This window comes from Arachis hypogaea, chromosome 2 (genome assembly GCF_003086295.3).
Source record: "Arachis hypogaea cultivar Tifrunner chromosome 2, arahy.Tifrunner.gnm2.J5K5, whole genome shotgun sequence".
NCBI classification, from domain to species: domain Eukaryota; kingdom Viridiplantae; phylum Streptophyta; class Magnoliopsida; order Fabales; family Fabaceae; genus Arachis; species Arachis hypogaea.
The window spans coordinates 64,309,243-64,432,047 of record NC_092037.1 but is presented as its reverse complement, the minus strand read 5'-3'; the positions used below and the strand labels follow the sequence as shown (position 1 = coordinate 64,432,047).

Sequence of the window (122,805 nt, the reverse complement as noted above, 5' to 3'; positions counted from 1 at the left end):
GTAGAAGTAATTGAAAAATTACCACCACCTGCTAATGTTAAGGCAATCAGAAGCTTTCTGGGACATGCAGGGTTCTATAGGAGGTTTATAAAGGATTTTTCAAAAATCGCCAAACCTCTGAGCAACCTGCTAGCTGCAGACACGCCATTCATCTTTAATGAAGAGTGTCTGCAGGCATTTGAAACTCTGAAAGCTAAATTGGTTACAGCACCAATCATCTCTGCACCAGACTGGACATTACCATTTGAACTAATGTGTGATGCCAGTGACCATGCCATTGGTGCAGTGTTGGGACAAAGGCATGACAAGCTTCTGCATGTCATTTACTATGCCAGCCGTGTGCTAAATGATGCACAGAAGAATTACACAACCACAGAAAAAGAGCTACTTGCAGTGGTTTACGCCATTGACAAATTCAGATCCTACTTAGTAGGATCAAAAGTGATTGTGTACACTGATCATGCTGCTCTTAAATATCTACTCACAAAGCAAGATTCAAAACCCAGACTCATCAGATGGGTGCTGCTTCTGCAAGAGTTTGATATAGAAATAAGAGACAGAAAAGGGACAGAAAATCAAGTAGCAGATCACCTGTCCCGAATAGAACCAGTGGAAGGGGCGTCCCCCCCTCTCACTGAAATTTCTGAAACCTTTCCGGATGAGCAATTACTAGCCGTCCAGGAAGTGCCATGGTTTGCAGACATTGCAAACTACAAAGCAGTAAGATTCATACCCAAAGAGTACAGTAAGATGCAATCAAAGAAATTAATCACAGATGCAAAGTACTATCTTTGGGATGAACCATATCTCTTTAAGAGATGTGCAGACGGAGTAATCCGTAGATGTGTGCCTAAAGAAGAAGCACAGAAGATCCTTTGGCACTGCCATGGATCACAGTATGGAGGACATTTTGGAAGTGAACGAACAGCCACAAGAGTCCTCCAAAGTGGCTTCTACTGGCCTACTCTCTATAAAGATTCCCGAGCATTTGTGCTTAACTGTGATAGTTGCCAAAGATCAGGCAACCTGCCTCACAGTTATGCCATGCCTCAACAAGGAATCTTGGAGATTGAGTTGTTTGATGTATGGGGCATTGACTTCATGGGACCTTTCCCACCATCATACTCAAACACCTATATTCTGGTGGCAGTGGATTATGTATCCAAATGGGTGGAGGCTATTGCAACACCCACTAATGACACTAAAACAGTGTTAAAGTTCCTCCAGAAACATATCTTCAGCAGATTTGGTGTCCCTAGAGTGTTAATCAGTGATGGGGGCACTCATTTCTGTAATAAACAGCTTTATTCTGCTCTGGTACGTTATGGAGTCAACCACAGGGTGGCTACTCCATATCACCCACAAACTAATGGGCAAGCTGAAGTCTCAAATAGAGAACTTAAAAGAATCCTGGAACGGACTGTAATTAACCGTAGAAAGGATTGGGCAAGAAGCTTGGATGATGCTCTGTGGGCATACAAAACAGCATTCAAGACCCCCATAGGGACCTCTCCATACCAGCTTGTGTACGGAAAGGCATGTCACTTGCCAGTGGAACTGGAACACAAGGCCTACTGGGCAACCAGATTCCTAAACCTTGATGCCAAGTTAGCTGGAGAAAAACGATTGCTCCAACTAAATGAGCTAGAGGAATTTAGACTCAATGCTTTCGAGAATGCAAAAATTTACAAAGAGAAAGCGAAAAGATGGCATGATAAGAAATTGTCATCCAGAGTCTTTGAGCCAGGGCAGAAAGTTCTGTTATTCAATTCTAGGCTCAAATTATTCCCTGGGAAATTAAAATCCCGGTGGAGAGGTCCATATGTAATTACAAGTGTATCACCATATGGATACGTAGAGCTTCAGGATAATGAATCTAACAAAAGGTTCATTGTTAATGGACAGAGAGTTAAACATTATCTCGAAGGCAATTTTGAGCAAGAATGCTCAAAACTGAGACTTGATTAAAAGCTCAGTAATAGTCCAGCTAATGACATTAAAGAAGCGCTTGCTGGGAGGCAACCCAGCCAATCACAAAATTTAATTCTATTCGTTTTACAGGTAGATACTACAGTATCTTCAAAAGGTGAAATAGCAATTGGTTGAAGTCACAGAGTTACAGGGAAATTTGGAAGCTCACTGGCGTGAAAAAGCCAGTGAGAAACATTTTGGGCGTTGAACGCCCAAAAGAAGCACCCACTGGGCGTTTAACGCCAGTAAGGGTAGCCTTCTGGGCGTTAAACGCCAGAAAGGAGCATCTTCTGGGCGTTAAACGCCAGAAAGATGCACCTTCTGGGCGTTTAACGCCAATCTGCTAGCATTCTGGGCGTTTAGAAAAACGCCCAGTAAAGAAGGACTTCCTGGCGTTCAACGCCAGAAAGAAGCAGCAGCTGGGCGTTGAACGCCCAGGAGAAGCAGCATTTGGGCGTTAAACGCCCAAAACATGCATCGTTTGGGCGTTTAACGCCAGGATGGTGGGGAGGAGGTAAAATTCGTCTCTCTTTACAAATTTTCTAATTTTTTATGTTTCAATTCATGTTTTCTTGCATAAACATGTTTCAAATTATCATCCCTCAAATCAAATTAGTGTTCTAAAAATCCTAATTTCTAAAATCCCTTTTTCAAAAATTATCACATGTATCTTAATCCATAAAAACAAATTAATTTTCAATCCAATCAAACTCTTTTAAGTTTGTTTTAAAAACTCAATTATCTTTTTAAAATCTTTTTCAAATCTTTTTCAACTCATCTTATCTTTATTTGACAATGCCTTTCCTTCTACTCCTCTCCTTTCCTTTCTTTTGCTTGAGGACAAGCAAACCTCTAAGTTTGGTGTGATTTGCCATGATCACTGAGCTAAAACTCATTAAGACCATGGCACCTAAGAGAACAGGAAGAGCAAGGATGTGAACTTAAGGGAGCTGAAGCGTCAGAAATTAATTCTTGAAGGCACCCCACAGACTAGAGGAACATCCACTTCCCAAAATACAGGTTGTTAAGTTCTAATTCCAGCTTTAACTCTGTGATAGTATTATTTTAGAAATTGACCTTAGAAGATATTTAGTAGTAATTAGGATGTCTATTTTGATTTTATTTCCAATTAAGCTATAATTTATTTTTCTCATCATCATTAGGCATGAATAAAGTAGTAGATTTTCTTTTAGAATAAAGAAGTAATTTATATTTTTCGAGTTCTTAATAATAAAATTTATAATTAATTATATGTGGTGGCAATACTTTTTGTTCTCTGAATGAATGCTTGAACAGTGCATAATATGTACTTTGAATTTGATGAATATTGGCTCCTGAAAGAATGAGGAACACGAAAAATATTGTTGATGATCTGAAAAATCATGAAATTGATTCTTGAAGCAAGAAAAAGCAGTTCAAAAAAAAAAAAATAAAATAAAATAAAATAAAATAAAATAAAATAGAAAGAAAAAGCAAGCAGAAAAAGCCAATAGCCCTTAAAACCAAAAGGCAAGGGTAGCAAGGATCCAAGGCTTTGAGCATCAATGGATAGGAGGGCCCAAGGAAATAAAATCCAGGCCTAAGCGGCTAAATCAAGCTGTCCCTAACCATGTGCTTGTGTCATGAAGGTCCAAGTGAAAAGCTTGAGACTGAGTGGTTAAAGTCGTGATCCAAAGCAAAAGAGTGTGCTTAAGAGCTCTGGACACCACTAACTGGGGACTTTAGCAAAACTGAGTCACAATCTGAAAAGGTTCACCCAGTTATGTGTCTGTGGCATTTATGTATCCGGTGGTAATACTGGAAGACAAAGTGCTTAGGGCCACAGCCAAGACTCATAAAATGACTGTGTTCAAGAATCAACATACTACACTAGGAGAATCAACAATACTATCTGAATTCCGAGTTCCTAAGGATGCCAATCATTCTGAAAATTTAAAGATACAGGGAGATGCCAAAACTGTTCAGAGACAAAAAGCTACAAGCCCCGCTCATCTAATAAGAATCTGAGCCTCATTTAGAACTCGAGAATATTATTATTTCTTTATCTCTATTAGAACCTACTTTATTCATCTAGTTGCTTGAGGACAAGCAACAGTTTAAGTTTGGTGTTGTGATGAGCGGATATTTTGTACGCTTTTTGGGGGTAATTTCATGTAGATTTTAGCATGTTTTAGTTAGTTTTTAGTAGAATAATATTAGTTTTTAGGCAAAAATCATATTTCTGGACTTTACTATGAGTTTGTGTGTTTTTCTGTGATTTCAGGTATTTTCTGACTGAAATTGAGGGAGCTGAGCAAAAATCTGACTTAGGCTGAAAAAGGACTGCTGATGCTGTTGGATCCTGACCTCCCTGAACTCGAAATGGATTTTCTGGAGCTACAGGAGTCCAATTGACGCGCTCTCAACGGCGTTGGAAAGTAGACATCCAGGGCTTTCCAGCAATATATAATAGTCCATACTTTGAGCGAGGATAGACGACGTAACTTGGCGTTAAACGCCAAGTTCATGCTGCTGTCTAGAGTTAAACGCCAGAAAAACGTCATTATCCGGAGTTGAACGCCCAAAACACGTCATAACCTGAAGTTTGACGCCAAGAAAGGCCTTTGCACGTGGAAAGCTTTAATCTCAGCCCCAGCACACACCAAGTGGGCCCCAGAAGTGGATTTCTGCACCAATTATCTTAGTTTATTCATTTTCTGTAACCCTAGGTTATTAGTTTACTATTTAAACAACTTTTACAGACATTTCTTGTACCTCATGACATTTTCAGATCTGAATTACATACTTTGTGACGGCATGAGTCTCTAAACTCCATTGTTGGGGGTGAGGAGCTCTGCAGCGTCTCGATGATTTAATACAATTCCTTTGTTTTCCATTCAAACACGCTTGTTCTTATCTAAGATGTTTATTCGCGCTTAACTGTGGAGAAGGTGATGATCCGTGACACTCATCACCTCCCTCAACCCATGAACGTGTGCCTGACAACCACCTCCGTTCTACATCAGACTGAATGAATATCTCTTAGATTCCCCAACAGAATCTTCGTGGTATAAGCCGGATTGATGGCGGCATTCATGAGAATCCGGAAAGTCTAAACCTTGTCTGTGGTATTCCGAGTAGGATTCCGGGATTGAATGACTGTGACGTGCTTCAAACTTTAACCTGCTGGGCGTTAGTGACAGACACAAAAGAGTGATTCTATTCCAGTAGGAGCGGGAACCAACCGGTGATTAGCCGTACTGTGACAGAGTGCGTGCATAGTTTTCACTGCGAGGATGGGAAGTAGCCATTGACAACGGTGACACCCTACATAGAGCTTGCCATGGAAGGAACCTGCGTGTGAGAAGAGGATCTCAAGGAAGAGTTGAAATCAGAGGACAAAGCATCTCCAAAACTCCAACATATTTCTCAGTGCTGCAAATCAAAGTAACATTGTTCCCTCTTTTATCAATTTCAGTAATTTCACTTTTAATCCAATTAATCCTATTGATATCCTGACTAAGATTAATAAAATAAATATTGATTGCTTCAAACCAATAATCTCTGTGGATTCGACCCTTACTCACGTAAGGTATTACTTGGACGACCCAGTACACTTGCTGGTCAGTTGAACGGATTTGTGAGCTTCTCTAATCAGTTAGTTAAATTAGTTCTCCTTGGCACATGCCAAGGAGCCATTAATTAAAGATCACAATTTCGTCCACCAGCGGGCGCGTAGATGACGCGTACGCGTGATTTGAATATTTGCACGGCGATGCGTGCGCGTACCTGACGCGTTCGCGTGACATGCGAAGAAGACCATCGACACGTACGCGTGACTAACGCGTACGCATGACATGCGCCACGTGCAGAAAATGCAGAAAACGTTGGGGGCAATTTTTGGACTGTTTTCGACCTAGTTTTCGGCCCAGAAAGCACATATCAGAGGCTGCAGAATGGAGGAATCAGGGGAACACTTCTCGTTACTTCCCAAGTTAGACGTGGATCCTACGAAGTCAAGTGGTCCCCATCCATCACTTGAAGACTTGCTGATTGTCATAATTAATTCTGATTTAAATTTAAATATTACAGGAAAAGATATTATTTTTAAAAACTAGATTTTAAATTAATCAGGATTAGATATAAAAGACAATTCCATTCTATACCAATTTACATTCCGTCTTTCACATTTTACTAGAATTATTATTTTTCTTCTCTGAGTCATGAGCAACTAAATCTCCACTGTTAAGGTTAGGAGCTCTGTCTATTGTATGGATTGATACTATTATTTTTCTATTTTAATTCATGTTTAGATTTATATTTCAAGAATTGTTTTCGTTCTTTATTTTATGAATTTGGGTGGAACGGAAGTATGACCCATGTTCTAATTGAGTTCTTGTATAACTTGAAAAAACTCTTTACTTGAACAACAGCTTGAAAACATATTCTACTGAATTTTTAATTGTTTGTATTTAACGGGATACGTGACATATAATCCCCTTATATTTGGATAATTAGGATTTTTGTGGCATATAAACTGGAATTTGATCATCACCCTCTAATTGGAATTAATTGGCCAAAGAATTGGCATTTAATGAAGTTTAGAGGAGACTAGGAAGGTCTAAGAAATTAGGGCATAGTCACATATAGTTTGCCATGAATTAAATCTCACATGATTAAAATAGTTAGTAAGAAAAATCAATCAAGAAAATAGATAACTCTGAAACCTTAATTGTTTTCTCCCATATTTTATTCCCGACTTATTCACCTGCTGTCTTCAAACTCTGAATTTACTATTTAATGCTCTTTGAACACTCAAACACTAATTTTTTGTTTGCCTAACTAAGTAGTTTAACCAACCATTGTTGCTTGATCCATCAAACCTCGTGGGATCGACCCTCACTCACCTGAGGTATTACTTGGTATGACCTGGTGCACTTGCCGATTAGTCTGTGGTTGTAAAAACCATGCACCACAGACACCATGGCAAAGATGGAAGAAATTCAAATGGAAAAAGAAAGAGGAGGAGGAGGAGATGGAAGAAATTCAAATGGAAAAAGAAAGAGGAGGAGGAGGAGATGGAGGTGCGGGCGTGGTGATGGTGACAACGACAATAATGAAAGAGAAAAATGAGGAAAAAGGAGGAGAATGAGAAGAAAAAACAATAGCATCAGGGGTGGAAAGAAGAAGAAGAACACAGATAAATTAAAAAAAAAACGAAATTCGTAGGAAAAGAAACCGTCAAAAAGTAGTTACATATAATGACATATTTAGTGGCACATGAATGTCAATTAGGTTATACCAATTTGGTTGAATAATTAATTTGATTGTAGAGTATTATTCTTATTGTAGATGGTGATTAGTTTTTTTTGTTAATGCAATATTTTTGTTAGTTATATGCTAACTAGGTTTATTTTTTTAATATAGATAATTTTAAAAATTTTAAAATAATTATCTTATCTACTAATATGTCTATGAATTAGTAATTAATAGTAATTATTTTGAATTTAAAGTTTAGAAAAATATTTTTTTTATAAAATTATTAATCTTGTAACAAAAATGAGAAAGAAAAATAGAAAAAATAAATATTGTCATTATTATTTTAATAATATTATTTTTTAATAAAATATACAAAATATATAACACAAAAAATCTATATATGATCATATATGGAAAATTTTAAAATAAGAATATTATTTTTAGAAATTAAATTATAAAAAAAATCTTATTACGCATATATTTTTTATAGTAAATATTATTATTTTCTTAATAATTAATTCTCATTTTCTTATTTTATTAATTAAAATAAATTAAATATATAATTAATTAATAATTTTATGTTTATGGAAGTGTCAAGAGTAAAGTTAAGTCCTACTTGGTTCTTGAGATTGGCGAATTACATTGATTTAGTCTCTGACTTTTTAATTCCTACAATTTGAACTTCCAGATTAAAAAAAAGTGCACCAATATAGTTCTTCCTCAACGCCGTTCGTGAGATAGCTCAAATCTTACCATGTTGGACATTTTAAAACGACGTTGTCCACGTTTTGACGCTAAAAGAGTACTAAATGATGTCATTACAGGGTTTGAATAATATTAAAAGGGAGGGGTATAACGTTTTAGTATTGTTCAAACCCTCAAATGACGTCATTTAGTGTCTTCTTTAGCGCTAAAATGCATACTACTTCGTTTTAATATGTCTAGTATGATAAGGTTTGAGCTATGCCACTAACGGTGTTGAGTTCTGGCGACGGAAGATACATGAGAGACTATATTGGTGCACCCTTTTTAATTTGGAAGACTGTTGTAGAATAAATAAAGACGATATATAAACTAAAGAAGTATAAATAGAAGACTCTAACATTAATATAATTAGCTCAATAAAGATGATTCATATATTTATATGTAGTAACGAAGAGAGAGAGAGAGAGAGAGAGAGAGAGAGAGGGAGAGAGAGAAACTATTAATAGTGTATAAAGAGAGAGAGTGGTGTTTTATTACTTCTGTGTGTGTATCCCCTTTGCCTCAGTACATATATTTATAGGCACACAAGAGGTAACATTTTCAACTCTCATTAAACTTATCTTTCTTGAGAATGTGAGCCGCCCATATTAAATGATGGTCATTCACCTTATTTGATCTTATCACACACTCCCCCTTGGATGACCATTTAGGATTATGCCTCATTAAAACCTTACTAAAGAAAACTCAATGGGAAAAACTTTAGTAAAGAAAAAAAAGTACAATATCCTTTGTGATGGGGACTGCCTCATTAAAAACCTTGTCAAGAAAAACCTAATGGGAAGAAAACCTGACCAAGGAAAAAAGAGTACAGTCTCCTCCTCTTGTTGACATCATTTAATGTCTCGAAATCGGTGCATCCCAATCTGATGTACAAATCTTTCAAAAGAGAATTTTGGGAGTGATTTTGTGAATAAATATGCTAGATTATCACTTAAGCGGATATGCTGGACATCAATTGTCCCTTGATTTTGAAGATCATGAGTGAAGAAGAATTTGGGAGAAATATACTTTGTTCTATCGCCTTTGATATATTCGCCCTTAAGTTGAGCAATGCATGATGTATTATCTTCAAATAGGACAGTTGGAGCTATCTCTTGATCAATCAATCTACATGATGACATAATATATTGGATCAAACTCTTGAGCCAAAAACACTCACGACTAGCTTAATGTATCGCGAGTATTTCAGCATGACTAGAGGAGGTTACTACTATCGTCTATTTTGTGGACCTCCATGATATCGCAGTACCACCATATGTGAATAGGTATCCTGTTTGAGATCTCCCTTTATGTGGATCAGACAAGTATCCAGCATCTACATAGCCAACTAATTGTGACTTGGATCCATAGGGATAAAACAACCCCATATCAACCGTTTCATGAAGATATTGAAAGATTTGTTTGATTCCATTCCAATGTCTTCTGGTTGGAGATGAACTATATCTTGCTAGTAAATTCATAGCAAATGATATATCAGGTCGTATATTATTAGCAAGATACATTAGCGCTCCAATAGCACTAAGATATGGTACTTCAGGATCAAGGATATCTTCATTTTCTTGCTTAGGACGGAATTGATCCTTTTCCACATCCAAAGATCTTACAATCATTGGGGTACTTAATGGATGCGACTTATCCATATAAAATCTTTTCAAGATCTTTTCTGTGTATGTTGTTTGATAAATAAAGATCCCATTTTTCATATGCTCGATCTGCAGGTCGAGACAAAATTTAGTCTTTCCAAGATCTTTCATCTTAAACTCTTCTTTTAGAGTTTTAATAATTGTTGGAATCTCTTCGGGAGTTCCAATGATATTTAAATCATCAACGTATACAGCAATTATAATGAATCCCGATGCGGATTTCTTTATGAAAACAGATGGGCAGATATCATCATTCTTGAATCCGTTTCTGGCCAAATACTCAGTAAGACGATTATACCACATTCGTCCAGATTGCTTCAGACCATATAAAGATCTTTACAATTTGACTGAGTATAATCCCTGCGAATATTCATTGGATGGTTTAGATATCTTCAGTCCGTCAGGGACTTTCATATAGATATCACGATCTAATGAGCCGTATAAGTAAGTTGTTACCACATCCATTAAATGTATATGTAGTTTATGATATGCGGATAAACTAACCAAATAACGCAATGTTATCGCATCCACTACAAGGGAATACGTTTCTTCATAATCTATACTAGGCCTTTGTGAAAAACCTTGTGCCACAAGCCGAGTTTTGTAGCGTACAACTTCATTTTTCTCATTTCGTTTTCTCACAAATACCCATCGGTATCCAATAGGTTTTACATCTTCTGGTGTAAGGACTACAGGTCCAAAGACTTCACATTTTGCAAGTGAGTTTAATTCAGCCTTCATGGCTTCTTCCCACTTTGGCTAATCATTCCTTTGTTGACATTCTTCAACTGATATTGGCTTAAGATCCTTACTTTCATGCATGATATTTAATGCCACATTATATGCAAATATTTCATTGACAATTGTCTTATTTCGGTCCCATTCTCTCATGTAAAGACATAATTTATCGAGATCTCGTCATTTTCACAATTTTCAGGTACCTGGACGTCTTCTGGCGTTAAAACTATATCAAAATTTTGGACAACTGCAGGTGTCTCTACTATGTCTTTTTCAACAGGAATCGTATTTATCTCTTTTCTTTTTCGAGGATTTTTATCTTTGGAACTGATAGGCCTACCACGCTTCTGGCATGAATTGCTTTAGTGGCTACTTGTCCTACTGGGACATCAATTCGAATTGAGGCATTTTTCACTGGTATATAAGATTTGGTTATCCTCTTTTGTATCGAAAAATACATCAGGCAATTCATTTGCTATCCTTTACAAATGTATAATCTTTTGAACTTCTAGTTCACATTGCCCTGATCGAGGATCTAAATGCATCAAAGATGATGCTTTCTAATTAAGTTCCTTTTCAGGAAGTTTATTCTCTCCCCCTAATGTTGAAAATTTTGATTTATCAAAATGAAAATCCACAAACTGGGATTTAAATATATCTCCAGTTTGTATCTCAAGATACCTCACTATAGAGGGAGAATCATATCCAACATATATCCCCAATTTTCTTTGGGGTCCTATTTTGGTGCGATTAGGTGGTGCAATGGGAATATATATCGCACACCCAAATGTTCTTAAATGGAAAACATTTGGCTGCTGGCCAAAAACTAATTGCATAGGAGAGAACTGATGGTAACTCGTTGGCCTCAAACGAATAAGTGTTGCGGCATGTAAAATAGCATGCCCCCAAACTGAGGTTGGGAGATTTGTTCTCATAAGTAAGGGTCTAGCAATTAATTGGAGGCGTTTAACAAGTGATTCTGCTAATCTATTTTGTGTGTGAACATAAGCTACTGGATGTTCAACACTTATTCCATTATCCATACAATAAACATCAAATGCTCGGGAAGTAAATTCACCAACATTATCAAGACAAATTGCTTTGATTGAATTTTCTGGAAACTGTGCTTTTAATCAAATAACTTGAGCCAAAAATCTCGCAAACGCCAGGTTGCGAGAAAACAATAAGCACACATATGACCAATTCGAAGATGCGTCTATTAGGACCATAAAATATCTAAAAGATCCACATGATGGATGAATAGGTTCACATATATCCCCTTGAATCCTTTTTAGGAATTCAGGGGACTCAAATCCAATCTTTACTGGTGATGGCCTTAAAATTAACTTTCCCTGAGAAAATGCAACACAACAAAATTCACTAGATTTAAAAATCTTCTGGTTTTTAGTGAATGTCCATGGGAGTTTTCAATAATTCTCCACATCATAATTGTTCCCGGATGACCCAATCGGTCGTGCCAAGTTATGAATTCATTTCGGCTAGTAAACTTCTGGTTTACAATGGCATGTGATTCAATTGCACTAATTTTGGTATAATATAACCCAGATGAAAGTGAGGATAACTTTTCTAATATAACATTTTTATTTAAATCATGAGTTGTGATACGTAAGTACTCACGATTTCCCTCATTCATTGTTTTAATATAATATCCATTTCGTCGAATATTTTTAAATCTCAACAAGTTTCTTAGAGACTTGGTAGATAATAGTGCATTATTTATTATGAATTTTGTTCCTCCGAGAAACAAAATTATAGCTCTTCCGGAACCTTCAATCACATTGCCTGAGCCAATAATAATATTAACATATTCTTCTTTTGGCACAAGATGGATAAAATATATATCTCTTATGAGAATGGTGTGCAAACTTGCACTATACGCAAGGCATACATCATCATTATATATCCTTGCCATTTTTTTCAAAGACAAATAATAATAATAATAAAATGAGTAAAAGTACATGCACAGTAAAATTATTCACATATATACTTAACAAACACATATATTAAACTATTCCATCATTGATCAAATAGCCAATATTTCTTTTAGGATTCTCAAAAAAATTAGATACATCTTAATGAGTGGTGGAATTTTCAGCATCATTTGAAACAAAATTTGATTATTTTCCCTTGTTATCCTTTTTCAAGGATGCTTGATAAAGATCAACTAGGTGCCTTGGGGTACGACAGGTACGTGATCAATGACCCTTTCCACCACAACGGAAGTATTTATCCTCAATTGATTTACTTTACCCATTGTTTCTTTCTTTATCGCACTTCTGATGAGATCCTTTTATGAACATAATTCATTTTCCTTCCATAATTTTTCTTGTTACTAAAACCTTGCATTTATCTCTTCTGAGATAATGATTTGCCACATTTGCTTCAGGAAATGGGACGGCGCCAGCTGGGCAGACTTCATGATTCCTTAGAAGTAATTCATTATTGCGTTCAGCAACAAGAAGGCAAGAAATCAACTCAGAATATTTTTTAAATCTTTTTTCTCGATACTGCTACTACAGGAGCATATTCGAGGCATGGAAGGTTGAGAAAGTTTTCTCTAACAATATCGGATTTGAGGAAGTATCACCGTCTTTGGATGATTGTACCTTTCTTCAAGGTCTTTTCACAGATCTGCAAGATCTTTTAATGTGTGATATTCATTTTTCAATCATACGTCAAGATGACAACAAAAAAATTATGACTTTGCCTTTTATCCTTCTCGGATGTATTATTTTCAGCTTTAATGGTATCTCCAAGATCCATTGAATCAAGATGGATTTTAGCATCAAGTATCCATAATAAATAATTGTTCCCAGATATATCAAGAGCATTAAATTCAAGATGAGAGAGTTTCGACATAATAAAAATTTATTACCTTGAGTCTTCTTAAAATTTGATTACGTGTTGTAGAATAAATAAAGACGATATATAAACTAAAGAAGTATAAATAGAAGACTCTAGCATTAATATAATTAGCTCAATAAAAATGATTCATATATTTATATGTAGTAACAAAAAGAGAGAAAGAAACTATTAATAATGTATAAAGAGAGAGAATGGTGTTTTATTGTTTTTATGTGTATTCTCTTTACTTCAGCACATGTATTTATAGGTACACAAGAGGTAATATTTTTAACTCTCATTAAACTCATCTCTTAAAAATGTGAGCCGTCCATATTAAATAATGGTCATCTATCTTATTTAATCTTATCACAACAAAGATTAAATTGTGACAATTGAAAGTGTAATTGGCCAATTTCAAAGACCAACATAGGGTTATAAAGTTCACCCGTATTTAATTTAACAACAATGTTACTGTAAAAATTAAAAAACAGAGAAAAAACTGTTAATTTTTTAAGGGAAAAAAAAGTAATTGCAATTTGCAAACACGAGAGAGATTCACTAACTTCATTCTTTTTCGGCCAAAACTATTCTCTCTCTTCAGGTCTCACTATACTCCCTCTCTGGAGAGAGAAAAAGAAGGAAAATAGGCAAAACCACAATGCCAGCTCCAACACCTTTCACGAGCGCATCGGCCATGATCCGCCGCCGCCTCCTTCAATCCACCCGCACGCGCGGAGGTGCATCCTCCGGGCCTAGCCGCTGGACAAGCCCGGGCCATGAGGAAACTCCCAAGGGCCTTCTCTTCAACCGCACCCCTCCTCCCCCGGGTCAGTCCCGCAAGTGGGAGGATTGGGAGCTTCCTTGCTACGTCACCAGCTTCCTCACCATCGTCATCCTCGGCGTCGGGCTCAACGCCAAGCCCGACCTCACCATCGAGACCTGGGCCCACGAGAAGGCCCTCGAGCGCCTCAAGATGGAGAACAGCCTCGCCGCCTCAACCGGAGCAACAACCACCACTACCGACAACAATAACAACAACAGCGATAACGGCGATAACGTTGAAGATGTGCCCCACTCTGAGTCTTGATCCAATTACTGTCGATTCGGATCGGACTTTGATTGGTTTGTTTAGTTTCTTTTTCCTTTCTTTCGTGTTAGGGTTTATAAATGGGATGGGTGCAGTGTAATAATTGGTATAAAATAACTGTGAGGGGAACATGAACTCCTTTGAACTCTAGCTTTGCGGTTACTACTGCATTTGAGGTAGTTTTAATTCACTGTTTTTTAGCTTGTTAAACGTGAGATTGTTGACTCGCTTTTGTTGCTATATTTCTATGAATGTGGATAAAGACATTCCTGAATCTAAAAGTTATGGTACATAATTTTGTTTTTGTTTCCTCATATATAATTCCTCAAATCCGCAAATTTTGTTAGCTATTGGAAGCTCTGATGGGAGGCGAGTTAAAATGAATGATTCTGGACATGGCACCATAACCTCCTCGACCAAGTGGTCGATATATCGATATTCAGTTCCCTCATACTCCTCATTAGACTGTGTGCATGTCGTTACGTTTTGCACCAAGTATGCACTTATCAGTGTCATGGTTTGGTTGGGTGACTGACAAATTGATTATTTCAACAGAAGTGGATTGGACTGTGTTCATTTTGTTGGAGGTACTTCCTAGTTCCTACTTAAATTTCAGACTCCTATCTTTCTTTTCCAGCAGTTCATTTACCGAGGGTTCAATTTTTACATAGGTTATAACTGTCAATTTGTTCCAGTTTCTGTGCTTTCAGTAACTGTGCATGTTCAATGCTCTTCCAAGATACTTTTATGTTGCTTTTTATTGATCGTATTATATATGATATTGGTTCGTGTAGACCGTGAGAAACGAATTGTAAGATAAGGTTTACATCAATTTTGATATTGGATTTGCAAATTGGAATTGATTAGTTAGCTGTGCATATACATGCTTTTAGGTGTAGATTGTTTGGCAGTGAATGTTAATTTACTAATGCTTATTCTGTGATTTCATTATTGAATCTATGTGGGTTTGGTGGCACCAAGTAGTTTGTTATTGGGCAGCAACATATAGTTTCGGTGTGCAAAAATACTATTTGTACACCAAAATCTGTTACTAAAATCAGCCACCAATGTATTTGTGTATAAATACATGTGTGGTTTAATTTATTTTCAATGTGTATTTGTATTCCAACATGTATTTTATATCGGTGGCTAATTTTGGGATACACGTAGTATAACTCTTTTGTGTGGGGATTGTATTGGAACTTAGAATAACCTTCAGATTATTAGTTCTTCGGACGTAAAGGAATATATTTGGAGTGTTGTGTGCTTTACTTCACAGCTGATTATGATGATAACAGTATTCTTTTGATGGGTCGAAATTGTCATCGGAAAAAGCCTATATATGATATATGTATATGGTAATTGAGCATTCCTTTCTAAGTTTTTGAGATTAATTAATGGAGTATCGAGACAGGATTGTGAATACCTTTGAGTAGAGCCAGCTTTTGTTTGAAATCCAAATGTATTACCCCCACCTTGTTACTTGGCTGCTCTAAATGTATTACCTCCACCTTGTTTTACTGAAAGGGAGACTGTCTAGTATGTTCTGAGACTTTGAAAAGAGTGGATACGGGCTGGGTCAAAATTTTTGTCTTGGGTAAAGTATTGTTTTAGACTCTAACAAACAATTGGACTAAGTTTTTATTTTTTCCCTAATTTGAAACGTTATATTTTTATCTCAAACATCTTATTTTAGTTTTTGGTCAAAATCAAAATTTTTCTTTCAAAAATACCCGTTCTTCCATTATGAGTTTTTTTAGGTAGTGGAACAAAAAATCATAACTGTACTCACGGTGGTAGTTATAGTGATTTGAGAGTGAATGTAACAGAATAATAAGAGAAAAAGAAGTTAATAGAGGAAGAAAGAGTATTTTTGAAAAAATAGGACAAAATAAAACAATCTGAATGATAATATGAGGCTTTAAATATTAAGAATGAAATTTGAATTTAGTCTAAACATTAGGGACTAAGAGAGTATTTTTACCCATTTTGTCTTTGATTATCCGAGGTTTGGTATGCATCACGGTTTTTCACATTTGTGTTTTCTGTTACAGCTAAATTGAAGGAATAAATTTCATTGATTAGCTATGCATCATATCTATTCTACAACAGAAGCTAATCCGTGAATGAATTGTTGCCTCTCTATGGGAGAGCTTGTCCATCCCATATATCTGGCCTCCTTTCACAATAAATTTCATTATGTATTGTATTCAATTCTCTTTCTCTGATTACTTGTTTGTGTCATTTTTGGAATCTCGAGAGCAACTTCTCTAACACTCCTGAAGTTCATGTTGTACATTAAAGTTTGCTGAAGGTGCTTGCTTAGTAGAGTTAAGCTGTTAGATTTTTACTGCAAATTTGTGTTTAATATTATAGAAAGCCATGAGATAAGGATATTGAACTCATAGTAACCAACAGTGCCAACTCAGCACTATAGAGGCAATGGTGTGCAGAGCAGCTATCTGCCACCATTGAAGGCCAGTCCATTGTGGTTAGGCATCATGGTGGTTTCGGGTAAGGTTGCAGTTGTAGTGACGAAAATGGAACTACAAAATGCGCCCTCGATATCTCTAAATATCTAATCTTATTGACTGTGATTGATTATTCTTTTTTAATTATTCTTTTTACTTTTGCTTTTGTGACTTCACACGTGAGGTAAGGTTTTAAATTTTAATCCTTTGTCCCTTTTTCTATCTACTAGCAGTAAGCCTGAGATTTGCATTTTTTAGACTCTGTTTGGTGGTGTTATTGGGTGATGTCGATGTCATGGTGTTGGTAGAGGAAGAAATACAATGGATTAGGATTTTAGGGTAAAATTGATATTTCTCAAAATTATTATCAAACAAGTTAAAAAAACTTGTGTATCTTCATGTGGCTAATGAATTTTAAATTGGAAAAAATAGTTGAGTAATCCCTAGAAATTGAGGTTTTTGGTATATTTACAGGTGGGTGGATGTTGCAGAGATGGCAAAACAGCACGCAGGTAACGTGCTAACTAAGCACGCAGCATGCGTGATGAACACGTGGCGGACATCCATGCAACACGCAGCCTGCGTGATACCACGTGGCGCCCATTCATCCGACACGCAGTCTGTGTGATTGCCACGTGTCCTACATCTATGCAACACATGCCCTGCGTGATTTGCACGTGACATTCATTCATGCAACACGCACCATGCGTGATTGACACGTGGCAGACGTTGATTGGATACTTTTGCAGCACGAAACCTGTGAGGTGATCCTCTGTCTATAAAAACCGGAGCTGGTTACCATTTTACTACATTACAAGAGAGGAGATGAGTCCTCTACAAGGTGTTTTTCTCTACTGTGTCATGGAGGGTACTGCAAATATAGTACCTTACCACAACGGTGAGGTTATACGTAATACATATGAGGGCATGAGCTTTGTTTGTGAGAGTATATATTCGTTTGTGGTTCCGTGTACTGTAACGTTTGCGGAACTACAGTACGGGCTCTGTCAGAGTATAGAGAATAATATTTTAAAGAGGGTGAGCAACATTCTACACCGGAGTCCAATTGTGGTATTTGGTGGCCTGGTACAGTTTGATGTTATGCCAATCGTTGACGAAACAAGTATTCAGCGGATGTTTCATATTCACCAGCAAGCTAAGGTGCAACATCCAAGGATTGAGTTGTATGTTGAGTTTGAACATATAACTGCGGATGAAGTCCAAAATGACCCAAACGTGCAAGATGACATAACTGAAGCATACGAAGGTATGAACAATGATAGCGACGAGGAGTTCAAAGCAACTTATGAAGCCGTTGACGAGGACAAGGATGACGATGGGGGAGGTGAGGCAGTCGTGGAAGCCTTAGTGGTTCCACCCGCAGTTAGTCAACCGATGGACGTTACACCTTTTATGCGTAGCTTGAATAATGACGCCTTGCATGCACTAGAGTTTCCAGGATACACGAACATATGTACGTGAGGTTGTGGGTGATATGTTTCCTTAATTTTGTAATGAAGGATCATTGAGCAACAATTTATTATTGTTATAGGTGTTGCTGACCCTGAGGATAGGGAGTTTCGGATCGGAATAAAGTATGGTTCTAGAAAAACAGTCATTGCGGCAATTCGGAGTTACACTATCTCCAGAGGAGTCGATTACGTTGTTCATAAATCCGAGCCACAAACGTTCTATGCAAAATGCAAGACTTATGGACGTGGATTTGATTGGCTTATCCAAGCCAACTTAATACAGAAAAAAGCTTGTTGGGAGATTCGGAGATACAACGGAAGGCACACGTGTTTCATGGGAACGATCTCATAATATCACTCCATGTTGGACTCGGATATGATTGCTGAGGTTATGAAGCTGTTGGTTGAATCTGACCCATCCATAAAGGTGAAATCTATAATTGCAGAAGTCTAGGCAAGATTCAACTACACGATTAGTTACTGAAAGGCTTGGTTGGCAAAGCAGAAGTTGGTAGCGAAAGTCTTCGGTGGATGGGAGGAATCTTACGGAGTTCTGCCATTATGGTTTTCTGTAATGGTTCAAAAGATGCCTGGTTCACAAGTCCAAATAGAAACACGACTCCTGTATAACGGGAGTGAAGAGGTGGCGGGTGTTAGAATACTTTATCGAGTATTTTGGAGTTTCAATCCATACATTAAAGCCTTCAAATATTGCAAGCAGCTGGTTCAAGTTGACGGCACCCACCTATACGGAAAATATAAAGGTTGTCTTTTGGTTGCAGTTGCACAAGACGGGAATCAAAACATCGTGCCGATTGCCTTGCCATCGTAGAGGGTGAAACCGCTTATGTGTGGCACTTTTTTTTAGTAATTTACGAAGGCATGTTGTAAGAAGAGATGGTATGTGTATAATCTCCGATCGTCATGAGTCAATCCGGACAGCAGTAAATCGTAGTGGAGGAGATTGGAAACCTCCGAGAGCATGGTGGATGTTTTGTATTTAGTACCTTGGTAGCAACTTCTTAAGGGAATTCAAGGTCCTGTATTTGCAAAAGCTTGTGGTCAACATTGGGTATTCAAGGACGGTGGAGGAGTACAATGTTAATTACAAGAGGTTGCAAGAACGAGGCGAGGCATATGCCGTTGGTGCAATAACATCGACCTACCTCAGTGGGTGTTGGCATTTGATGAGAGACATCGATGGGGTCACATGACGACAAACTTTCTGGAGTGCATTAATTCAGTGTTGAAGGGTGACCGTAATCTGCATGTCTTGGCGCTCGTTCGAGCAACATATTATCGGTTGAATGAGTTGTTTACGCAGAAAAATTTTGAGGCTTACCAGCGCAAGTGTGCTGGATTTACTTACTATGAGTTTGTCACTCAGCGGATAGAGGCAAATATGCAGCGTGCAGAAAATATAATCGTACACCGGTTTGATCGAAGAAACGAGGTGTTTGAGCTGCTCGAAATGCCAAGTGGACGAGTGTTAGTAGTTGATCTTGCACGACAAAAATGCGACTGTAGGCATTTTCAGGTGGAGCAACTTCCATGTCGCCATGTGATAGTGTGTTGTGCTAACCAGCGACTCGATTGACAGGTGTATGTCGGTGATGTGTACAAGATGTCACAAATTTGCAAGGTCTATAGAATTGAGTTTGTCCCAGTAGGCGACACGGTGACATGGCCTGATTACCAGGGATCGATGATGGTTGCGAATCCTGCCCTGAGACGAATGTCAAAAGGTCGTCCAAAATTAACTCGCTATTTGAATGAAATGGATTCACGAAAAATGTGTGGTCCACGGGTATGCCGTCTTTGCGGGAGGCAGGGTCATAGTCATAGTAGATGTCCTCAATGTGCAGGACCAAGTGGGGTTGGTGGCAGTGGTGGTTCATAGGGTTAATGTATTTTTAAGTTAATGTATTTCTAAGTTAGCGTATTTTTTAGTTAATTTATTTCTAAGTTAAACACTTTTTAAGTTAACATATTTTTAAGTTAATTACAACTAATAGAAATATTAAATATTGCAACTTCAAATGAACTACACATGATTGAAATTAAATACTGAGTTCGACTCAACTAAAGACGCATACAATTAATACAAATATTAAATAGACTAAGTTTGACTAATCAAGTCACGGCTTCTTCTTGAAAAATTCCAGTGTCTTGTTCACAATCTTGTCAACACTTGACAGAGTAAACTTGTTTGGTGGACGGACATCTGTTCGTAGGTTATACTGATGACCAACTCATTGTCCCTCTACTGGACCTGACCCACCTGCAGCTGGCGGAGCTAAAGGACCAGAGATATACTCATCGACAACCTCCTGCGGTATCGGCACATTCAAGTCAAGACCGTTCAAGGGCTGTGGTGGCACATTCATACGACCTAAATCGATCTCAATATGCAGATCAATGCAACCACTCGCTCGACTATCGAGTGTGGGAGTACGATGGCTTCGACGAGAGGATCCGTCCACTGATGCCTGGTGTGGCTGCGGTGGCGCTGTATCGAAGACATCCTCAAGAGGAACAACACCATCAAGAAAACGACGGATGATCGCATCATCCGTATACTGCTCAACCAGTGGTGAAAATGCGGAAAAGTCTGCAAACTCAAATTCCAGATGGACATGCTTGTGCTAAGGCAGTGGTGGCTGTCCTGGCTGTGATGGCTGGGTTGTGGTGGCTGAGGCAGTAGTATGCGATAATAGGAAAATGGCTGAAACACTGCATATGGCTGCTGGGGTTGCCGCCATGGTAGTTGTTGGGGTGGCTGCTGAGGAACGAACTCTGACAACCTTAAGTACATCCCGAATGAATTAATGTACCAACGACTGTAATCGGCAGACGGGCTATAGTCGGCTGTTGATCAAAAATTCTTATCTCGCAATTGACTGTTGCGGCGGTTCCCCCATTGATGAATCCAATCTTCGAGTATCGCGCTTCAATCATGGCATTGTACTTCCCGAAGAGTGTAACAATGCTGGTCAATAGGGATGTCTTGTGCCGGCAGAGGAGAGGACTGTGCATACCCGTACTGGCAGATCACTTGGTCCACAGGATGTCATTCAACACACTCGAACAAAACCAACGGCCCTACCATGTCACACATATCAAGGTGGTGGTGTAACTTGGCCGGGACGATGATGCCGAGATATGGCCGAAACTTAAACTGCCAAATGTTGCATGGGTTAAGTTAGATTATTAATACCATAAATTATTCTTAACAACTTAAGACGGATACTGACTTCTTCCATATAGTCTATGTCGTGCCTAACAGACGTCATTTTCTTCGATGCCCATGCCTTGAATCGTGGATGATGACTCCACTTGCAATACGCAACGTTATCATAGAGTTTAAATTACATCTTATCAGTAAAAACATAAATAAAACACAAGACAAACTCCAATAAAATGAGAGTAAGCTAGGGGAGAGGGTAACTTGTGGATGAAGAAAGGGGATGTCATGATGAGTTATGATAAAAGAGGATGATATGAATTGTTGAAGAGAATGGTGGAGTGTTGTATATGATATGAGCCGAATGACTGAGTGTGATATGAGCCGAATGGCTGTGTGTGATGCTGATTATGGCTGAGTATGAATTATGATTTGTAAGCCGGATGGCTGAGACGAATATAAATGTATGGCTATGATTAAATGTATATATGCTGAATGGTTGATTATTGTGATTGTTTGCACTCCACTTATCTGAGATACGAGTTTTCTTGGGTGAAAGCGGTGGCTAGCCACCAGGACTCCAGGTGGAGACTCGATACTCTGCTGACCCTATGTCGTAAGTGTGGCCGGACACTGTGAAAGTTCTGGATGAGCTCACCCCCGTAAATATACACCAGTGAGAGTGTTGGATATATGTATATGATGTTTATGTTTTGGATAACTCCAGTTGGGGATACACGACAGAGAGACAATCCAATGGTTAGCTACAGGACTTGTCGGGCTGGCTTTATAACTGACAGATGAGACTCATCAGCCACTACGACAGGCATACATCATATGCATTGTATGTGATTTGTCTGGATTGCCTAATTGATTGCATCATTACTTGCTAATTACCTAATTGTCTTATCTGTTTCCTACTTGGACATTTCTTTGTTTGATATACTTGTGTTTGCATCTCAATTACTGTTGGCGGTTTGGAGGTTTGCAGGATTTGGAAAGGGGATGTTTAGTTAGCCTAAAGATCCTTAAGTTAGTCGCCTATTTTCACTTTTCTCATGGTTTAGTTGTATTTATACGGTTTGATTGTAAAATGGAAGTTCTAGGATTGCCTTCGACTTTTTCAGGACATTACATGTTCGATATTTGGGTACTGTTACCATGCTGAGAACCTCCGCTTCTCACCCATGTAGACTTTGTGGTTTTCAGATGCAGGACGTGAGGCTCCTCATTGAGGCTTACTGGAAACTTCCATTTTGGCGGAGATCCTTAGCTCTCGGGATTGTATTTTGGTTTATATACTTGTTTAGATACTTATATTCTCCATTGTGTATATATATATATATATATATATATATATATATATATATATATATATATATATATATATATATATATATATATTCTGTATTGACTCCTCTTAGAGGTCATTTTGAAGAAACAGGTTCGGTATATTGTCTGTTGGGTTGTCTTTTGAGTAGTTTCTTTATATATATGTATGTATACTTTTATGCTCGGACCGGTTATTTTCGCAAACCGAGTTCCGAGTCTTGATATATGTATTTTGGCACTCTTTTGTATATCTTTTCGCGTTAGCTTACTCTTTATATGTTCATTTACGATCGAAGCGTTGCGCTTTACGATTTATCGGTTTTGATTTACCCCCTTTTTCTCCAAAGGCTCCTAGTTATGAACATTTTTCACACTACTATACGTACTAAATTTTGCTTTTAAAGGTCGTAATACCTCGTCACCCTTGTTTTATGACTTAAGCATAAGACTCTGTGTGGTAGGGTGTTACAAAATGTCCGCAAAACAAAAAGTTAGGAATATATTTGTTTTTTATCAAAAAATTTAAAGATATTCGGTTTAGATTGTGCAATTCGATCGAATCAAATCGGATCTAAAAATTATAATGCAGACAATTGAGTTTATTATTATTGCTATAATAAACCAATTTTGTTCTGGTTTATTAAAAATAAATTATTAACCAATTTAATAAAGATGTCTAATAATAACATGATACATGTAAACGTCTTTAGAAAAAAATATATTTTTAGTGTCTTTATTAAAGTAGTCTAAAAAAATATATCAGTCCCCAAGAATTTTAGAATCGGACATTCTAGTCTCCAAGGAAAACTAATACACAGATCAATCCCCAAGATTTTACTCTGGCAGACAAATCAGTCCCGAGTTCATTTTTCGGCAGAGTAATTACCCAGATCAGTCCCCGAAAATTAAAAAATCGGACATTTTAGTCTCCAAGAAAAACTAATGTACAAATCAATCCCCAACGTTTCTCTCTATTAGACATAATAGTCCTCCGACAAAAAATAAAATAAAATAAAATAATTATTATTATTAATTACACAATAATATTGTACTATATTTTTCGGACAAAAATAATGATAAATTTATTCATTAAATATATATATATATATATATATATATATATATATATATATATATATATATATATATAGTCACTCAATAATAATAATAATAATAATCAATAAAATTATTAGATATTATTTTTCAAGAAATTCAAGGTTAAAACCATTTGAGATTAGAAAGGAAAAGGGGGGTGGTGACTGGGTGAAGAGAGTTAGGGTTAGAAAGGTAATTGGGTGAAGGAGGTGGTGTAGTGGTGAAGATAAGGGTAATTTAAGAATTTTAGGTAATTTTTTAGTGTTTGGATAATTTTGTTATGCGAAATCCATATTTCATGAGTACAAATGTAATTTCCTTTTTTTATGAGTAGATATATCAGTATTTTCAATTTTCGTGAGTAAAAATGATAGTTAACTCTATAATTAATAAAAAAACTATTCTCCCGAACACATTAGGTAAGTTTTATTATTAAATGCAAAAATTCGATTTTTATAAAATACAACGATAGATTTCTGCCCTTTCTCTCTCACCTCTCTTCCTCTTGGGCCCCTTTTTCTACTCATCCCATTGCGTCCTCCTCTCTTTCTTCCCTCACACTCCATTCCAAAACCTCCTCAATGGAAGCCTAGCACTGTGACTCTGTGTTTGCCTTTGCTACACTCTATTGTTCTTCGCGTGGGCTTCGGTGTGCCCTCCCTTCACATCGACTCTGCTCCGCTGTCCCTTAGCATCTGCTCAGCTTCGTTGTTCCTTCTTATCCACTCTGGGATCACTGCCTCTTTTATTTGTGAATCTGTGAAGCTACTACTCAAAGACTCTGCTTTGCCATCATCTCCGCTGGGTACTTTATTTTTTCTCTCCTCTCTTTTTTGCTATCCTATTGTTTTTTTGTTTTTTTTTATTGGAATTTCTGCTGGTTTTTTCTAAAAAATTTTCATAAAAAATTATAATTCTCTTGTAGTTATTAAATTAGGCTGCAATTTATAAGGTCGTCTTTAATTAATACATTATTCTCTTGTAGTTATAAAATCTTTCTCTTTTGATATTATTTTCAGTTGCAAGTTGAAACAAAATATTTCCTCGTAAGAATATAAGACCATAATTTCATAGGAGCAGGCTCTACTAGTAATTTTGTATTATTGAATTTTTTTTAATTATAATGGAACATATTACAATTGAAAAATTAAAAAATAACGAATAAAACAACTAAAGTGCACTGTACTTCTTCATGTACTCCCACGGTACTCCCAACTTCTATTTCAAAAACCTATTTTTTTAATCTTAAAAAAAATTATTTGAAAAATAATATTTTCATAAAAATTCACCTAAATAAATTTAAAGTGATATTAAGATAATTAAAGAGTAATTAGTAGCTTTTAATTAGGATAGTTAATAATTTATAAGAGAAGAATATTAGAGCATTATCTGAATTTATTGTTTTTATTGTTTTTAATTATCAATGACTATCAATATTTAAAAATATGTGACAAAATATATTGTTAAATTATTAAACTAAAAAAATTAAACTAAAAAAATTGAGTTGACAGTTAATAGAAATAATATTTTTTTGAAAAATTATAATTTATATTTTTGTTTAAATGATTTTTTCTTAAAAAAAAGATTTTTTATATAATAAACAAATAAAAAATATTTTTATATTATTATATTTAAACATAATTGATAAATAATTTTTTTTATAATATATTAAAACATAAATTTATTTTTATATAATATTTTTTAAACAAAATAATTCAAAAAAGTTGTTTTTTTAAATTCATCAAAAGTTAATTGTTAAAAAATTCCTAGATAAAAAATAAGTAAAAAAATGGGTCGAATTTGTGGATAATCGGTAAATCGCATTAACCCCCGTTGTTTTAGTTGATCCTTCTGCTGAGACACTATTAACCTCGTTTTATGAAGTTAAAAAAAATAATTGAAATCAGTGACCCACCAACATTAAACACAGAAGAGAGAGCGCAGCTACTCACCCCACCTTCTCCATCGTCGGACAGTCGCCGGCGTCATTTACTGTCATCGTCGCCTCACCTCTGCTCACGGTTGCTAGCTTACGTCTCTGTTCCGCACTTGTCTTCTTTGCAGCAAGACTTCTAGGGCTTTCAGTTGCACACTCCTTATCGTTTTTTGGGCTCTTTCCTTCAAATCCACCTTTTTCCCTTTTCTTTCTCAACAAGACTTCATCGATGTAGTATGCAGTGCACAGAGTCACACCACCACTCTCTCTTCTCTTTACTTTCTGGTTTCCTTCCTTACACTTTTTATTCCAAAAACTTGCTTTTTCTCATATACTCTAGTAATTGCAGGTTTTTCGTACTTTGCTGATGGTCATTGGATTTATTCTCTCAAGTGGAGGAGGTAACTTGGGTTTAATTAGCTCTGAATCTTGTTTAAAAAAATCATAATGTAAATTCTAATTAATTAATTTATTTTTATAAACAATATTGTTCTTGCTGTAATTTTGGTGCAATTTTGGTGCACAGATAGTTGCCTGGTTCTATTCCATTGAAAAAATAAGTGAATTTAGCAAGGTGTGGCTTTAGCTTCTAGAATATTTGGAATTCGATTCAATTTAGGGGAAGGATGGGATTGTGGCCAATTTCTATAGTCTTCATTCATGGATGGGTTTGATTTGCACTTTCCTCTTTGGAACAAAGGTACTCATACACCTTCACATGATTGTTGATTTCTCTCTCTATTTCGTTTCGTTTTCATTTTAATTTTGTGTTACTAATTTTTCCTTTATCAAATGCAATCAACCTTTAGTCATGTTTATTAACTTGCTTATAAAAATAATTGCATTCTAAAGAAGCTATAGTGCATCTACAACTATTAATATTGTATTAGGATAAGTACTCTGAATAGTAGTAGTATATAGTGTTAGTACAATATAATAGTATATAGTGTTAGTACAATATACAGAGATACGTTAATTAGCAGTGAGCAATAATGTCATTCAAAAATAAAAAATGGGCAGAAGTGAAGTGAATCCCTTTGATTTCTCTTGGTCTTCATACTGAGTCAACCAAGTTATAAGTTTTGATTGTTTTATTCTCATTGCTAATTGATAGCTTATTTTGATTTTTTTATTTTGATTTACTCTATGACTTATGTGCATTTTGATTTTCTCTTAATTATAAATTTTGATGTTTGGACTTGAATGTAAAATTTTAATGATGAAATATAGATAAATTATTATGTGAGTTGTGAAATTTTGAATTTTATTATTGTTATTATACCAGTCATTGAAATTAAATATTTAAAAAATTATAATGTATTTTAATAATTTTATTTTATATTTAATTAAACAAGTTCGACTGTATTCAGAACATTGAACTAGTCACTTGACCGATTCATTGACCGATTTGGTTCTCGCAACTTTGGTATATACTAAACTAACCTCATAATCCGAATGGCTTGCAATATGCATGTCACGATCCAACCAGTTGATATTGTTGGAACACACCATTCTTCTCTCAACATTGCACTACTCAGTTTCCCTTCTTTCCTGTTTTTCTCTCTAAAAATTTTCTGTGTCTCGCTCTCTATAATCTTCCACAATTTCACAACTAAAACCCTAAGATTAGATTACATTATGTAGAGATGGTTCTCACCTATCTTATATGCAGTTCAACCAAGATGGGTTTGGTTTATTTCGTTGGCACTGTCACTACCGCTCTTTTCAATTTTTAGTTTTGTCATTTTGATTTTTATTTAAACAGAAGAAGGACGAGCTACATTGACGAGTGATAAACACATGGCTTCTTCCTCTTCCTCTCCAGCACCGTTACAGACTACTATGCTTCTTGGTTCGCCTAGTTTCCCAAACGCCATTGCTTGGTCCCAAGACAACCTCCTTGCTGTTGCTACCGCCCACTTCGTTACCATTCTTGTTTGTACTCTTCCCTTCTTTCTCTTTTATTTATGTATTTTTATAAAAATATATGTTTTTATATCTAACTTTTTTTGTCCTTTTTTTCCCTTGGTCAGAGACCAGACATGCCTCATGGACCACGTGGAATAATCAAAATCTCTCCAATTGAGCCATTCCTCTTTGGCTTTGTTGAAAGAAAAGGTCAAATTCATAAGCTACTCACTTATTATGTTTTTTCTTTTATTTTCATAAGATTTTATTTTATTTTAATGGTTGGATCATGAAATTCATTGGGGCTTTAAAAGTTATTCATCACCTGGTTTAAACGGTTCCATAACCACAAAGCACAAAGCATTGGCTACACAAATGTAGGAAGCAGCTTTGTTAGTCGCTAAGGCTGTGTTTGGGAAGGTGACGGAGACTGAGACTAAGACTAAATTAAGTCTCTATATTATGTTTGGTGTAAAGTGTATATGACTACATTATGTCTTAGTATCTTGTTTGGTTCAAGATGAATATGGAGATGAAATAAAGATATTTACTAAAATACCTTTAGTTATTAAAGAAAATGTTAAAAGTTTCAGTCTCCATCTTTAGAAATTTCAGTCCCGTTTCTCCACTTTTTGAGGTACTAAAGGGATTGGAATTTTGTGTTGCGAAACTAAAATTTTAGTTCTAGTATCTGGCAACCAAACACAATACTGAGTCCCAGTTTCAGTCTCTGAAAGCAAACACTACCTAAGAGTGGTTTAGTGGTGAGGAGTTTGGGTAGTATGCATGAAGAACTAGGTTCAAACCTTGCTATAGTCGATATACAACACTATGGAGTATCCCATTCAATTATGAGTTGAGAGGACCTGATTGGGAGGGAAGCCTGACTATTACTGAAGAGGGGTTAGCCTTTTTTCCTAGTAGTAGGGATGGGTAATCCCTTGAGAAACCAGAAAAATAAAGGAACCATTAACGGGAAAACCACATTACCTTACATGGTCAATGCCAAACATGTGAAACTACTCATTTGTTATATAGTATATGGAGATTTTTATTTTTGGTAGTGCTCATATAGGGATGAGTTTTATGGTTTGGAGGGAGTTTTCTTTGTCATGTAGCATTGTCAATCTTGTTGTTTATTATTAATATTTGGTAAAGGGAATTTTTAATAATTTTGAATTAGAGCTGCCAACCACAGAATGCTAACATGTCTGAATTGAATCATGCATTGCACAGATTTAATCTCTGGATGCCTCCTCCCTATTAGTTTGTACCGTGATGATAAGCCTGTTGTTCAGTCAATATCATGGTCGCCACTTGGCATTTCTTTGAATTCAGGGTAAGAATTTGATGATTAGCAAGCAAAGATGCACAGTTATTTCTATTCAATGACAAAATTGATATTTTATTCGATAAGTAATATATATTATTCACAGGTGCTTGTTGGCTGTTTGCACTAGCGAAGGACACGTGAAGGTTTATCGTCCACCCTTTTGTGATTTCTGTTCAGAATGGATTGAGGTGTGTGCAATAAAAGTGGTTTATCGTGTGGAATAGGAACTGATGCCATCTTTGTGTGCCTAAAGAAAACATGAAACTGAAAACTGTGAACTGCATAATTTATATTGGGATTGGGATAGGGATATTGCTTCTTTTGAAAGCAGATCTGATTGAGAAAAGTTGTAATTTGTAGCATCTTCGGAGAAAAATTAAATGTTAGCTGTAAATATGTAAAATAGAAAGTATGTTGTGTCTAATTCCTTTTTGCGTTTCCATTTATGGAACTGAAATAGAAAGTGTTTATAGTTTTCATGTTTACTTGCCTGCCAACTGCCACTATTCTTATTTTGTTTAGGTTGTGAACGTTAGTGAACGTCTATTTGAATATTTGCAATGTACTGAGTTTCAAGGCACGGGGACTCCATTAGAGTTTTCCAAAGTAAGTTATCTTATCCATCCATGTTCTTGGTTGGTTTTCTTTTTTCATACTCTACTTGGGGTAGAATTAGTTATTCTGAGACCAGTCGTGCTCATGATATATATCATCTTTTGACATCATCTATTTTATGCCAGCAGAAAAGAAAAGATCAGATGATTAATCAATAACTTGAAAAATGCTGTTTCAAAATAAAGGGACATTAACAAAGTTTATATGACCTGGATGTATGTTACTTATATATGTACGCACCCCACACACAGTCTCTAGAGAATCTAATATTGGACTTTTGTTGAAATCGAGTCATGACGATGCTTGTTCTGATACTTAAGTATATATATTAAATATGATATGGATTTAATTTCAAATAAAATAAAAAATCCTTTCTTTTGTCGTATATGCTTCATGAACAAAATGGCCATTTTTCTTGTTGGTAGTATAAACTATGGTTTTTCTATAATAAGTTGTACATTCATTCTCATCATTTTTTTTAACTGTAAATCATAGTTAACTACAGCTAAAACAATTGTGGTTAACTGAAACAATTTTATTCTGTGTTAATTTGATTTTATGTACTTAAAGTTAGATTGTTCATGCAGAGAAATGCATCAGATGAAATAGATTCTGTGGCTAAACCTAAAAAGAAATCCTTGAAAACAGTTCCCGAGAACGACATGTTGCCTGTGATAAGTGCTGATCAATATGCTACTCGCAGCGCAGTGCTAAGCTCAATTGTTGTTTCATGGTCTCCTTTACTGCATGATATTCATGCTACTGTCAGCCTACTTGCTGTTGGAGGGAAGTCTGGTAAAATTTCTTTATGGAGATTTTATGCACCAGATTGCTATACTATTGAGGGTGGAAAAATCCCATCTGCTGTGAAATTTGTTGGATTTCTTGAAGCACACAATTCATGGGTTACAACAATAAGTTGGTTGTCATTTTCTGTTAATTCCTCAAATCCACAAATTTTATTAGTTACTGGAAGCTCTGATGGGAGGTGAGTTAAAATGAATCATTCTTGACATAGCACCTTAGACTCTTGATTAAGTGGTCAATGTATTGATCCTCAGTTCCCTCACACTTCTAATTAGACTGTGTGTATGTTGTTACATTTTGCACCAAATATCTGACCTAAGCTGAAATATATGCACTTATCAGTGTCAAGGTTTGGTTGGGTGACTATCACAAATTGATTAAATCAACAGAAGTGGATCAGAATGTGTTCATTTTGTTGAAGGAGGTAGTTTCTAGTTCTTACTTAAATTTCAGACTCTTTTCACTTCTATCTTTCTTTCTCAGCCGTTCATTTACTGAGTTTTCAATATCTAAATAGGTTATCACTGTCAATGTTGTCCCAGTTTCTGTACTTTCAGTAACTGTGCATGTTCAATGCTCTTCCAAGATGCTTTTAGCAATAGGCAAAGGTTCTGGTTCCTTTGAAATATGGCTATGTGACATATCTTCTAAGGAATTCAACAAGCTTGGTTCATATGATGCACATGACTATATTGTAGGTTTTTTATTTTATTGTTCAAAATTTATAATTCTATTCTTTTAATATTATTATTGTTCCTTTCTCTTGAGTTAGATGACTTCTTGAAGCTGCAATACTTTGTTGATTTCTTCAATGTCGATTTCCTCCAGGTTACTGGCTTGGCATGGGCATTTGGTGGAAGATGTTTGTACAGCTGTAGCCAGGTAAATTTATTTAAATAAAGTTATATCGTATGAATTTTTTTATATATTTTCACTTTATCTTCTATATGATTTTTGAGAGTCAGAGGTTTAATTGATGTGACTAGATTTTTCTATGTTGAAGAGGGAAGGACATTAAATATGTCTCAGATTTCAAAAGAAGAATGTGCTTACTCTTCCAATTTTCTAAAAATTGGATCTCTAAGCTTCTATCAATAACAGGGTTTCAAACTTGGGCTTGTTTTCCAATATGACACTATTTTTAAAACTTATCATGAAAATGCTACCATTTTGCCACGGTTGCACCTTGTAATTTTTTCCTTCGCAATTTGACTTGGAGGCACTTTAACGGGAAAGCGCCTTCCACGTGGAAAGCTCTAAATAGGGAAGTGTATCCAATTTAAAACGCTAAAGCGTTTAACGCCTTCCTCTTTGGATGCGCTTAATGGGAAGGCCTTTTCAATATTGAAATCAATAAACGTAAAAGTGCTTCAATTGACGTGTGGAAATGAATAGCTTTTTGATTATATGACATAATTATAGTTAATAATCAATAATTAACTAATATTAATATAAATATATTATTAGAGAAACTCTTGGGAGCCCGCATCTTTTAGTATTTTTGGCGATGGCCAGCACAAACACTAAATTGTCTTTAACAAATAAATTTTACTAATTCATGGGTGCAAACTCTGGAAAACTTGGGTGCAAACTGCATTGATTTATGTGTACAAAACTCTGATAAATATAGGTGCAAATTATTGCTTGCCAAATGCTGGCCAAAAATGATAATATTTGCTGGCCATGTAGCATTGCTTATATTATTATATTTAAATATATTTATCAATCAAATTAAGTTTAATAACATAAATTAAAACTGATTATTGTATTTTAATGTAAGAGTATTATTAGTCATAAAGAAATACAAAAATTATACAATGCAGTATAATGAAATACATAATCTTGCTTGAAGAAAATTTTCATGATAAAATATAGTATTCCCATCAATTATAATATATCTTTTAGTAAGTTGATGATAAAAAGTATTAAATACTTGATAAGAGTATTGTATCTTATAAAGTAATTGTTTTTAACTAATGTATTTCGCTATATGGTATTTTAATTTTTTTTACATTTCTTTATGATTAATAATCTTACACTAAGGTTTCAATCATAAAAAAAACACAGGTAAATACTCTTATCAATGACCTGATATTATTTATTGGAGTAAATGGACAAAAGTACACATGAAAAAAAAAAAGTCTCAGTTGACAAAAGTACACACCAAAGTTCATGAATATCAAACTACACGTCAAAGATTGTTTTTGATGGACGAAAGTACTATGCTGTTGCCTGTCAGTTGGTTTGTAAGGCTTGAGGTGTATTTTTGTTGATCGGAAACAATGTTGGCGTGCTTTGATATTTACAAATTTTGGTATGTATTTTTGTCTGTCTTCAACTCTTTCATGTGTACCTTTGTCTATTTATTTATTTTTATTGTGATAAAAAGCATCAAGTAACTGATGGGAGTACTATATTTTATATCATGAGTATTTTCTTTAACCTATTTCAATATACTATATTTAAAAAAAAATTCTATTTTTTTTATGACTAATACTCTTACATTAAGATTACAATCATGATAATACTCACATCAATTATTATGATATTTTATTTTGATGATGGATGATATGGCAAAATATATTTAAATTAATAAAATATAGTACGTTAATCAATAATTTAAAGTTTCAATCATCAATTTTATTTATGTTATTAATTAAACTTAGTCAGATTGATAAACATATTTAAATTTATATTAATATTAGTTAATGATTTATTATTTTGTTATTTAAATCACGAAAATATTCATTTGTACATGTCATTGGAGGCTCTTTCACGCTTATTGATTTAAATATTGAAAAACTTCTATTCAGCCGTTCCAAAGTGGAAGGTGCTAAATGCTTGAGCATTTTTGCATTTGATAAGCTTCCCTATTTAGCATTTTCTACGTGGAAGGTGTTTTTCAGTTAAGTGCCTCCAAGTCAAATTGTGAAAAAAAAAAAGAAGAAAGAATACAAGGTGCCACTATTTTGAGTAAATAGTTTGAAAAGGGTGGCATTTTGGTAATAAGTTTTAAAAATAGTGGCATATTGGAAACAAAAGCTAACTTGTTTGGTTCTGATATTACAGAAAGAAATAAATGATGAGTTTAAAGAATAATTAGCAAATCAGTCTTTAAAATATGTTCACTATAATGTTGCAATTCCTTCCTGTTTAATTTTAGCATATCTAATCAGTAGTTTAATATCTGTATTATGTATTTTTGACTGGTGATTGGTTGATTAAATCCCCAAAGTGGTTCTCTAGATTCACAGCTTTCACCATTTTAGTCCCTCAAATCCAAAATTTACTACATTGGTCTCCGAGATCCAGCACTAGGTACCATATTGGTCCTTGGACCCTTTCCAGCATTAGGTCAGGAAACAAAGTGTTGAGCTGGCTCTGACTTGCCACGCTGGACATAGGGCTTAATGCTGTCATTTAGTTTTGGCACTTAAACAAGGCAAAAACGAGAAGATGAAGAAAAGTTTATATGATGTGCAAATTGTTTTATCTCTCCTCATTCTCCAAAACAATCTCATTTTCGCCTTGTTCAAGCCCTAAAATAAAACGACGTCATTTAGCCCTGTGTTTAGCGTGGCAAGTCAAAGCTAGCTTAGCATTTCGTTCGTAGACTCAACGTCGGAAAGGGTCCAGGGACCAATATGGTGCCTGAAGCTGAATCTCGGGGACCAGTATAGTGAATTTTGAATATGAGAGACTAAAATAATGAAAGCCGTGAATCTCAAGGACCATATGGGGATTTAGTCGTGATTGTTTTTTTAAATATTTGTAGGATAATTTAGTGCGTAGCTGGATTTTGCGCGATAGATGCCTAGATGAAGTACCTGTTCATATGCCTCATAATAACAATTCATCCAGCGTATGTTATTTTTGTCCTTTTTTACTCTCTTTTCATATGACTTCTGCCATTTCCACCCCTTAAGCAGACATGCACCTTTTTCCTTGCAGGCTTCAGATGATGTATATGATTCATGCCTTGGTGCAGCAGTTTCACCTGGAAATCTTGTCGTCGCTACTGTATGGTATTTTCTTTTATTTTCAGAAAAATCTTTTCACTTGTATATACCCTGTGTGCATTGTCCAAAGGTACAGGATTCTTGATTGCCCAGACAAAAATTAAAGGCAGTGCCCAAAAATCTAGGAATTTTGTATATCCCATCATCCTTGAATATGAAAAAAGCAAGAAACAGAGAATGAACTAGCAATCATCTTATAGATGCTATTTTTAAGAACATTTAGCTATCTAGTACTTGTTGTGTTCAAGGAACCTTGTCACTATATAGGGAATCTCAATCAGAGATAGGGATTAGGTAGGGGTCTTTTGACATTTGTTAGTGAGTAGAGGAGCTCTAAGTCTTCCTCATATTAGTAACTTCGTATATTGATGGACAGATGAACAGATTGTTTCTCATTTTTTCCCCTTTCTAACTACCAGTTCTAACATTGTTCTTTGCATTCATTTTGCAACGTTAACTAAACCATGTGTGATGAGTGAAGCAAATGCTCAAGGGGGGAACTTAATAGTGTTGTTTTTCTTTCTTCTTTTTTTTTCCTCTTCTGAATTTGTTTTATTGATTCCAAATAAGTGTGCGTGATTCCCAAGCTAAAAAATGATCTTGGCTTTCTGGAAGTTTTATGCATTTATCCAGAATATCTAAATCATTCTTCTATTAATTCAAAGCATGTTGCTCTGGCCCTTTTGTTGGGACATAATCATAATATTCTCTGGTTTGAATCTGTTTTCCCTACCTGTTGTCTGAAATCTGAATCACAGCTATTGAATGATATTCTTACTGATCACATCAGTAGTATCTTTCCACAGCTGTTCAAATTTTTTTAGTTGTTTAATCCAATTTTCTATTTAGCCAATGCATTCACTAATAGAAGCAGTCACCTTAGAGTTTAGCATTGATTTGTTAGCCCTAATTTAAAAGAAGATAATTCATGTTAATTTGAAGTTCCTACCTCTAATTTTATTTTATCTTTTAATTCCTCAACCAGGCATATGCTGCAAGAATATTTAGAAGTTTAATTTTTCTTCTTTGACTATATGAGGTTGCTATTGAGTATTTATACTTGTTTATTGCAGGTTCATTGCTTTGATGTTGAGAAACTGAATCGAATGTATGAAGGAAGGTACAAAATGATTTCTCAGCCTATGTTCCCCTTTTGGCATTCTGTTTTGGCTGTGTGCGAAGAGAAGGGGGGAATAGTTTGGAGATAAAAAAGTGTATAATTACCCAAATAATTAGTGTTTTGAACCAATCTTGAATACATGTCAATAGTTATTTTCCTACTAAGTATTTGTTTTCTTTCTCCTTTTGTCTTTTGCTAATGAAGTTTCAATGAAAAAATTCCACAAATATGCAATTGTGATATTTGTATTCTTGAACCATGAGCAGGGTACTGAGAGCAGCTATTGAATACCATTGGATTGGTGGGCTACATGTGGATATTTGCTTGAATCGTCCTGTTCCATTTTACACTGAAGAACTTTCCGGTTTGGCAGAGAAAGATTTAACCAATTGGGGTTCCAATATCATATGGTCTTTGAACCAATATCAGTGTCTTGATAGGCCCCTAGTTCTTTTGGATATAATTTTGGCATTATTGGACTTCAAGGTCAGCATGCCAAGATATGTAGAGCATTTACTCATCAAGTGGATCTCTCTGTCTTTTCCGGGATTTCATACGGACCTTCCCAATGAAAAGACTTTACTGCAGGTCTCTTCAAGTTTGTCAGGTGTTCCTTCTCGCATGCTACACTTGCTCAATATAATTTGTAGACGAGTAATGTTGGCGCAGCTGGATGCTGATGAAATCACACGAATATCCAGCGAAGTTCAAAACACTAAAGGGGAATGCTGTTCTATGGACGAACAAGTAACCAAGTGGATAGCAATTCTTGGAAGCAGTGAAAGAGAACTCCGTGAAAGGCTTGTCGGTTTTAGTTTTTGTGCTTCTCAAACTAGCAAGTCCCGTCCAGGGGCAACTCCTTTCCAAACTGGTCATTGGTATCCTGTTGGACTAGCACAAATGGAACAATGGATTGCGCTAAACAACGATCATGTACGTGGCGAGTTGAAATCCATTGCATCAGAGGTTACCAATGAGAAAAGGTAATATTTAGTACTAGAGTTTCAATTTTGAATTATATCGCTGCATGTTAAAATCATTTACTGATTACCTGACCACTAAGGTGGTTAAATATTGAAAAGTTGGAAACTTGGAATCATTTAATTAATGCTTTTATTATTCATCATTGTCTTGGTAATTTCTTGCTAAAGTTTCCTTGTGCAATAGAAAACTGCTTTAACTAAATTCCACAATGCTGCAAAATCATTACTCAGTACATCAAATATGATAGTTTCAAATTTTTTGTTCATTTCTCATGATTATTTCTGTCCAGTAGATGTTCAGCTGTGGAGTCATGCAGTTATTGTTCAGCATCAGTTCCATTTGAGTCCCCAGAGTTTGGTTTATGTCAAGGCAAAACTTCAGGCAGTGGCAGCAATGATAAGCGGCATAAGTTATCAAGATGCGCCGTTAGTATGCAGGTTTGCCCTAGTATCCCACTGTGGTTTTGTGTGTGCTGCCATAGGGTGGCGTTTAGGTTGGCGCCTGACCCACTTTTTCGAATGTCTTCGTCTCAGTTTGATTCTGATTTTGTAACCAAATCTTTGTCTCGAGCAGTTTCCTCAAAACCATTGTGTCCCTATTGTGGGATATTGCTACAGAGACGTCAACCTGATTTTCTAGTTTCTCCATTACCTGTGTGAGAAGACTTGAATTGTTAACGAATGTGATCATTTAATTTAACTTTAAGAGGATGTCATGCACTCATGCTGTTATAGTAACTTGAACTTTGTGGCATTGAATAATGTGGACTTTGGTTTACATTATTAATGTGTAAACTCTATCATCCTCTATGGTACGGTAAAACACTAGAACCTAAAACCCCAGAAAAAAGAGATCATAAAGCCACTATAAAATTATTTTGATGAAAAGAAAACGAGTGCTCCACATGAGCAAGTGGAAGATATTTATGAACTATGATTCCACAAATGATCGAATATAATATATTATAATTCAACCGGAAATCAATAAAAATGTTACTGAAGGTGTTAATTTTCTAATCTTAAGCCCGTGTAAGAGTTTATTTCACATTTTAATATAATATTTAAATGTTCAGTTTTACTCTTCATATAATAATATTAAACACAATAAACAATGGAATATTTACATTGCAAATTAGTAATTAAGAGTTTATTTTAACAAACATCAGGCTAATGCTTGACACGGGATAACAAGAATATTAATTACAGGTTTAAATATATTTTTAGTCTCTAGATATGTAATATTTTGATAGTTTCCCTTAAAATATTTGAGCTTGTTTTGATCAATTTTTTTTTGATGCGTTTATTTTACCTTTAGTTTGTATTGTTCATCGCTCTCCTAAGTGATGCCTTTGTTCTTAGATGGAGGTATTGTTTTTTCAAGATTATTTTTGTTAGTATTTAAATCATTTGAATGCATATTTGGTAATTAATCCCAAATTTAATAGGGCATAACTGCAGCTAACTAACGGGGGGACACTACAAAATAGCACCAAACGTAATGATCATTTTACCAAATCTTATTCAATAAATTGATTACGAAAATGGACTATGAAGCACAAACACAACATCTAAGTATTTGTGTCTCATATAAGCAATTGTCCAACGTACACCATATGCTATGTATTCAGATACGTACAAGAATAGAGATAACAATAAGGGTAAACTATTATTTTGGTCCCCTACGTTTGGGGTGAATTCTATTTTAGTCCCCAACGTTTAAACTGTTCTATTTAAATCCTAAAAAGATTTGATTTGCATCAATCAAGTCCTTCCGTTAAGTGGGTGTCAAATTATTGACGCCGTGTCCGACGTGGCAAAGTTGGCAGTTTGCCTGTAGTTAACAGTTGGAATTGGAAGCAGGAAAAAAAAAGGAAAATGAAATGCTGCCCAGTCCAATAAGTAAACCCTAATCCCCAAAGATGATGTTCTTCGTCTGCTGAGAATGGCTACCCAGTCGTCCTCCCAAGGTTCGCGTAGCAGCACCAAGAGTCGTGGGAGAAGGAGGACTTGCTTCTGTGGAGAGAGACCGGTATTGCGCACGTCATCTACAGCGGAGAACCCAGGAAGAAGATTCTGGGGCTGCGTCAACTTTCAGGTGAGTCTCATCTTTTCTGTCTCCTGTTTGAAAATAGCATTGGGTGTTAGTGTTTGAAGGATCTGAAGTGTTTGGTGTGTTCGTGCTGGTGTGTTCGTGTTGGTTTGGTTGAGAACAGATAGGAGATGGATGCGATTATTTTGCTTGGGCAGAGCCTGAAGGACAAGATCCACAAATTCAAAGACTGAAGAACAAAGCAAGCTCGTTGAAAGAAGAACTGCAGAAAGCTGAAAGGAAGTTTGCATTGGCACTTGGTGTTGGAATTCTTGGATGGACACTGGCTGGGCTGCTGCTATGTGATCGACTCAATTGAGGTTTAGGGGGTTAGCATTTTGTTTATTTTTGCCATTCTGTTGTTGTCCCCTGGTTTGTAGGGAATGTCAATTGTTTAGGGATTGAAAAAATTGACATACAGTTGGGTGATAACAGTAATGTAAAGAGAATGAAATTTTTTTGTGGCTGTGTCTGTAAAGCCATTTGCTGTAAACATTGTAAGGTTTTTGATTGAAATGAATAGCAATGAGTTCCTGTATTGTGACATACATTATTTGGCTCTGTACAAGTTTATTTCAGTTTCATCTACTAATAAAAACAAGGCTTAATTTGCCAATTCACATAACTTTGCTGCTGAAAATTCATGTAATTCATTAGATAATGGAGAAGTCTTAAAGTAGCTTCTCTTAACCATAACAATATCCAAACAAGCCTTAAATACAACCATGAAAAGGTAACAACACAAAAGAGATCAACATGACAGTAGTAGTCTTAAAGTAGGGTGTCTAAAGTATCACATGGACATTAGCCCTTGGTCATTGACAGATTCATTACAAAACAGATGGAATCACTAAAATCTACTATGTTCTTCATCCCAATGCCTTCCAGGCCCTAGGTGGTGTTTTTGCCATGAACCTCAGGGTCCTCCTAGATGGGCTAGTGACTGTTGCTGTTGATGGTTGTGGTTGACTGACACTGCTGCTGCATCTAGCTCTCTTGGATGATGTCTGTGACTCCTGGCTTCCTCCAACTTGTGTACTGCTCTTCCTCTTTGGATGAACTCTTGTTGCTGGCTGTGTTGTTGTCTTGGCAGGGATCTTGTTGGGTTTTGGAGTCCTAGTTGTGCCAGCCCCTTCTTTCTTGGATTGTGCAGTTGCATTCTGCTATAAACAGTAACAACAAATTGGGTTAATGGGACAGTATAAACATTCACATGTAAGGAATTCAAATCAAATTGACAATAACAACTTTACCTTATTTGCTGCGGCCTCCATCTTACGTTTTCTAGGGCAGGTTCTTTTGTTGTGACCAAGTGCAAAACAATATGAACATTTTTGTTGCTGTCCAGTCCTGGCTAACTTAGACAGTGGTCCATTGTTGCGTGGCTCATCACCAGTCTTGTTCCTCCTCAGTTTTGGGCGTCCTATTGGTTTCCTAAACACTGGTGGCAGCACATCATCATTCTCAGTCCGGGACCAGAGATTTGGTCCATTCAATGGGTAGATTACATGTTGGTAGCAGTCCACGTAGGTCTCTTTCCTATAACACTTGTTGACATAGTTCTTAACATCTAGACACATTTTCCTAATGCAGCTCATGGCATGCTCACAAGGGTAACCTGTTAGTTAAAATTTTCTACAGGAGCACTCATGTAAGTTTAAGTCCACAACAAACTTGGCTCTATTACCCTGACTGCTAGACACTTCATATTTTCCCTACCAGCATATATGGCCAGCCACTCCCCACCCTTATCAAACTCCCTTTCAATTTTCTTGTTTATTTTTGGCAATATTTCTCCGGCATATGTTACTATACTTTGCCTGTTATCAGACCACCTATTCATTAGATAAACCCTAATGTCTTCTAGCATAGACACAATCGGTTTCTCTCTAGCCTCTACAATAACAGAGTTAAAACACTCACACATGTTGTTAACAAGTGTATCAACTCTAGGAAAATAATTAAACCTGGACTTGCTCCAATACTTGGCAGGGATCTCCATGAGATGATTATAAGCTCCTTGATCAACCTGCTGAATCTCCTTCATCCTCCTCTCCCATTCCTGGACATATGTTGCCTTTGCAGCCTTCCACATCATCATCTTTAGCTGAACACCTGGGAACCTTTTTCTGAAGTTGCTATATAAGTGCCTGACACAAAAACGGTGGTCTATGCCAGGCAGCAACTCATCAAAGGTTGGGATCAATCCCTTTGAAGCAGAATTTAAAAACATCACCAGTCAATAACAACAAGACATGAATTAAAGAAAGAATTAATTACACAAGTTTAGGTTGAGAGTTACCTTTTGTTGGTCGCTCATGAATGTACACCATCTGATCTTATCAACTCCCAAATCATCACACAGATTCAACAAAAACCATCTCCACGAATCTTTCGTCTCTGCTTCAACAACAGCATAGGCAATTGGCAGGATCTGATCATTGGGGTCCCATCCAATTGCTGTTAGCAATTGACCCCCATATGGAGTCTTGATGAAGCATCCATCAAGGCCAATCATGGGTCTGCACACCATGAAACTCCGTTTACAAGCTTCCAAGCAGATATAGATCCTCTGAAATCGTGGTCTCAGGTCCGTACCAGGAGGTGGTGTCTCTAGCTCAAATTCAGGAGGTCTCTCCACTTGTATCTGAACAGTGGACCCTGGATTAGACCTCAGTAACTCCGCAGCATAGTCATGAATCCTCCTATATTGCTCTCCATAGGTACCATTAATTTCATCCAGGGCTTGCTGCTTCACTCTGGCAGCTTTGGTCATTGTGAGATCCACATTCCACTTGCTATGAGCCTTCTTTATCAAACTTCTCAACTTGACTTTCGGGTTTTCACAGATCTTCTTCATAAAAGCCTTACTTAGCCACTGAGAACTCATTATACCAATCTTGGTGGCCTTAGAGCATGTGTGTTTTTTGTAACAGCTTGTCAGTTGCCATGAATCCTCTCTCTTCATCTTATGGCAGTAAGCAAACCACTTGCAGCCTTCTTTGCAAACAGCTTTGCACCTGTGGCTATCACACTTCGAGAACCATATTCCTCTGCCACTGTGCACGGCATAGCTCGTTACACATTCCTTAAAAGCATTCCTATCTACGTACATTGTCCCAACCTCCCATTTATACTCCTTCATATTCTTCAATCCCTTATACACCGGGTACCTCCTGAACAAGGGATCCCCTTCATCATCACTTATAGGGACATCCCACAACCCCTCACTGTCATACCCATCATCCTCATCCCTTAATCCAGCAGCCACCACTTGCTCTTTACCCTTATTAACACTGCCACTTTGCTCTCCTTGTTCTCTCTCAGTTGGAACACTCTGTTTCGGCCTTTGAGGATCTTTTGTAGTTGTGACTTCAACATCATACAAACCCCCATCAGCATTCCAATCATCATCGCTGTCATCAAATGCAACCTGCAGATCAGTATCTCCAGAGCTATTTTCACTCCATTGTTCATCACTGTCCCCCTCATCATCAATTCCTGGCTGGTAGTCATCATCCTCAGATTCTTCATCACCTGAGAAATCTGACCCCTCTGACCTCTCTTCATCACCATCCTCCAGCACATCATTCTGGGCTTTTGTCACCACATTGGGCTTCTCACCCACCTTGGCCTGAGCAAGAGATTGGGCCTTGTGCAACACAATTGGACCAGGCCCAATAGTGTCTGCAGTGGGTGCAGCAGCCTCATCACCATCTATCTCTTCAACTTCCTCAATAGTGCAGCCTTTCCTAGTAGTAGCAGCAGCATCTTTGTGAACAACAAAAAGCTCCACCATGTTGTCCCTCATTCCAATTCTAGCCATGTCCATGGCATCCTTGTCTGTGGGAAGCATCCTCAACCCTACATCTGTTTCATCGTTCAGAGACTTATACCACATTGCAGCGATATTCTCTACCACATATCCCTGTTCGAGCACTATCTCCATAGCCTCGAACCTGCTCCACCTATCTTCATCACAGTAGTCCACTATCGAAGTCTCACCCCCACATAGTGTAAAGGTTCACCATCAAACCCAAACTTCCCCCCATGGTGTATCTTGACACTAAAATAGCTCATCTCTCGACCAAACTGTTACACAAACACAATACACTTCATAAAATTCTCACATTGACCAACAACAACAGAAATGCATAAATAAAATCACTAGGGCAAAATAAAAACTTTCAAAATAGAACAAGAAACGAATATGAAACTATAAAACAAAACAATCACACATCAACATACATCATTACATATAAACCCGCATTAAGATGAAAACTAAATGGGTTCAGAAGATTTGACAATGGAATACCTGACACGATCTTCTCCCGGAAAGCAACGGTTTCAAACTCACTGCTGCTGTGGAGCTTAAACGTAACTGAACGACAATGTCACTTCTCTGGCTGTGAATCGCAAGCTTTCAGTGACTAGTGGTAGGGTTTCTGGCTTTTCCTTTGCGTTTCGTGCTTCACAAGAAGAAGAAGAAGTAGAAGAAGAAGAGTCAGGGTAAGCAGCATGCGTTATGTCCAAAGGCGGGAAGGCTTACACGTTTACTAACCACTATCACCTATTCCTTGCCACGTCGGACACGGCGTCAATAATTTGACACCCACTTAACGGAAGGACTTGATTGATGCAAATCAAATCTTTTTAGGATTTAAATAGAACAGTTTAAACGTTGGGGACTAAAATAGAATTCACCCCAAACGTAGGGGACCAAAATAATAGTTTACCCTAACAATAAAAATGGTCCATTTTAATTCGACAGTAAAAATGATTCTCTAGTTTTTAAATTAATCAAAATAATCTCTCAATTTTAAACCGAACATTAAAATACTCTCTCAATCAATAACTAAGTTAACGGCATTAACAAAAATTTTATGTGGCACATTAACTTCACATTGGCATAATATTAGACAGAAATAATAATCAAAATGTTCCTTTAGTTTTTAAAATTAATCAAAAGGATCGCTCTATTAGATTTGTTCGCTGGTCCCAAAAAAAAAACACTAGACCCAAAGTGAATAGAGCCCAAATCAACAAAAGCCAAAAAGTCTAAGTCCACTCTATCAGAGTGTCCGACCCCTTCACATTAACCTCAGTGTAGAATCTCAATTGCACTTACAAATATGCTCATATATCTAAATATGAGATCTCAATAACTCTGAGAATAAAAGAGGAGAATACTCACTCATCATGATAGATGAATAAGTTACAGATAGATAACAACTTATTTTTTCTACAATATAAATATCCCATCAAACTCACATATTTTGGAACTCTAATCTACACAAAATTTGCTTAAAACCTTTTTTAACTTAAGCATCGGAGTCCCTTGTAGTTACCACACCCCAACCTTTTCGAAGAACATGAACGGCATTGCTTCGCTGGAGGAAATGTCGGAGCATCCCAAAAAAAGAGCTTGGACCTCACGTTCAAGCCCAACTCACATTGGTTCAGGTAAGCCTTAGAACATTAGCATCATTGCCAGGGACCTGGTTTACCCAGAAGATGGACACACGACATCCGAATCAGAAAACTAAGAAAAAGAATAGATCAATGACTATCAAGCACTTGTTATCAATTCACAAAGAAATAGGAGACCGACAAAGGAAGAGACAGAAACGACCATGGAAGACGAAGATTAGAATCTGAAGTTCATAGACCTAGGGGCTCGGGAGATAGAGATGCAATGAAGCTAATGGAGCTGGTCCATGGACATCAAGGTCGGTTGGAATGGTTTGAGATTGAGCTAAAACAATAATGTGAATCTGCGCAGGCCCTGTAAAGAGAAGTATGATAATGCAGGGAGCTGGAGAAAAAACTGGAGAAATTGGTGTTTGATCTCAAGGGTAGACAACCTCGAACTGATCGAGAATCCACACTCTTGGAAGTGAAAACCCCTTCTCAGAAGAGATCATGCGAGCAATGGTCCCCAAAAATTTTAAGAGCCCGGACATGAACCTCTGTGACGGTACAATCGACCCCGCTATTAGCTAAGCAATTTCAAAAGTCAAATGTATTTGGCCGATGCCTCAGATGCAACTCGGTGCAAAGTATTTCTAACTACCTTAACTAAGGCAGCAATGAAGTGGTTCGACAATCTCCCTCCTAGACTAGTCACCTGTTTCGATGACTTGGCAAGGAGTTTTCTCACCTGATTCTCCATCCAAAAAGACAAAGCTAAGTATGCTTCAAGTCTCTTGGATATTTGGCAAGAGGTTGGAGAGACCCTCAGGTCCTGCATGGAAAGTTTCAACAAAGAATGTTTGGAGATTCAGAACTTTTCCACTGAAACAGCTATCATGGGGATCAGTAATGGCTCAGAGAGGTCCTTTCTTACAATCCATCTCAGAAAGGCCCGCTTCAAGAGGATTTATTCTGGGACGAGGAACTCCTGACAACATCATTATTTCTCAAGAGGTCATCTACTTTATGAAGAAGACTAAATCAAAGAAAGGCAAACTAACCTTTAAGATTGATCTAGAGAAAGCTTATGACAGAGTTGACTGGAGGTTTTTAGCCCATACCCTTAAGAGTTTTAGTTTTTCCAGTCCTATAATTAATAATTTGATTATGAAATATTTAACTGCTTCCTCATTATCTATTCTTTAGAATGGGAATCGTCTGAATGGTTTTACTCCTAACCAGGGTCTTAGATAAGGAGACCCTATGTCACTCTATCTTTTTGTGTTGTGTATGGAGAGATTGACTTGCTTTATTAGTCATCAGGTTGATTTGGGCTTGTGAGAGCCAATTAATATTTCTAGAGGGGGACCAAGAATATCCCACTTAATGTTTGTGGATGACTTGCTTTTATTCTGTAAAGCTACAAAGAGACAAGTGCAAAATGTGATGTTGGTTTTAGAGACTTTTTGCAAAACATCTGGAATGAAGATTAATGTGAAGTCTAAAGTACTTTGCTCCAAGAATGTCTCTGCAACAAGAAAAGAAGTTTTCACTGGGGTATCCTCTATCAGATTTGTCCAGGACTTGGACAAGTATCTTAGGATTACCCTTAGCCATTTTAAGGTGACCCGTTCAACTTTTAATGGCGTCTTGGATAAGATTCGGGATAGACTAGCAAGTTGAAAAGGGAGTTTACTCAATCGGGTTGGTAGACTCTGCTTGGTTAATTCCGTTGCAGCCGCTATTCCCACGTACCAGATGCATGTTCTCAAAGGAATCATTAGTAAATTGGAGTCTATGATGAGGAATTTTCTTTGGAAAGGACAAGTTGATGGAAGAGGATTGCATATTGTTAGTTGGAAGGTATTGGTTACTACAAAAAATATGGAGGTTTGGGGATTTTTTAATCCTTATTGTGTGAATATTGCTCTTCTCGGGAAGCTAGTTTGGACTTTTTTCTAGCAGCTAGACAAGTTATGGGTCCAATTGTTGGATGCAAAATACCGATCATCTCTATATGACTATTTTGGTTGTCCTAAGAACAAGGGCTCTCCCATTTGGAGGAGTCTTTGCAAGGCTTGAGAAGTGTTGAAGGATGAGTTTGCTTGGTGTATTGAGAATTTGAACCAGAATTTTTAGTTTTCTAGCTGGAGGAGAAAAGGACAGTTATCTAATGAGATGGATTATGTTCACATTTCTTATTCGAACCTCCGAATACAGTATATCTGGTTGGTTGGTAGGTGGCATTTGGATATTCTTTATTCTCCTTTATCTCAAAATTTGAAAGGTAATATTCTTTCTTACAATCCAGATGTGCAGGGTTGGTATTAGTTTGGGTTTGCTGTCAAAGTCTATGATTCAAGTAATGGTTACTTGTGGTTGTGTAAGCAGCTGTTTGGTTGGGAGGACAGGAGAATTGGCTTTGACTTTGGAGTCAGCTTGTTCCGGAAAAGCACAAGTTTTTAGCTTGACTATGTCTTAAGGAGACTCTTCCTACTGCAAGTTTTCGCTTCAGAAGAGGTATGTCGGCATCGGATAGGTGCCAAAGATGTCTTTCTAGCCAGGAATCGGTTTTACATTGTATTCGAGATTGTCCAAAAGCTCAGCTTGTATGGTATAGGTTGGATATTTCTTGTCATCCTCTGGATTTGAAGAACTGGTTCTTGTATCATACTAGAGAGCATCTGTTCAGGTTCTTTTTGGAACTTTGGTGGATATGGCGAGTAAGGGATAATGATATCTTTAATCCTCATGAGACTTGTCCTCCGAAAAAAGTGATTTGTCTGGAATTAGTTTCAGAAACAGAGCTTAGGAATACTTCTGAATTACAACGTACGACTCTTCCCTCTATTCTAAATGGTTTTTGGAATCCCCATCTATTGGTACTTTTAAGATTAATTATGATTCTAGCTATCCTGGTTCGGGTGATAGTGTTGGTTTTGCTTGCATTATTAGAGATTGTAATGGGAGTTGGCAAAGGGAATGTTTGGGAATGATTAAAAGTAATAGTATTCTTCAAGAGAAATTGTTTGCTATTTGGAGAGGATATCTCTTAGCTTGGGATGTGAGTCAACGAGATGTTATTTGTGAGACAGATTGTGTGGAAGCGTTTAATCTTGTTACTAATCACCAAGATAGTTTTAGGTTTATTGATCCATTGGTGCTAAAAATAAGGGATATCATGCATTGGAATTGGCGTGTTGACTTTCGCTTGATTATGAAAAATACAAACATGGTGGCAGACTGATGCGTGTGTATCTTTCTTATCTTTTTCTAGTGAATTTGCATTTAATTTGTTAAGTTTAATCAAGAATTAATTGTCTTTTAGCCACTATGATTACTTGGTCTTTTATTTTAGGTAGCATTCGGCTGGATTTGATGGAGTTTCTGCAGCACAAGAATTAAAGGAGATGACAGCGAAGAGTGACGTGCACGCGTACCTGACGCGTGCGCGTGATTTGGAGCTTTTCATGGTGACGCGGGCGCGTAGATGACGCGTACGCGTGATTTGAATATTTGCACGGCGATGCGTGCGCGTACCTGACGCGTTCGCGTGACATGCGAAGAAGACCATCGACACGTACGCGTGACTAACGCGTACGCATGACATGCGCCACGTGCAGAAAATGCAGAAAACGTTGGGGGCAATTTTTGGACTGTTTTCGACCTAGTTTTCGGCCCAGAAAGCACATATCAGAGGCTGCAGAATGGAGGAATCAGGGGAACACTTCTCGTTACTTCCCAAGTTAGACGTGGATCCTACGAAGTCAAGTGGTCCCCATCCATCACTTGAAGACTTGCTGATTGTCATAATTAATTCTGATTTAAATTTAAATATTATAGGAAAAGATATTATTTTTAAAAACTAGATTTTAAATTAATCAGGATTAGATATAAAAGACAATTCCATTCTATACCAATTTACATTCCGTCTTTCACATTTTACTAGAATTATTATTTTTCTTCTCTGAGTCATGAGCAACTAAACCTCCACTGTTAAGGTTAGGAGCTCTGTCTATTGTATGGATTGATACTATTATTTTTCTATTTTAATTCATGTTTAGATTTATATTTCAAGAATTGTTTTCGTTCTTTATTTTATGAATTTGGGTGGAACGGAAGTATGACCCATGTTCTAATTGAGTTCTTGTATAACTTGAAAAAACTCTTTACTTGAACAACAGCTTGAAAACATATTCTACTGAATTTTTAATTGTTTGTATTTAACGGGATACGTGACATATAATCCCCTTATATTTGGATAATTAGGATTTTTGTGGCATATAAACTGGAATTTGATCATCACCCTCTAATTGGAATTAATTGGCCAAAGAATTGGCATTTAATGAATTTTAGAGGAGACTAGGAAGGTCTAAGAAATTAGGGCATAGTCACATATAGTTTGCCATGAATTAAATCTCACATGATTAAAATAGTTAGTAAGAAAAATCAATCAAGAAAATAGATAACTCTGAAACCTTAATTGTTTTCTCCCATATTTTATTCCCGACTTATTCACCTGCTGTCTTCAAACTCTGAATTTACTATTTAATGCTCTTTGAACACTCAAACACTAATTTTTTGTTTGCCTAACTAAGTAGTTTAACCAACCATTGTTGCTTGATCCATCAAACCTCGTGGGATCGACCCTCACTCACCTGAGGTATTACTTGGTATGACCCGGTGCACTTGCCGATTAGTCTGTGGTTGTAAAAACCATGCACCACAGACACCATGGCAAAGATGGAAGAAATTCAAATGGAAAAAGAAAGAGGAGGACGAGGAGATGGAAGAAATTCAAATGGAAAAAGAAAGAGGAGGAGGAGGAGATGGAGGTGCGGGCGTGGTGATGGTGACAACGACAATAATGAAAGAGAAAAATGAGGAAAAAGGAGGAGAATGAGAAGAAAAAACAATAGCATCAGGGGTGGAAAGAAGAAGAAGAACACAGATAAATTAAAAAAAAAAACGAAATTCGTAGGAAAAGAAACCGTCAAAAAGTAGTTACATATAATGACATATTTAGTGGCACATGAATGTCAATTAGGTTATACCAATTTGGTTGAATAATTAATTTGATTGTAGAGTATTATTCTTATTGTAGATGGTGATTAGTTTTTTTTTGTTAATGCAATATTTTTGTTAGTTATATGCTAACTAGGTTTATTTTTTTAATATAGATAATTTTAAAAATTTTAAAATAATTATCTTATCTACTAATATGTCTATGAATTAGTAATTAATAGTAATTATTTTGAATTTAAAGTTTAGAAAAATATTTTTTTTATAAAATTATTAATCTTGTAACAAAAATGAGAAAGAAAAATAGAAAAAATAAATATTGTCATTATTATTTTAATAATATTATTTTTTAATAAAATATACAAAATATATAACACAAAAAATCTATATATGATCATATATGGAAAATTTTAAAATAAGAATATTATTTTTAGAAATTAAATTATAAAAAAAATCTTATTACGCATATATTTTTTATAGTAAATATTATTATTTTCTTAATAATTAATTCTCATTTTCTTATTTTATTAATTAAAATAAATTAAATATATAATTAATTAATAATTTTATGTTTATGGAAGTGTCAAGAGTAAAGTTAAGTCCTACTTTGGTTCTTGAGATTGGCGAATTACATTGATTTAGTCTCTGACTTTTTAATTCCTACAATTTGAACTTCCAGATTAAAAAAAAGTGCACCAATATAGTTCTTCCTCAACGCCGTTCGTGAGATAGCTCAAATCTTGCCATGTTGGACATTTTAAAACGACGTTGTCCACGTTTTGACGTTAAAAGAGTACTAAATGATGTCATTACAGGGTTTGAATAATATTAAAAGGGAGGGGTATAACGTTTTAGTATTGTTCAAACCCTCAAATGACGTCATTTAGTGTCTTCTTTAGCGCTAAAATGCATACTACTTCGTTTTAATATGTCTAGTATGATAAGGTTTGAGCTATGCCACTAACGGTGTTGAGTTCTGGCGACGGAAGATACATGAGAGACTATATTGGTGCACCCTTTTTAATTTGGAAGACTGTTGTAGAATAAATAAAGACGATATATAAACTAAAGAAGTATAAATAGAAGACTCTAACATTAATATAATTAGCTCAATAAAGATGATTCATATATTTATATGTAGTAACGGAGAGAGAGAGAGAGAGAGAGAGAGAGAGAGAGAGAGAGAGAGAGAGAGAGAGAGAGAGAGAGAGAGAGAAACTATTAATAGTGTATAAAGAGAGAGAGTGGTGTTTTATTACTTCTGTGTGTGTATCCCCTTTGCCTCAGTACATATATTTATAGGCACACAAGAGGTAACATTTTCAACTCTCATTAAACTTATCTTTCTTGAGAATGTGAGCCGCCCATATTAAATGATGGTCATTCACCTTATTTGATCTTATCACACACTCCCCCTTGGATGACCATTTAGGATTATGCCTCATTAAAACCTTACTAAAGAAAACTCAATGGGAAAAACTTTAGTAAAGAAAAAAAAGTACAATATCCTTTGTGATGGGGACTGCCTCATTAAAAACCTTGTCAAGAAAAACCTAATGGGAAGAAAACCTGACCAAGGAAAAAAGAGTACAGTCTCCTCCTCTTGTTGACATCATTTAATGTCTCGAAATCGGTGCATCCCAATCTGATGTACAAATCTTTCAAAAGAGAATTTTGGGAGTGATTTTGTGAATAAATATGCTAGATTATCACTTAAGCGGATATGCTGGACATCAATTGTCCCTTGATTTTGAAGATCATGAGTGAAGAAGAATTTGGGAGAAATATACTTTGTTCTATCGCCTTTGATATATTCGCCCTTAAGTTGAGCAATGCATGATGTATTATCTTCAAATAGGACAGTTGGAGCTATCTCTTGATCAATCAATCTACATGATGACATAATATATTGGATCAAACTCTTGAGCCAAAAACACTCACGACTAGCTTAATGTATCGCGAGTATTTCAGCATGACTAGAGGAGGTTGCTACTATCGTCTATTTTGTGGACCTCCATGATATCGCAGTACCACTATATGTGAATAGGTATCCTGTTTGAGATCTCCCTTTATGTGGATCAGACAAGTATCCAGCATCTACATAGCCAACTAATTGTGACTTGGATCCATAGGGATAAAACAACCCCATATCAACCGTTTCATGAAGATATTGAAAGATTTGTTTGATTCCATTCCAATGTCTTATGGTTGGAGATGAACTATATCTTGCTAGTAAATTCATAGCAAATGATATATCAGGTCGTATATTATTAGCAAGATACATTAGCGCTCCAATAGCACTAAGATATGGTACTTCAGGATCAAGGATATCTTCATTTTCTTGCTTAGGACGGAATTGATCCTTTTCCACATCCAAAGATCTTACAATCATTGGGGTACTTAATGGATGCGACTTATCCATATAAAATCTTTTCAAGATCTTTTCTGTGTATGTTGTTTGATAAATAAAGATCCCATTTTTCATATGCTCGATCTGCAGGTCGAGACAAAATTTAGTCTTTCCAAGATCTTTCATCTTAAACTCTTCTTTTAGAGTTTTAATAATTGTTGGAATCTCTTCGGGAGTTCCAATGATATTTAAATCATCAACGTATACAGCAATTATAATGAATCCCGATGCGGATTTCTTTATGAAAACAGATGGGCAGATATCATCATTCTTGAATCCGTTTCTGGCCAAATACTCAGTAAGACGATTATACCACATTCGTCCAGATTGCTTCAGACCATATAAAGATCTTTACAATTTGACTGAGTATAATCCCTGCGAATATTCATTGGATGGTTTAGATATCTTCAGTCCGTCAGGGACTTTCATATAGATATCACGATCTAATGAGCCGTATAAGTAAGCTGTTACCACATCCATTAAATGTATATGTAGTTTATGATATGCGGATAAACTAACCAAATAACGCAATGTTATCGCATCCACTACAAGGGAATACGTTTCTTCATAATCTATACTAGGCCTTTGTGAAAAACCTTGTGCCACAAGCCGAGTTTTGTAGCGTACAACTTCATTTTTCTCATTTCGTTTTCTCACAAATACCCATCGGTATCCAATAGGTTTTACATCTTCTGGTGTAAGGACTACAGGTCCAAAGACTTCACATTTTGCAAGTGAGTTTAATTCAGCCTTCATGGCTTCTTCCCACTTTGGCTAATCATTCCTTTGTTGACATTCTTCAACTGATATTGGCTTAAGATCCTTACTTTCATGCATGATATTTAATGCCACATTATATGCAAATATTTCATTGACAATTGTCTTATTTCGGTCCCATTCTCTCATGTAAAGACATAATTTATCGAGATCTCGTCATTTTCACAATTTTCAGGTACCTGGACGTCTTCTGGCGTTAAAACTATATCAAAATTTTGGACAACTGCAGGTGTCTCTACTATGTCTTTTTCAACAGGAATCGTATTTATCTCTTTTCTTTTTCGAGGATTTTTATCTTTGGAACTGATAGGCCTACCACGCTTCTGGCATGAATTGCTTTAGTGGCTACTTGTCCTACTGGGACATCAATTCGAATTGAGGCATTTTTCACTGGTATATAAGATTTGGTTATCCTCTTTTGTATCGAAAAATACATCAGGCAATTCATTTGCTATCCTTTACAAATGTATAATCTTTTGAACTTCTAGTTCACATTGCCCTGATCGAGGATCTAAATGCATCAAAGATGATGCTTTCTAATTAAGTTCCTTTTCAGGAAGTTTATTCTCTCCCCCTAATGTTGAAAATTTTGATTTATCAAAATGAAAATCCGCAAACTGGGCTTTAAATATATCTCCAGTTTGTATCTCAAGATACCTCACTATAGAGGGAGAATCATATCCAACATATATCCTCAATTTTCTTTGGGGTCCTATTTTGGTGCGATTAGGTGGTGCAATGAGAACATATATCGCACACCCAAATGTTCTTAAATGGAAAACATTTGGCTGCTGGCCAAAAACTAATTGCATAGGAGAGAACTGATGGTAACTCGTTGGCCTCAAACGAATAAGTGTTGCGGCATGTAAAATAGCATGCCCCCAAACTGAGGTTGGGAGATTTGTTCTCATAAGTAAGGGTCTAGCAATTAATTGGAGGCGTTTAACAAGTGATTCTGCTAATCTATTTTGTGTGTGAACATAAGCTACTGGATGTTCAACACTTATTCCATTAGCCATACAATAAACATCAAATGCTCGGGAAGTAAATTCACCAACATTATCAAGACAAATTGCTTTGATTGAATTTTCTGGAAACTGTGCTTTTAATCAAATAACTTGAGCCAAAAATCTCGCAAACGCCAGGTTGCGAGAAAACAATAAGCACACATATGACCAATTCGAAGATGCGTCTATTAGGACCATAAAATATCTAAAAGATCCACATGATGGATGAATAGGTTCACATATATCCCCTTGAATCCTTTTTAGGAATTCAGGGGACTCAAATCCAATCTTTACTGGTGATGGCCTTAAAATTAACTTTCCCTGAGAAAATGCAACACAACAAAATTCACTAGATTTAAAAATCTTCTGGTTTTTAGTGAATGTCCATGGGAGTTTTCAATAATTCTCCACATCATAATTGTTCCCGGATGACCCAATCGGTCGTGCCAAGTTATGAATTCATTTCGGCTAGTAAACTTCTGGTTTACAATGGCATGTGATTCAATTGCACTAATTTTGGTATAATATAACCCAGATGAAAGTGAGGATAACTTTTCTAATATAACATTTTTATTTAAATCATGAGTTGTGATACGTAAGTACTCACGATTTCCCTCATTCATTGTTTTAATATAATATCCATTTCGTCGAATATTTTTAAATCTCAACAAGTTTCTTAGAGACTTGGTAGATAATAGTGCATTATTTATTATGAATTTTGTTCCTCCGAGAAACAAAATTATAGCTCTTCCGGAACCTTCAATCACATTGCCTGAGCCAATAATAATATTAACATATTCTTCTTTTGGCACAAGATGGATAAAATATATATCTCTTATGAGAATGGTGTGCAAACTTGCACTATACGCAAGGCATACATCATCATTATATATCCTTGCCATTTTTTTCAAAGACAAATAATAATAATAATAAAATGAGTAAAAGTACATGCACAGTAAAATTATTCACATATATACTTAACAAACACATATATTAAACTATTCCATCATTGATCAAATAGCCAATATTTCTTTTAGGATTCTCAAAAAAATTAGATACATCTTAATGAGTGGTGGAATTTTCAGCATCATTTGAAACAAAATTTGATTATTTTCCCTTGTTATCCTTTTTCAAGGATGCTTGATAAAGATCAACTAGGTGCCTTGGGGTACGACAGGTACGTGACCAATGACCCTTTCCACCACAACGGAAGTATTTATCCTCAATTGATTTACTTTACCCATTGTTTCTTTCTTTATCGCACTTCTGATGAGATCCTTTTATGAACATAATTCATTTTCCTTCCATAATTTTTCTTGTTACTAAAACCTTGCCATTTATCTCTTCTGAGATAATGATTTGCCACATTTGCTTCAGGAAATGGGACGGCGCCAGCTGGGCAGACTTCATGATTCCTTAGAAGTAATTCATTATTGCGTTCAGCAATAAGAAGGCAAGAAATCAACTCAGAATATTTTTTAAATCTTTTTTCTCGATACTGCTACTACAGGAGCATATTCGAGGCATGGAAGGTTGAGAAAGTTTTCTCTAACAATATCGGATTTGAGGAAGTATCACCGTCTTTGGATGATTGTACCTTTCTTCAAGGTCTTTTCACAGATCTGCAAGATCTTTTAATGTGTGATATTCATTTTTCAATCATACGTCAAGATGACAACAAAAAAATTATGACTTTGCCTTTTATCCTTCTCGGATGTATTATTTTCAGCTTTAATGGTATCTCCAAGATCCATTGAATCAAGATGGATTTTAGCATCAAGTATCTATAATAAATAATTGTTCCCAGATATATCAAGAGCATTAAATTCAAGATGAGAGAGTTTCGACATAATAAAAATTTATTACCTTGAGTCTTCTTAAAATTTGATTAACGTGTTGTAGAATAAATAAAGACGATATATAAACTAAAGAAGTATAAATAGAAGACTCTAGCATTAATATAATTAGCTCAATAAAAATGATTCATATATTTATATATAGTAACGAAAAGAGAGAAAGAAACTATTAATAATGTATAAAGAGAGAGAATGGTGTTTTATTGTTTTTATGTGTATTCTCTTTACTTCAGCACATGTATTTATAGGTACATAAGAGGTAATATTTTTAACTCTCATTAAACTCATCTCTTAAAAATGTGAGCCGTCCATATTAAATAATGGTCATCTATCTTATTTAATCTTATCACAACAAAGATTAAATTGTGACAATTGAAAGTGTAATTGGCCAATTTCAAAGACCAACATAGGGTTATAAAGTTCACCCGTATTTAATTTAACAACAATGTTACTGTAAAAATTAAAAAACAGAGAAAAAAAACTGTTAATTTTTTAAGGGAAAAAAAAAAGTAATTGCAATTTGCAAACACGAGAGAGATTCACTAACTTCATTCTTTTTCGGCCAAAACTATTCTCTCTCTTCAGGTCTCACTATACTCCCTCTCTGGAGAGAGAAAAAGAAGGAAAATAGGCAAAACCACAATGCCAGCTCCAACACCTTTCACGAGCGCATCGGCCATGATCCGCCGCCGCCTCCTTCAATCCACCCGCACGCGCGGAGGTGCATCCTCCGGGCCTAGCCGCTGGACAAGCCCGGGCCATGAGGAAACTCCCAAGGGCCTTCTCTTCAACCGCACCCCTCCTCCCCCGGGTCAGTCCCGCAAGTGGGAGGATTGGGAGCTTCCTTGCTACGTCACCAGCTTCCTCACCATCGTCATCCTCGGCGTCGGGCTCAACGCCAAGCCCGACCTCACCATCGAGACCTGGGCCCACGAGAAGGCCCTCGAGCGCCTCAAGATGGAGAACAGCCTCGCCGCCTCAACCGGAGCAACAACCACCACTACCGACAACAATAACAACAACAGCGATAACGGCGATAACGTTGAAGATGTGCCCCACTCTGAGTCTTGATCCAATTACTGTCGATTCGGATCGGACTTTGATTGGTTTGTTTAGTTTCTTTTTCCTTTCTTTCGTGTTAGGGTTTATAAATGGGATGGGTGCAGTGTAATAATTGGTATAAAATAACTGTGAGGGGAACATGAACTCCTTTGAACTCTAGCTTTGCGGTTACTACTGCATTTGAGGTAGTTTTAATTCACTGTTTTTTAGCTTGTTAAACGTGAGATTGTTGACTCGCTTTTGTTGCTATATTTCTATGAATGTGGATAAAGACATTCCTGAATCTAAAAGTTATGGTACATAATTTTGTTTTTGTTTCCTCATATATAATTCCTCAAATCCGCAAATTTTGTTAGCTACTGGAAGCTCTGATGGGAGGCGAGTTAAAATGAATGATTCTGGACATGGCACCATAACCTCCTCGACCAAGTGGTCGATATATCGATATTCAGTTCCCTCACACTCCTCATTAGACTGTGTGCATGTCGTTACGTTTTGCACCAAGTATGCACTTACCAGTGTCATGGTTTGGTTGGGTGACTGACAAATTTGATTATTTCAACAGAAGTGGATTGGACTGTGTTCATTTTGTTGGAGGTAGCATTTTGTTGATTTCTTCAATGTCGATTTCCTCCAGGTTACTGGCTTGGCATGGGCATTTGGTGGAAGATGTTTGTACAGCTGCAAGCAAAGATGCACAGTTATTTCTATTCAATGACAAAATTGATATTTTATTCGATAAGTAATATATATTATTCACAGGTGCTTGTTGGCTGTTTGCACTAGCGAAGGACACGTGAAGGTTTATCGTCCACCCTTTTGTGATTTCTGTTCAGAATGGATTGAGGTGTGTGCAATAAAAGTGGTTTATCGTGTGGAATAGGAACTGATGCCATCTTTGTGTGCCTAAAGAAAACATGAAACTGAAAACTGTGAACTGCATAATTTATATTGGGATTGGGATAGGGATATTGCTTCTTTTGAAAGCAGATCTGATTGAGAAAAGTTGTAATTTGTAGCATCTTCGGAGAAAAATTAAATGTTAGCTGTAAATATGTAAAATAGAAAGTATGTTGTGTCTAATTCCTTTTTGCGTTTCCATTTATGGAACTGAAATAGAAAGTGTTTATAGTTTTCATGTTTACTTGCCTGCCAACTGCCACTATTCTTATTTTGTTTAGGTTGTGAACGTTAGTGAACGTCTATTTGAATATTTGCAATGTACTGAGTTTCAAGGCACGGGGACTCCATTAGAGTTTTCCAAAGTAAGTTATCTTATCCATCCATGTTCTTGGTTGGTTTTCTTTTTTCATACTCTACTTGGGGTAGAATTAGTTATTCTGAGACCAGTCGTGCTCATGATATATATCATCTTTTGACATCATCTATTTTATGCCAGCAGAAAAGAAAAGATCAGATGATTAATCAATAACTTGAAAAATGCTGTTTCAAAATAAAGGGACATTAACAAAGTTTATATGACCTGGATGTATGTTACTTATATATGTACGCACCCCACACACAGTCTCTAGAGAATCTAATATTGGACTTTTGTTGAAATCGAGTCATGACGATGCTTGTTCTGATACTTAAGTATATATATTAAATATGATATGGATTTAATTTCAAATAAAATAAAAAATCCTTTCTTTTGTCGTATATGCTTCATGAACAAAATGGCCATTTTTCTTGTTGGTAGTATAAACTATGGTTTTTCTATAATAAGTTGTACATTCATTCTCATCATTTTTTTTTAACTGTAAATCATAGTTAACTACAGCTAAAACAATTGTGGTTAACTGAAACAATTTTATTCTGTGTTAATTTGATTTTATGTACTTAAAGTTAGATTGTTCATGCAGAGAAATGCATCAGATGAAATAGATTCTGTGGCTAAACCTAAAAAGAAATCCTTGAAAACAGTTCCCGAGAACGACATGTTGCCTGTGATAAGTGCTGATCAATATGCTACTCGCAGCGCAGTGCTAAGCTCAATTGTTGTTTCATGGTCTCCTTTACTGCATGATATTCATGCTACTGTCAGCCTACTTGCTGTTGGAGGGAAGTCTGGTAAAATTTCTTTATGGAGATTTTATGCACCAGATTGCTATACTATTGAGGGTGGAAAAATCCCATCTGCTGTGAAATTTGTTGGATTTCTTGAAGCACACAATTCATGGGTTACAACAATAAGTTGGTTGTCATTTTCTGTTAATTCCTCAAATCCACAAATTTTATTAGTTACTGGAAGCTCTGATGGGAGGTGAGTTAAAATGAATCATTCTTGACATAGCACCTTAGACTCTTGATTAAGTGGTCAATGTATTGATCCTCAGTTCCCTCACACTTATAATTAGACTGTGTGTATGTTGTTACATTTTGCACCAAATATCTGACCTAAGCTGAAATATATGCACTTATCAGTGTCAAGGTTTGGTTGGGTGACTATCACAAATTGATTAAATCAACAGAAGTGGATCAGAATGTGTTCATTTTGTTGAAGGAGGTAGTTTCTAGTTCTTACTTAAATTTCAGACTCTTTTCACTTCTATCTTTCTTTCTCAGCCGTTCATTTACTGAGTTTTCAATATCTAAATAGGTTATCACTGTCAATGTTGTCCCAGTTTCTGTACTTTCAGTAACTGTGCATGTCCAATGCTCTTCCAAGATGCTTTCAGCAATAGGCAAAGGTTCTGGTTCCTTTGAAATATGGCTATGTGACATATCTTCTAAGGAATTCAACAAGCTTGGTTCATATGATGCACATGACTATATTGTAGGTTTTTTATTTTATTGTTCAAAATTTATAATTCTATTCTTTTAATATTATTATTGTTCCTTTCTCTTGAGTTAGATGACTTCTTGAAGCTGCAATACTTTGTTGATTTCTTCAATGTCGATTTCCTCCAGGTTACTGGCTTGGCATGGGCATTTGGTGGAAGATGTTTGTACAGCTGTAGCCAGGTAAATTTATTTAAATAAAGTTATATCGTATGAATTTTTTTATATATTTTCACTTTATCTTCTATATGATTTTTGAGAGTCAGAGGTTTAATTGATGTGACTAGATTTTTCTATGTTGAAGAGGGAAGGACATTAAATATGTCTCAGATTTCAAAAGAAGAATGTGCTTACTCTTCCAATTTTCTAAAAATTGGATCTCTAAGCTTCTATCAATAACAGGGTTTCAAACTTGGGCTTGTTTTCCAATATGACACTATTTTTAAAACTTATCATGAAAATGCTACCATTTTGCCACGGTTGCACCTTGTAATTTTTTCCTTCGCAATTTGACTTGGAGGCACTTTAACGGGAAAGCGCCTTCCACGTGGAAAGCTCTAAATAGGGAAGTGTATCCAATTTAAAACGCTAAAGCGTTTAACGCCTTCCTCTTTGGATGCGCTTAATGGGAAGGCCTTTTCAATATTGAAATCAATAAACGTAAAAGTGCTTCAATTGACGTGTGGAAATGAATAGCTTTTTGATTATATGACATAATTATAGTTAATAATCAATAATTAACTAATATTAATATAAATATATTATTAGAGAAACTCTTGGGAGCCTGCATCTTTTAGTATTTTTGGCGATGGCCAGCACAAACACTAAATTGTCTTTAACAAATAAATTTTACTAATTCATGGGTGCAAACTCTGGAAAACTTGGGTGCAAACTGCATTGATTTATGTGTACAAAACTCTGATAAATATAGGTGCAAATTATTGCTTGCCAAATGCTGGCCAAAAATGATAATATTTGCTGGCCATGTAGCATTGCTTATATTATTATATTTAAATATATTTATCAATCAAATTAAGTTTAATAACATAAATTAAAACTGATTATTGTATTTTAATGTAAGAGTATTATTAGTCATAAAGAAATACAAAAATTATACAATGCAGTATAATGAAATACATAATCTTGCTTGAAGAAAATTTTCATGATAAAATATAGTATTCCCATCAATTATAATATATCTTTTAGTAAGTTGATGATAAAAAGTATTAAATACTTGATAAGAGTATTGTATCTTATAAAGTAATTGTTTTTAACTAATGTATTTCGCTATATGGTATTTTAATTTTTTTTACATTTCTTTATGATTAATAATCTTACACTAAGGTTTCAATCATAAAAAAAACACAGGTAAATACTCTTATCAATGACCTGATATTATTTATTGGAGTAAATGGACAAAAGTACACATGAAAAAAAAAAAGTCTCAGTTGACAAAAGTACACACCAAAGTTCATGAATATCAAACTACACGTCAAAGATTGTTTTTGATGGGCGAAAGTACTATGCTGTTGCCTGTCAGTTGGTTTGTAAGGCTTGAGGTGTATTTTTGTTGATCGGAAACAATGTTGGCGTGCTTTGATATTTACAAATTTTGGTATGTATTTTTGTCTGTCTTCAACTTTTTCATGTGTACCTTTGTCTATTTATTTATTTTTATTGTGATAAAAAGCATCAAGTAACTGATGGGAGTACTATATTTTATATCATGAGTATTTTCTTTAACCTATTTCAATATACTATATTTAAAAAAAAATTGTATTTTTTTTATGACTAATACTCTTACATTAAGATTACAATCATGATAATACTCACATCAATTATTATGATATTTTATTTTGATGATGGATGATATGGCAAAATATATTTAAATTAATAAAATATAGTACGTTAATCAATAATTTAAAGTTTCAATCATCAATTTTATTTATGTTATTAATTAAACTTAGTCAGATTGATAAACATATTTAAATTTATATTAATATTAGTTAATGATTTATTATTTTGTTATTTAAATCACGAAAATATTCATTTGTACATGTCATTGGAGGCTCTTTCACGCTTATTGATTTAAATATTGAAAAACTTCTATTCAGCCGTTCCAAAGTGGAAGGTGCTAAATGCTTGAGCATTTTTGCATTTGATAAGCTTCCCTATTTAGCATTTTCTACGTGGAAGGTGTTTTTCAGTTAAGTGCCTCCAAGTCAAATTGTGAAAAAAAAAAGAAGAAAGAATACAAGGTGCCACTATTTTGAGTAAATAGTTTGAAAAGGGTGGCATTTTGGTAATAAGTTTTAAAAATAGTGGCATATTGGAAAACAAAAGCTAACTTGTTTGGTTCTGATATTACAGAAAGAAATAAATGATGAGTTTAAAGAATAATTAGCAAATCAGTCTTTAAAATATGTTCACTATAATGTTGCAATTCCTTCCTGTTTAATTTTAGCATATCTAATCAGTAGTTTAATATCTGTATTATGTATTTTTGACTGGTGATTGGTTGATTAAATCCCCAAAGTGGTTCTCTAGATTCACAGCTTTCACCATTTTAGTCCCTCAAATCCAAAATTTACTACATTGGTCTCCGAGATCCAGCACTAGGTACCATATTGGTCCTTGGACCCTTTCCAGCATTAGGTCAGGAAACAAAGTGTTGAGCTGGCTCTGACTTGCCACGCTGGACATAGGGCTTAATGCTGTCATTTAGTTTTGGCACTTAAACAAGGCAAAAACGAGAAGATGAAGAAAAGTTTATATGATGTGCAAATTGTTTTATCTCTCCTCATTCTCCAAAACAATCTCATTTTCGCCTTGTTCAAGCCCTAAAATAAAACGACGTCATTTAGCCCTGTGTTTAGCGTGGCAAGTCAAAGCTAGCTTAGCATTTCGTTCGTAGACTCGACGTCGGAAAGGGTCCAGGGACCAATATGGTGCCTGAAGCTGAATCTCGGGGACCAGTATAGTGAATTTTGAATATGAGAGACTAAAATAATGAAAGCCGTGAATCTCAAGGACCATATGGGGATTTAGTCGTGATTGTTTTTTTAAATATTTGTAGGATAATTTAGTGCGTAGCTGGATTTTGCGCGATAGATGCCTAGATGAAGTACCTGTTCATATGCCTCATAATAACAATTCATCCAGCGTATGTTATTTTTGTCCTTTTTTACTCTCTTTTCATATGACTTCTGCCATTTCCACCCCTTAAGCAGACATGCACCTTTTTCCTTGCAGGCTTCAGATGATGTATATGATTCATGCCTTGGTGCAGCAGTTTCACCTGGAAATCTTGTCGTCGCTACTGTATGGTATTTTCTTTTATTTTCAGAAAAATCTTTTCACTTGTATATACCCTGTGTGCATTGTCCAAAGGTACAGGATTCTTGATTGCCCAGACAAAAATTAAAGGCAGTGCCCAAAAATCTAGGAATTTTGTATATCCCATCATCCTTGAATATGAAAAAAGCAAGAAACAGAGAATGAACTAGCAATCATCTTATAGATGCTATTTTTAAGAACATTTAGCTATCTAGTACTTGTTATGTTCAAGGAACCTTGTCACTATATAGGGAATCTCAATCAGAGATAGGGATTAGGTAGGGGTCTTTTGACATTTGTTAGTGAGTAGAGGAGCTCTAAGTCTTCCTCATATTAGTAACTTCGTATATTGATGGACAGATGAACAGATTGTTTCTCATTTTTTCCCCTTTCTAACTACCAGTTCTAACATTGTTCTTTGCATTCATTTTGCAACGTTAACTAAACCATGTGTGATGAGTGAAGCAAATGCTCAAGGGGGGAACTTAATAGTGTTGTTTTTCTTTCTTCTTTTTTTTTCCTCTTCTGAATTTGTTTTATTGATTCCAAATAAGTGTGCGTGATTCCCAAGCTAAAAAATGATCTTGGCTTTCTGGAAGTTTTATGCATTTATCCAGAATATCTAAATCATTCTTCTATTAATTCAAAGCATGTTGCTCTGGCCCTTTTGTTGGGACATAATCATAATATTCTCTGGTTTGAATCTGTTTTCCCTACCTGTTGTCTGAAATCTGAATCACAGCTATTGAATGATATTCTTACTGATCACATCAGTAGTATCTTTCCACAGCTGTTCAAATTTTTTTAGTTGTTTAATCCAATTTTCTATTTAGCCAATGCATTCACTAATAGAAGCAGTCACCTTAGAGTTTAGCATTGATTTGTTAGCCCTAATTTAAAAGAAGATAATTCATGTTAATTTGAAGTTCCTACCTCTAATTTTATTTTATCTTTTAATTCCTCAACCAGGCATATGCTGCAAGAATATTTAGAAGTTTAATTTTTCTTCTTTGACTATATGAGGTTGCTATTGAGTATTTATACTTGTTTATTGCAGGTTCATTGCTTTGATGTTGAGAAACTGAATCGAATGTATGAAGGAAGGTACAAAATGATTTCTCAGCCTATGTTCCCCTTTTGGCATTCTGTTTTGGCTGTGTGCGAAGAGAAGGGGGGAATAGTTTGGAGATAAAAAAGTGTATAATTACCCAAATAATTAGTGTTTTGAACCAATCTTGAATACATGTCAATAGTTATTTTCCTACTAAGTATTTGTTTTCTTTCTCCTTTTGTCTTTTGCTAATGAAGTTTCAATGAAAAAATTCCACAAATATGCAATTGTGATATTTGTATTCTTGAACCATGAGCAGGGTACTGAGAGCAGCTATTGAATACCATTGGATTGGTGGGCTACATGTGGATATTTGCTTGAATCGTCCTGTTCCATTTTACACTGAAGAACTTTCCGGTTTGGCAGAGAAAGATTTAACCAATTGGGGTTCCAATATCATATGGTCTTTGAACCAATATCAGTGTCTTGATAGGCCCCTAGTTCTTTTGGATATAATTTTGGCATTATTGGACTTCAAGGTCAGCATGCCAAGATATGTAGAGCATTTACTCATCAAGTGGATCTCTCTGTCTTTTCCGGGATTTCATACGGACCTTCCCAATGAAAAGACTTTACTGCAGGTCTCTTCAAGTTTGTCAGGTGTTCCTTCTCGCATGCTACACTTGCTCAATATAATTTGTAGACGAGTAATGTTGGCGCAGCTGGATGCTGATGAAATCACACGAATATCCAGCGAAGTTCAAAACACTAAAGGGGAATGCTGTTCTATGGACGAACAAGTAACCAAGTGGATAGCAATTCTTGGAAGCAGTGAAAGAGAACTCCGTGAAAGGCTTGTCGGTTTTAGTTTTTGTGCTTCTCAAACTAGCAAGTCCCGTCCAGGGGCAACTCCTTTCCAAACTGGTCATTGGTATCCTGTTGGACTAGCACAAATGGAACAATGGATTGCGCTAAACAACGATCATGTACGTGGCGAGTTGAAATCCATTGCATCAGAGGTTACCAATGAGAAAAGGTAATATTTAGTACTAGAGTTTCAATTTTGAATTATATCGCTGCATGTTAAAATCATTTACTGATTACCTGACCACTAAGGTGGTTAAATATTGAAAAGTTGGAAACTTGGAATCATTTAATTAATGCTTTTATTATTCATCATTGTCTTGGTAATTTCTTGCTAAAGTTTCCTTGTGCAATAGAAAACTGCTTTAACTAAATTCCACAATGCTGCAAAATCATTACTCAGTACATCAAATATGATAGTTTCAAATTTTTTGTTCATTTCTCATGATTATTTCTGTCCAGTAGATGTTCAGCTGTGGAGTCATGCAGTTATTGTTCAGCATCAGTTCCATTTGAGTCCCCAGAGTTTGGTTTATGTCAAGGCAAAACTTCAGGCAGTGGCAGCAATGATAAGCGGCATAAGTTATCAAGATGCGCCGTTAGTATGCAGGTTTGCCCTAGTATCCCACTGTGGTTTTGTGTGTGCTGCCATAGGGTGGCGTTTAGGTTGGCGCCTGACCCACTTTTTCGAATGTCTTCGTCTCAGTTTGATTCTGATTTTGTAACCAAATCTTTGTCTCGAGCAGTTTCCTCAAAACCATTGTGTCCCTATTGTGGGATATTGCTACAGAGACGTCAACCTGATTTTCTAGTTTCTCCATTACCTGTATGAGAAGACTTGAATTGTTAACGAATGTGATCATTTAATTTAACTTTAAGAGGATGTCATGCACTCATGCTGTTATAGTAACTTGAACTTTGTGGCATTGAATAATGTGGACTTTGGTTTACATTATTAATGTGTAAACTCTATCATCCTCTATGGTACGGTAAAACACTAGAACCTAAAACCCCAGAAAAAAGAGATCATAAAGCCACTATAAAATTATTTTGATGAAAAGAAAACGAGTGCTCCACATGAGCAAGTGGAAGATATTTATGAACTATGATTCCACAAATGATCGAATATAATATATTATAATTCAACCGGAAATCAATAAAAATGTTACTGAAGGTGTTAATTTTCTAATCTTAAGCCCGTGTAAGAGTTTATTTCACATTTTAATATAATATTTAAATGTTCAGTTTTACTCTTCATATAATAATATTAAACACAATAAACAATGGAATATTTACATTGCAAATTAGTAATTAAGAGTTTATTTTAACAAACATCAGGCTAATGCTTGACACGGGATAACAAGAATATTAATTACAGGTTTAAATATATTTTTAGTCTCTAGATATGTAATATTTTGATAGTTTCCCTTAAAATATTTGAGCTTGTTTTGATCAATTTTTTTTTGATGCGTTTATTTTACCTTTAGTTTGTATTGTTCATCGCTCTCCTAAGTGATGCCTTTGTTCTTAGATGGAGGTATTGTTTTTTCAAGATTATTTTTGTTAGTATTTAAATCATTTGAATGCATATTTGGTAATTAATCCCAAATTTAATAGGGCATAACTGCAGCTAACTAACGGGGGGACACTACAAAATAGCACCAAACGTAATGATCATTTTACCAAATCTTATTCAATAAATTGATTACGAAAATGGACTATGAAGCACAAACACAACATCTAAGTATTTGTGTCTCATATAAGCAATTGTCCAACGTACACCATATGCTATGTATTCAGATACGTACAAGAATAGAGATAACAATAAGGGTAAACTATTATTTTGGTCCCCTACGTTTGGGGTGAATTCTATTTTAGTCCCCAACGTTTAAACTGTTCTATTTAAATCCTAAAAAGATTTGATTTGCATCAATCAAGTCCTTCCGTTAAGTGGGTGTCAAATTATTGACGCCGTGTCCGACGTGGCAAAGTTGGCAGTTTGCCTGTAGTTAACAGTTGGAATTGGAAGCAGGAAAAAAAAAGGAAAATGAAATGCTGCCCAGTCCAATAAGTAAACCCTAATCCCCAAAGATGATGTTCTTCGTCTGCTGAGAATGGCTACCCAGTCGTCCTCCCAAGGTTCGCGTAGCAGCACCAAGAGTCGTGGGAGAAGGAGGACTTGCTTCTGTGGAGAGAGACCGGTATTGCGCACGTCATCTACAGCGGAGAACCCAGGAAGAAGATTCTGGGGCTGCGTCAACTTTCAGGTGAGTCTCATCTTTTCTGTCTCCTGTTTGAAAATAGCATTGGGTGTTAGTGTTTGAAGGATCTGAAGTGTTTGGTGTGTTCGTGCTGGTGTGTTCGTGTTGGTTTGGTTGAGAACAGATAGGAGATGGATGCGATTATTTTGCTTGGGCAGAGCCTGAAGGACAAGATCCACAAATTCAAAGACTGAAGAACAAAGCAAGCTCGTTGAAAGAAGAACTGCAGAAAGCTGAAAGGAAGTTTGCATTGGCACTTGGTGTTGGAATTCTTGGATGGACACTGGCTGGGCTGCTGCTATGTGATCGACTCAATTGAGGTTTAGGGGGTTAGCATTTTGTTTATTTTTGCCATTCTGTTGTTGTCCCCTGGTTTGTAGGGAATGTCAATTGTTTAGGGATTGAAAAAATTGACATACAGTTGGGTGATAACAGTAATGTAAAGAGAATGAAATTTTTTGTGGCTGTGTCTGTAAAGCCATTTGCTGTAAACATTGTAAGGTTTTTGATTGAAATGAATAGCAATGAGTTCCTGTATTGTGACATACATTATTTGGCTCTGTACAAGTTTATTTCAGTTTCATCTACTAATAAAAACAAGGCTTAATTTGCCAATTCACATAACTTTGCTGCTGAAAATTCATGTAATTCATTAGATAATGGAGAAGTCTTAAAGTAGCTTCTCTTAACCATAACAATATCCAAACAAGCCTTAAATACAACCATGAAAAGGTAACAACACAAAAGAGATCAACATGACAGTAGTAGTCTTAAAGTAGGGTGTCTAAAGTATCACATGGACATTAGCCCTTGGTCATTGACAGATTCATTACAAAACAGATGGAATCACTAAAATCTACTATGTTCTTCATCCCAATGCCTTCCAGGCCCTAGGTGGTGTTTTTGCCATGAACCTCAGGGTCCTCCTAGATGGGCTAGTGACTGTTGCTGTTGATGGTTGTGGTTGACTGACACTGCTGCTGCATCTAGCTCTCTTGGATGATGTCTGTGACTCCTGGCTTCCTCCAACTTGTGTACTGCTCTTCCTCTTTGGATGAACTCTTGTTGCTGGCTGTGTTGTTGTCTTGGCAGGGATCTTGTTGTTTTTTGGAGTCCTAGTTGTGCCAGCCCCTTTCTTGGCCCCTTTCTTGGATTGTGCAGTTGCATTCTGCTATAAACAGTAACAACAAATTGGGTTAATGGGACAGTATAAACATTCACATGTAAGGAATTCAAATCAAATTGACAATAACAACTTTACCTTATTTGCTGTGGCCTCCATCTTACGTTTTCTAGGGCAGGTTCTTTTGTTGTGACCAAGTGCAAAACAATATGAACATTTTTGTTGCTGTCCAGTCCTGGCTAACTTAGACAGTGGTCCATTGTTGCGTGGCTCATCACCAGTCTTGTTCCTCCTCAGTTTTGGGCGTCCTATTGGTTTCCTAAACACTGGTGGCAGCACATCATCATTCTCAGTCCGGGACCAGAGATTTGGTCCATTCAATGGGTAGATTACATGTTGGTAGCAGTCCACGTTGGTCTCTTTCCTATAACACTTGTTGACATAGTTCTTAACATCTAGACACATTTTCCTAATGCAGCTCATGGCATGCTCACAAGGGTAACCTGTTAGTTGAAATTTTCTACAGGAGCACTCATGTAAGTTTAAGTCCACAACAAACTTGGCTCTATTACCCTGACTGCTAGACACTTCATATTTGTCCCTACCAGCATATATGGCCAGCCACTCCCCACCCTTATCAAACTCCCTTTCAATTTTCTTGTTTATTTTTGGCAATATTTCTCCGGCATATGTTACTATACTTTGCCTGTTATCAGACCACCTATTCATTAGATAAACCCTAATGTCTTCTAGCATAGACACAATCGGTTTCTCTCTAGCCTCTACAATAACAGAGTTAAAACACTCACACATGTTGTTAACAAGTGTATCAACTCTAGGAAAATAATTAAACCTGGACTTGCTCCAATACTTGGCAGGGATCTCCATGAGATGATTATAAGCTCCTTGATCAACCTGCTGAATCTCCTTCATCCTCCTCTCCCATTCCTGGACATATGTTGCCTTTGCAGCCTTCCACATCATCATCTTTAGCTGAACACCTGAGAACCTTTTTCTGAAGTTGCTATATAAGTGCCTGACACAAAAACGGTGGTCTATGCCAGGCAGCAACTCATCAAAGGTTGGGATCAATCCCTTTGAAGCAGAATTTAAAAACATCACCAGTCAATAACAACAAGACATGAATTAAAGAAAGAATTAATTACACAAGTTTAGGTTGAGAGTTACCTTTTGTTGGTCGCTCATGAATGTACACCATCTGATCTTATCAACTCCCAAATCATCACACAGATTCAACAAAAACCATCTCCACGAATCTTTCGTCTCTGCTTCAACAACAGCATAGGCAATTGGTAGGATCTGATCATTGGGGTCCTATCCAATTGCTGTTAGCAATTGACCCCCATATGGAGTCTTAATGAAGCATCCATCAAGGCCAATCATGGGTCTGCACACCATGAAACTCCGTTTACAAGCTTCCAAGCAGATATAGATCCTCTGAAATCGTGGTCTCAGGTCCGTACCAGGAGGTGGTGTCTCTAGCTCAAATTCAGGAGGTCTCTCCACTTGTATCTGAATAGTGGACCCTGGATTAGACCTCAGTAACTCCGCAGCATAGTCATGAATCCTCCTATATTGCTCTCCATAGGTACCATTAATTTCATCCAGGGCTTGCTGCTTCACTCTGGCAGCTTTGGTCATTGTGAGATCCACATTCCACTTGCTATGAGCCTTCTTTATCAAACTTCTCAACTTGACTTTCGGGTTTTCACAGATCTTCTTCATAAAAGCCTTACTTAGCCACTGAGAACTCATTATACCAATCTTGGTGGCCTTAGAGCATGTGTGTTTTTTGTAATAGCTTGTCAGTTGCCATGAATCCTCTCTCTTCATCTTATGGCAGTAAGCAAACCACTTGCAGCCTTCTTTGCAAACAGCTTTGCACCTGTGGCTATCACACTTCGAGAACCATATTCCTCTGCCACTGTGCACGGCATAGCTCGTTACACATTCCTTAAAAGCATTCCTATCTACGTACATTGTCCCAACCTCCCATTTATACTCCTTCATATTCTTCAATCCCTTATACACCGGGTACCTCCTGAACAAGGGATCCCCTTCATCATCACTTATAGGGACATCCCACAACCCCTCACTGTCATACCCATCATCCTCATCCCTTAATCCAGCAGCCACCACTTGCTCTTTACCCTTATTAACACTGCCACTTTGCTCTCCTTGTTCTCTCTCAGTTGGAACACTCTGTTTCGGCCTTTGAGGATCTTTTGTAGTTGTGACTTCAACATCATACAAACCCCCATCAGCATTCCAATCATCATCGCTGTCATCAAATGCAACCTGCAGATCAGTATCTCCAGAGCTATTTTCACTCCATTGTTCATCACTGTCCCCCTCATCATCAATTCCTGGCTGGTAGTCATCATCCTCAGATTCTTCATCACCTGAGAAATCTGACCCCTCTGACCTCTCTTCATCACCATCCTCCAGCACATCATTCTGGGCTTTTGTCACCACATTGGGCTTCTCACCCACCTTGGCCTGAGCAAGAGATTGGGCCTTGTGCAACACAATTGGACCAGGCCCAATAGTGTCTGCAGTAGGTGCAGCAGCCTCATCACCATCTATCTCTTCAACTTCCTCAATAGTGCAGCCTTTCCTAGTAGTAGCAGCAGCATCTTTGTGAACAACAAAAAGCTCCACCATGTTGTCCCTCATTCCAATTCTAGCCATGTCCATGGCATCCTTGTCTGTGGGAAGCATCCTCAACCCTACATCTGTTTCATCGTTCAGAGACTTATACCACATTGCAGTGATATTCTCTACCACATATCCCTGTTCGAGCACTATCTCCATAGCCTCGAACCTGCTCCACCTATCTTCATCACAGTAGTCCACTATCGAAGTCTCACCCCCACATAGTGTAAAGGTTCACCATCAAACCCAAACTTCCCCCCATGGTGTATCTTGACACTAAAATAGCTCATCTCTCGACCAAACTGTTACACAAACACAATACACTTCATAAAATTCTCACATTGACCAACAACAACAGAAATGCATAAATAAAATCACTAGGGCAAAATAAAAACTTTCAAAGCAGAACAAGAAACGAATATGAAACTATAAAACAAAACAATCACACATCAACATACATCATTACATATAAACCCGCATTAAGATGAAAACTAAATGGGTTCAGAAGATTTGACAATGGAATACCTGACACGATCTTCTCCCGGAAAGCAACGGTTTCAAACTCACTGCTGCTGTGGAGCTTAAACGTAACTGAACGACAATGTCACTTCTCTGGCTGTGAATCGCAAGCTTTCAGTGACTAGTGGTAGGGTTTCTGGCTTTTCCTTTGCGTTTCGTGCTTCACAAGAAGAAGAAGAAGTAGAAGAAGAAGAGTCAGGGTAAGCAGCATGCGTTATGTCCAAAGGCGGGAAGGCTTACATGTTTACTAACCACTATCACCTATTCCTTGCCACGTCGGACACGGCGTCAATAATTTGACACCCACTTAACGGAAGGACTTGATTGATGCAAATCAAATCTTTTTAGGATTTAAATAGAACAGTTTAAACGTTGGGGACTAAAATAGAATTCACCCCAAACGTAGGGGACCAAAATAATAGTTTACCCTAACAATAAAAATGGTCCATTTTAATTCGACAGTAAAAATGATTCTCTAGTTTTTAAATTAATCAAAATAATCTCTCAATTTTAAACCGAACATTAAAATACTCTCTCAATCAATAACTAAGTTAACGGCATTAACAAAAATTTTATGTGGCACATTAACTTCACATTGGCATAATATTAGACAGAAATAATAATCAAAATGTTCCTTTAGTTTTTAAAATTAATCAAAAGGATCGCTCTATTAGATTTGTTCGCTGGTCCTAAAAAAAAAAACACTAGACCCAAAGTGAATAGAGCCCAAATCAATAAAAGCCAAAAAGTCTAAGTCCACTCTATCAGAGTGTCCGACCCCTTCACATTAACCTCAGTGTAGAATCTCAATTGCACTTACAAATATGCTCATATATCTAAATATGAGATCTCAATAACTCTGAGAATAAAAGAGGAGAATACTCACTCATCATGATAGATGAATAAGTTACAGATAGATAACAACTTATTTTTTCTACAATATAAATATCCCATCAAACTCACGTATTTTGGAACTCTAATCTACACAAAATTTGCTTAAAACCTTTTTTAACTTAAGCATCGGAGTCCCTTGTAGTTACCACACCCCAACCTTTTCGAAGAACATGAACGGCATTGCTTCGCTGGAGGAAATGTCGGAGCATCCCAAAAAAAAGAGCTTGGACCTCACGTTCAAGCCCAACTCACATTGGTTCAGGTAAGCCTTAGAACATTAGCATCATTGCCAGGGACCTGGTTTACCCAGAAGATGGACACACGACATCCGAATCAGAAAACTAAGAAAAAGAATAGATCAATGACTATCAAGCACTTGTTATCGATTCACAAAGAAATAGGAGACCGACAAAGGAAGAGACAGAAACGACCATGGAGGACGAAGATTAGGATCTGAAGTTCATAGACCTAGGGGCTCGGGAGATAGAGATGCAATGAAGCTAATGGAGCTGGTCCATGGACATCAAGGTCGGTTGGAATGGTTTGAGATTGAGCTAAAACAATAATGTGAATCTGAGCAGGCCCTGTAAAGAGAAGTATGATAATGCAGGGAGCTAGAGAAAAAACTGGAGAAATTGGTGTTTGATCTCAAGGGTAGACAACCTCGAACTGATCGAGAATCCACACTCTTGGAAGTGAAAACCCCTTCTCAGAAGAGATCATGCGAGCAATGGTCCCCAAAAATTTTAAGAGCCCGGACATGAACCTCTGTGACGGTACAATCGACCCCGCTATTACCTAAGCAATTTCAAAAGTCAAATGTATTTGGCCGATGCCTCAGATGCAACTCGGTGCAAAGTATTTCTAACTACCTTAACTAAGGCAGCAATGAAGTGGTTCGACAATCTCCCTCCTAGACTAGTCACCTGTTTAGATGACTTGGCAAGGAGTTTTCTCACCTGATTCTCCATCCAAAAAGTCAAAGCTAAGTATGCTTCAAGTCTCTTGGATATTTGGCAAGAGGTTGGAGAGACCCTCAGGTCCTGCATGGAAAGTTTCAACAAAGAATGTTTGGAGATTCAGAACTTTTCCACTGAAACAGCTATCATGGGGATCAGTAATGGCTCAGAGAGGTCCTTTCTTACAATCCATCTCAGAAAGGCACCAGACTTCTCTATACGAGGTCCAAGAGCAAGTCGATAAGTACATCAACATGGAAGAAATTACACAACTAAAGAAACCGATGTTGGGACAAAGCAGTCAACATCAGTCTCGAGAAAAAGAGAGAATCAAAGAAAAAAAAGAGTACGACTCGAACAGGCCTAGAAGATGCCATTCCTATATGGTGCGGATTTAGAAAATCACAAACTAACCGGTAAGTACATTAGGTCGTACCAAGTAATACCTTAGGTGATGAGTGAGGGTCGATCCCACGAGGATTGATGGACCAAGCAACAATAATTGAATGATTTACTTAGTCAGACAATCACAAAGGAGTGTTTTGGGTTCAAATTGCATTAAACAGTAATAAGAGAAATTAAGAAAGTAAACAGTGAATTGAGGTGTGAAAATTATATGAGAAAATAGTTAAGGTTTTGGAGATATTTATTTTTTCGGATTAACAATTCTTATTAACCACTTTGATTATGCAAAGATTCAATTCACAATAAACTTTAAGTGATTAGATTCCAATTCCTTGGTAATTTAATCCTCCCCTAACTCAATCAGCTGCCAATTTCTTAGTCACTTAATCTAATTAGAGGGTTTAGGTTCAAATCCTAGTTTATAAGCCACATAAAGCCCTAATAATCCAAAGACGATATGATTATATGTCACGTATCACATTAAGTTCAGATAGTTAGAGAATTACAAGAATTCAATTTCAAGTTATTATTCAGGTAAGATAACTTTTTCAAGATTCAACAAGAATTTAAGTTAGAAAAGAGTTATTTTTCAATATACTCTAATCCATAGGATGAAGAACGAAACTGATTCTTAAATGTAAATTAATGCATAAATCAGAAGTAGAAAATAATAGTTATTAATACATCCGAATAAACAAAGCTCCTAACCTTAATCATGGAGGTTTAGTTGCTCATGGTGCAAAGAATCCTAAAAAATTGTACAAATTGAAAGTGCGGAAAAAGAGAAGAGAGCCCACAGGGTTGAGATATCTTCTCTTTTATATCTGATCCTAATTGATTCAGAAATTAAATTAAAAAGCTTAATTAATATCTTTTTCTAATTAAAAATAAATTAAAATATAATTTAAAATATACGGACTTGCTTTTCTGAGAGTGGGGGACCACCCTGGGTCCAGGTACTGGCGCCAAATGCCAAATTGGCCAGGCGGCGTTTGGCACCACATGAAGCAATTGGGTGGCGCCATACTTGGAGATCTTGGCGTTTGGCTTGAAAGGCAATTGATGGTGCCAAACTTGGAGATCATGGCACCATACTTGAGAATAATGGCGCCATATATGCACTACAGAACAAAACACATAGAAATCACCTACAAAAGAAAAACAAAAAAAATACTTTAAAAAAGTCAGACATCACTAGAGAAATGAATCCAGGCATATCTTGCCATGATAAAAAAACAACATGGACCAGAAAAATGGCCTTAACACACAATTTCAAAATGGAACCATCATCAAGAGGAGATAATGGCACAATTTTAGGGGCAAGATAAAACCGCTAAATCACAAGGTATTAAGCACACTATTGCAGAAAAAAATCCATTACACAGAGAAATTTAACTACATAATCAGAACCCACTCCAAGAAACTCAGGAGCATGAATTTACAATAAAATGGCATTCATAGCTATTCGCAAGCAAGATTTTACAAGGATCAGTAACTACAAAGGCTACATTGTCAGAAGCAACATTATAAAAAGCACTAGAAACCCAGGAAAATCACATCTAGCACTATTTTCACAGAAGAGATTACACAAAAGATCATAACTACAATGAAACAGCAAATGCAAAAACAATAAAATGGAAGAAAAACCAACCTTGAAGACGAAGATTCGGTGAAAAAAAGCTATGCCGATAATGTAATCGTTAAGAAAGGAAAATTCCAAAAATTCACAAGAAGGAGGCTCTGGAGAAGGAATCGTCTTTTAGCAATGTTAGAGATATTGTAAAATAACTTGAGAAAGAGAAAATGGTTCCGCAGTGAAAGTGAGAGAAGAGTTTACACAAAGATAAAGAAATGGAAAAAGAAGAAGGGAAGGAGGCATGCTTATACAGATATAAATAGGGCCAAAATTGTGAAATTCGCTACTTTAAATAACGTGTGCGGTTACCAAAGTAACTGAAAAGACGCGTAATGTTGTGACAGTTTCAAATCACGTCAAGAATTCTGACCTGTCCCTTCGGACGTTGAGAACCTGACTTGGTCAAACTGCTCAAGCAACAATGGCGAGGCTCGAAGAAATGACTTGATTGAATGCTCGAGCCCAATCTATAAGAAATCGAACTCAAGTAGGGACACTGTTCATATCCTGACCTAGATATAAAAGCCAGGCCCAAAGTGAATAGAGCTCAAATCAATAAAAGCCAAAAAGTCTAAGTCCACTCTATCAGTGTGTCCGACCTCTGCACAAAATATCAACTGCACTGACAAATATGCTCATATATTTAAATATGAGATCTCAACAATTCCTAGATAAAATAGGAGAATACTCACCTACCATGATAGGTGGATAAGTTACAGAAAGATAAAAACTTATCTTTCCTACAATATAAATATCCTATCAAACTCAAATACTTTTCAACTCTTAATATATACAAAACTTGCCTAAAATCTCTGTTAACTTAATCATTGGAGCCCCTTGCAGATACCACTCCCAACCTCTCCGAAGAACTCAGATGGCATTACTTTGCCAGAAGAGACATCAGAGTATCGTACCAAAAAAGAGCTTGGATCTAACGTTTAGGCCCAAATCAAACTAGTTTCAGATAAGCCTCAAAATGTAACTCTTATCATAAATGGGGATAAAAATAGAGTTCATAGACCTTAAGTATGTAATTAGAAATTTATATAATCAAATCTAACATTAATGACTCAAAATAAAAGGCTATTGTTTATACCCTGGCCCAAAAAATAAAAGCCAGGTCCAATAAGAGATTAAAGGCCCATCAGAAAAGGTGGCCTTCTCTATGTACCCGGCCTCTTTAAATACCCATGGAAATCTTGACTGGAATTTTTATTTTCTCTGATAAGATAAGTCCTAACAAACTCCCAAGATAAAGGGAACAGTTATCCATCATAAAAGATGGAACTACTCTAACAAAGGTGGTTATCGACTCTACTATAAATACACTGACACCTTTAAGGTACCACCCCAACCTCCTCATGAGAAACTCGGACAGGCGGCACCTCGGCACCAAAAAGGTCGGACGCTGGCATACTAAGGGATCTGGACCTCACGTTCAGGCCCAAATCAATATTTCAGGTAACCCTCGAAATATTGGTGCTGTTGCCGGGGAACCTGGAATTCACCCTCTGACAATGGCGTACCACCAGTATGAAGACGGCCACACGGCATCTAAATCTGAGCAAGAAGCTCAGCTAGAAGGCCAGACCATCGTGCTTCCACCTCCACCACAAATCCTCAAGGGCCTCACAGAGAAGGGACTTCGGGAAATCCTCACCCAAGAAGGATCCATTCTGAAGTCCATCATCTCGAGGATGAGGACCTTTCTCATACAATCGAGATCCTGGACTTGGTTCATGGCCAGGGGGTTTGACTGCAACAGATCGAACACGAGGCTGAACGACAAAAGGAAGCAGAACGGGAGTTACGAAGAGAGGTGAGACAACGAAAGGAGCTAGAAGACAAGCTCCGGAAGCTGGAAGCTGATCTACAAAATAGGAATGACCGGGCGGTTCGTGGTGAAAGCCCCTTGGGAGGAGAAGATCTGTTCACAGAAAAGATCATGAGGGCTAAAGTTTCCAGAAATTTCAAATCACCCAACATGGATCTCTATGACAGAACGTCTGACCCAAGCCACCACCTCAGCAACTTTAAAAGTAGAATGTACTTGGCCGATGCTTCCGACACCACCCGTTGTAAAGCCTTCCCGAATACTCTAACAAAGGTAGCCATGAAGTGGTTTGATAACTTACCACCCCGATCAATAACCAGTTTCGACGACCTTGCTAGAAAGTTTTTAACCAGATTTTCTATCCAAAAGGATAAAACCAAGCACGCCCCAAGCTTGTTGGGAGTTAAGCAAGAAGTCGGCGAGACTCTTCGTGACTATATGGAAAGGTTCAACAAGGCCTGCTTGGAAATTCAAAATCTGCCCACTAAAGCCATGATCATGGGCATAGTCAATGGTCTTAAAGAGGGACCATTCTCCCAGTCAATATCCAAACGATACCCAACTTCTTTGAACAAAGTTCAAGGAAAAAAATTCCTGACTCAGGAAACCTTTTCCACAGACAAACCTGCCCTACTACCCTCGAACAAAGGAAAAGGAGCCCAAAAAGAGAGAAGAACAGAACATAGAAAATATCATAACTACACTCTTTTAAGGGTTTTCCTGGTGAATGTGTACAGAGAAATATGCCATATGGAGATGCTCCCACCTCCTCGTCTGATTAAACACAAGAAAGCTGAAAGTCAGAAAGAATATTGTGAGTATCATAAGTTCTACGAGCATTCCGCCAATGAATGTTATGACTTAAAGAATATCATAGGAAAGTTGGCCAGAGAAGGCTGACTTAAAAGATACTTGGCCGACAGATCGGACGACCCAAGAAAAAGAAGACGGGATGAAAAAGAGGATGACTAGAACGCCCTCCTCACACCCCAAAATGACATATACACATGATCAATGGGGGTTTGCAGGAGGAGGAATATCAAAATCCTCACAAAAAACACCTCAAGAAGGTATATCAAGTCAGAGAAGACAACCAATTGACTGACCTACCCACTATCTCGTTCACTAAAGAACATGCTAAAGGAATACTAACTATGATCTTGGCAAATGCTAACCTCCACAGAACCTTGATAGACTAAAGTAGCTCGGCTGATATCTTGTTTGAACCCGCTTTTGACAAGCTCAAATTAGAAGAAAAGGATCTAAAAGCATACCAGACAACGTCTTCGGACTAGGAGATACCCCAATCTGACCTCTTGGTTACATCTCATTGTACACCACTTTCAGAAAAGGTACCAGGGCAAAGACACTGAGCGTCAACTACATCGTAACCGATGTAAGCTCGTATAATGCCTTAATAGGCCAGACCACCTTGAACCGACTTGCTGCTATTGTTTCTACCCCTCACATCTGCATGAAATTTCCCATGGCAGAAGGGATCGCAACTGTAAAGGGTGACAAAAAGTTGGCCCAAAAATGTTATAATGAGAGCCTCAGTTTGAAGGGCAATCCAGGGAGGAAAGAAGTCAACACCATCAAGTTAGAAGCGGTCCGAATGATGCACCACTATTTCGTGGTACATCTTGAGCTTTATTGAGTGGATTTTATCCACTAATCTCACACTTATTCATAGAAATTGTATGTTTTACAATTTCCTTTCTGATTTTGTGCTATGATTGAAAACATGCTTCTTTGGCCTTAATTTCGCTAATCTTAATCCTCTCTTATTACCATTCGATGCCATGATATGTGTGTTAAGTGTTTTCAGGTTTTACAGGGCAGGAATGACTTAGAGGATGGAAAGAAAGCATACAAAAGTGGAAGGAATACAAGAAGCTAAAGAAATTGCAAAGCTGTCAGCCCTGACCTCTTTTTACTCAATCGATCATAACTTGAGCTACAGAGGTTCAAATGAAACAGTTCTAGTTGCATTGGAAAGCTAACATCTGGGGCTTTTCAAAGATATACAATTTGCCATAGTTGACCTGGCGTTTAGGGGCGCACACGCGCAAAGCACGCGTACGCGCACATTGGCAAAAAGTTTATCAGCGCGCACGCGCACCTAGCGCGTACGCGCGCATGAGCTGCGGCCTGTACGTATCAGAATTCTCCCCCAGTAATTTCTGCACTATTTTTGACCCAGTTCTCGGTCCAGAAAACACATATTAGAGGCTGCAGAGTGGAGGAATCAGAGACACTTCTCATTCACATAATTTTAGATTTTAGATGTAGTTTCTAGAGAGAGAGAGAGAGGCTCTCTCCTCTCTTTAGGTTTTAGGATTCTTAGGTTTAGCTATTCTCAATTTAGGATTTTTCTTCTACTTTTATTGATTACTCATTGTTATTACTTTAGTTTGTGAACTTTTGATGTTAGATTCAATTTTCCTTTAATGCAAGTGATTGTTTGGATTTTGTTCTCTCTTGTTGCTTTTCTATGCTTTTGTGTTGTGCTTTCCAAGTGTTTGATAAAATGATTGGTTGGATTCTAGAGTAGATTTTTATCCTTTTGGCTTTGGTTGAGCAATTGGTGACACTTGAGTTATCAAACTCCTTGTTGATTGATAATTGAAAGTTTCTGATTGATTTGGATTCCACTAACTCTAGTCTTTCCTTGGGAGTTGACTATGACCTGGGAAATCAAATTGATTTATCCACTTGACATACCTTCATAGTTAGAGGTTGACCAAGTGGGAGCAATGACCAATTCTCATCACAATTGATAAGGATAACTAGGATAGGACATCCGGTTCTCATACCTTGCCAAGAGCTTTTCCAGTTGTTAGTTTACTTCTTTTGCCATTTATTATTCTTGCTTCTTATCTTATAAAACCCCAAAACACACTTTTCCATAACCAATTATAAGCACACTTCCCTGTAATTCCTTGAAAGACGACCCGAGGTTTAAATACTTCGGTTATTAATTTTTATTGGGTTTGCTTTAGTGACAAACAAGTTTTTGTACGAAAGAATTCTTGTTGGTTTAGAAGCTATACTTTCAACGAGACTTTATTTGTGAAATTCTAAACCGTCAAAAATCCGTTCGTCAATATGGCACCGTTGCCGGGGAATTGCAAACGTGTGCCTTATTATTGGTTATTGTAAATATTTGTTTTTGCTTATTTATTTGTTTTTATTTTTAATTTTTATTTGCTACTATGAACTCTTACCCCTTTGGCTATGAGTTTGGTTCAAACTATGTTGCAGGAAATAGAAGCTACAATGAGAACATGCATTAAGGTTGGGACAACCAAAGATGGGAAGAGCCACAAGAATTTAATCAACCCTCTTGGCAACAATCTCCACCAACATACTATGACCAAGAGCCCTTCCAAGAGGCATACCAAGATAATGGCTATGGTGAACACACTCTTGATTATTAACAACCACCACCATATGCCTATAGACCCCTCCTCAACATAGCCCTCAACCCTACTCACAAGCCCCTTTTCACCATTCACCTTCATATGACCCTAACCCTTATCCACCATATCAACCACCATATGAACCAAACATAGAACCACCACCTCAATATACACCATCTCCATATCATTATCAAGAGGAACCACCTCCGTGTTATGAGCCCTTTCTCCCAACAAATGAACTCTCCTATCCACTTCAAACCTCCATGGAGAACACACTTACCTCTCTCAATAGTCTAACCTCTACTCTCCAAGCTCTTATATCCCACATGGACCAATTCTCTATCTTGAATACTCAACCCTCAAGCTCTAGTGCACTTCTTTTTCAACCACATAATGATCTCTCTATCCCATCACCACCCTCCATGGAAAAGCACCCACATCCATCAATCCAAGAGCAAGATGATCCCGATTATGCTATTGACATGGAACAAGAGAGAAGGGATCGTCTTCGCGAATTCATACTTCAGAAGAAGCTAGAGGAGGCTCTACAGGTGGAGGTAATAGAGACCCTTGAAGGCGGAGGAGTGGTTGAAGAATTAGTGAAGGAAGACATCAAGGAGGAGTCTGATTTTGTCTTAGAGCAAGTGGAGAAAGCCTAAATTATCACAGAAGAGGAAGAAGTGGTTGAAGACTTGGGAGATGCGGAACCTCCATAGGAAAGACCAGTCATAGAGCCTCCTTCCAAGACATCTGATGTTGATGTTGAGGAGGGTGTACAACCTTCGAGGCATATCATGGTTGAAGACTTGGAAGAGGTTGATCAAGAGATGGAGATTCAAGAAGAAGAGGCATAACCTCCCATGCACTTGGTAAGCAATGAAAAAGAGATTGAATTGGAAGAAAGATACCAAGAGGAAGAGATTGAAATTGAAGAAGCTTGTAAAGAGGTGGAAGTTGTCAAGGAAGAGTACAAGGGAGTGGAGCTTACAAAATCATCAGAAACACCTCCCCCAAAGCCATTACCATCCAATACAACATTCACGTGGGTAAAATTCCTATCCTTAACCTTTACCTTCCCACTTAAATATGGGCTACTAGAGATGGATGGTCAACTTAGAGCACTTTGTGGCATCAAGAGAGAGAGGAAGATGGTCAGTGGTAGGAGTTGTCATGCAAAGTTCAATATAGTTGTATGCTCCAAGTTGAAATGCAAGGGTTGGTGTAGAGCTCGTTTAAATGGGTCTAGGAAGTTGTTTGGACGCTTTAGTGAGAATTCAAATTGCTTGCCACCCGGTTGGAACAATGATGATCAACAAGAAGACGGGTGTAAAAGCAAGGTTTGGGACCCCAGAATTCATTCTAGCAATCAACACTCTTGGGGCCTTGTCGCTTGCTTCAACTTGCTTGAAGGCATTATGCGCCTAGTTTAGGATCCCGGAGGCTATTGGAATCGCAAGCATTGGTGGGAATTCCTGGAAGAGTTCAAGCATAAGCCGCCCTGACAAGGAGCTCACTAAATGTCCAACTTAAGGACTTTAACTAAAAGTGCTAGGTGGGAGACAACCCACCATGGTATAATCGTTCCTTTTCCTTCTTAGTTTTATTTTGTTTTCTTTTTATCAGTGTTCATGCATACATTCTGCATCATCACCTACATTCTGCATAAAAAAAGGAGCATTCCACGCGCAAGCGCTTAGTGCGCGTCCGCGTCCTTCGTGAATGCGACTTGGGTGAGATTGAACAGAGAGTGGCGCAAGAGCTGGGCAGGAAACGTGCCTTAGGCACCATCCAGCCCACGCGCACGCGTACTGTATGCGTGCGCGCCGTTCCTTCTCTTGGCGACCCGCGCATCCGCGTGGATGAAGTAATTGGCGTAAAACATTGTTTGCCAGAGAATTGTGCTGGTCCGAGGCTGGTACTATGCTAGAGGCACAAATTCACCCATGCGTTGCGTCCCTGACACGTGCGCGTCCTTTTTCCACACCTGGCCACCCACGCGTCCGCGCACTGTGCGCTTCCGCGCCCTTACATTTCTCTCCATGAACGCATACGCGTGCGCATCGATTGCGTCGCCAGCTTTCAAATTTCTGTCTTCCCTTCTCATCCTTATTCTCTTTCATTCTCTTTTGCTTACTGCATTTTCATACTTTCCTTCATTGCATTTTAATTTTATTCATATTTTTATCTCCTTTTCTAATCTCCTATTTTACCATTGGTGTTAAATGTTCTTATTCAACTGTTGCATCTTTTCTTGAATTATTTTGGTGCTTCGTGGCTTGTTTTAAACTGTTGGGTGTTATTACTTATAGGTCAATACTAATTTTTTATGATACTTGTATTCCATTTGCATTGACATGCACCTATATTGTCTTTCATTACCTACACTCTCTCCCCTATTATTGAACTTTTTGCACTATTGATATGCCATTTGCTTCTATTGTTTTCTCACTTGCATGTTGTAGCTACCATGTAATTGAGACCCTCATTATTCGGCATAAACCCACCCATATTTTATTTGTTTTCTATCTTTGCTTCTGGGTTACTTTTCCTCCTGTTTCTCTTCTTTCAGGGTGGCCACCGAGAAGGGAAAGAAAAAGTTTCTAAATGGGGCGAACAACAAGTCCATCTGCATAATCCACTAAAGAAAGAGCATCAGTTGGAGCAACCCGCCCACTTGCGCATCTCAGCATGCACCGAGGACTGTGCAATCTTTAAGTGTGGGGAGGTCGATACCGACTTTCGCGAGTTAGTTAGTTTCTTCTCAACACCAATTTTTATTTTTCTTTGTTAGTTCATTGCTGCATTTGCATGTGTAATTGCATGTTTGTTTGATTTCTTTGTTCCATTCATATTTTGTGCATATTTTACCAACTACTTGGTTGAAGTAATATTTTTCTTTTCAAGAAATTTTTTATAGCATTTCACTAATTTGAATAAAATTTTTGTTAAACTTGTTTGAAGAAATGTTATATTGGAACATGGTTTAGAGCTCGAACATACAAAACCAGTGAGATTTTGAGCCTAATTGATTGGTTGCATCTTATCAACCAATATTTCATTTTTGGTGTGTGTTGCTCACTCTAAAATTGTGATCTATATCTTGCTTAATTCTATATTTCTATGGTTTAATGTATGCATATACTTATATGATTGAGGCCTTGTTTTACTTAGCTTACATACCTATATGGGCTTACCCTTTCATTATCCTTTGCAAACCAATTTGAGCCTATTTTACCCTATTTGTTCTTTACTTTAGCTCATCAATAAATCTAAGCAGAAATCAATAATGTCCTTAATTTGAATCCTTGGTTAGCTTAGACTGGTGAAAGTGCTCATAAATTAAGTGTGAGAAAAGTGGATTTGGAAACGTTTGGTTTGGGAATTGAGTATGTTAGACTTTTTGTAAAAATGTGAAAAATATTGAGGACATTTTTATGCATTCAATACCTTAATCATATGTATTGGGAAAAATAAAAGAAAAGAAAAAAAGAAAAAAAATACAAGAAAATAAAAGAAAAAGAAAAGAAAAAGAGCAAATAAATAAAAAGGGGACAAAATGCCCCAAAGTAAATGATAGCAATGCATATGTACTGTACTCGAAATTCGGATGCATGAATATGTGGAAAACACAGTTAATGGGCAGTTAGATTTTGTAATTTAATTAAATGGATTGTCCTAAGTTAGGTGGTAACTTTAGATTAATTAAGGATTCAAATTTTAGTCCACTTGACCAAATACAATCCTACCTTGACCCTAACCCCATTACAACCCTTAAAAGACCTATTGATATATGTATCTGTACATTAAATCTTTGTTAATTGGTAGAAGAAGAGCAAGTCTTAGAAAGCAAGATTAGTAGAGAATTGAGAGAATCGAACCTTAAACACTTGAGCGATTAGAGTGTATACACTTCCAGTAAGGGTTCGATGCTCGATTCCTTGTTCCCAGCTTTCATGAGCTATTCTCTTCTGCAAGTCTATTTGTACTTTATTTTTATGATTTGAATTAGTGAAATCCAGTTTGTATTTGTTCTTGAAAATTTTATCTATTTTTAATCAAGTGGGTAAAAATATTTTGCATGTAGTTGCATTCATACAGATATGTTGCATCTCATACTTTCTACCATTCCTCTTCACTCTTATAACCTCTCTTGAGTTTAGCATAAGGACATGCTAATGTTTAAGCGTGGGGAGATTTGATGCACCACTATTTCGTGGTACATCTTGTGCTTAATTGAGTAGATTTTATCCAATAATCTCACACTTATTCATAGAAATTGCATGTTTTACACTTTTCTTCCTGATTTTGCTATGATTGAAAACATGCTTCTTTGGCCTTAATTTCGCTAATCTTAATCCTCTCTTATTACCATTCGATGCCGTGATATGTGTGTTAAGTGTTTTCAGGTTTTACAAGGCAGGAATGACTTAGAGGATGGAAAGGAAGCATGCAAAAGTGGAAGAAATACAAGACGATGAAGGAACTGCAAAGCTATCAACCCTGACCTATTCGCACTCAAATGATGCGGTTTTATTTGCGTTGGGAAGCTAACATTCGAGGCTTCGCAACGATATACAATTTGCCATAGTTGACCTGGCGTTTAGGGGCGCGCACGCGCACATTGGCGAAAAGTCCATCGGCGCGCACGCGCGCATGAGACGCGACCTGTACGTTTCAGAATTCGCCCCCAGCAAATTTTGGGCAATTTTGAACCAGTTCTCGGCCCAGAAAACACAAATTAGAGGCTGTAGAGTGGAGGAATCAGAGACACTTCTCATTCACATAATTTTAGGTTTTAGATGTAGTTTCTAGAGAGAGAGAGGCTCTCTCCTCTCTTTAGGTTTTAGGATTCTTAGGTTTAGCTATTCTCAATTTAGGATGTCTCTTCTACTCTTATTGATTACTCATTGTTATTACTTTAGTTTTTGAACTTTTTATGTTAGATTCAATTTCCCTATTAATGCAATTAATTGTTTGGATTTTATTCTCTCTTGTTGCGTTTTTATGCTTTTGTGTTGTGCTTTCCAAGTGTTTGATAAAATACTTGGTTGGATTCTAGAGTAGATTTTTATCCTTTTGGCTTTGGTTGAGCAATTGGTGACACTTGAGTTATCAAACTTCTTGTTGATTGATAATTGAAAGTTTCTGATTGATTTGGATTCTACTAACTCTAGTCTTCCCTTGGGAGTTGACTAGGACTTGGGAAATCAAATTGATTTATCTACTTGATATACCTTCATAGTTAGAGGTTGACCAAGTGGAAGTAATGAATAATTCTCATCACAATTGATAAGGATAACTAGGATAGGACATCTGATGAACGGATTTTTGACGGTTTAGAATTCACAAATGAATTCTCGTTGCAAGTATAGTTTCTAAACCAATCACTAATCCTTTCATACAAAAAGTTGTTTGTCACTAAAACAAACCCCTAAATTTATAAACCGAAGTATTGGACCTCGGGTCGTTCTCCCTAGGATTTACAATAAAGTGTCTTGTTATTGGTTGTGAGTTATTTTGGGGTTTTGGATAAGAAGTATGAAAAGTAAATGGTAATGAAAATAAACTAACAACTAACAAAGCTCTTGGCAAGATGTGAGAACTAGAAATCCTATCCTAGTTACCTTTCTCAATTGTGATGAGAATTGTTCATTGCTACCACTTAGTTAACCTCTAACCATGGAGGAAAGTCAAGTGGATGAATCAATTTGATTCCTCAAGTCCTAATCAACTCCTAAAGGAATGACTAGCTTTAGAGGCATTCAAATCAATTAGCAACTTCAAATTATCAACCAACAAAAGAATTAGATAACTCAAGAGTCACTAATTACTCTACCTAGGCCAAGAGGAACAAAACCTACACTAAAATCCAAACAAGCATTTTATCAAACACTTGGTAGGCATAAAAGGAAAACATAGTAAATCAACGACAAGAACAAAATCAAGCAACAATTATTGAAAGGAATTAACAACACAAATCAAAAGGAACACAATTATTATGATTTACCTTTATTGAATTGAAAGAGAAAGGAAGGAACAAAAGTGGATCTACAACAAAGTCTAAGAACATCATAAAGGAAATTACAACAAAAGAATAGAAGAAGATGAATGCAACAACAAGGGATTAAGAGGATAGAAGTAGAAGAAAGCAAAGATTAAAACTAGATCTAAGAACTAAACCTAATCCTAATTCTAGAGAGAAGGGAGAGCTTCTCTCTCTAAGACTCTAAACTAATCCTCTAACTAAAACTATGCTTCCCTAATTGATTATTGGTCAAAAGTGATCCTTTCCCCTTAATCCTTCATCCTTTTATTCCTTTCCCTTAGCAATTTGGCGCCAAAAAGGGGTTCAGAAACCCTCTCAAATCGCCAGGCACGTGTTGCATTAGTGAGGTCATGTGCCGTCATCGACGTGTGCGCGCACGGTACGCGTGCGCGTCCCTGGCTAATTCTGCAATGTGCGCGCGAGCGCCTTGTGCGCGTGCGCGTGCATGGCTGACTTTGCTTCTTTGACTTTTTTATGCTTCTCTCCCCTTACATGCTTCCTTCCTTGCTTCCTTTGATCCATGCGTAGCCCATTCCAATCCTGGAATTACTAGTAAACATATCAAGGCATCTTATGGAATCAAAGAGAAACTAGAATTCATCAAAATAAGGCTTAAGAAGCATGTTTTTACACTTAAGCACAAATATGGGAGAGATAACAAAACCATGCTAATTCATAAGCTAAATGTGACAAAAGGTTATCAAAATACTCTAAATTCAATACAAAATAAACTGTCAAATTGGGGTTTGTCAACATCCGGTTCTCATACCTTGCCAAGAGCTTTTCCAGTTGTTAGTTTACTTCTTTTGCCATTTACTATTCTTGCTTCTTATCTTACAAAACCCCAAAACACACTTTTCCATAACCAATTATAAGCACACTTCCCTGCAATTCCTTGAGAGACGACCCGAGGTTTAAATAATTCGGTTATTAATTTTTATTGGGTTTGCTTTAGTGACAAATAAGTTTTTGTACGAAAGAATTCTTGTTGGTTTAGAAGCTATACTTTCAACGAGATTTTATTTTTGAAATTCTAAACCGTCAAAAATCCATTCGTCACTGAATTCATGAAGAATTACGCCCCCAACGTGAGGGCAAGATAAAAGAGGTACAAATTGGAAACCACTTTGACAAGACAATAAGCATAGGGGCAAATCTGCAAGGAAGCCTGAAGGAACATCTCGTTGACCTATTAAGGGGAAACTCCGATCTCTTCGCCTGGAAAGCATCCAACATGCTCGGCATAAATCTCGACCTAATGTCCCATAAACTCGCGGTATATCTGGGCTCCCAACCTATTCAGCAGAAGCGTAGAAAGCTCATACCAGAAAGGACATAGGTCGTAGAAGAACAAGTACAAGCCTTACTAGAGGCAGGATTTACAAGAGAGTTAACATATCCACTGTGGTTAGTTAATGTTGTGTTGGTGAAGAAACAAAATGGAAAGTGAAGAATGTGTGTCGATTATACCGATCTGAATAAAGCCTGCCCTAAATACCCTTATCTGTTCCCCATCAATGATGCTGTGGTTGACTCAGCCTCAGGCTATAGATATTTGTCCTTTGTGGACACCTACTTGGGATACAATCAAATCTTGCTGTATTAGCCAGATCAAGAGAAGACCTCGTTCATAATACCAAGGGCTAACTATTGCTACATACTAATGCCTTTTGAATTGAAGAACGCAGGGGCTACATACCAAAGATTAATGAACAAAGTGTTCTCCCCTCACATAGGAAAACTAATGGAGGTATACGTGGACAACATGCTTGTTAAGATCAAAGAGCACGCGACACTATTGTCTGACTTCTCCGAGGTATTCTCTACTATAAGAAAGCATAAAATAAGGTTAAATCCCTTAAAATGCACCTTTGTAATAGAAGCTGGGAAGCTCCTAGGGTTTGTTAACCCAAAGAAGAATAGAAGCAAATCCGGATAAATGCCAAGCTATACTCAACATAAAAAGTCCGACTTGTGTTTAAGAGGTCCAACAGCTAAATGAAAGGTTGCAGCCCTATCTCGATTCTTAGCCGGATCATCCCTGAAATCACTCCCCTTTTACTCAATCCTAAGGAAGGAGACGCAATTCGAATGGACCCCAAAATGCGAACAAGCCTTCCAAGACTTCAAAGCATTCTTGGGACAACCCATACTCACCCGACCCATCAAAGGGGAAGAGCTCATGCTGTACTTAGCAGTAGAAAGACGCGCTATAGCTTTGGCCTTGGTCTGAGAATACAAAAGGGGATAGTAGCCTATCTATTTTATCAACAAATCCCTATAGGTGGCAGACTTGAACTATCAAAAGATAGAGAAGTTTGCTTATGCTCTTATCTTCACGTCTCGAAGGCTCCGACCTTACTTCCAGACTCATACGATCAAAGTCCGCACTAATCAACCAATGAAATATATTTTATAAACGACGGACTTGGCAGGTCGGATGCTACAATGAGCTGTGGAGCTGTCCAAATTCGACCTGAAGTACGAAGCTTGGATAGCAACTAAATCACAATACCTTGCCGACTTCGTCGTTGAATACACTAAAAACCTGGGAAACCTAGTAATATGGAGTCTATACGTGGATGGATCATAAAACAAAGCTGGAAGTAGAGCAAGTGTTATTCTAGAAAGCGATCAAGGAACTCAGATATAGCTATCCTTAAGATTCGAGTTCCCTGCTCCAACAATCAAGCAGAGTATGAAGCCCTACTTGTTGGCTTGAAGCTGGTTAAAAAAGTGGAAGTAGAAAAAGTGGTGGTGTTCAGTAATTCGTAAGTAATAACATCACAAATTAATGGCACCTATCAAGCTAAAGATCCCACTATGAAGAAATACTTGGATAAAATCCGAGAACAACTGACACACTTTTTGGAAAGTGAGGTACGACATATAACCCGGAAATCCAACATCCGAGCAGATACCCTCTCAAAATTAGCCAGCACCAAGCCAGGGGGCAACAGAAGTCTCATTCAAGAGACTATGCAATCACCATCCATATCAAAGGAGGAGGAAGTACTGACTATAGCAAATCAACATTTAGGGTGGATGACTCCCATAGTCAACTACCTCAGATTTGATGTACTCTCCAAGGATGAAAAAGAAGCCAGAAAGCTCGTAAAAGAGGCACAAAATTATACACTGTTCCACAATATCTTATACAAAAGAGGGATCTCAACACCCCTCTTAAAATGCGTCTTGACATCTAATACAAAGGAAGTCTTAGAAGACGTACATAGTGGTATATGTTTAAATCACTTGGGAGCTCGGTCACTAGCCAAAAAAATGATCCGAGTTGGCTTTTTCTGGCCGACCTTACAGAAGGAGGTAGCTGAATTTGTCAAGGCATGTCTGCCTTGCCAGAAACATGCTAATTTTCATGTGGAACCTCCTAAATAGCTCATCAGTGTTACCTCACCATGGCCATTTGCAAAATGGGACCTTGATCTACTCGGACCTTTTCCACAAGAACCAGGCCAAGTCAAATACCTCATAGTAGGGATTGACTACTTCACCAAATAGATTAAGGTGGAGCCTTTAGCAACTATCACTGCCAAAGAAGTCAGAAATTCTTGTATAAGAACATTGTCACAAGGTTTGGAGTTTCCCACTCCATCACCATGGACAATGAGACTCAATTTACCGACTCAACCTTTAGGAACTTGGTGGCCGACCTAAAAATAAAACACCAGTTCTCATCGGTAGAGCACCCCTAGGCCAATGGACAGGCTGAAGCTGCCAAAAAAGTCATATTGGCCAGGTTAAAGTGCCGATTGCAAGATGCGAAAGGAGCTTGGGCAGACGAGCTCTCTCAAGTCTTATAGGCATATCAGACCACCCCACATTCCATAACGGGAGAATCATCCTTCCGACTTATTTACAGAATGGAAGCAATGATTCCCATAGAAGTAGCTGAAAAATCACCTAGAGTCATGTTTTACAATGAAAGAGTTAACACCCAAGCACAAAAAAAAGAGTTTGACCTCCTTTATAAAGTTCGGGAAAGAGCTCGGATTAGGGAGGAAGCTCTGAAGCAAAAGATGGCTCTAAGGAACAACCAAAAGGTGGTCAAAAGGAACTTCATCACCAACGACCTCATCCTGATCTGAAATGACATTGGAACATAGAAATCAGGAGAAGGAAAGCTGGCCGCAAATTAGAAAGGACCTTACAAGATAGTAGAGGTCTTATGCAAAGGTTACTACAAAGTGTCCGACCTCCAAGGGCGAGAGCTCCCGAGGTCCTGGCACGCTTGTAACCTAAGGAAATACTATAGCTAGGTAGTAAACCTTGTTTAATTGGTGCACTTTTTTTTCCAACTTCAAGGGTTTTTTAACAAGGCACTAACACGAGGGCTAGGGATGTTCAAACACCTAGTATGCTTTTGTAAAGGAATTTCTTAAATATCAATAAAAATTCCTATTCTCTTTCTTTCTTTAAAGGTTTCCTATCTTGAACGCATTAATTTAAGCTAGATAAATTGAGAAAATCATTGCCCGACCTAAAGTAGTCGGCAAGATGAAGAGATGATGTACAAGTTAATGTAAGAAGTTATATAAACAACTCGTAAAAAGCAACCTCAAGAAGGACAAATAAAAAACTATTTGTAAAAGTAACTTAACAATGGCCGACTACCCGAAATTGGATCTAAAGAAGGAAACTGATAACTCTTAAAAATTTGCTAAGACTCAAAATTCAAAGCAAGCCATACTCTCCTACGAGAACATAACTTCATTTAAAAAACACAAAGGTACTTTGCAATATAAAAGGTTTTGAACATTACTTCATAAAAAAGAAAGCTGTGAAAACAACTAAATGAAAGAAAAAGGTGTTCAAAAAAACTACAAGCTATTAGAAAAGTGTTATAAGGCCCACAGTCAGGCCGTACTAGAAATCTAAAAGCAAGAGTGTAAAAAGCTTAAAGAGGAGGAAGGTCCTCTCCCGTAACTACATCTTTCTTGGCCGAAGGAGTTGGAGGATGAACGGATACTGGCACGGTTGGAAGGCCAGCAGAACCTGAAGAAGAGGTCTCCAAGTCCCAAAGTCTTCAGGTTAAGGGGAGGCTGAAGAAGAGGAATTTACTGTATAGTTTGGAATCAATCAAAACAAGCATCAATTCATTGGTAGCATAGTCCAAACCAACAATGAATTCTCTTAATCAAATGTTTACAAATTCTAATTAACCGAGAGTATTTAAATCTCGGGTCGTTCTCCCTAGGAGTTGCAATGAAATGTACATTTATTGGCTATGAGGAAACATGGGGAATGGGGAAAGCAAGAAAGCAAGAAATGTAAATAGCAAGAAAGCAAATAAACATGCAAGGAAAGTAAATGGCAACTCTTGGCAAGAATTGAAGAATTTAGGATTCCTATCCTAGTTACGAACCACAAACATGGCAATTGTGTGGGGTCAATCTAAATTAGTCAATCCTCCTTGAAATTAGTCAAAAGGACATAATTGAACTCAATCCATAAGTCCTAGTCAACTCACTAATTATTTAGTAAAAGACTAGCGTCAATGGAAACCAAACTAATTAGCCATTCCCACACTATACGGAATAGACATCCACAACTCAATTCTACTTAAACACCCAATTTCTCAACCAAGAGTGTGAAAACTAAACATGCAAGAAATTAAACATGCAAGAAATAAAGGTCAAAGCAATAAAAGTCAAAGCAATTAAATGTAAGGAGAGGAAACTTAAAATGCAAGAAAATATCTTGGCAAGTAATTGAGAGTTAAGGCTACCTATCCTAGCCATTGACCACAAACATATGATGGTTATGAAGAGTTAATCCTACTTAGTCAACCTTACATTGAAGATAAGTCAAATAGGCATAGCTGACTTCAATCCCTAAGTTCTATGTCAATACTAAAGGGTCACATAGAGTCAAGGGAGACCAAATCAACTAACTACTCTAATGTATCGAACAAGAATGGACATCAATGATTCAAGGATCACCAAAGTCAACAATTTCAAGCCAAGAGTGTAGAAAAACTAAGTGAAAACTAAGCCAAGCATTTTATCAAACACTTGGTGTGCATGAGAATAAAATAATATTAAATCGCTTTAAACTAAATTCTACAACTACCAAACAAGGAAAGTAAAAATAGAAACTCAATAAAGCAATAAATGACATGAAAACATAAATTGTATGAATTGAAAGTAAATTTAACATAGAGTGTTCATAACATAAAAATGGCAAAAGAAAGGAAATTACAAGAGAAATAAAGAAGAGAAAGACAAGAGAAGCATGAAAACATAAAGAAAACTACATTAAAATAATAATTAAAGACAGAAATTAAAGAGAAATTAACTAAACCTAACCTAATTCTAGAGAGAGAGGGGAGTTTCTCTCTCTATAAACTAAGAGAAAATATAACAAAAACCAAACCTAATTGCCCCCCTTCATCCTTCTTCAATTTGGCCTTAAATAGTTTCAAAAATTGAGTTGGATTGGGTTTTGGGGCCCAAAAATTACTGCCAACGAGTTAAAATTAATGAGGTCACATGCAGGGACCTGTGCGGACGCACAGACGTGTGCGTCCGCACACATGCTGAATTCTGACTTGTGCATACGCACAAATACCTGTGTGTACACACACGTAAACTTATGTCCACTATAGAAAATTGCATATCATTTTAAAGCCCCGAACGTTAGCTTTCCAATGCCGCTAGAACCGCCTCATTTGGACCTCTGTAGCTCAAGTTATGACCAATTTAGTACAGAGAGGTCAGGCTGGCAGCTTTCCAAATCCTTCATTTCCTGAATTCTTCCCTTTTGCATGCTCTTTTCCTCACTTCTTTCACCCATACTTGCCTTGGAAACCTGAAAATCACTTAACAAATACATCAAGGCACCAAATGGGATTAAAGTGAATAAAATTGACTAAATTAAGTACAAAAGAGCATGTTTTAACTTTCAAGCACAATTTAGGAAGAAATACCAAAAGCATGCTATTTAGGTGAATAAATGTGGGTTTATGTGATGGAATAAACTCAAATCAAACCAAAATATATCGGAAAATATAGACTCATCAATTCCCCCACACTTAAACCAAGCATGTTCTCATGCTAAACCGACCAAGGGAGATGAATGAAGGGGTAATTATTAATGCAACTACCTACATGCATGTAACTATACTAAATGCTATATATATATATATATATATATATATATATATATATATATATATATATATATATATATATATATATATATATATACTATGATTCCTATTAAGTTTGGCAAAAACAAACAAAAGAATCTTAATCAATCCAAAGTAGGAACTTAGGGCCAAGACAAGGAAAATATAGCAATATGATCAATGTCCAAAAATTGATTTGAAATTTTTAAAATTAAGTTCAACAACTTACAAGAAGATACAAAATAAGCAAGGGAAACATAGAATTGAGAAATTGAAACCCTCACCGAATGTGTTTACACTCTAATCGCTCAAAAGTGTTTAGGGTCAATCACTCAATTCCTCATTTAATCATGTTTCTCAAAGATTTGTAAGTCGTCTAACAATCAACTAATATTTGATGTATGAATGCAAATATCATGAGGACTTTTATGGGTTGTAATGGGGCTTAGGTAGGGGTAGGATTAATATGGTTAAGTGGGCTATTAGATTGGATCTTTGATTAGCTCAAGTATCCTACCTAATCCTATATATCATCCTATATATACATAACAAAACAATCCTAGCTACCCATTTATCCCTTTTCTCACATTCATTCATGCATTTCTTTTCAATTCAACCACATATGCAACCTTTATTTTCATTCTTATTGTCATTTCTTTTCTTTTTTCTTTTCCTTCTTCTTTTTTTTTAAAGAGAGATGCATATGTCTTAATTAATAGATGCATGAGTGTTTACGCATTTTTTTCATATTTTCACAACGAATACCCAAAGTAACCTTCTATCAATGTTTCCCATAAATTCTCCTCACACTTGATTAATACACACACTCAAACCCAAGCTAATCAAAGATACAATCAATGGACATACTGATTTTTCACTTAGGATGAATGATATTCTTATAATGAGAACAAAGGAAAATTAAATGCTCAAAAAGTGGTTTACAAAGATAGATGCAAGGGTTGGCCATATGGGTTAGTGAGCTATACAAAGATGGCCTCAATCATATTAAATGCAATTCAGAATAACAAATATAGGACATATAGACTAAAGCAAATCTAATATCACAATCATAAAAGGAGTTTATAACACACAAGAACAAAATTTTGTGATTGAAAATATACAACCACACAATCAAAGCTCAAATCTCACTTGGTATTTGTTCAAGCTCTTTTCTATGTTCCATAAAAAGATACTTCAAGCAAGTTCAAAAAATAATTTTCAAATCTAATCAATGGAATGCCCAAAAAGAGATTTCTTGAAAATTCTTTGTTGTTTTACCAAAACTTATTTACTATATGTATGTATGTATGTTATGTTGTGATGGATACAATTTCAAAATCTTTTCTAGTTCTATTCCTAATTTTCAACAAACAAAAATTAACATGAACAATTAGGACAAAATTGACTAGGCATTATACTATTCACATCATCCAGTCACAACTTCTGAATATATACTAAGGAAAAGATGCAAGAAATGCAACATGCAATAACTAGAAACAAACTATGCATAAGCTAAGATATATATAAACAACTACGCAAAGTGAAATACAAAGAAAAGGTAAACAAATATTCACAAAAGACAAAACTACTAAAAACTAGAAACAAATGCAAAGTGTTGAGAAAAAGAGAGTGTACGTCCCAAAATTGCGGATCCTCCCCCACACTTAAATATTACACGGTCCTCCGTGCATGCACTCAATCCGGGGGTGAAGAGATGCTCTAAGAGGCTTCACCTTCAACTGGTGGGCATCGGGGCTCCGAGTTGCTGTATAAACACAGAAACAACAATTGAGGAAGAAGTCATAGCAGTGTGGTATGATAGAAGACAATGTGCATATTCTAAAGGTGCGCGGTATAGAACACAACACATTGACCGGGTAAAAATAGAAACCACATAAACAAGAGAAATAGCATATGTTCCTCAATTGCAAAGCTTAGGGTGCAAGTAAAGAATAAACAAAACTTAAGGCACAAGCAACCCTAGGTAACTACAACTAAAGTGAATTGAATGTATAAGATATTGGATATTGAAATTGTGCAAGTGAAAGCGCAAAATTAATAGAAAATGGCACAATTAACAATAACCAATTCAATGATGAAAAGCAAACTATTTATTCATCCTTAGGTGTAATGAAATAATCACATGTATAAGGTGCTTGTTACAAAAAGTGACAAGTCTTGATAAGAATCAAGTCAAGTTGACTCAAAAAAAGTCAAAGTATTAACAAGGAACAAATACCTTGTTATGTGATTATATTCACTTAAAACCCATGATGACTAAATAGTTCAACTCAATTCACTAAGGTAAAGTGCACAATTCATGATTAAGATGCCAAACAAGGATATAGTTTAACACATATGGTAGCTACAACATATGAATCAAACTCAAAATGCATGTAGGCAATTAAACAAAGACTTAATACATAGTGCACATGTTCATTAAATCAAAATTCAAGCAAGAAGCAACCCAATAATCATCAAGCAAACACTTGCAATTTATTTAATTAACAAATAACTAAACTAAACTATTATAATTATCAAAACAAAAATGAAATGCAAACAAAATGAAGTAAAACAAGTATAAAAGAAGGCAAAAGCAAGAGGAGAGAGGGGTGGAAGAAAGAAGAAGAGAAGAAGTAGAGAGAAGAGAAGAAAAAGAAGTGTAGAGGTGAAAAAACAGGGGCGTGCGTACTGGTGGACGAAATTGTGATCATGCTTGGATTATTTGTGATCAATGTTCTAATTATTTTGAGATGAAGGCTTTATTATGGCACTGGTTGAATTCACAACTCCGTTCAACTAACCAGCAAGTGTACTGGGTCGTCCAAGTAATAAACCTTACGTGAGTAAGGGTCGATCCCACAGAGATTGTTGGTATGAAGCAAGCTATGGTCACCTTGTAAATCTCAGTTAGGCAGATTAAAATTGTTTATGGTTTCGGAAATTAATAATAAAAAGAAGAAATAATAAAAGGGATAGAATACTTATGCAGATTCATTGGTGGGAATTTCAGATAAGCATATGGAGATGCTGTATGGCTCAAGGACGCCTGCTCTCCTACTGCTTCAACTCAATCCTTCTTACTCCTTTCCATGGCAAGCTGTGTATAGGGGTTCACCATCAGCGGTGGCTACTTTCAATCCTCTCGGGAAAATGGTCCTCTGCGGCTGTCACTCGCATGGCTAATCGTCTGGAGGCATCACCCATGGTTGATGGCTACATCCCATCCTCGCAGTGAAAACTACGCTCACGCACTCTGTCACAGCACGGCTAATCACTGGTTGGTTCCTGCTCCTACTGGAATAGAATCCCTTGATTCTTTTGCGTTTGTCACTAACGCCCAGCACTTGCAAGTCTGAAGCACGTCACAGTCATTCATTACCGGAATCCTACTCGGAATACCACAGACAAGGTGAGACTTTCCGGATTCCCAGGATCCTACTCGGAATACCACAGACAAGGTGAGACTTTCCGGATCCTCATAAATGCCGCCATCTATCTAACTTATACCACAAAGATTCTGTTGGGGAATCTAAGAGATACACATTCAAGCCTTGTTGCATGTAGAACGGAAGTGGTTGTCAATCACATGCGTTCATAAGTGAGAATAATAATGAGGGTTATTTAATCATCACATTCATCATGTTCTTGGGTGCGAATGAATATCTTGGAATAAGAATAAAAGAGAATTGAATAGAAGAAAATAGAATTGCATTGATACTTGAGGTACAGCAGAGCTCCACACCCTTAATCTATGGTGTGCAGAAACTCCACCGTTGAAAATACATAAGTGAAAGGTTCAGGCATGGCCGAATGGCCAGCCCCTAAAACGTGATCAATAGCCTCTTAGGATGAAGAATAAAACAAAACTGAGACCAAAGATGTCTAATACATTAGTAAATCATCCTATTTATAATAAACTAGCTCCTAGGGTTTACATGAGTAAGTAATTGATGCATAAATCCACTTCCGGGGCCCACTTGGTGTATGCTTGGGCTGAGCTTGATCAATCCACGAGCTGAGGCTTCTCTTGGAGTTGAACTCCGAGTTATGACGTGTTTTGGGCGTTCAACTCCGGATCATGACGTTTTTCTGGCGTTTAACTCCAGACAGCAGCATGTACTTGACGTTCAACGCCAAGTTACGTCGTCATCTTCCGAATAAAGTATGGACTATTATATATTGCTGGAAAGCCCTGGATGTCTACTTTCCAACGCCGTTGAGAGCGCGCCAATTGGAGTTCTGTAGCTCCAGAAAATCCATTTCGAGTGCAGGGAGGTCAGAATCCAACAGCATCAGCAGTCCTTTTGTCAGCCTTTTTCAGAGTTTTACTCAAATCCCTCAATTTCAGTCAGAATTTACCTGAAATCACAGAAAAACACACAAACTCATAGTAAAGTCCAGAAATGTGAATTTAACATAAAAACTAATGAAAACATCCCTAAAAGTAGCTTGAACTCACTAAAAACTACCTAAAAACAATGCCAAAAAGCGTATAAATTATCCGCTCATCACAACACCAAACTTAAATTGTTGCTTGTCCCCAAGCAACTGAAAATCAAATAGGATAAAAAGAAGAGAATATACTATAAATTCAGAAATATCAATGAATATTAATTATAATTAAATGAGCGGGACTTGTAGCTTTTTGCTTCTGAACAGTTTTGGCATCTCACTTTCTCCTTTGAAGTTTAGAATGATTGGCTTCTCTAGGAACTTAGAATTTCGGATAGTGTTATTGACTTTCCTAGTTGAGCATGTTGATTCTTGAACACATCTACTTATGAGTCTTGGCCGTGGCCCTAAGCATTTTGTTTTCCAGTATTACCACCGGATACACAAATGCCACAGACACATAACTGGGTGAACCTTTTCAGATTGTGACTTAGCTTTGCTAAAGTCCCCAGTTAGTGGTGTCCAGAGCTCTTAAGCACACTCTTTTGCCTTGGATCACGACTTTAACCACTTAGTCTCAAGCTTTTTACTTGGACCTTCATGACACAAGCACATGGTTAGGGACAGCTTGATTTAGCCGCTTAGGCCTGGATTTTATTTCCTTGGGCCCTCCTATCCATTGATGCTCAAAGCCTTGGATCCTTTTCACCCTTGCCTTTTGGTTTTAAGGGCTATTGGCTTTTTCTATTGCTCCTTCTTTTTCTATATACTCTTTTTAGATATTTTTTTTTCACTGCTTTTTCTTGCTTCAAGAATCAATTTCATGATTTTTCAGATCATCAATAACATTTCTCTTTGTTCATCATTCTTTCAAGAGCCAACAATTTTAACATTCATAAACAACAAGATCAAAAGACATATGCACTGTTCAAGCATTCATTCAGAAAACAAAAGTATTGTCACCACATCAATATAATTAAATTAAATTCAAGAGCTATTTTCGAAATTTATGTACTTCTTGTTCTTTTGAATTAAAACATTTTTCTTTTAAGAGAGGTGAAGGATTAATGGAATTTATTCATAGCTTTAAGGCATGGTTTACATACTAATGATCATGAAATAAAGACACAAAACATAGGTAAACATAATACTAAAAACCGAAAACAGAAAGAAATAAAGAACAAGGAATGAGTCCACCTTAGTGGCGTCTTCTTCTTGAAGGACCAATGATGTTCTTCAACTCTTCTATGTCCCTTCCTTGCCTTTGTTGCTCCTCCCTCATTGCTCTTTGATCTTCTCTTATTTCTTGGAGAATGATGGAGTGCTCATGATGTTCCACCCTTAATTGTTCCACATTATGGCTCAAATCTTCTAAGGAGGTATTGAGTTGCTCCCAATAGTTGTTGGGAGGAAAGTGCATTCCCTGAGGCATCTCAGGAATTTGTTGATGATGAGCTTCCTCATGCACTTCTTGAGGGCCGTGAGGAGCTTCTCTTGCTTGCTCCATCCTTTTCTTGGTGATGGGCTTGTCTTCTTCAATGGATACATCTCCTTCTATGATAACTCCAGCTGAGTAACATAGATGGCATATAAGGTGAGGGAAGGCTAGCCGTGCTATAGGTGAGGACTTGTCGGCTATTTTGTAGAGTTCATTGGAGATGACTTCATGAACTTCTACTTCCTCTCCAATCATGATGCTGTGAATCATGATGGCCCGATCCACAGTAACGTCAGATCGGTTGCTTGTAGGGATGATGGATCTTTGGATGAACTCCAACCATCCTCTAGCTACAGGCTTGAGGTCCAGTCTTCTTAGTTGGACTGGTTTGCCTTTGGAGTCTATTCTCCATTGGGCTCCTTCCACACATATGTCCATAAGGACTTGGTCCAACCTTTGATTAAAGTTGACCCTTCTAGTGTAGGGGCGTTCATCTCCTTGCATCATAGGCAAATGAAATGCCAACCTCACATTTTCCGGACTGAAATCCAAGTATTTCCCCCTAACCATTGTGAGATAATTCTTTGGGCTTGGGTTCATACCTTGGTCATGGTTCCTAGTGATCCATGCATTGGCATAGAACTCTTGAACCATTAAGATTCCAACTTGTTGCATGGGGTTGGTTAAGACTTCCCAACCTCTTCTTTGAACTTCATGTCGGATTTCCGGATACTCATTTTTCTTGAGCTTGAAAGGGACCTCAGGGATCACCTTCTTCTTTGCCACAACATCATAGAAGTGGTCTTGATGGCTTTTGGAGATGAATCTTTCCTTCTCCCATGACTCGGAGGTGGAAGCTTTTGTCTTCCCTTTCCCTTTTTTAGAGGATACTCCGGCCTTAGGTGCCATTGATGGTAATGGAAAAATAAAAAGCTTATGCTTTTACCACACCAAACTTAAAATATTGCTCGCCCTCGAGCAATAAAAGAAAAGAAAAGTAGAAGAAGAAGAAGAAAATAAGGTAGAGAGGGAGAGAAGGAGTTTCGGCTATGTGGGAGAAGAAGGGGTTGTGTTTGTGTGAAAATGAAGTGGAATAGAAGGGTATTTATAGGGAAAGGGGGGGAGATAGGTTCGGCCATTTGGGTGGGAATGGGAGGGAAATTGGTTTGAATTTTTGAAGGTAGGTGGGGTTTATGGGGAAGAGTGGGTGGATGTGAGTGGTGAATGGGGTAATTGGGAAGAGGAGTTGAGGTGATTGGTGAGAGGTGTTGGGAAGTGTGACATGGGGAAGAGTGATTTTGGATTAGAAGAGAAATTGTGATTAGGATTAAAAGGTAAGGTGGGAATATGTTAGGTGGGGATCCTGTGGGGTCCACAGATCCTGAGGTGTAAAGAAATACCATTCCTTCACCATATAGGCATGTAAAATGCCTTCATGCATACGCTTTTTGGCATTGTTTTTAGGTAGTTTTTAGTGAGTTCAAGCTACTTTTAGGGATGTTTTCATTAGTTTTTATGTTAAATTCACATTTCTGGACTTTACTATGAGTTTGTGTGTTTTTCTGTGATTTCAGGTAAATTCTGACTGAAATTGAGGGATTTGAGTAAAACTCTGAAAAAGGCTGACAAAAGGACTGCTGATGCTGTTGGATTCTGACCTCTCTGCACTCGAAATGGATTTTCTGGAGCTACAGAACTCCAATTGGTGCGCTCTCAACGTCTTTGGAAAGTAGACATCCAGGGCTTTCCAGCAATATATAATAGTCCATACTTTATTCGGAAGATGACGACGTAACTTGGCGTTGAACGCCAAGTACATGCTGCTGTCTGGAGTTAAACGCCAGAAAAACGTCATGATCCGGAGTTGAACGCCCAAAACACGTCATAACTCGGAGTTCAACTCCAAGAGAAGCCTCAGCTCATGGATTGATCAAGCTCAGCCCAAGCATACACCAAGTGGGCCCCGGAAGTGGATTTATGCATCAATTACTTACTCATGTAAACCCTAGGAGCTAGTTTATTATAAATAGGATGATTTACTAATGTATTAGACATCTTTGGTCTCAGTTTTGTTTTATTCTTCATCCTAAGAGGCTATTGATCACGTTTTAGGGGGCTGGCCATTCGGCCATGCCTGAACCTTTCACTTATGTATTTTCAACGGTGGAGTTTCTGCACACCATAGATTAAGGGTGTGGAGCTCTGCTGTACCTCAAGTATCAATGCAATTCTATTTTCTTCTATTCAATTCTCTTTTATTCTTATTCCAAGATATTCATTCGCACCCAAGAACATGATGAATGTGATGATTAAATAACCCTCATTATTATTCTCACTTATGAACGCATGTGATTGACAACCACTTCCGTTCTACATGCAACAAGGCTTGAATGTGTATCTCTTAGATTCCCCAACAGAATCTTCGTGGTATAAGTTAGATAGATGGCGGCATTTATGAGGATCCGGAAAGTCTCACCTTGTCTGTGGTATTCCGAGTAGGATCCTGGGAATCCGGAAAGTCTCACCTTGTCTGTGGTATTCCGAGTAGGATTCCGGTAATGAATGACTGTGACGTGCTTCAGACTTGCAAGTGCTGGGCGTTAGTGACAAACGCAAAAGAATCAAGGGATTCTATTCCAGTAGGAGCAGGAACCAACCAGTGATTAGCCGTGCTGTGACAGAGTGCGTGAGCGTAGTTTTCACTGCGAGGATGGGATGTAGCCATCAACCATGGGTGATGCCTCCAGACGATTAGCCATGCGAGTGACAGCCGCAGAGGACCATTTTCCCGAGAGGATTGAAAGTAGCCACCGCTGATGGTGAACCCCTATACACAGCTTGCCATGGAAAGGAGTAAGAAGGATTGAGTTGAAGCAGTAGGAGAGCAGGCGTCCTTGAGCCATACAGCATCTCCATATGCTTATCTGAAATTCCCACCAATGAATCTGCATAAGTATTCTATCCCTTTTATTATTTCTTCTTTTTATTATTAATTTCCGAAACCATAAACAATTTTAATCTGCATAACTGAGATTTACAAGGTGACCATAGCTTGCTTCATACCAACAATCTCTGTGGGATCGAACCTTACTCACGTAAGGTTTATTACTTGGACGACCAGTACACTTGCTAGTTAGTTGAACGGAGTTGTGAATTCAACCAGTGCCATAATAAAGCCTTCATCTCAAAATAATTAGAACATTGATCACAAATAATCCAAGCATGATCACAATTTCGTCCACCGCCAAAAACTTGGTGGACGAAATTGTGATCCATGTTCTTTATTTATTCTTTTTACTTCAACAATCCAAGGTAATGGCTCCAAAGATTTGGTGCACAGAACCTGGTCCAAAATCAACTTCACAGTTTGTTTCACAACTCCGTTCAACTAACCAGCAAGTGTACTGGGTCGTCCAAGTAATAAACCTTACGTGAGTAAGGGTCGAATCCACAGAGATTGTTGGTATGAAGCAAGCTATGGTCACCTTGTAGATCTCAGTCAGGCGAATTTAAACATGATATTTGATTAGATTAAAATAATAAACAGAAAATAAAAGGGATAGAGATACTTATGCAGATTTATTGGTAGGAATTTCAGTTAAGTATATGAAGATGCTGTATGGCTCAAGGACGCCTGCTCTCCTACCGCTTCAATGCAATCCTTCTTACTCCTTTCCATGGCAAGCTGTGTATAGGGGTTCACCATCAGCGGTGGCTACTTTCAATCCTCTCGGGAAAATGGTCCTCTGCGGCTGTCACTCGCATGGCTAATCGTCTGGAGGCATCACCCATGGTTGATGGCTACATCCCATCCTCGCAGTGAAAACTACGCTCACGCACTCTGTCACAGCACGGCTAATCACTGGTTGGTTCCTGCTCCTACTGGAATAGAATCCATTGATTCTTTTGCATTTGTCACTAACGCCCAGCACTTGCAGGTCTGAAGCACGTCACAGTCATTCATTACCGGAATCCTACTTGGACACCACAGACAAGGTAGACTTTCCGGATTCCCAGGATCCTACTCGGAATACCACAGACAAGGTGAGACTTTCCGGATCCTCATAAATGCCGCCATCTATCTAACTTATACCACGAAGATTCTGTTGGGGAATCTAAGAGATACACATTCAAGCCTTGTTGCATGTAGAACGGAAGTGGTTGTCAATCACATGGGTTCATAAGTGAGAATAATAATGAGGGTTATTTAATCATCACATTCATCATGTTCTTGGGTGCGAATGAATATCTTGGAATAAGAATAAAAGAGAATTGAATAGAAGAAAATAGAATTGCATTGATACTTGAGGTACAGCAGAGCTTCACACCCTTAATCTATGGTGTGCAGAAACTCCACCGTTGAAAATACATAAGCAAAAGGTTCAGGCATGGCCGAATGGCCAGCCCCCTAAAACGTGATCAATAGCCTCTTAGGATGAAGAATAAAACAAAACTGAGACCAAAGATGTCTAATACATTAGTAAATCATCCTATTTATAATAAACTAGCTCCTAGGGTTTACATGAGTAAGTAATTGATGCATAAATCCACTTCCGGGGCCCACTTGGTGTATGCTTGGGCTGAGCTTGATCAATCCACGAGCTGAGGCTTCTCTTGGAGTTGAACTCCGAGTTATGACGTGTTTTGGGCGTTCAACTCCGGATCATGACGTTTTTCTGGCGTTTAACTCCAGACAGCAGCATGTACTTGGCGTTCAACGCCAAGTTACGTCGTCATCTTCCGAATAAAGTATGGACTATTATATATTGCTGGAAAGCCCTGGATGTCTACTTTCCAACGCCGTTGAGAGCGCGCCAATTGGAGTTCTGTAGCTCCAGAAAATCCATTTCGAGTACAGGGAGGTCAGAATCCAACAGCATCAGCAGTCCTTTTGTCAGCCTTTTTCAGAGTTTTACTCAAATCCCTCAATTTCAGTCAGAATTTACCTGAAATCACAGAAAAACACACAAACTCATAGTAAAGTCAAGAAATGTGAATTTAACATAAAAACTAATGAAAACATCCCTAAAAGTAGCTTGAACTCACTAAAAACTACCTAAAAACAATGCTAAAAAGCGTATAAATTATCCGCTCGTCACAACACCAAACTTAAATTGTTGCTTGTCCCCAAGCAACTGAAAATCAAATAGGATAAAAAGAAGAGAATATACTATAAATTCAGAAATATCAATGAATATTAATTATAATTAAATGAGCGGGACTTGTAGCTTTTTGCTTCTGAACAGTTTTGGCATCTCACTTTCTCCTTTGAAGTTTAGAATGATTGGCTTCTCTAGGAACTTAGAATTTCGGATAGTGTTATTGACTTTCCTAGTTGAGCATGTTGATTCTTGAACACAGCTACTTATGAGTCTTGGCCGTGGCCCTAAGCATTTTGTTTTCCAGTATTACCACCGGATACACAAATGCCACAGACACATAACTGGGTGAACCTTTTCAGATTGTGACTTAGCTTTGCTAAAGTCCCCAGTTAGTGGTGTCCAGAGCTCTTAAGCACACTCTTTTGCCTTGGATCACGACTTTAACCACTTAGTCTCAAGCTTTTTACTTGGACCTTCATGACACAAGCACATGGTTAGGGACAGCTTGATTTAGCCGCTTAGGCCTGGATTTTATTTCCTTGGGCCCTCCTATCCATTGATGCTCAAAGCCTTGGATCCTTTTCACCCTTGCCTTTTGGTTTTAAGGGCTATTGGCTTTTTCTATTGCTCCTTCTTTTTCTATATACTCTTTTTAGATATTTTTTTTTCACTGCTTTTTCTTGCTTCAAGAATCAATTTCATGATTTTTCAGATCATCAATAACATTTCTCTTTGTTCATCATTCTTTCAAGAGCCAACAATTTTAACATTCATAAACAACAAGATCAAAAGACATATGCACTGTTCAAGCATTCATTCAGAAAACAAAAGTATTGTCACCACATCAATATAATTAAATTAAATTCAAGAGCTATTTTCGAAATTTATGTACTTCTTGTTCTTTTGAATTAAAACATTTTTCTTTTAAGAGAGGTGAAGGATTAATGGAATTTATTCATAGCTTTAAGGCATGGTTTACATACTAATGATCATGAAATAAAGACACAAAACATAGGTAAACATAATACTAAAAACCGAAAACAGAAAGAAATAAAGAACAAGGAATGAGTCCACCTTAGTGGCGTCTTCTTCTTGAAGGACCAATGATGTTCTTCAACTCTTCTATGTCCCTTCCTTGCCTTTGTTGCTCCTCCCTCATTGCTCTTTGATCTTCTCTTATTTCTTGGAGAATGATGGAGTGCTCATGATGTTCCACCCTTAATTGTTCCACATTATGGCTCAAATCTTCTAAGGAGGTGTTGAGTTGCTCCCAATAGTTGTTGGGAGGAAAGTGCATTCCCTGAGGCATCTCAGGAATTTGTTGATGATGAGCTTCCTCATGCATTTCTTGAGGGCCGTGAGGAGCTTCTCTTGCTTGCTCCATCCTTTTCTTGGTGATGGGCTTGTCTTCTTCAATGGATACATCTCCTTCTATGATAACTCCAGCTGAGTAACATAGATGACAAATAAGGTGAGGGAAGGCTAGCCGTGCCATAGGTGAGGGCTTGTCGGCTATTTTGTAGAGTTCATTGGCGATGACCTCATGAACTTCTACTTCCTCTCCAATCATGATGCTCTGAATCATGATGGCCCGATCCACAGTAACTTCAGATCGGTTGCTTGTAGGGATGATGGATCTTTGGATGAACTCCAACCATCCTCTAGCTACAGGCTTGAGGTCCAGTCTTCTTAGTTGGACTGGCTTGCCTTTGGAGTCTATTCTTCATTGGGCTCCTTCCACACATATGTCCATAAGGACTTGGTCCAACCTTTGATTAAAGTTGACCCTTCTAGTGTAGGGGCGTTCATCTCCTTGCATCATAGGCAAATGAAACGCCAACCTCACATTTTCCGGACTGAAATCCAAGTATTTCCCCCTAACCATTGTGAGATAATTCTTTGGGCTTGGGTTCATACCTTGGTCATGGTTCCTAGTGATCCATGCATTGGCATAGAACTCTTGAACCATTAAGATTCCAACTTGTTGCATGGGGTTGGTTAAGACTTCCCATCCTCTTCTTTGAACTTCATGTCGGATTTCCGGATACTCATTTTTCTTGAGCTTGAAAGGGACCTCAGGGATCACCTTCTTCTTTGCCACAACATCATAGAAGTGGTCTTGATGGCTTTTGGAGATGAATCTTTCCTTCTCCCATGACTCGGAGGTGGAAGCTTTTGCCTTCCCTTTTCCTTTTCTAGAGGAAACTCCAGCCTTAGGTGCCATTGGTAATGGAAAAACGAAAAAAGCTTATGCTTTTACCACACCAAACTTAAAATTTTGCTCGCCCTCGAGCAATAAGAGAAAAGAAGAGTAGAAGAAGAAGAAGAAAATATGGTAGAGAGGGAGAGAAGTAGTTTCGGCTATGTGGGAGAAGAAGGGGTTGTGTTTGTGTGAAAATGAAGTGGAATAGAAGGGTATTTATAGGGAAAGGGGGGAAGATAGGTTCGGCCATTTGGGTGGGAATGGGAGGGAAATTGGTTTGAATTTTTGAAGGTATGTGGGGTTTATGGGGAAGAGTGGGTGGATGTGAGTGGTGAATGGTGTAATTGGGAAGAAGAGTTGAGGTGATTGGTGAGAGGTGTTGGGAAGTGTGACATGGGGAAGAGTGATTTTGGATTAGAAGAGAAATTGTGATTAGGATTAAAAGGTAAGGTGGGAATATGTTAGGTGGGGATCCTGTGGGGTCCACAGATCCTGAGGTGTAAAGAAATACCATTCCTTCACCCTATAGGCATGTAAAATGCCTTCATGCATCATTATGGCGTTCAAACGCCCATTGGTGCATGTTCTGGGCGTTCAACGCCCATGTAATGCATGTTTCTGGCGTTGAACGCCAGTTTCATGCTTGTTCCTGGCGTTCAGCGCCAGTTTGTCCTCTCTGTGCATCTTCCTGACGTTTAACGCCAGGTTGTTGCTTGTTTCTGGCGTTCAGCGCCAGTTTGTCCTCTCTGTGCATCTTCCTGGCGTTTAACACCAGGTTGTTGCTTGTTTCTGGCGTTCAGCGCCAGAATGGTGCTCTGTTCTGGCGTTGAACGCCAGCCAGATGCATCTTACTGGCGTTGAACGCCAGTCTGCGCTACCTCCAGGGTGAACAATTTTTTCTTCTGTTTTTGACTCTGTTTTTAATTTTTTTGATTTTTTTCGTGACTCCTCATGATCATGTACCTAATAAAACACAAAAATAACAATGAAACAAAATAAAATAAAATTAGATAATTAAAATTGGGTTGCCTCCCAACAAGCGCTTCTTTAATGTCAATAGCTTGACAGTGGCTCTCATGGAGCCACAAGGTGATCAGGTCAATGTTTGTGTAGTCCCAACACCAAACTTAGAGTTTGGATATGGGGTCTTAACACCAAACTTAGAGTTTGGTTGTGGCCTCACAACACCAAACTTAGAGTTTGACTGTGTGGGCTCTTCTTGACTCTGAACTGAGAGAAGCTCTTCATGCTTACTCTCTTTTGTCACAGAGGGATGGCCATGTGCCTTAAACACAAGGTAGTCCCCATTCAATTGAAGGACTAACTCACCTCTGTTGACATCTATCACAGCTCCTGCTGTGGCTAGGAAAGGTCTTCCTAGGATGATGCATTCATCATCTTCTTTCCTAGTGTCTAGGATTATGAAATCAGTAGGGATGTAAAGGCCTTCAACCTTTACTAGCACGTCCTCTACTATTCCATGAGCTTGTCTCATGGACTTGTCTGCCAATTGTACTGAGAATAAGGCAGGTTGTACCTCAATGATCCCCAGCTTCTCCATTACAGAGAGTGGCATAAGATTTATCCCTGACCCCAGGTCACATAGAGCTTTTTCAAAGCTCATGGTGCCAATGGTACAAGGTATTGAGAACTTGCCAGGATCTTGCTTCTTTTGAGGTAGAGTTTTCTGAATCCAAGTTTCTAGTTCACTAATGAGCAAGGGAGGTTCACTCTCCCAAGTCTCATTACCAAACAACTTGGCATTCAGCTTCATGATAGCTCCTAAATATTGAGCAACTTGCTCTCCAGTTACATCTTCATCCTCTTCAGAGGATGGATAGTCTTCAGAGCTCATGAATGGCAGAAGGAGATTTAAGGGAATCTCTATGGTCTCTGTATGAGCCTCAGATTCCTCTGGATCCTTAATAGGAAACTCCTTCTTGCTTGAGGGACGTCCCAGGAGGTCTTCCTTACTAGGATTTTCGTCCTCCTCCTCCCTAGTGCATTCGGCCACTTTGATTAAATCAATGGCCTTGCACTCTCCTTTTGGATTCTCTTCTGTGTTGCTTGGGAGAATACTGGGAGGAGTTTCAATGACTTTCTTACTCAGCTGGCCCACTTGTGCCTCCAAATTTCTAATGGAGGATCTTGTTTCATTCATGAAACTGAAAGTGGCCTTTGACAGATCAGAGACTACATTGGCTAAATTAGAAGTGTTTTGTTCAGAATTCTCTGTCTGTTGCTGAGAAGATGATGGATATGGCTTGCTATTGCCCAGCCTGTTGCGTCCACCATTGTTAAAACCTTGTTGAGGTTTTTGTTGATCCTTCCATGAGAAATTTGGATGATTTCTCCATGATGAGTTATAGGTGTTTCCATAAGGTTCACCCATGTAATTAACTTCTGCCATGGCAGGGTTCTCAGGATCATAAGCTTCTTCAGAAGCTGCCTCTCTAGTATTGTTGGATGCATGTTGCCATCCATTCAGATTTTGAGAGATCATGTTGACCTGTTGAGTCAACACTTTGTTCTGAGCCAATATGGCATTCAGAGTATCAATTTCAAGAACTCCTTTCTTCTGAGGTATCCCATTGTTCACGGGATTCCTTTCAGAAGTGTACATGAATTGGTTGTTTGCAACCATGTCAATGAGTTCTTGAGCCTCTTCAGGCATTTTCTTCAGGTGAATAGATCCACCTGCAGAATGGTCCAATGACATTTTCGAAAATTCAGAGAGACCATAATAGAATATATCTAATATGGTCCATTCTGAAAACATGTCAGATGGACATCTTTTGGTCAGCTGCTTATATCTTTCCCAAGCTTCATAGAGGGATTCACCATCTTTTTGTTTGAAGGTTTGAACATCCACTCTCAGCTTGCTTAGCTTTTGAGGAGGAAAGAATTTATCCAAGAAGGCAGTGACCAGCTTATCCCATGAGTCCAGGCTATCCTTAGGTTGTGAATCCAACCATATTCTAGCTCTGTCTCTTACAGCAAAAGGGAAAGCATGAGTCTGTAGACTTCAGGATCAACTCCATTCGTCTTTACAGTCTCACAGATCTGCAAGAATTCAGTTAAAAACTGATAAGGATCTTCAGATGGAAGTCCTTAAAACTTGCAGTTTTGTTGCATTAAAGCAACTAGTTGAGGCTTAAGCTCAAAGTTATTGGCTCCAATGGCAGGAATGGAGATGCTTCTTCCATCAAACTTGGACGTTGGTTTTGTGAAGTCACCAAGCATTCTCCTTGCATTATTATTATTATTTTCGGCTGCCATCTCTTTCTCTTGTTCGAAAATTTCTAAAAGGTTGCTTCTGGATTGTTGTAATTTAGCTTCTCTTAATTTTCTCTTCAGAGTCCTTTCAGGTTCTGGATCAATTTCAACAAGAGTGCCTTTATCCTTGTTCCTGCTCATATGAAAGAGAAGAGAACAAGAAAAGAAAGAGGAATCCTCTATGTCACAGTATAGAGATTCCTTTATGTTAGTAGAAAAAGAAGGGGGTAGAGGAATGAAGAAGGTGATTTCGGATTTTTGGATGAAGAGAGGTGAAGAGAAGTGTTAGTAATTAAATAATTAAATAGAAGAAGAAAAGAAAAGAGAAATTTCGAAAAATAATTTTGAAAAAGGGGTTAGTATTTTTCGAAAATTAGAGATAAGATGTAATTAAAATTAAAACATGAAACAATTAATTAATTAAAAAGGATTTTTGAAAAAGGGCTGAGATATTTTCGAAAATAGAAGAGGGAAAAGTAGTTAAGTGGTTTTAAACAAAAAGTTAGTTAGTTGATTGAAAAAGATTTGAAATCAAAAATGAAAAAAAGATAAGAAGATAATAAGTTAGATAAGATATTTTGAAATCAATTTTTGAAAAAGATAAAATCTTGAAAACGATAAGATAAAAAGATAAGATAAAAGATAAAAAGATTTTTAAGAAAAAGATATTTTGAAAAGATTTAATTTTTAAAATTACTTAACTAACAAGAAACTACAAGATAAGATTCTAGAACTTAAAGATTGAACCTTTCTTAACAAGAAAGTAACAAACTTCAAATTTTTGAACCAATCACATTACTTGTTAGTTAATTTTCGAAAATTAGATATAAAAGATAAGAAAAAGATTTTTGAAAAATAATTTTTAAAAATTTTCGAAAATAATAAATAAAAAAAATAATAAAAAATGAAAAAGATATGATTTTTGAAAAAGATTTTGAAAAGATAAGATTTTTAAAATTGAAATTTTGACTTGACTTGTAAGAAACAACTAATTTTGAAAATTTTTTACCAAGTCAACCCAAAATTTCGAAATTTTGGAGGGAAATAAGGAAAAGATATTTTTTTATTTTTGAATTTTTTATTATGAGAGAGAAAAACAACAAAAATGCTCAATGCATGAAATTTTTAGATCAAAACAATGAATGCATGTAAGAATGCTATGAATGTCAAGATGAACACCAAGAACACTTTGAAGATCATGATAAACATCAAGAACATAATTTTGAAAAATTTTTGATGCAAAGAAAACATGCAAGACACCAAACTTAGAAATCTTTAATGCATGGAAAATATGAGTGCAAAGATGCACATGAAAAACAACAAACAATACAAAACAAGAAAACATCAAGATCAAACAAGAGGACTTATCAAGAACAACTTGAAGATCATGAAGAACACTATGAATGCATGGGGTTTTCGAAAAAATGCAAGAAAATTTTTTAAAAGCATGCAATTGACACCAAACTTAAAAATTAACTCAAGATTCAAACAAGAAACACAAAATATTTATTTTTTTTATTTTTGTATTTTTATTAATTTTTTCGAAAATATTTTTGGAAAAACGAAAAATAAAAGAAAAATTTTTGAAAAAGATTTTTGGAAAGAAAATTACCTAATCTGAGCAACAAGATGAACCGTCAGTTGTCCATACTCGAACAATCCCCGGCAACGGCGCCAAAAACTTGGTGGACGAAATTGTGATCATGCTTGGATTATTTGTGATCAATGTTCTAATTATTTTGAGATGAAGGCTTTATTATGGCACTGTTTGAATTCACAACTCCGTTCAACTAACCAGCAAGTGTACTGGGTCGTCCAAGTAATAAACCTTACGTGAGTAAAGGTCGATCCCACAGAGATTGTTGGTATGAAGCAAGCTATGGTCACCTTGTAAATCTCAGTTAGGCAGATTAAAATTGTTTATGGTTTCGGAAATTAATAATAAAAAGAAGAAATAATAAAAGGGATAGAATACTTATGCAGATTCATTGGTGGGAATTTCAGATAAGCATATGGAGATGCTGTATGGCTCAAGGACGCCTGCTCTCCTACTGCTTCAACTCAATCCTTCTTACACCTTTCCATGGCAAGCTGTGTATAGGGGTTCACCATCAGCGGTGGCTACGTTCAATCCTCTCGGGAAAATGGTCCTCTGCGGCTGTCACTCGCATGGCTAATTGATGAGCGGATAATTTGTATACTTTTTGGCATTGTTTTTAGTATGTTTTTGGTAGTTTTAGTTGAGTTCTTAGTATATTTTTATTAGTTTTTAGTTAAAATTCACTTTTCTGGACTTTACTATGAGTTTGTGTGTTTTTCTGTGATTTCAGGTATTTTCTGGCTGAAATTGAAGGTTCTGAGCAAAAATCTGATTCAGAGATTGAAAAGGACTGCAGATGCTGTTGGATTCTGACCTCCCTGCACTCGAAGTGGATTTTCTGGAGCTTTTGATCATTTTTTTATGATTGAACCCACTTTGGGAGGCTGGCCATTCGGCCATGCCTAGACCTTGTTCTTATGTATTTTCAACGGTGGAGTTTCTACACACCATAGATTAAGGTGTGGAGCTCTGCTGTACCTCGAGTATTAATGCAATTACTATTGTTCTTCTATTCAATTCCGCTTGTTCTTTGTCCAAGATATCACTTGTTCTTCAACTTGATGAATGTGATGATCCGTGACACTCATCATCATTCTCACTTATGAACAAAGTGACTGACAACCACTTTGTTCTACAAAGCAACAAGGCCCTAGTGTTTATCTCTTGGATTCCTGATACACGATGCATGGTTGATCGCCTGACAACCGAGTGCTCGCCTGACAAACGAGCCAGCCATTCTGTGAGATCAGAGTCTTCGTGGTATAGGCAAGAATTGATGGCGGCATTCAAGAGAATCCGGAAGGTCTAACCTTGTCTGTGGTATTCTGAGTAGGATTCAATGATTGAATGACTGTGACGTGCTTCAAACTCCTGAAGGCGGGGCGTTAGTGACAGACGCAAAAGAATCACTGGATTCTATTCCGGCCTGAACGAGAACCGACAGATGAATTCCGCGTGCTGTGACAGAGCATTTGCAATCGTTTTCACTGAGAGGATGGGAGGTAGCCATTGACAACGGTGAAACCCTACACAAGCTTGCCATGGAAAGGAGTAAGAAGGATTGGATGAAGACAGTAGGAAAGCAGAGAGACGAAAGGGAAGGCATCTTCATGTGCTTATCTGAAGTTCCTACCAATGAATTGCATAAGTATCTCTATCTTTACCTTTGTGTTATTTTCGTTCATCACCATATCCATTTGAGTTTGCCTGACTAAGATTTACAAGATGACCATAGCTTGCTTCATACTAACAATCTCCGTGGGATCGACCCTTACTCGCGTAAGGTTTATTACTTGGACGACCCAGTGCACTTGCTGGTTAGTTGTGCGAAGTTGTGTAATGCCATGGTATTGAGCGCACCAAGTTTTTGGCGCCGTTGCCGGGGATTATGAGAGTTGTGAAAAAGTATTGTTCACAATTTCGCGCACCAAGTTTTTGGCGCCGTTGCCGGGGATTGTTCAGTTTGGACAACTGAAGGTTCATCTTGTTGCTTAGATTAGGTATTTAATTTTTTCGAAATTCTTGAAGGTGAATTCTAGAGTTTCATGATGAATTGTTGAAGTCTGGCTGGCTGAGAAGCCATGTCTAATTTCATTGGACCGAGGTTTCAACTTATCATCACAAGAGCTTGTTGATTTTATCAATCTTGCTTTTGGAGCAGTGATCTGCTAAGGCTTGGCTGGCCTTTGGCCATGTCTAGTGTTTTGGACCGAAGCTTTCTTTGAAAGCTTGGCTGGCTGTGAAGCCATGTCTAATTCCTGGACCGGAGTCTTAGACTAGCATTGCACTGATTCCTGGAATTCTCATTAAGAATTTTGATACCTTTTTCCACTTAATTTTCGAAAAACACAAAAAAATAAAAAAAATTCATAAAATCCAAAAATTTCTTGTTTGAGTCTAGTGTCTTATTTTAGGTTTGGTGTCAATTGCATGTTTTTTTTGTTCTTCTTGCATTTTTCGAATTCATGCATGTGTCTTCATTAATCTTCAAGTTGTTCTTGATGATTTCCTTGTTTTGATCCTTAATTTCTATTGACTTGAGTGTTTTGTTGTTTATCATGTGCATTCTCATTTTGTTAGTGTCAATAGTATACAAACTGCTAAGTTTGGTGTCTTGCATGCATTGTTATTTGATTTTAGTTGCATTTTGATTATTCCCTATTATTAAAAATCCAAAAATATTTTTAATTTGTGTCTTTTCAAGTCAATAATACAGAGAATTAAAGATTCAGAACATACAGCAGAGGAATTGCACAGAAAAAGTTGGGCGTTCAAAACGCCCAGTGAAGAAGGACAGACTGGCGTTTAAACGCCAGCCAGGGTACCTGGTTGGGCGTTTAACGCCCAAAAGGGTATAGTTTTGGGCGTTAAACGCCAGAATGTGCACCATTCTAGGCGTTTAACGCCAGGATGGCACAAGGGGGAAGATTTTGTTTTCAAATCAATTTTTTTTCAAGTTTTCAAAGTTTTTCAAAATCAAATCTTTTTCAAATCATATCTTATCAATCAAATGTTTTCAAAATCAATTTCTTTCCTTTTTCAAGGATACTTGCTAACAATTAATGATTTGATTGAACAATTCAAGTATGTTGCCTTTTCTGTTGAGAAAGGTTTAATGTTTGAATCATATCTTTTCTTGTTAGTCAAGTTTTTAATTTTCAAAATCAAATCTTTTTAAATGTTTTTCAAATCATATCTTCTCAATCACATTTTTTTTAAAAAAAAATCAATCATATCTTCTTAACCACATCTTTTTCAAAATAAGTTTTCAATCAAATCTTTTTAAATTCTAATTTCAAATTCTTTTTCAAAAATCACTTGATTTCTTTTCCACTTTTATTTTCGAAAATCAAAGTGATGTTTTTCAAAATGTTTTCAAAATCTTTTTAATTAATTTTCGAAAATCACTTCCCTTCTTCTCACATCCTTCTATTTATGGACTAACACTATCCTTAATGCAAAATTCGAACTCCATCTTCTTTGATAAGTTCGAATTTTCTACTTCTGTCTTCTACTTTTCTTTTCCTCTGACACCTCAAGGAATCTCTATACTGTGACATAGAGGATTCCACATTTTCTTGTTCCCTTCTCTTTCATATAAGCAGGAGCAGAGACAAAGGCATTCTTGTTGAAGCTGACCCTGAACCTGAAAGGACCTTGAAGTGAAAGCTAAGAGAAGCCAAAGCACAACTCTCTTTAGAGGACCTGACCGAATTCTTCAAGGAAGAAGAACACATGGCAGCCGAAAACAACAACAATGCCAACAATGCAAGGAAGGTGCTGGGTGACTTTACTGCACCTACTCCCGATTTCTATGGGAGAAGCATCTCTATCCCTGCCATTGGAGCAAACAACTTTGAGCTTAAGCCTCAATTAGTTTCTCTAATGCAACAGAATTGCAAGTTCCATGGACTTCCATTGGAAGATCCTCATCAGTTCTTAGCTGAATTCTTGCAAATCTGTGACACTGTCAAGACTAATGGGGTAGACCCTGAGGTCTATAGACTTATGCTATTCCCTTTTGCTGTAAGAGACAGAGCTAGGACATGGTTGGACTCACAACCAAAAGAAAGCCTGGACTCATGGGAAAAGCTAGTCAATGCCTTCTTGGCAAAGTTCTTTCCACCTCAAAAATTGAGTAAGCTTAGAGTGGAAGTCCAAACCTTCAGACAGAAGGAAGGAGAATCCCTCTATGAAGCTTGGGAAAGATACAAACAATTAATCAGAAAATGTCCCTCTAACATGCTTTCTGAATGGAGCATCATAGGTATTTTCTATGATGGTCTCTCTGAACTATCTAAGATGTCCTTGGATAGCTCTGCTGGAGGATCTCTTCATTTGAAGAAGACGCCTGCAGAAGCTCAAGAGCTCATTGAAATGGTTGCAAATAACCAATTCATGTACACTTCTGAAAGGAATCCTGTGAACAATGGGACTAGTCAGAAGAAAGGAGTTATTGAGATTGATGCTCTGAATGCCATTTTGGCTCAGAACAAGATATTGACTCAACAAGTCAATTTGATTTCTCAAAGTCTGTCTGGAATGCAAAATGCACCAAGCAGTACTAAGGATGCTTCATCTGAGGAAGAAGCTTATGATCCTGAGAACCCTTCAATGGAAGAGGTGAATTACCTAGGAGAACCCTATGGAAACACCTATAATTCTTCATGGAGAAATCACCCAAATTTCTCATGGAAGAATCAAGAGAGACCTCAACAAGGTTTCAACAATAATGGTGGAAGAAACAGGTTTAGCAATGGCAAGCCTTTTCCATCATCTTCTCAGCAACAGACAGAGAATGCTAAACAGAACCCCTCTGACTTAGCAACCATGGTCTCTGATCTGATCAAAACCACTCAAAGTTTCATGACTGAAACAAGATCCTCCATTAAAAATTTGGAAGGACAAGTGGGTCAGCTGAGCAAGAAAATCACTGAACTCCCTCCTAGTACTCTCCCGAGCAATACAGAAGAAAATCCAAAAGGAGAGTGCAAGGCCATCAACATGGCCGAATTTGGAGAGGAAGGAGAGGAAGTGAACGCCACTGAGGAAGACCTCAATGGGCGTGCACTAAACTCCAATGAGTTCCCTAATGAGGAACCATGGGAATCTGAGGCTCAAAATGAGACCATAGAGATTCCATTGGACTTACTTCTGCCATTCATGAGCTCTGATGAGTATTCTTCCTCTGAAGAGGATGAGTATGTCACTGAAGAGCAAGTTGCTAAATACCTTGGAGCAATCATGAAGCTAAATGACAAGTTATTTGGAAATGAGACTTGGGAGGATGAACCCCCTTTGCTCACCAAAGAACTGGATGACTTGTCTAGGCAGAAATTACCTCAAAAGAGACAAGACCCTGGGAAGTTTTCCATACCTTGTACCATAGGCACCATGACCTTCAAGAAGGCTCTATGTGACTTAGGGTCAAGTGTAAACCTCATGCCTCTCTCAGTGATGGAGAAGCTAGGGATCTTTGAGGTACAAGCTGCAAGAATCTCATTAGATATGGCAGACAACTCAAGAAAACAAGCTTATGGACTTGTAGAGAATGTTTTGGTGAAGATTGAAGACCATTACATCCCTACTGATTTCATAGTCCTAGAGACTGGGAAGTGCATGGATGAAAACATCATCCTTGGCAGACCCTTCCTAGCCACAGCAAAGGCTGTGATTGATGTTGATAGAGGTGAACTGTTCATTCAAGTGAATGAAGAATCCTTTGTGTTTAAAGCTCAAGGATATCCCTCTATCACCATGGAGAGGAAGCCTGAAGAGCTTCTCTCAAATCAGAGACAAACAGAGCCCCCACAGTCAAACTCTAAGTTTGGTGTTGAGAGGCCACAACCAAACTCTAAGTTTGGTGTTGAACCCCCACATTCAAACTCTAAGTTTAGTGTTGGGAGGTTCCAACATTGCTCTGAGTATCTGTGAGGCTCCATGAGAGCCCCCTGTCAAGCTACTGACATTAAAGAAGCGCTTGTTGGGAGGCAACCCAATGTTATATTTTATCTATTTCCCTTTGTTATTTTATTTTTTTTGTAGGTTGATGATCATGAGAAGTAACAAAATCAATTGAAAAAGCAAAAACAGAATGAAAAACAGGAAGAAAAATAGCACACCCTGGAGGAAGATGTTGCTGGCGTTTAAACGCCAGTAAGCCTAGCAGTTGGGCGTTTAACGCCCAGTCTGGCACCATTCTGGGCGTTTAACGCCAGAAAGGGGCACCAGACTGGCATTAAACGCCAGAAAAGGGCAGGAACCTGGCGTTAAACGCCAGGAATGGGCATCAGCCCGGCGTTTAATGCCAGAAATGGCTCAAAATGTGAATTTTGATGCCATTTGGTGCAGGGATACCTTTTCCTTGACACCTCAGGATCTATGGACCCCACAGGATTCCCACCAACCCCCACCACTCTCTTTCTTCTTCCCCCATTCACCAATCACCTCAACACCTCTTCCCCAAAAACCCTTCACCTATCAAATCCCATCTTTCCCTTCACCACTCACATCCATCCTTCATAAAACCCCACCAACCTCACCCTTCAAATTCAAACCACTTTCCCTCCCAAACCCACCCATAATGGCCGAACCATCACCCCCCTCTCTCCTATATAAACCCTTCTTCAACCCTTCATTTTCACACCACCTAAATACCACTTCTCACCCTCTTTGGCCGAATACACCACCATTCCCTTCTTCCTCCTTTCTTCTTCTTCTACTCTATTCTTTCTTCTTTTGCTCAAGGACGAGCAAACATTTTAAGTTTGGTGTGGTAAAAGCGTTGCTTTTTCATTTTTCCATAACCATTTATGGCATCCAAGGCCGGAGAAACCTCTAGAAAGAGGAAAGGGAAGGCAAAAGCTTCCACCTCCGAGTCATGGGAGATGGAAAGATTCATCTCAAGGGTGCATCAAGACCACTTCTATGAAGTTGTGGGCTTGAAGAAGGTGATCCCCGAGGTCCCTTTTTCACTCAAAAATGGTGAATATCCGGAGATCCGACATGAGATCCGAAGAAGAGGTTGGGAAGTACTTACCAACCCCATTCAACAAGTCGGAATCTTGATGGTTCAAGAGTTCTATGCCAATGCATGGATCACAAAGAACCATGATCAAAGTATGAACCCGGATCCAAAGAATTATCTTACTATGGTTCGGGGGAAATACTTGGATTTTAGTCCGGAAAATGTAAGGTTAGCATTCAACTTGCCTATAATGCAAGGAGATGAACATCCTTACACAAGAAGGGTCAACTTTGATCAAAGGTTGGACCAAGTCCTCACAGGCATATGTGAAGAGGGCGCACAATGGAAGAGAGATTCAAGAGGCAAGCCGGTTCAATTGAGAAGGCATGACCTCAAGCCCGTGGCTAGAGGATGGTTGGAGTTTATCCAACGCTCAATCATCCCCACTAGCAACCGGTCCGAAGTTACTTTAGACCGAGCCATCATGATCCATAGCATCATGAATGGAGAAGAAGTGGAAGTTCATGAGGTTATAGCCCAAGAACTCTATAAGGTGGCGGACAAGTCTTCTACCTTAGCAAGGTTAGCCTTTCCTCATCTCATTTGTCACCTCTGTTATTCAGTTGGAGTTGACATAGAGAGAGACATCCCCATTGATGAGGATAAGCCCATTACCAAGAAAAGGATGGAGCAAACAAGAGACCCCTCTCATCATGAGATCCCTGAGATACCTCAAGGGATGCACTTTCCTCCACAAGACTATTGGGAGCAAATTAACACCTCCCTAGGAGAGTTGAGTTCCAACATGGGACAACTAAGGGTGGAGCACCAAGAACACTCCATTCTCCTCCATGAAATTAGAGAAGATCAAAGAATCATGAGAGAGGAGCAACAAAGACAAGGAAGAGATATTGAGGAGCTCAAACACTCCATAGGATCTTCAAAAGGAAGAAAGAGCCGCCATCACTAAGGTGGACCCGTTCTTTGATTTCCTTGTTCTTTATTCTTCTGTTTTTCGAATTTTATGCTTATGGTTATCTATATTTGTGTCTTGTGATCATTAGTGTCTTAGTGTCTATGCCTTAAAGTTATGAATGTCCTATGAATCCATCACCTCTCTTAAATAAAAACGTGCTTAATTGAAAAGGAGAAGAATTGCATGAATTTTAAATTTTATAACAGTTTAATTATTTTGATGTGGTGGCAATACTTTTGTTCTCTGAATGTATGCTTGGACAGTGCATATGTCTTTTGAATTTGTGGATTCATGAATATTGGCTCTTGAAAGAATGATGAAAAAGGAGACATGTTACTGAGGATCTGAAAAATCATAAAAATGATTCTTGAAGCAAGAAAAAGCAGTGAACACAAAAAAAAGAGAAAAAAAGAGGCGAAAAAAAGAGAAAAAGAAAGAAAAAGAAAGAAATAAAGTTGTGATCCAAGGCAATAAGAGTGTGCTTAAGAACCCTGGACACCTCTAATTGGGGACTCTAGCAAAGCTGAGTCACAATCTGAAAAGGTTCACCCAATTATGTGTCTATGGCATGTATGTATCCGGTGGTAATACTGGAAGACAGAGTGCTTTGGGCCACGGCCAAGACTCAATAAGTAGCTGTGTTCAAGAATCATCATACTTAACTAGGAGAATCAATAACACTATCTGGATTCTGAGTTCCCAAAGAAGCCAATCATTCTGAATTTCAAAGGATAGAGTGAGATGCCAAAACTATTCAGAGACAAAAAGCTAAAAGCCCCGCTCATCTAATTAATACTGATCTTCATAGATGTTTTTGGAGTTCATTGCATATTCTCTTCTTTTTATCTTATTTGATCTTCAGTTGCTTGGGGACAAGCAACAATTTAAGTTTGGTGTTGTGATGAGCGGATAATTTGTATACTTTTTGGCATTGTTTTTAGTATGTTCTTGGTAGTTTTAGTTGAGTTCTTAGTATATTTTTATTAGTTTTTAGTTAAAATTCACTTTTCTGGACTTTACTATGAGTTTGTGTGTTTTTCTGTGATTTCAGGTATTTTCTGGCTGAAATTGAAGGTTCTGAGCAAAAATCTGATTCAGAGACTGAAAAGGACTGCAGATACTGTTGGATTCTGACCTCCCTGCACTCGAAGTGGATTTTCTGGAGCTTTTGATCATGTTTTTATGATTGAACCCACTTTGGGAGGCTGGCCATTCGGCCATGCCTAGACCTTGTTCTTATGTATTTTCAACGGTGGAGTTTCTACACACCATAGATTAAGGTGTGGAGCTCTGCTGTACCTCGAGTATTAATGCAATTACTATTGTTCTTCTATTCAATTCCGCTTGTTCTTTGTCCAAGATATCACTTGTTCTTCAACTTGATGAATGTGATGATCCGTGACACTCATCATCATTCTCACTTATGAACAAAGTGACTGACAACCACTTTGTTCTACAAAGCAACAAGGCCCTAGTGTTTATCTTTTGGATTCCTGATACACGATGCATGGTTGATCGCCTGACAACCGAGTGCTCGCCTGACAAACGAGCCAGCCATTCCGTGAGATCAGAGTCTTCGTGGTATAGGCAAGAATTGATGGCGGCATTCAAGAGAATCCGGAAGGTCTAACCTTGTCTGTGGTATTCTGAGTAGGATTCAATGATTGAATGACTGTGACGTGCTTCAAACTCCTGAAGGCGGGGCGTTAGTGACAGACGCAAAAGAATCACTGGATTCTATTCCGGCCTGAACGAGAACCGATAGATGAATTCCGCGTGCTGTGACAGAGCATTTGCAATCGTTTTCACTGAGAGGATGGGAGGTAGCCATTGACAACGGTGAAACCCTACACAAGCTTGCCATGGAAAGGAGTAAGAAGGATTGGATGAAGACAGTAGGAAAGCAGAGAGACGGAAGGGAAGGCATCTTCATGCGCTTATCTGAAGTTCCTACCAATGAATTGCATAAGTATCTCTATCTTTACCTTTGTGTTATTTTCGTTCATCACCATATCCATTTGCGTTTGCCTGACTAAGATTTACAAGATGACCATAGCTTGCTTCATACTAACAATCTCCGTGGGATCGACCCTTACTCGCGTAAGGTTTATTACTTGGACGACCCAGTGCACTTGCTGGTTAGTTGTGCGAAGTTGTGTAATGCCATGGTATTGAGCGCACCAAGTTTTTGGCGTCGTTGCCGGGGATTATGAGAGTTGTGAAAAAGTATTGTTCACAATTTCGCGCACCACTAATCGTCTGGAGGCATCACCCATGGTTGATGGCTACATCCCATCCTCGCAGTGAAAACTACGCTCACGCACTCTGTCACAACACGGCTAATCACTGGTTGGTTCCTGCTCCTACTGGAATAGAATCCCTTGATTCTTTTGCGTTTGTCACTAACGCCCAGCACTTGCAAGTCTGAAGCACGTCACAGTCATTCATTACCGGAATCCTACTCGGAATACCACAGACAAGGTGAGACTTTTCGGATTCCCAGGATCCTACTCGGAATACCACAGACAAGGTGAGACTTTCCGGATCCTCATAAATGCCGCCATCTATCTAACTTATACCACGAAGATTCTGTTGGGGAATCTAAGAGATACACATTCAAGCCTTGTTGCATGTAGAACGGAAGTGGTTGTCAATCACATGCGTTCATAAGTGAGAATAATAATGAGGGTTATTTAATCATCACATTCATCATGTTCTTGGGTGCGAATGAATATCTTGGAATAAGAATAAAAGAGAATTGAATAGAAGAAAATAGAATTGCATTGATACTTGAGGTACAGCAGAGCTCCACACCCTTAATCTATGGTGTGCAGAAACTCCACCGTTGAAAATACATAAGTGAAAGGTTCAGGCATGGCCGAATGGCCAGCCCCCTAAAACGTGATCAATAGCCTCTTAGGATGAAGAATAAAACAAAACTGAGACCAAAGATGTCTAATACATTAGTAAATCATCCTATTTATAATAAACTAGCTCCTAGGGTTTACATGAGTAAGTAATTGATGCATAAATCCACTTCCGGGGCCCACTTGGTGTATGCTTGGGCTGAGCTTGATCAATCCACGAGCTGAGGCTTCTCTTGGAGTTGAACTCCGAGTTATGACGTGTTTTGGGCGTTCAACTCCGGATCATGACGTTTTTCTGGCGTTTAACTCCAGACAGCAGCATGTACTTGGCGTTCAACGCCAAGTTACGTCGTCATCTTCCGAATAAAGTATGAACTATTATATATTGCTGGAAAGCCCTGGATGTCTACTTTCCAAAGCCGTTGAGAGCGCGCCAATTGGAGTTCTGTAGCTCCAGAAAATCCATTTCGAGTGCAGGGAGGTCAGAATCCAACAGCATCAGCAGTCCTTTTGTCAGCTTTTTTCAGAGTTTTACTCAAATCCCTCAATTTCAGTCAGAATTTACCTGAAATCCCAGAAAAACACACAAACTCATAGTAAAGTCCAGAAATGTGAATTTAACATAAAAACTAATGAAAACATCCCTAAAAGTAGCTTGAACTCACTAAAAACTACCTAAAAACAATGCCAAAAAGCGTATAAATTATCCGCTCATCACGTACGCACAGGCATGTGTCCGTACACACACTAGGTGGAAAATATGGTTGTGCGCGTGCACAACAGCGTGCGGGCGCTGCGAGCAGAAACAAG

General features: G+C 37.5%; 7 protein-coding genes, 1 long non-coding RNA gene and 1 other non-coding gene across 13 annotated transcripts; 6 read left to right on the top strand and 3 right to left on the bottom strand.

The window, feature by feature from the left end:
* Window positions 1–13,763: 13,763 nt before the first annotated feature.
* On the top strand, window positions 13,764–14,588 carry LOC112746090 (uncharacterized). The gene has a single exon (XM_025794917.3). It carries the CDS (start codon window positions 13,879–13,881, stop codon window positions 14,305–14,307), a length of 429 nt encoding a protein of 142 aa, XP_025650702.1. The 5' UTR covers window positions 13,764–13,878; the 3' UTR covers window positions 14,308–14,588.
* Window positions 14,589–24,357: 9,769 nt separating this feature from the next.
* On the top strand, window positions 24,358–37,320 carry LOC112746013 (uncharacterized). 4 transcript variants are annotated; one of them, XM_072218294.1, is made up of 17 exons: window positions 24,358–24,666; window positions 26,147–26,198; window positions 26,324–26,497; window positions 27,563–27,732; window positions 27,831–27,915; window positions 28,942–29,044; window positions 29,142–29,226; window positions 29,561–29,644; window positions 30,241–30,641; window positions 30,803–30,884; window positions 30,978–31,154; window positions 31,289–31,342; window positions 34,236–34,322; window positions 34,412–34,480; window positions 35,553–35,599; window positions 35,866–36,582; window positions 36,876–37,320. In XM_072218294.1, the coding sequence occupies exons 3-17, from the start codon at window positions 26,458–26,460 to the stop codon at window positions 37,240–37,242; spliced, it is 2,568 nt and encodes an 855-aa protein (XP_072074395.1). In that variant the 5' UTR covers window positions 24,358–24,666; window positions 26,147–26,198; window positions 26,324–26,457; the 3' UTR covers window positions 37,243–37,320. The 4 variants fall into 4 exon arrangements, with proteins under 4 accessions (XP_072074395.1, XP_025650699.1, XP_072074394.1 ...); XM_025794914.3 differs by having other exon boundaries at window positions 24,415–24,666; window positions 36,873–37,320; XM_072218293.1 differs by lacking the exon at window positions 24,358–24,666 and adding an exon at window positions 25,709–26,031.
* A 2,220-nt stretch (window positions 37,321–39,540) lies between these two features.
* LOC140177051 (uncharacterized) lies at window positions 39,541–43,121 on the bottom strand. Its single transcript, XM_072209417.1, has 5 exons — window positions 42,987–43,121; window positions 40,974–42,763; window positions 40,391–40,880; window positions 39,925–40,289; window positions 39,541–39,834 (listed from the first exon to the last, which is right to left on the bottom strand). Exons 2-5 carry the CDS (start codon window positions 42,618–42,620, stop codon window positions 39,541–39,543), a joined length of 2,796 nt encoding a protein of 931 aa, XP_072065518.1. The 5' UTR covers window positions 42,621–42,763; window positions 42,987–43,121.
* Window positions 43,122–55,797: 12,676 nt separating this feature from the next.
* LOC112745986 (uncharacterized) lies at window positions 55,798–56,507 on the top strand. Its single transcript, XM_025794909.2, has one exon. The coding sequence runs from the start codon at window positions 55,798–55,800 to the stop codon at window positions 56,224–56,226; it is 429 nt and encodes a 142-aa protein (XP_025650694.1). The 3' UTR covers window positions 56,227–56,507.
* A 66-nt stretch (window positions 56,508–56,573) lies between these two features.
* On the top strand, window positions 56,574–65,127 carry LOC112745959 (uncharacterized). Of its 2 annotated transcripts, none has more exons than XM_025794907.3 (11): window positions 56,574–57,064; window positions 57,399–57,482; window positions 58,080–58,480; window positions 58,642–58,723; window positions 58,817–58,993; window positions 59,128–59,181; window positions 62,075–62,161; window positions 62,251–62,319; window positions 63,392–63,438; window positions 63,705–64,421; window positions 64,712–65,127. In XM_025794907.3, exons 3-11 carry the CDS (start codon window positions 58,155–58,157, stop codon window positions 65,079–65,081), a joined length of 1,929 nt encoding a protein of 642 aa, XP_025650692.1. In that variant the 5' UTR covers window positions 56,574–57,064; window positions 57,399–57,482; window positions 58,080–58,154; the 3' UTR covers window positions 65,082–65,127. The 2 variants fall into 2 exon arrangements, with proteins under 2 accessions (XP_025650692.1, XP_025650693.1); XM_025794908.3 differs by having other exon boundaries at window positions 56,926–57,064; window positions 64,715–65,127.
* A 1,251-nt stretch (window positions 65,128–66,378) lies between these two features.
* On the top strand, window positions 66,379–67,043 carry LOC140179411 (uncharacterized). Its single transcript, XR_011872930.1, has 2 exons — window positions 66,379–66,516; window positions 66,635–67,043. It is a non-coding gene; the product is annotated as an uncharacterized lncRNA (long non-coding RNA).
* Window positions 67,044–67,378: 335 nt separating this feature from the next.
* Window positions 67,379–70,969, bottom strand: LOC140177050 (uncharacterized). The gene is made up of 5 exons (XM_072209412.1): window positions 70,835–70,969; window positions 69,050–70,611; window positions 68,822–68,953; window positions 67,772–68,728; window positions 67,379–67,681 (listed from the first exon to the last, which is right to left on the bottom strand). The coding sequence occupies exons 2-5, from the start codon at window positions 70,466–70,468 to the stop codon at window positions 67,379–67,381; spliced, it is 2,811 nt and encodes a 936-aa protein (XP_072065513.1). The 5' UTR covers window positions 70,469–70,611; window positions 70,835–70,969.
* A 5,737-nt stretch (window positions 70,970–76,706) lies between these two features.
* Window positions 76,707–77,456, top strand: LOC112726225 (uncharacterized). The gene has a single exon (XM_025775539.1). The coding sequence runs from the start codon at window positions 76,707–76,709 to the stop codon at window positions 77,454–77,456; it is 750 nt and encodes a 249-aa protein (XP_025631324.1).
* A 37,869-nt stretch (window positions 77,457–115,325) lies between these two features.
* LOC112763096 (small nucleolar RNA R71) lies at window positions 115,326–115,433 on the bottom strand. Its single transcript, XR_003182820.1, has one exon. It is a non-coding gene; the product is annotated as a small nucleolar RNA R71 (small nucleolar RNA).
* Between the last annotated feature and the right edge of the window lie 7,372 nt (window positions 115,434–122,805).

Coding starts and splice junctions, on each gene's coding strand:
- LOC112746090 (XM_025794917.3), top strand. CDS start 13,879: ATGCCAGCTCCAACACCTTTCACGAGCGCATCGGCCATGATCCGCCGC.
- LOC112746013 (XM_025794914.3), top strand. CDS start 26,458: ATGGATGGGTTTGATTTGCACTTTCCTCTTTGGAACAAAG. Junction 26,498..27,562: donor CTTTCCTCTTTGGAACAAAG/GTACTCATACAC, acceptor TTATTTAAACAG/AAGAAGGACGAGCTACATTG. Junction 31,155..31,288: donor ATGATGCACATGACTATATT/GTAGGTTTTTTA, acceptor GATTTCCTCCAG/GTTACTGGCTTGGCATGGGC.
- LOC140177051 (XM_072209417.1), bottom strand. CDS start 42,620: ATGGAGATAGTGCTCGAACAGGGATATGTGGTAGAGAATATCGCTGCA. Junction 40,881..40,973: donor TCATGAGCGACCAACAAAAG/GTAACTCTCAAC, acceptor TCTGCTTCAAAG/GGATTGATCCCAACCTTTGA. Junction 40,290..40,390: donor GTGGCTGGCCATATATGCTG/GTAGGGAAAATA, acceptor TTTAACTAACAG/GTTACCCTTGTGAGCATGCC.
- LOC112745986 (XM_025794909.2), top strand. CDS start 55,798: ATGCCAGCTCCAACACCTTTCACGAGCGCATCGGCCATGATCCGCCGC.
- LOC112745959 (XM_025794907.3), top strand. CDS start 58,155: ATGTTGCCTGTGATAAGTGCTGATCAATATGCTACTCGCAGCGCAGTG. Junction 58,481..58,641: donor ACTGGAAGCTCTGATGGGAG/GTGAGTTAAAAT, acceptor TGCACTTATCAG/TGTCAAGGTTTGGTTGGGTG. Junction 63,439..63,704: donor AATCGAATGTATGAAGGAAG/GTACAAAATGAT, acceptor AACCATGAGCAG/GGTACTGAGAGCAGCTATTG.
- LOC140177050 (XM_072209412.1), bottom strand. CDS start 70,468: ATGGAGATAGTGCTCGAACAGGGATATGTGGTAGAGAATATCACTGCA. Junction 68,954..69,049: donor CTTGTAAACGGAGTTTCATG/GTGTGCAGACCC, acceptor CCCAATGATCAG/ATCCTACCAATTGCCTATGC. Junction 68,729..68,821: donor TCATGAGCGACCAACAAAAG/GTAACTCTCAAC, acceptor TCTGCTTCAAAG/GGATTGATCCCAACCTTTGA.
- LOC112726225 (XM_025775539.1), top strand. CDS start 76,707: ATGGATCTCTATGACAGAACGTCTGACCCAAGCCACCACCTCAGCAAC.